Source organism: Juglans microcarpa x Juglans regia, chromosome 1S (genome assembly GCF_004785595.1).
Source record: "Juglans microcarpa x Juglans regia isolate MS1-56 chromosome 1S, Jm3101_v1.0, whole genome shotgun sequence".
Lineage (NCBI taxonomy): Eukaryota > Viridiplantae > Streptophyta > Magnoliopsida > Fagales > Juglandaceae > Juglans > Juglans microcarpa x Juglans regia.
In genome coordinates this window covers 26,278,575-26,381,465 of record NC_054595.1, presented here as the reverse complement: position 1 = coordinate 26,381,465, position 102,891 = coordinate 26,278,575, and the positions used below count along the sequence as shown (strand labels likewise).

At 35.5% G+C, this 102,891-nt stretch overlaps 6 protein-coding genes and 2 pseudogenes across 10 annotated transcripts; 5 read left to right on the top strand and 3 right to left on the bottom strand.

Moving 5' to 3' along the window:
- Positions 1-7,197: 7,197 nt before the first annotated feature.
- Positions 7,198-14,804, top strand: LOC121247794 (pleiotropic drug resistance protein 1-like). 2 transcript variants are annotated; one of them, XM_041146245.1, is made up of 23 exons: positions 7,199-7,560; positions 7,695-7,815; positions 7,917-8,005; positions 8,101-8,185; positions 8,396-8,555; positions 8,670-8,746; positions 9,053-9,106; positions 9,218-9,308; positions 9,391-9,692; positions 9,868-10,149; positions 10,240-10,556; positions 10,641-10,801; positions 10,908-11,011; positions 11,096-11,252; positions 11,330-11,559; positions 11,667-11,999; positions 12,535-12,825; positions 12,914-12,997; positions 13,100-13,233; positions 13,384-13,611; positions 13,725-13,896; positions 14,004-14,258; positions 14,383-14,804. In XM_041146245.1, the coding sequence occupies exons 1-23, from the start codon at positions 7,220-7,222 to the stop codon at positions 14,650-14,652; spliced, it is 4,338 nt and encodes a 1,445-aa protein (XP_041002179.1). In that variant the 5' UTR covers positions 7,199-7,219; the 3' UTR covers positions 14,653-14,804. The 2 variants fall into 2 exon arrangements, with proteins under 2 accessions (XP_041002178.1, XP_041002179.1); XM_041146244.1 differs by having other exon boundaries at positions 7,198-7,560; positions 9,053-9,308.
- A 5,451-nt stretch (positions 14,805-20,255) lies between these two features.
- LOC121247464 lies at positions 20,256-22,470 on the top strand (annotated as a pseudogene).
- Positions 22,471-30,492: 8,022 nt separating this feature from the next.
- On the top strand, positions 30,493-38,283 carry LOC121247795 (pleiotropic drug resistance protein 1-like). 2 transcript variants are annotated; one of them, XM_041146247.1, is made up of 23 exons: positions 30,494-31,026; positions 31,177-31,297; positions 31,399-31,487; positions 31,583-31,667; positions 31,874-32,033; positions 32,148-32,224; positions 32,533-32,586; positions 32,698-32,788; positions 32,870-33,171; positions 33,348-33,629; positions 33,718-34,034; positions 34,119-34,279; positions 34,386-34,489; positions 34,575-34,731; positions 34,810-35,039; positions 35,146-35,478; positions 36,011-36,301; positions 36,390-36,473; positions 36,575-36,708; positions 36,859-37,086; positions 37,199-37,370; positions 37,480-37,734; positions 37,854-38,283. In XM_041146247.1, exons 1-23 carry the CDS (start codon positions 30,686-30,688, stop codon positions 38,121-38,123), a joined length of 4,338 nt encoding a protein of 1,445 aa, XP_041002181.1. In that variant the 5' UTR covers positions 30,494-30,685; the 3' UTR covers positions 38,124-38,283. The 2 variants fall into 2 exon arrangements, with proteins under 2 accessions (XP_041002180.1, XP_041002181.1); XM_041146246.1 differs by having other exon boundaries at positions 30,493-31,026; positions 32,698-33,171.
- Positions 38,284-41,590: 3,307 nt separating this feature from the next.
- On the top strand, positions 41,591-49,483 carry LOC121247797 (pleiotropic drug resistance protein 1-like). Its single transcript, XM_041146248.1, has 24 exons — positions 41,591-42,179; positions 42,278-42,398; positions 42,481-42,569; positions 42,675-42,759; positions 42,877-43,036; positions 43,127-43,203; positions 43,487-43,540; positions 43,633-43,723; positions 43,826-44,127; positions 44,284-44,562; positions 44,650-44,966; positions 45,040-45,200; positions 45,324-45,427; positions 45,514-45,670; positions 45,750-45,848; positions 45,923-46,071; positions 46,335-46,667; positions 47,359-47,649; positions 47,738-47,821; positions 47,917-48,050; positions 48,144-48,371; positions 48,478-48,649; positions 48,741-48,995; positions 49,112-49,483. The coding sequence occupies exons 1-24, from the start codon at positions 41,854-41,856 to the stop codon at positions 49,367-49,369; spliced, it is 4,326 nt and encodes a 1,441-aa protein (XP_041002182.1). The 5' UTR covers positions 41,591-41,853; the 3' UTR covers positions 49,370-49,483.
- A 4,529-nt stretch (positions 49,484-54,012) lies between these two features.
- Positions 54,013-55,754, top strand: LOC121247792 (probable 2-oxoglutarate-dependent dioxygenase AOP1). Its single transcript, XM_041146241.1, has 3 exons — positions 54,013-54,508; positions 54,597-54,921; positions 55,379-55,754. The coding sequence occupies exons 1-3, from the start codon at positions 54,135-54,137 to the stop codon at positions 55,619-55,621; spliced, it is 942 nt and encodes a 313-aa protein (XP_041002175.1). The 5' UTR covers positions 54,013-54,134; the 3' UTR covers positions 55,622-55,754.
- Positions 55,755-62,456: 6,702 nt separating this feature from the next.
- On the bottom strand, positions 62,457-64,198 carry LOC121247791 (annotated as a pseudogene).
- A 22,149-nt stretch (positions 64,199-86,347) lies between these two features.
- On the bottom strand, positions 86,348-93,181 carry LOC121247790 (katanin p60 ATPase-containing subunit A1). 3 transcript variants are annotated; one of them, XR_005937290.1, is made up of 9 exons: positions 92,854-93,181; positions 92,098-92,566; positions 90,913-91,110; positions 90,211-90,455; positions 89,398-89,556; positions 89,167-89,254; positions 88,462-88,765; positions 87,515-87,888; positions 86,348-86,976 (listed from the first exon to the last, which is right to left on the bottom strand). XR_005937290.1 is itself a non-coding variant. In XM_041146240.1 (7 exons), exons 1-7 carry the CDS (start codon positions 92,973-92,975, stop codon positions 88,484-88,486), a joined length of 1,563 nt encoding a protein of 520 aa, XP_041002174.1. In that variant the 5' UTR covers positions 92,976-93,179; the 3' UTR covers positions 88,271-88,483. The 3 variants fall into 3 exon arrangements, 1 of the variants encoding a protein (XP_041002174.1); XR_005937289.1 differs by having other exon boundaries at positions 87,515-87,825; XM_041146240.1 differs by lacking the exons at positions 86,348-86,976; positions 87,515-87,888 and having other exon boundaries at positions 88,271-88,765; positions 92,854-93,179.
- Positions 93,182-94,477: 1,296 nt separating this feature from the next.
- Positions 94,478-102,589, bottom strand: LOC121247789 (aromatic aminotransferase ISS1). The gene is made up of 10 exons (XM_041146239.1): positions 102,354-102,589; positions 102,136-102,265; positions 101,914-101,961; positions 100,765-100,893; positions 100,449-100,508; positions 99,552-99,708; positions 98,386-98,492; positions 98,069-98,127; positions 95,895-96,003; positions 94,478-95,174 (listed from the first exon to the last, which is right to left on the bottom strand). Exons 2-10 carry the CDS (start codon positions 102,196-102,198, stop codon positions 94,722-94,724), a joined length of 1,185 nt encoding a protein of 394 aa, XP_041002173.1. The 5' UTR covers positions 102,199-102,265; positions 102,354-102,589; the 3' UTR covers positions 94,478-94,721.
- Between the last annotated feature and the right edge of the window lie 302 nt (positions 102,590-102,891).

Genomic DNA, 102,891 nt, shown 5'->3' with positions numbered 1-102,891 from the left:
ATGAGGCTGAAAAATCTCTAATGGGATGAGGGTCGTTTGGGAAATCCTAGAATGTAAGGGTGCTGGAAGAATTTCGAACACTATGAAATTGTGATAAAACAAAGGAATAACGTCTGCAGGGTGTTTGCACTTATGGTACTGTTTAATGGGGCTATGGATCGTGGAGTGGCCGCCCTTCAAATCCAAAATAATGTAATCCTTGGGAGGAAAAATAAAATAGACCACAAGATACCAACTCCCTTGTTCTCATTGCTTGAAAAACCAAAAGATATCATAAAGTCCAGAATAAATTACGGATTTTAAGATACCACAATAATCTCATTCAATACCTGAAGTTCAATTAATATTCTTGACTTAAGGGTTTGAAATTATAGCAGAAGCTATTACTTGAGTAGCATTTCTGATCCAAAATTCTGCAATTTATGAGGAACCCATAATTCATTAAACATTACAGACCTCAATAGTTTGAATTTCCACGGAAATCTAGAAATTATAATGACCTTTTGTCCATATCTAAAGACCGAGTGTTCCCATTTTCAGGCAACCAAGAGATGGACATTATACAACCAAGAATTCAGATTCCTTTCACCTTTTCTAGTTTTTCTGCTTTTTCTAAGAAACCAATTGGAGGTCAGAATAAGGTCATCTTCTTACCTCATCTTGCTCCAGACTGTAAGTATGCAAGTGAAAGGAGGGCCACGGCTGTAGGGAGCGACACGGCGGTCACGGCAGAGCCTCACGTAGGCGTTTGGGAACCCGAGGCAACGACGCTTTCATTGATGGCCATCTCTTCTTCGGCGAACGAATACTCGAAATCCATTGTTTCCTACTACTTCTAAGAAGACCGCTGTGGATGCATGGAGCTTTTTGTCACACTGGACAAGAAGCTAACGGTCTAAATCGTTTGTAAACGCTGCTACTTTTCAAATTGTGTGCCACGTGGGCAACCGATGGGACTGGGTGTAACAGCTAGATAGTGAGGGCCATCATCAATTTTTTTTCTTTGTTTTTTTTTTAAATATGAGTTTTTCTATTTATCATTCACACATATCACACACTATGTCGATAGAAGATTAAGTATTATTAGAGAATAGTTTTGTTATTCATCATCTCCACATACCACACATTTTTTTATTTTAATAAATTTTATTCTTTTTAAATTTATTGAATTCTTCTACTCATTATTTATATACCATACATTTTGTAAGAGAAAAAATAAAAAAAATAAAAAAAGTATGACGTGTGATGTGTAGGATGATGAATAGAATTTTCTACTCGTTATCTCTACACCACATATATATTTTTTTATTTTTTCTTTATCAAATATATGATATATGGATGATCATGAGTAGAAGAATTTCTTTAGCTTAACAAGAATAAGACAAACAAAAAATAAAAAAATAAAAATAACGTGGTATAAAAATAATGAGTAGAAGAACTCTATAAAAAATAAAAATAAAAATCAACCGATATGATCATCTATTGATCTTTAAACTTAAAATAAAATAATATCTCTAATAATAGAAATTATTAAGATAAATGATATCTATAGTTACGTGATGTGTAGGTTTCATATCCCTATTTAAAAACTATGATAAATTTGAGATCTATATAAAAAAAAAATATTTATTTAATAATGGATCTCATTATTTTTAAAGAAAATTTATAAAATTTATATATTTTAAAACTGTATTTAATATTATTCTATTATTAATAACATATTTTATTTTTTTTTATATTATTGCGTGGTTGACAAGATATGGAAAGAAGTTTACTACGTCCAGCAAAGAGCACTGTGCCAATTATATATCAACAACCAGTACAATTGGTTTGCCATCAGTTTACTACTTGCGTAATAAAAAATACATTTTAAAATTATAAATTAATTCTTATAGTACTGTTTTGTCATCCTATTTATTTATTTATTATATATTTAAGTGGTAAACGAATTGTATATTAGTTGGCTGAGTATAATTATTCTATCAACAATGCTACAAACAGGCGAGCTTGCGGACAAAATGCGTACTCCAGCAGAGTTCTATTCACTATCCTCTCAAGCCTGTTTGTGTTTTAATATGAGATGAAATGAGATGAGATGAGATTAAAATTAAAAATTATATAAAATATTATTAGAATATATTTTTTAATATTATTTTTATTTTAAAATTTAAAAAAATTGAATTATTTATTTTATTTATGTGAAAATTTAAAAAAATTATAATAATGAGATAAAATAAGTTAAAGTGAATTATAATAATGAGATAATAAATTGAAATGATTTTTCAATTCAAACCGGACTTAATGTCAGATTAGATAATGATTGCAAAAAAAAAAAAAAAAGTATATAACATTTCCCAATTTTTAATTTAACACTTTGAGGCTTTGCTTTTGACAAAACTAAGTATTGTGCTGATAAGGATAAAAAAATATACTAGAGTTAGCTTTTGGATGATGCGAGTTTGAGAAGTCGGGCTCTCCAAAGTAGGGGTGCTACCCGCCCCTTAAGGGCGGGGCCACTCCTTTCCAGCACCCTCGTCCCCCACCCCCGGGATGCGGGAGAGGGGTACCTCGCCCTGTTGGGCGGAATGCAGGACTAATCCGCTATGCTTCCGTCTATTTAAAAAAAATACTACATTTTACTTTATTTAAAAATTATTTCTAAATCCAAAAATAATTAAAAATATTTTTTTAGATTCAAATTATAAATTTAAATTTTGTAAATATAATTATAATTTTTAAATTATGTAATTTTTAAATTTACTAGTACATATTTTGTATAAATTATAGTGTATTAATTTTTAAACTATGTAATTTTTAAATTTATCAATGCATATTTTATAAACAAATCTAATAAATTGTAATATATATTTATATATACATAATTTATAAAATATAAATATAAATATACATTTATGCTTTTATATATATATATATATATATATATATATATATATATATAAATGTAAGTGGGACGGGGCGGAATTGGGCCCTCCCAAGTAATTTATAAAAGATATGGCGTGTCAATAATTATTATTGGAGCATTTATTAGGTTCCGGTCATTTCTAATTTCGTTCCAAGTACTTGCATTAATTTCTATTCATAGGATTTTGTTTGTGATATTGTCATATTATTGTACTCACTGCATTGATCAAGTGGCCCCTTGGAATATAGTACTTCACTTACCAAGAGGACATCTCGTCGACTACTACCACGATCAAAACTAGGGTAAACATTATCCATACCCCCACCCCCAATGTTTATAAGCCACGTTGCTCCAAAATAATGATTTTTTAATTTTGCGTTCCTAAATTTGAATTAATCTATTGAGGTAGATCACAACGTTGATAATTCATTATTGAGTGGCCATAGTTTTTCCTTTTTATTTTAATCTATAAGAGTTATTATATTCTCAAGTCGGTATGTATAATATATAATTTAAATAATAATATTTTATTTATAAGATTTAAATTTATTTTCAAAATCAAATTATCTTATATATATAATTTACTAAATCCGATATTCACAAAAACTTATGTAGCCTATCCATGGGGGCAAGAATGTGATCGCACGGCATATAATCACAAATCGAGATCCCTCAATCGACGTTGTGAACTGTGTCGCCCTTCGATGTCATGAACTTTATCGCCTGTCGTCTCAACCTCTTTTTTACTATCGTTTTCAAGTGCAGATCGGAAACAATGTACTGAATATGTTGTGGAGTGGAAATTTTTGAAAGAATATCTGTTGTAAATATTTTTGCTATATTTGGTGTATAAACTATAAAACAAGTAGAAAGATTTTCACTCCAAAAAGAAAAAGAAAAGGAGAAAGAAAATCAGTGATTTTGTTTTCCTTTCGATTGCAGGATAAGCATCACTTATCTTTCTTGCCCGTCGCTTTTTTTCTTCATCTATTACCATAAGGTCATAGCAAGTGGGTCGGCCTGAAAGATATACCAATGATTTCTTTCCTAATTTTCTAGCGGAAAGACAACTCGTTGGGTATGAGAGGCAAAGGGAAGGGAATAAAATTTCTTTCGTAGGGTATTTCATTCTAGTAGAAATCACATGTGGTGAACCTCATGATGTTATCCTATGTAATACTGAGATGTCATCTTTTTATTGGTTGTTGTTAACGGGTGAAACTAGCAAGTGCCGGTCGGACGCGTTTCTCGTATCCAATTCTATGTTGTAGCATATAACTTTTTACTTTTTAGTAATTATCTCTTCAACACGTGTTCTTTTTTTCTTATTTAACACATAATTTTTTTATTTTTGCACTGTGTATTCGTTATTATATGGCTTTTCCTTCTTATTTATTACTACAAAAAAGGATGTGATAATGACATTAAAGCCCACAATTTTCAAACCACAAAAATAGATTAATCATAGATTCATAAGAATATAATCATTCAAAAAGGAAAAAAGAAAAAGAAAACCCACCTCTTTACACACCAAGTTCTTGAAAACTTCCCACAAACGATAAACGAAAATCATAAGTACTTCTGTTAAGAACCTGCTTGTGATGCTACTGTAATAGTGAAGATGGTGGAAATGGCGATTACGGCTGTAGTATTACTTCTATGGGAATGCTGTTGTAATGAGGAATGCAATGGGAATGGAATGCTACGTACTGATGTAATGATGAATGTGCACACCAGGTATTTGGATAAATGGCTAGAGGAAATGTATTGCTACTGGAGTAACTTCTAAGGCTCCCAACCTCCTTCAGAATTTATTTCTTACAATATTCTCTGATGCCCAATTCCACTACTTTCCCTGCCTTAAGACGTTGCTCTAACAGAATTCCGAGTAAACTAACTTGAACTCACAGTATGCAGAAATTAAATGACAGATTAGTATGGAAACAGACAATTGATAGACGAACGCATCGTCTGGAATAATTCCAAACGCTGCGTTTACAGACCCATAATAAAGATAATTGAAAGGATGCCTAGCACCCAACTACAGCTAATAAAACACCCAGCAATACGGTGCGTCTTGTTCTTCATGTCCCTAGCTCCCCGACGTCGTGCCAGCCTTCTTTGAACTGCTTCAAGTCTCCATTCTTCACTTCAACCGATCCCGCAAGCCTTGACTTCAGTAACTCAGTTCCTGTCTTCTTCCTTAGCGTCGACGGGGCCTTAACACCTTCCAGAAGCACGAAAGTCCAACAAGGTTAGCGTGGGGGGGCTGCAGAATCTCAGATCCTAGAGGCCATGAGGAAATTTCGTACAGAGTTTGACAACGCCCCCTCCCCCAACTTCAAATATCCTCGTGACTGCCAGGGTAGGTTGTTGAAAGGTCCTACATCTTGACCACATTACTTTCAACTACTATTTTTTTTTTCCCTCTATCTGGAAGCCCATCAGACAATTAACATACGTCTCTCTCTCTCTCTTCCTTTTTATTTATTATTCTCGGCATTTTTTTAAAAATTGCAAGTAAATGTAGTTTCCATTTTTTTTTTTTAAGGGAGTTGACACTTTGGGGAATAAAAATATTATAAATTAAAATAGTTAGAATATAATATTTTAATATTTTAGAATTTGTTAAATTATTTTTTATTTTTTTTAAATTTAAAAAAATTATAATAATTAAATAATAATCAGATAAAAATAAAATGAGATGACATCGGAAAATTTCAGCACTGTTTTTCTCCCATTAAAAGTTGAACGGTCGATTCTTTTAAAATACGTACAGTTTGGGTTTATCTAAAAGTCAAACTATATTACTTTTCGTTTATGACTCGTGCGTTTTTATTTTTTTTCTTTAAAAATAATTAGATATTTTTAAAAATATATATAAAAATATAAATAATATTTATAGTTATAAATTACGTAAATGTCACATATTATTTCTAAAAAAATTAAAATTTTAATAATAAATTATACTCTTGTTTTTTTAAAAAAAAATGCACAATGCTTAACAATTCACCATTCTATCTAATATTACTCTGAAAACTGATGCGGAAAATAAATTAAATGGAACAAAAAATAAAATTACAAAAAGGTTGAAAAGTTGTTCGTCGATGGCTCCTCGGTCGTTTGACTGGAACCAAGACGCCGTCTCTTTAAAGACGGGTTCGGGATAATTTGAGAATTTTATATTTTATTTAAAAGTTTAAAATGTTATGTTTTAATATTATTATTGTTTTAAAATTTAAAAAAAATAATTAAAATTTAAAAAAATTGAATTGAAATTTGAAAAAATTAAATTATTTATTATATTTTGTATAAAGATTTATAAAATATATAATGATAAGATGAAATAAGATAAAAATTTTATATTTCATCCGAATATTTGCGTCAGTAGTAAATAGTCAAAAATCATGCTGCTCGCAAATTCCACTTCCCGACCGAACCAACATTAGCTTGGCACCCAGCTTAAACTATTAGTTTGATTTCTTTTAATCTAAAAATTAAATTAAACAAAAAATAATAATAATCGGATAAAATTGAAAATATATTATTTATTAAATAAAGAATACTTACAGTCGTGAATGTGTAAACGTCATAAAATTAGTTTTAAAAAAGTAAATAAATATAGAATTCACATGAAAAAAAATTAATTTTTTAATAGCAGACTCTACTTTTTTTCAAAATATCTGCACGACTCTTGTACATTCTACAATTATATGTAGTATTATTTTATTTACTAACAATATTTTAATTCTATAAAATTTATAAATTATATTAAATAATTCTATTTAAAAATTTTTACACCTCGCATATTAAATAATTTAATTTAAAAAATAGATTTTCAATTTTATAAATCAAATTATGTTATATGTATAATATGTAATGTAAAAACTTTTAAATAATATTATTAATAGAGACTAATCATTATTTTTATACGTTGAATTAGATGATTAGAGATTATTTATTATATTTTATTCGTAATTCTGTTAATTGACGGTTGTGAACTTTTCTAGTTTTCTTGACCGTTCCAATTCCCACCCTTTATATAGGTGTGCCATCATCTTTCCTCATATTCGACATTGCTAGAACGAGAACACAGAGCTGAACCAACCCTATAGAAAGAAAGCATAACACTTCTGGGTTTTCGTGGGTTTTAGCAGTTGTTGCAGCATCGTTCTTTGGTATTTCTGTCCACAAGGATTACAAATCGTACATATAGTAAATTTCTGAAAAAAATAAAAATATTTCTGGGTTTTGGCTGTTTTAGCAGCAGCTTTAATCTTTTGTTGGGGTCTAATAATGGACGCCTCTGGTGATATCTACAAGGCCAGTGGTAGTTTACGAGGAAGTTTACGATTACGCGGTTCGTCGGCATGGAGGAATAATGCTATGGATGTTTTCTCGAAGTCTTCACGAGAAGAAGATGACGAAGAAGCTCTTAAATGGGCTGCCCTCGAAAAACTTCCAACGTTTGATCGCCTACGAAAAGGTATACTAACTACTTCGAAAGGCGAGGCCAGTGAAGTTAATATTCAGAATCTTGGATTTGAAGAAAGGAAGAAATTGCTCGAGAGGTTGGTGAAATTGGCCGAAGAGGATAATGAAAAGTTTTTGTTGAAGGTCAGGAATCGGATAGATAGGTAAGAGCTCTGCCAATTTCTTTTTCCCAAGTTTTCTTGGAAGCCAACTGGAGTTAACTTGTTTTCTTGAATATATGTACTTATTTTTTCGTATATCATTTAAAATAATTTCTTCGTTTCTTGGAATTTCTCAGAGTTGGGATCGATCTTCCAGCAATCGAAGTCCGATTTGAGAACGTTAATATCGATGCAGAAGTTTATGTAGGAAGCAGAGCTTTGCCTTCATTCTTTAACTTCTGTATCAGTATCGTAGAGGTAACTATATATTTTCATCATATATACCGAAATCTAAGTTAAAAAAGTTTTATTCCTAACGAGTGTTTTTGTTAATTTGCTCTCGAATTTACACTTCGCAGGGATTTTTTAATTTTGCTCATATTTTATCAAATCAGAAGAAACACTTGTCTATCCTTAAAAATGCAAGTGGAATGATCAAGCCTAGGAGGTGAGAGAACAGGCTTATCCATAATCATGAGATTCTGATATTTGGAATGAACTTCTGGGAACCCACGTTTTATGTTGTGCGTATCTATTTGACAGAATGACTTTGCTATTGGGTCCTCCAAGTTCCGGGAAGACAACACTGTTATTGGCTTTGGCTGGAAAGCTTGGCCCAGATCTGAAGGTGAATATAAATTCATTTCAGCTTCAATCCTTTCTTTTCTCTATTATTTGTAAACTATTGTCATTTTATTCTAATCAATATTTGAATAATATAGATTCAAAAATTTATTTTTAAAAAAAATTAATATAATAATAATAATTAAATCTATTATTCTCTATTTTGGATTTTTAATATCATATCTAATTCGGAAACTGTAACTTCTAATTTCAGTTCTCTGGGAGGGTGACTTATAATGGCCATGACATGAATGAGTTCGTGCCTCAAAGAACTGCAGCCTATATCAGTCAATTTGATCTCCATATTGGAGAAATGACTGTAAGGGAAACCTTGGCCTTCTCAGCAAGGTGCCAAGGGATCGGATCACGCTATGGTTAGATTATTACTTTTTGGCATCACTTTTTCCATTTTCTCCTTTCCTTCAATTAAACTTTTCCGACGAGTAATCTGTAAACAAAAGAATGACTAATATTTTTAAAATGTGCAGATATGCTAGCAGAGTTGTCTAGAAGAGAAAAAGAGGCAAATATCAAACCTGATCAAGATGTTGATATCTACATGAAGGTGAGACAGAAATTATTGGCCTGTAATTATTATCATTGGGAGGTCTCTATCATTTAACTTAGGGTGTGGGATTTTTATGTAACTAGTTTTTAACTTGTTCTGGACCTCAGAAGACAATTAAGATTCCAGTACTATTAAGACTAACAATGCTTGCAATTAAAATCTTTAGCATGGTTCATATTATGAGCAAGAATTACGGTCGAATTTGGATTGAATAGTCATTACTCTTGGTATTTTTTAAACATTATATAGTTTTACAGTTAGTGATGATGGCTTTCTTCTGTTTTTTGGCTTCTGATATATTAGGCAGCAACAACTGAAGGCCAAGAGGCTGATGTGGTGACAGATTATATATTGAAGGTAATTTTCTTATTTCCAATAGAGTTCTGCATGTGGATGACCATTAGGATTTTGGAAGCATTTGCATCATATCATTCAGATTTTTTAATTTGCTTCACCCTGAACTCACAGGTTTTGGGTTTAGAAATGTGTGCTGATACCATGGTTGGAGATGAAATGTTGAGGGGTATTTCTGGAGGACAAAGAAAGCGTGTTACAACAGGTACATGAGTTACCTGGAAAACAAAACTCACTTTTCCTGATACGAGTTTCCTATATGATAATCTATGTAACCCAAATTACAGGGGAAATGCTGGTTGGACCAGCAAAGGCATTGTTTATGGACGAAATATCTACAGGATTGGACAGCTCCACAACTTTCCAAATTGTGAATTCCCTCAGGCAATATGTTCATATTCTCGATGGAACAGCAGTCATTTCTCTCCTGCAGCCTGCACCAGAGACATACAATCTTTTCGATGATATCATTCTCCTCTCAGATGGCTACATTGTGTACCAGGGACCCCGTGAAAATGTTCTCGAGTTTTTTGAATCCATGGGCTTTAAATGTCCTGACAGGAAAGGTGTGGCTGACTTTCTGCAAGAGGTTAGTGTAAATCTCGACTTCGTTGGCCTCATTCATACTAATAATGGTCATGCAAATATTTTGGCAAGCCAAAAAGTGCGGTGATAGTAGAATAGCATTGACATGTAGATAAGGAGATGAGCCTTAAATCTGGAGTCTCACGCTTATTATTTTCTTTATGATCGACTTGTCAAAGGTGACGTCAAGGAAAGATCAAGAGCAGTATTGGGCACGCAAAGATCAGCCTTACAGTTTTGTCATGACCCAAGAATTTGCCGAGGCATTCCAATCATTCCGTGTGGGAAGAAGAATAGGAGATGAACTTTCAACTCCATATGACAAGACAAAAAGTCACCCAGCTGCATTGACCACCGAAAAGTATGGTGTTAGTAAGAAGGAGCTATTAAAAGCTTCCTTTTCAAGAGAGTACTTGCTGATGAAAAGAAATTCGTTTGTTTATGTCTTCAAGTTAACACAAGTAAGTTTAAAGTTTGTATTTTTTTTTTTTTCCTGTTGCTTTCATTTTCTACAAACAGGATCTTGACTAGGTTTTCTTCTCTGCTTTTAGCTTTTCATTATGGGACTGATTGCAATGACACTTTTCCTACGGACGAAAATGCCACGTGATGATACAACCGATGGAGGAATTTACACCGGTGCTTTGTTCTTCACTGTGATTATGATTATGTTTAATGGAATGGCAGAGTTGTCTATGACCATTATAAAGCTTCCTGTCTTTTACAAGCAAAGGGACCTTCTCTTCTATCCCTCATGGGTGTATGCCATTCCTCAATGGATCCTCAAAATCCCTATAACATTTTTAGAAGTTGCTGTTTGGGTGTTCATGACCTACTATGTCATTGGATTTGATCCGAACGTTGGAAGGTACTTACAATGAATTTGCTGCACATTTAGCTAAAATATTAGCCGTTTGTGCTTCCTAATATTTTGCCAATGTCCATATTACAGGTTGTTTAAGCAATACCTGCTGCTAGTAATGGTGAATCAAATGGCCTCTGCACTATTCCGATTCATTGCAGCAATGGGGAGGAACATGATTGTTGCTAATACCTTTGGGTCATTTGCATTGCTCTTGCTTTTTGCCTTGGGTGGCTTTATCCTCGTCAGAGGTAACAACACATTTAACTGAGAAATTGGTTTACTCATTTTTCTTTCCCCATTAACTACAATATACATTAAACAATGCTCCTTTGCTCTGTTTGCTTGCTTCTACAGAGGATATAAAGAAATGGTGGATATGGGGTTACTGGATATCACCTTTGATGTATGGGCAAAATGCAATAGTAGTTAACGAGTTCCTGGGAAACAGTTGGAAAAAAGTAATTCTCGAACTATACTTTTGAAACTTTATGATGTCTGCCTCTTATTGAAAAGCTAATGCATGATTATATTTAACAATAAAGGTTCTCCCAAACACAACCGAACCACTGGGAGTTACAGTGCTGAAGAGTCGTGGGTTCTTCACCCATGCCTATTGGTATTGGCTTGGTGTAGGTGCAACTGTTGGATTCATCTTCCTTTTCAACATTGGTTTCATCATCGCTCTCTCTTATCTTAACCGTGGGTATCTCCTCCTTTTTTCACTTTAATCATTCTAAACAAATCAGATTTGTTAAAATAATGGAAATTTTGTGCAGCATTTGGGAAGTCACAGTCTACAAAATCAGACGAACCGGAAAGCAATGAAGAGGGCAAGAGGACAGGGGGAGGCATACAGTTAACACAGAGAGAAAACAGCTCAAGTCAGAGGGGAAGTACCTCATCAGCAATTGAGGCCAGTCGTAATGGGAAAAGAGGAATGGTCCTTCCATTTGAACAACATTCCATCACTTTTGATGAGATTATATATTCAGTTGACATGCCACTGGTAACTTAAACGATAGATTCTGGATTAGATGAATTTTTCTGTATTGATTTTCAAAATAAGTATTGCCCATAAACTTCGGACCTGAATTTTTTCAATTGAACTTGCAGGAAATGAAGGAGCAGGGTGTCCTTGAGGATAAACTGGTGCTTCTAAAGGGTGTGAGCGGTGCTTTCAGGCCCGGTGTTCTCACAGCTTTGATGGGTGTTAGTGGTGCTGGTAAAACAACACTAATGGATGTGCTGGCTGGTAGGAAAACTGGTGGATATATAGAGGGGAACATCACAATTTCGGGTTACCCAAAGAAGCAAGAAACGTTTGCTCGAATTTCTGGGTACTGTGAGCAAAATGACATTCATTCTCCTCATGTTACCGTGTACGAGTCCTTGGTCTATTCAGCATGGCTCCGCTTATCCTCTGGGGTTGATTCCGAAACAAGAAAGGTTGGTATTTAAAAGACAACTCTCTCACTTTTATGTTCCTATTTCTCCTAGTGAATTGGCAATCTGGCTTGTGCTCACACCTGGAGTCTGGAAATTCTTGCTTAAGTCTAGCTTACTTGAATGTTTTCAAATCTGAGCTTGCCTTCTCTTGGCATGGCAGCGGATTATGACAACAAAACTGCAATGAATTTTATACATTGCCATGTGTGTGTGTGTACTTTGATTACAAAACTGCATGGCATTGTCATGTATTGAGTCCCGCATTAGGCTGTACCTTGGTTATCTTGGCTATTTAAGCGATTACAAGGAGCCTAACTGTGATCAATGCTTTTGGGTTTTTGCAACCCTGCGCCATGAAAAATAATCTCAATAAATCCACTTATAAGCTGTTATTTGTCGTTCTTCAGATTGAGTTTACAAAGCATGTTCTCAATACTCAAGCGTGAAATGATGATGAAAGATGGTTGAATTTCCATGATGAGTTTGAATACCACTACCGGAAATCCTGATTCATGATTCTATCTAATTTTTGCAGATGTTCATTGAGGAAGTCATGGAGCTTGTGGAGCTGAACCCATTGAGGAATGCACTTGTTGGGTTGCCTGGTGTAAATGGTCTCTCTACCGAGCAGCGCAAGAGGCTCACTATTGCTGTCGAGCTTGTGGCAAACCCCTCCATAATATTCATGGATGAACCAACTTCTGGTCTAGATGCAAGAGCTGCTGCAATTGTCATGAGAACAGTTAGGAACACAGTGGACACTGGAAGAACGGTTGTGTGCACAATCCATCAGCCAAGCATTGACATATTTGAAGCTTTTGATGAGGTGAGAACTCTTAATTATCTACATACCAGGTGAAAATTTGTTGGTTCTCTTGTAGATTTGAACATGGCATATAAAACATGTATTGCAGCTTTTCCTAATGAAGCGTGGAGGACAAGAGATATATGTTGGGCCATTGGGTCACCACTCTTGCCATCTTATCCAGTATTTTGAGGTAGGATGCTATAGAAATCAGAAATACCGACTTCCAAACATCAATAAATCATTTTCTATGTTGAAAATTTCCTAATACCTGTACTTTTTCCCTGGTTTCTAGAGCACTGAAGGAGTCAAAAAAATTACAGATGGTTATAATCCAGCAACTTGGATGTTGGAAGTTACAAGTCAAGGGGAAGAAATTGCTTTGGGTTTAGATTTTACTGCTGTGTATAGAAACTCAGAACTATACAGGTATGTTCATGTTAAATGACTGACTACATCACATGATTGGAAAAAGGAAAATCTACAATCTTGACGATGTATGTATAGATCCTTGTCATTGTTAAGAACTTTGATTTTTTTATGGCTGAATTTTCTACTACTGCGTGGCATGTGCATTAGGAGGAACAAAGCATTGATTAAGGAGTTGAGCAAACCTGCTCCTGGTTCAAAGGATCTCTATTTCTTGACACAATATTCACAGCCTTTTTGGACTCAATGCATGGCTTGCCTATGGAAACAACGCTGGTCGTATTGGCGCAACCCACCATATACTGCCGTCAGATTTCTCTTCACTGTATTCATAGCCTTGGCATTTGGGACAATGTTCTGGGACCTTGGCTCCAAGACGTAAGTAACTACCAGAAAACTCACAAATGTGTGTATGTATGCATATGTATATGTATATAGACTTTCATGGTTTACGGCTACATTTTAATTATTCCTTAAATTTTCTATTGCAGGAAGAGGATTCAAGATTTAACTAATGCCATGGGTTCCATGTATGCTGCTGTTCTCTTCCTTGGCATCCAAAATGCTTCGTCTGTGCAACCTGTTGTGGCTATTGAACGAACAGTCTTCTACAGAGAAAGAGCTGCTGGAATGTATTCTGCTTTGCCATATGCATTTGGACAGGTAACTAGGTTCACATATTGCACACTTAATATATATATATATATATATATATATATATATAGTTCAATAGCTGGGTATGTTAATGCAATTTTCATCTATTGTATCAGGTTGCGATTGAGATCCCATACGTTTTCATGCAATCTGCAGTATATGGCATTATAGTTTACGCAATGATTGGATTTGAATGGACTGCAGCCAAATTCTTTTGGTACCTATTTTTCATGTTTTTCACATTGATGTACTTCACCTTCTACGGCATGATGAGTGTTGCTTTTACACCAAATCACCATATTGCTTCCATCGTATCCGCCGCGTTTTATGGTATCTGGAACCTGTTTACAGGATTCATAGTCCCTCGACCTGTAAGTATTTGCCACTTTAGATGTGCAGGTTTTTACTTGTACAGACAGGTATTCATAACATTTGCTAACTCTCTTTTTTCCTTTCCTTTCCTTTCCTTTCATTTATCTACTTGGTCAACAACAGAGGATTCCCATTTGGTGGAGATGGTACTACTGGGCATGCCCTGTTGCCTGGACATTTTATGGACTGGTGGTTTCGCAATTCGGAGATATTAAGGATGTGCTTGAGGACAGTGAAATTCCTGGTGAAACCGTGGAAGAATACGTGAAAAGGTATTTTGGATTCAAGCATGATTTTCTGGGAGTTGTGGCAGTCGTGGTTGCTGGGACTGCCGTGCTCTTTGCATTTATCTTTGCGTTTTCGATCAAGGTGTTTAATTTCCAAAGGCGGTAGACAGATTGTATTTGATTACTTGTATCGGATCATGTTTCAGGATTAATGCTAACAACTAGCATTGTCCAAATTCTTTTTTTCATTATTGTCATTATTATTTTCTGAGCATAATAATGTACTTTGACTTGATATAAATAAAGAGTTGGGTGGCAGTCTTAGCTGTTACTACCACTATATGTGGTTGTGCTTCTTCTTAGCTCCATCCACTAACTACTAGAATACAAAAAACAAAAGCATTGGATGGACTTTTTTAAAGTGACAGTGGTGGGTAAGGAGACAAGCAGGCCAAAGTGAAATAAATAAGAGAAATCCAACACATCAAAGACCCAAGAGCTAGAGAAAGTACACTTAGGAAACACTACCTTGCTTGTCATCACTATAAAGCTGGTTCATAGGAAACACAGGTCTTATCCTATGCAAAACAAAACATAATATTATGAGCAAATGTTTGATATGATACATGTTGATCACTTCATAAGAGATCATCTTCTGTCCAAGAAAACACATTTTCTAAGCAACAAGTTTTTCTTCAAGGTGACAACCCAACCCCATTACAACAAATATGGATTTCAAACCCAGGATTGTGGTCCGCTATCATCAGGTTTTAGTATTAAAACTATGAATAACTGGAGTAAGCTGTCAAATTAATATACCTATATCATGATATATAGCTAAAATGGAGTGGCACACTATTTTTTGTCAGCTCTTAATGCATGTTTTCTAGATTTAGAAGCTCATAACTAACAATCCAAAGATACTGTTGTAATGTATTTTCTTTAAAATTAAGGAAAATATAAGGATTAATGGTGGAGATTTATGATGAAGGAGCACAACAATATCAACATGTGAACCACAGAAAGGCACAAGCCTTTTAACGCACAAATTCAACATGTGAACCACACAATATCAAGGAAAACTCAAGGGATCTTGGATACGGCTTTCTAGCTCAGAGACACATGAAGCCTTTAACATAGGGCTAAGCAAAAATCAGACAATCCGACTCCGAATCCGACTCCACACCGGCTCCGCTCTGACTTCGACTTGTCGGAGTCAGAGTCGGAGGTTTTTTCCTCTTGGAAGTCAGAGTCAGAGTCGGAGTCATTGATGAACTGACTCCGGCTCCACTCCGATTCGACTCCGACCCTCCGACTCCACCTCCGCCTCCGACGTGGCCCTCTGACTCCGATTTTATACATATTTTATAAAAAGATGTGTTTTTCTATATATTAATTATTTAAATTTTATACAACTATATCTTATATAGTTAGTTAAACTCAATAATATACTAGTTAAATAATATATTTATACTATAATATATAGACTAAATTGACTAATAATAGTTTAGTATATGACTATATGTAAATATCATACTATTACAAATTTACAATATTACTACCATGTAACACTAAATTACTAATGTATAAATATAATAGCATGTAATACTAATGTATATATAATATACTATAAACACTAAGATGCATAATAACATCAACATGTAATATTGTAATACTAATGGATAAACACTAATCTATAAATTTATAATAACATATAATACTAATGTATAATAATTAAAGTATTATTCATATAAATTACTAATAGTATTAATTACTATATATAAATTAGTAAACCACTTTAAGCCTATATATAAATTACTATATAAATCACTATAGTATTAATTACTAATACTATATTACTATATGATACTATTAACTATAGTGATATACTAGTATTAGACATTAGTGTACTAATACAATCAGTGATATAGTTAGTATAATATTTATACTAATACTATTATATAGTTATACTAAATTAAAATCACTATAGCAAATACTAATATATAATTATGCTAATCACTATAACTAATACTAATACTAATATAGACTATAGTTATAACTTATAGTATTATAACTATACTAAATCACTATAACTTATACTAATATAGTTATACTAAAATTTAAATCACTATAACTAATACTAATATAGTTATATTACTATAGGGTATTATTAACTATAGTGATATACGAGTATTAGTATACTAATACTATTAGTGATATAGTTAGTATAATATAGTTATACTAAATTAAAATCACTATAGCAAAAGTTTAATCAAAAGTTAGTATATTACTTGTTTAATTTAGTTGTATTTTTTGTTATAATCAAAAGTTTAATTAGTTTAGATTGTAATGTTAAAAAAATTGAAATTTGAAAGCCCACAATTTTTTTTTTTAGAAAAAGTGGGTCAAATATGAAGTTAAAAAAGATAAAAAATAAAAAATAAAAAAATCCAACTCCGCTCCGACAAGTCGGAGTCGGAGTCGGAGCGGATTTTGTAGGTCTCGGAGTCGAAGTCAGAGGTTTGATTCGACCTCCGACAAAGTCGGAGTCGGAGGTTGGGCCCTCCGACTCCGAAACGGTCAATGCTCAGCCCTACTTTAACACACAAATTACAAAGTTCAAGGTGATTTCAAGTCCTAGAAAATAAATTACTTGTAAAAAGAACTGGATTAGAGTCTAATTGGAGAGTTTGAGATGCCAGTTTTGAAATTTAAATTACAAAATTAAAAAGAGAAAAGTGTTTATCATGACAAGCAGTCAGAAAATTCATACCAAGTACAAATTAAAAGAAAACCCCTCGACCCAACGGCGGAACTATAAAAGAAAACAGAAAACCCCTCCCTCCATCGGGTTGGTTTGGATAGTGAAATGAAATGAGTTGAGATGGTTTTAGATAAAAATTGAAAGTTGAATAAAAAATTATTAGAATATTATTTTTTAATATTATATATTATTGTTTTGGGATTTGAAAAAGTTGAATTGAAATTTGAAAAAATTTAATTATTTATTATATTTTATATGAAAACCTGAAAAAATTATAATGATGAAATGAGATGAAATAAAATACTCTTTGAATCCAAACGGGCCAAGCAAAGGGAGCCACCACCCCCCCCCCTCCAAAAAAAAAAGGAATTAACAATTCTTATTCAAATTCAAATAATATTGGTTCCAAAATATTTGAAAACTTTCAAAAATATGAGAATTTTCTTCTAACTCCAGAAAAAATTCTTGAATAAAAAATAGAGGATGAAAAAAACAGTTCTTTTTAAGTACATAAATTTTGGGTATTACTCCTCTTCTTGCAGCTATATTATATGTTGGTGCCATGCAAAACATATTCAGTAAGAGTGCCATGTAGTACATGTACAGCTTATTTGATCCTTGCAAGGAGACGGCCTATGTTCCTTGGATGAGGAAACCAAGGTCTGAACACTAATGATAGTAGTATCCAGGCTAGGTTTCCTAGTATTGGCGTATGTTTCTTTGAGTCACTACAAGAAAAAGAGAATTTTTGGCAACTAAGTCGCCGCAAAAATCTTTAAATTCGCCAGAAAATCTATTTCCGGCAAGAAATAAACAGCCTCAGGGTAGCCGCAAATGTTGTGCCCCAAAATGAAAAAGCCTACCAAAATGAAAGAATATCGCCGGAAACATAATAGCAACAAAGCCGTTGCGACAACATAATAATTGTTCTGGATTGACCTCAAGTGAAAATAAAAAATAACCATTAGCAACCACAAAATGTATGGAAATGTTAGCCTTATCAATAAAGCAACAGTATGACCTACATGCAGGCTGCAACGAACAATCTGCGTTTTGATTTGATCAAAATGCATTATCGTCTACTTGATAAAAAATGTGCATCAGGGTATAACATATTGATGAAAATTACCGTCAGAGTTTAATTCCATTATGATCTGTAATCTAAAATTTACGATTATCATGATCAGAAGCAATCATGTCATGTATATTTTCCTAAGGATTTTCACGTCAGTTCGCAGTTTGTGTCTCGGATTTCTCTACTTGCAACCTATAAAGTAGTTTAGTTCTCCTTGGTTGGCTGGCTGGCATGCTGCATGGGCGTAATACGTACAAATATTTTCACATATATAAAATATTGCACACACATATCTACATATTTTGTGAATATTTGGGATTGATCATGACCTCAAACCCCATATCAAGCATTCTATCAGTACTTTATGATCATGTTATTAGAAATTAATTAAGGAGATGCCAGAGATTTTATTAGAAATTTACAAGTTATATATACTCTTAACCCATTGCATGGGGAATTAGTCTGGCGGTGCTGCTCTGATTCAGCAGTTTATGATCACGTCCTTTGGGTCACTTGCAAATTCAACTCCTTACCTTGGACGAATAGTTAATTTGGTGATTGTTCTTGCGTGGTAATTAGCAGCAGCTAAGCCTCTTCATGGATACACAGTTTACCGCATTGCGTAGTGAGGAAGAACTTGATGAGAAGGAGATCATGCATGCATGGAAAGAACAGCTGCCAAGATCCGAGTTGTGGCTGAAAACGCAATTGGAAATGCATGGTTCTCTTGCTAGTGGCTCAGCACTGAATCCAAAGGCCGGTGACACCACAAATAGCTCATCTGAAACTTCAACTCCCCAAAATATTTAATAATTTTTTTCTCCAGGAGAACTCACCATTCAGAATGATTTCTTTATTTTATCTTTTAAAATAGATCATTATATTTTATTTTAAATAATAATTTTTCTAATATATCTTATCTTTTTTACCTTCATATCATTTAACTAATTTTTTTTATTCTTTTTAAATATTTTCTTTCTATCAATAAATTTACAATATCCATATATTTTTTTATATTTGTAATATATTTTTATATACAAAATAATATAATTTAGTCTTATACATATAAAATAAAAGTATATAAGCCAAATAAAAATTAAAAATAAAATCAAAATATGAAAAAAAATGGTTAGAAGAAAATGAAATACATGTGTTTTAAATGATGAATAATAAAAAAAAATTTGCTTACATGGTAAAAATCAAAGTACCCGCTACATGTATCGGGTTACTTTAGCTAATTGTATTTTACATTTCCTTTTACATAATTAAATAGAACTTATTTTTTGAATAATTCTTCAAATAATTTATATTTTTTGTATAATACGAGTCATTGAGAATGCTCTAAGACGTAACGTATGCTACCAAAAACATTATATATGAAAAACAAAAAGTTTCAAACAACTTTAAATATTTATATTACAATATAGTAACGTCAAGTACAAGTTTTGAATAAATAAATTTCGTACAAAAGTAAATTCCATTAAAATATAATAAGTTTTATTTATACCTTTTGAAGTTGGGTTTTTTTTTCTATAAAAAGATTGTACAAGACTTATCTATTTAAGACTTGTCTATTTAAAATTTGTACAAATTATATATCATACCATACTATAATCAAAAAGAAGATTATAATTCACAAATTTCATATATATAATGAGAATTGAAGATGTTTCAGTCAATATATATCACATATTAATATTATATCTCCGCCACTAAACGACCGATGCTCTGGTAAGGTACGAGAAGAAAAATCTTGAGAGAGAGAGAGAAAGAGTTGTTAGGTCCCTTTCTGTGCTGGGCTGTGTGGTAATGAATCTTAAAAATGTCAAGGAATGGGACATTTTCTATTTAATATATTTGTCCTGAGATTCTTCGGTTTCAAACTAACACAGAGAACAAAAATGAATTTTTTTTCCTTTTTCCTATACGTCTGTAAGCCTACGTAATGAAGATACGAAATATCCTCTTATCCTATATTTCCCTTGCAGGTCGTCTATCTAACTCCAACTCCCTCAAAAAGCCACAGGCCACAAGTTGTGCACCAAGAATGAAGAAGCTATCCTTGTCGGAAACTGTCACTTCCCTTGCCAAATCATCTCAGTTCGCGGCCGAATGCTGGTTCGACGATGCGTGTATCCTTGACATGGACTACTTTGTCAAAACCCTCTCCAGCATTAAGGCCAAGGGTGTCCGACCTTATCGATTCCATAATCACCCACTACACCTCCAAATGGCTACCTGACCTCTCCGACGGGGACGTCACCCAAAAGGGCCAAACAAATTACTTGGAAGAATCTCCGGGAAGCGTCACGGCCTCATGGATGAAGAAAAGGTTCTTCGTGGAAACCATAGTAGGAGTTCTCCCTCCTGAAAAGGACTCCATCCCATATAACTTCCTTCTTCATCTTCTCCGGACCGGCAACATGGTTGGGGTCGAGCCAACGTATATAGTCGAGCTTGAGAGACGCATTTCATGGCAGCTTGACGATGCTTTACTAAAAGAGCTAATGATACCATCGTTCAGCCATACTTGTGGGACTTTGTTGGATGTGGAGCTCGTTATTCGGCTGGTGAAGAGGTTTGTGAATTTGGATGAAACTACTAAGACGGGGGCTTCGTTGATTAAGAAAGCAAAGCTCGTGGATTGTTATCTCACTAAGGCCGCCCTTGATTCAAATATGAGCTTGTCGGAGTTGGTTGCGCTTGCAGGAGCTCCCCCTGGGCATGCTCGTGCCTCAGATGATGGGTTATACCGAGCCATTGATACTTATCACAAAGTAGGTTGCATTTTATGATTCATTTTGATTTTCAGTTGTTTTGTAAGATCCCTTTGGTAGATTAGTATATAGTTTTCTCATTAATTTATTTTCCGATTACTTTTTTTGGGTTCAAAAATGAACAATTTAGTTTCAGATTATAATTTAGTTTCATTTATAAGAGTACTACCTAATCCAGCGAGTATGATTCTCTAATAAGAAATGATACATAGTAAGAGATATTTATACCAAAAAAAAAAAAGTTACAAAAAAAAAGAATACAAGACTCTCATCTGGGATTTATTAAAGTTTGAGTGTTTTTTTCCCCTTGAAAAAAAAAATAAAAGGGTCCCAGGAGGTTAGTTCTTGTGTTGTCACCAGCGTGAGATTCTTCATCTGAGGATGCCTGAAAGGTTGGTTAGGTGGCCGGGGTTCTTGCCGGGCATGCAGAAATTTAATTGACATCAATGTCCATTATCTCGATGGATTAGTGATTAAAGTAGCCTAGATTTTTCTAAATTTGGCTTTTGCATTGTTTTGATCTCATGGAGCATGTGAAAGCTGGTCATGTAAGGTGTGGGGTTGGATTGGAGATTACTCCCGCGAAAGGCAAACTGACAATGATCAATTTGTTTGGAATGTGCTTTACAACATCTCTCTGTTCCAATCTTAGAATACAATCTGCCTCTTCTCTTAAAGATGAATCTATTCCCTTCCAAGCGCAACCCATGCCAGTGCAACCGTGATGAAAAGGAAAAAGGGAATGGAAAAGAAAATGGGTGCCTTATTCTTCATTTACATAATAAAAGTATTTTAGCAACAAATATATTATACAAAAATAAATTCACAAAATAACATGGCTTAATGTAGTACGTCAGATTGTAAAATTATTTTTATTGTAAAGTAGATATAACGAATTATCACATGAAGTTATGTCATTTTGTGAGTTTATTGTAATTTTTGTTGTCTATAGCACTTCTCTTTACATAAATCATTTGGGGAAAAAATGAATAAATGATATAATTAGAATGTTTTTGTGCCCACGAATTAGTAATATATAGTTTGTGATCAGCATATATGATTATATAATTGATTTGCATACAAATGTAAATACTCATTTTGTGTTATTCTTGTTCATCCATTGTTAGTTCATCGCTTCCTTTGCCTATATGTGCATTGTGGAATCCTAAACTGCACAGTGCATGGCCTGTTTTCTTGCAGGCACATCCCGCAACATCAAAGGATGAAAGAAAGAGTCTTTGCAGACTAATTGATAGTCGAAAATTGTCACCAGAAGCATCTCTCCACGCTGCCCAAAACGAACGCTTGCCCGTTCGAGCTGTTATCCAAGTACTCTTCTCCGAGCAAACCAAGCAGAAAAATCTCTAATGGGATGAGGGTCGTTTGGGAAATCCTAGAATGTAAGGGTGCTGGAAGAATTTCGAACGCTATGAAATTGTGATAAAACAAAGGAATAACGCCTGCAGGGTGCTTGCACTCTATGGTACTGTTTAATGGGGGGGGGGGGGGGGGGGGGGGGGGGGGGGGGGGGGGGGGGGGGGGGGGGGCTATGGATCGTGGAGTGGCCGCCCTTCAAATCCAAGATAATGTAATCCTTGGGGGAAAAATAAAATAGACCACAAGATTCCAACTCCCTTGTTCTCATTGCCTGAAAAACCAAAAGATATCATAAAGTCCAGAATAAATTACGGATTTTAAGATACCACAATAATCTCATTCAATACCTGAAGTTCAATTAATATTCTTGACTTAAGGGTTTGAAATTATAGCAGAAGCTATTACTTGAGTAGCATTTCTGATCCAAAATTCCGCAATTTATAAGGAACCCATTATTCATTAAACATTACAGACCTCAAGAGTTTGAATTTCCAGGGAAATCTAGAAATTATAATGACCTTTTGTCCATATCTAAAGACCGAGTGTTCCCATTTTCAGGCAATCAAGAGATGGACATTACACAACCAAGAATTCAGATTCCTTTCACCTTTTCTTTTTCTGCTTTTTCTAAGAAACCAATTGGAGGTCAGAATAAGGTCATCTTCTTACCTCATCTTGCTCCAAACTGTAAGTAAGCAAGTGAAAGGAGGGCCACGGCTGTAGGGAGCGACACGGCGGTCGCGGCAGAGCCTCGCGTAGGCGATTGGGAACCCGAGGCAGCGACGCTTTCATTGACGGCCATCTCTTCTTCGGCGAACGCATACTCGAAATCCATTTTTTCCTACTACTTCTGAGAAGACCATTGTGGATGCAGAGTGCTTTTTGTTACACTGGACAAGAAGGTAACGGTCCAAGTCGTTTGTAAACGCTGCTACTTTTCAAATTGTGTGCCACGTGGGCAACCGGGGAGAGTGGGTGTATCGGCTAGATAGTGATGGCCATAAATGTCATCATTCAATTTTTTTCTTCTTTTTTTTTTTTCTTTTAAAAAGACGATGTCATTACTAACATGAGTTTTGTTACACATTATTTACACATATCATACACTATATTGATAAGAGATTGAGTATTATTAGAGAAGAATTTCCTTATTTATCATCTCTACATACCACACATTTATTTTATTTTTTAAATTTTTATTTTATTTTATTATTCTTAAACTTATTAAATTCTTCTATTCATCATTTATATATCACACATTTTGTAAGAGAAAAAAAAAATGTGACATGTGATGTGTGAGATGATGAATAGAATTTTCTACTCATTATCTCTACACTACATATATATTTTTTTATTTTTCTTTATCAAATATGTGATATATAGATGATCATGAGTAGATGAATGTCTTTAGCTTAACAAGAATAAGACAAACAAAAAATAAAAAAAATAAAAAATAAAAAAATAAAATATGATGTGTGATATAAAGATAATGAGTAGAAGGATTTCATAAAAAATAAAAATAAAAATCAGCCGATATGATCATCTATTGATCTTTAAACTTAAAATAAAATAATATCTCTAATAATAGAAATTATTAAGATAAATAATATCTATAGTTACGTGATGTGTAAGTTTCATATCTCCTATTTAAAAAAATGATATATCTGAGGTCTATATAAAAAAAATATTTATTTAAAAATGGATCTCATTGTTTCTAAATGAAGTTTGTAGAGTTTATACATTTAAAAACTATATTTAATATTATTCTATTATTAATAACATATTTTAATTTGTTTTATATTATTGCGTGGTTGACAAGATATGGAAAGAAGTTTACTGCGTCCAGCAAAGAACACTGTGCCAATTATATATCAACAACCAGTACAATTGGTTTGTCATCAGTTTACTACTTGCATATTAAAAAATACATTTTAAAATTATAAAATAATTTTGATAGTACTGTTTTGTCATCCTATTTATTTTTTTATTTTATATTTAAGTGATAAACGAATTGTATATTAGTTGGCCGAGTATAATTATTCTATCAACAATGCTACAAACAGGCGAGCTTGCGGACAAAATGCGTACTCCAGCAGAGTTTTATTCACTATCCTCACAAATTTCGTTTGTTTTTTAAGATGAAATGAGTTGAGATAAATTGATATTAAAATTAAATATTATTAAAATATATTTTTTAATATTATTTTTATTTTAAAATTTAAAAAAATTAAATTATTTATTTTATTTTGTATGATAATTTAAAAAATTTATAATAATGAGATAAAATAAGTTGAAGTGAATTATAATGATGAGATAAAATAAATTGAGATAAGTTTTCAATTTAAATCCGACATAATGTTAGATTAGATAATGATTGCAAAAAAAAAAAAAGTATATAACATTTCCCAATTTTTAATTTAACAGTTTGAGGCTTTGCTTTTTGACAAAACTAGGTATTGTGCTGGTAAGGATACAAAAATATACTAGAGCTAGCCTTTGGATGATGCAAGTATGAGAAGTCGGGCTCTTTTAAGGTAGAGGTGCTACTTTCTCCTTACGGACGAGGCTATTCCTTCTCCGCACCCTCGTCCCCCACCATTGGGATGTGGGGGAGGGGTACCTCGTCCCGTTGGGCGGGGTGCGGAATCAATCCTTTTTACTTTCGTCTATTTAAAAAAACACTATATTTTACTTTATTTTAAAATTATTTCTAAATCTAAAAATAATTAAAAATATATTTTTGGACTCAAATTATAAATTTAGATTTTGTAAATATGACTATAATTTAAAAATTATGTAATTTTTAGTTTATATTTTGTGTAAATTATAGTGTATTAATTTTTAAATTATGTAATTTTTAAATTTATCTATGCATATTTTATAAACAAATCTAGTAAATTATAATATATATTTATGTATACATAATTTGTAAAATATAAATATAAATATATATTTATGTTTATATATATATATATATATGTATAAATATAAGTGGGACGGAGCGGAGTTGGGGCCTCCCAAGTAATTTATAAAAGATATGGCGTGTCAATAATTATTATTGGATCATTTATTAGGTTCCGGTCATTTCTAATTTCGTTCCAAGTACTTGCATTAATTTCTATTCATAGGATTTTGTTTGTGATATTGTCATATTATTGTACTCACTTCATTGACCAAATGTTCCCTTGGAATATAGTACTTCACTTACCAAGAGGACATCTTGTGGACTACTACCACGATCAAAACTAGGGTAAACATCATTCATACCCCCACCCCCAATGTTTATAAGCCACGTTGCTCCAAAATAATACTTTTGTAATTTTTCATGTAGGTTCCGTATTAATTAATTTTTTTTCAAAATAACTGTACGACACTTGTGCACTCACAACTACAACTATCATTTCTCAAAAAGAAAAGGAAAAAGAGAAAGAAAATCAGTGATTTTGTTTTCCTTTCAATTGCAAGATAAGCATCACTTATCCTTCTTGCCCGTTGCTTTCTTTCTTTATTTCCTAATTTTACAGAATTATTGATGCTTTGATGTTTGCCAGCAGCATCAACTTCTTCGTCTAGTTAGGAAAAAAGTGCAGTAGTGGCTAGACGTCGAACTGGGTGGTCATCTGCTAGTAGCGACAATGAGTGGTGGAGTTCTGTTAGGGACTCCGATCTTTTCCCTAATACTAAGGACCACGAGCTTGCCTTGGTGATGATGATAACCGAGTGACCTTGCCAACTTGTTTGGCCTTTAACAATGAGATAGTGTTTGAGTGATGAAATGATAGAGATGATGATGAGTTCGGGTGTTCTAAGGGATGAAAAAGGGTATTTGATGCTATGTGGAATGGCTTGAAAGTTGCCTTTGATGTTGGGGTCACTTGGAAGATGATTAGGGTTGGTATGGTGAAGTGTAGTTAGGGTTTTGTATGGTGGCCAATGTGGATTTCGAGATTTGGAAGAGTTGGCTTAGGGTTGGAGTTTAGGATGATGTTAGAGTTTGGGAATGAGGTGGAAGAGTGAGGCTGGGGCTTGGTGGTTGAATGAGTCTAGGATTGCTCCTTAACTTTAGAGATTGATTAAAGATAAGATGAGGAAGAGAGGATTTGGATAATATAAGTGGATGAAGATAGATGGTGTTTGAAGGAGTCTAAGGTTGTTCCTAGAGTTTAGGGATTGGCTAGGATAAAATTAAGGAAAGATTCCTAAGTGGTAGGAATCTCTTTAGGTAAGTGTTGGATTTAGTATTGGCTAAGTTGGACGGATTGGGCTTGACTTGTCTTTGGAAGATAGGCTAGATTTGGTTGGTTTAGAAATGGATATGAAAAGTTTGTAAGATGGAGAGAATCTTTGAGGGAATAGGGGAATTCAAATTTGAACTAAGATGATAAGTCAATAGTTGGCTAAAGAGATTTTAAGAAGAGTGATTTAAGGGATTGAATGTGATTGTCAATTCCTTAAATTAAGGGATTTGAAATGAGATTTGAATTTGAATGTGAGGAAGTCAAGACTCCTAAAAGGAATGAGTTACCTTATGGGGCTTGAGATGAGTGGCTAGGGTTTTATGGAGGAAATGATTTATGATGTGGCCGAATATGGTAAGTGTTTGTATGAAAAGATGGAAGGTAATTAGGGATTCGGCTAGATCAATGGATTTAATGGATAAAGGTTTTATGGTAGCCGAATATGGAAAGTTGAGGTTATGAGCTATATGAATTGATATGGAGGGAATTAGGGTTCCTAAAGTTCAGGAACACTAATATGGTATGAGTGAGTGGCGGCTAGGCCAAGTTGACTGAATGAATCAATTTATGGAAGGTGGACAAACTTATGGAAAGAATGACAAACAATATGGTTGTTAAGTATATGGTATGAAATGGATCAAATGAGCAATAGAAGAATCAACACCAAGAACAAAATGATGAACACTCAAGAACAAAGTAAAATAGTTAAGAACTTGAATGAACAAAAGGTAACAAATCAACTAATGATTCACGGATTGCACAATAGTTGAAATAAACCTCATGAATTGATAACTTGATAGAAATAAGGATAACAACAACTTGGATTCACGAATTGTACCAAATTGCAAGAATAAGATAAATGAATCACACCTATTCACGAATTGCAAGGTGTGATCCTCTATTTGGGATTCACGAATTGCACCAAAAAAGCCTAAGTGCCTAGCACCGATTATTAATCTCCTAAACAAAATAATCATTCTCTAGGGAATTTGCCAAAATATGTAAATGCAAAGACTAAGGGGTCCTATTTATAAGAATTACAACTTGAAAACCCCCAATAGATCTATTGGAAAATAAATAATTAAAATAAAATAAACAATAAACAATAACATAGTTAGCATGAGTCAAGTTGACCCATAGCATGCTTGAGCCCATGGGTGGGCTAGGCTGGCCCATGCATGGGCCATGGACATGGCTGACATTGACAGCCTGACTAGCATGGCTAGTGGCTCTGCCATAGGCCATAAAGCATGAGGTCCTACCAAGTTGGTAGTGGTCGTCTACTGGTGGCGAAAAGACAACTTGTTGAGTATGAGAGGCAGAGGGAAGCGAAGAAAATTTCTTTCCTATGGTATTTCATTCTAGTAGAAATCACATGTGGTGAACCTCATGATGTTATCCTATGTAATACTGAGATGTCATCTTTTTATTGGTTGTTGTTAATGGGGCAAAACTAGCAAGTGCCGGTCAGAAGCGTTTCTTTTATCTAATTCTATGTTGCAACACATAACTTTTTAGTTTTTAGTAATTATTTTCTTCCACACGTGTTCTTTTTTTCTTAATTAACACTTTTTTTTTTTTTTTTTGGTAATATGTATTCGTTATTATATGGCTTTTCCTTCTTATTTACTACTACAAAAAAGATGTAATAATGACATTAAAGCCCACAATTTTCAAACCACAAAAATAGATTAATCATAGATTCATAAGAATATAATCAATCAAAAAGGACAAAAAATAAAAGAAAACCCACTCTTTACACGCCAAGGTCTTGAAAACTTCCCACAAAAGGTAAACGAAAATCAAAAGTCCTTCCAGAAGCACGAAAGTCCAACAAGTTAGCGTGGGCGCAGAATCTCAGAATCCTAGAGGACAGGAGGAAATTTCGTACAGAGTTTGACAACGCCCAATCCCCCAACTTCAAATATCTTCGTGGCTGCCAGGGTGAGCTGTTGAAAGCTATTTCATCTTGGCCACATTACTTTCAACTACTATTTTTTTTTTTTTTCCCTCTATCTGGAAGCCCATCAGACAATTAACGTACGTCTCTCTCCCTTCCTTTTTATTTATTGTTCTCGTTATTTTTTTAAAAATTGCAAGTAAATGTAGTTTTCTTTCTTTTTTTTTTCAAGGGAGTTGACACTTTGGCCTTATTTGAATAATAGATGAGATAAAGTTGATTTATAAATAATAATAAAAGAATTTAAATTAAATTATTTATGAGATTTTAGAAAATAAAAAAGAAAAATTTAAATAAAAATATTATAAATTAAAATAGTTAGAATATAATTTGTAATATTTTATGATTTGTTAAATTATTTTTTGTATTTTTTTAAGTTTAAAAAATTATAATAATTAAATAATAATTAGATAAAAATAAAATGAGATGATATCGGAAAATAAAAATAAATTATACTCTTTTTTTAAAAAAAAAAATGTACAATGCTTAACAATTCTCCATTCTATCTAATATTACTCTGAAAACTGATGCGGAAAATAAATTAAATGGAACAAAAAATAAAATTACAAAAGGGTTGAAAAGCTATTCGTCGATGGCTCCTCGGTCGTTTGACTGGAGCCCAAGACGCCGCCTCTTTAAGACTAATTTACCATATTTGCGTCACTAGTAAATAGTCAAAAATCGTGTTGCTCTCAAATTCCACTTCCCGACCGAACCAACATTAGCTTGGACCCAGCTTAAAATATTAGTTTGAATTTTTTTTAATCTAAAAGTTAAATTAAACAAAAAATAATAATAATCGGATAAAATTAGAAATACATTATCAACTAGAGAAATGATATTTATAATCATAAGTGTGCGAATATCGTATAATCATTTTAAAAAAAATAAATAAATATAAGATTTATATGAAAAAAATTAATTTTTTAATGATAAATCTTATTTTTTTTCAAAACGATTATACAGCGCTTGTGCATTTCACGATTATATATAGCATTACTACTCTATTTACTAACAATATTTTATTTCTATAAAATTTATAAATTATATCGAATAATTTTATTTGAAAGTTTTTATATCTCGCACATTAAATAATTTAATTTAAAAAGATAGATTTTTAATTTTATAAATTAAATTATGTTATCTGTAAGATGTGTAATGTAAAGATTTTCAAATAATACTATTAATAGAGAAGAATAATGCTACTCATTATTTTATGATGTTGTATTAGATGATTAAAAATTATTTATTATATTTTACTTGTAAATTTATTATCTAAAATTATATTATAGAATGATGAGAAAATAGATGATGAATAAACTTTTTTAATCGAGAAAGCATGGTCGATTAACGTACGGACGCGTTGCCAAAATGTGGTTGCTGTTAAATTTATTGGATATTAAATAAATATTAGTAACCAAGTTGTTTATATTTCTTCTAGAATCAGATGTATTTCCTATTTTAGTGACCCATATTTGTCAATCCATGCTTCAACTACTTTTCAACAGGTGGGTGGATGGAAAGAGACCGACAAAAAAAATATATATATATATTTAGTATTTATATAACGCTGATGTGGCGGGGTGCCACGTCATATTAATCCCCCACTACTGCGAGACGTGCACGTGACCACGTTGACATTACGAAGAGAAATGGCGGAACCGACAAAGGCATGGGACGAAACGGTGCGCTTAACCTCTTTCATCAAAATAGACCGTTGTCAACTTTTCTTGACCGTTCCCATTCCCACCCTTTATATGGGTGTCATATCTTTCCTCATATTCGACATTGCTAGAACGGCAACACAGAGCTGAACCAACCCTATAGAAAGAACGACAACACTTCTGGGTTTTGGTTGGTTTTTGCAGTTGTTGCAGCATCGTTCTTTGGTACTTCTGTCCACAAGGATTACAAATCGTACATATAGTAAATTTCTGAAAAAAATAAAAATATTTCTGGGTTTTGGCTGTTTTAGCAGCAGCATTAATCTTTTGTTGGGGGTCTAATAATGGACGCCTCTGGTGATATCTACAAGGTCAGTGGTAGTTTACGAGGAAGTTTACGATTACGCGGTTCGTCGGCATGGAGGAATAATGCTATGGATGTTTTCTCGAAGTCTTCACGAGAAGAAGATGACGAAGAAGCTCTTAAATGGGCTGCCCTCGAAAAACTTCCAACGTTTGATCGCCTAAGAAAAGGTATACTAACTACTTCGAAAGGCGAGGCCAGTGAAGTTAATATACAGAGTCTTGGATTTGAAGAAAGGAAGAAATTGCTAGAGAGGTTGGTGAAATTGGCCGAAGAGGATAATGAAAAGTTTTTGTTAAAGGTCAGGAATCGGATAGATAGGTAAGAGCTCTGCCAATTGACGTTTTATTCTTTTTCCCAAGTTTTCTTGGGAGCGAACTGGAGTTAACTTGTTTCCTTTCCTTGAGTATATGTACTTATTTTTTCGTATATCATTTAAAATAATTTCTTCGTTTATTGGAATTTTCCCAGAGTTGGGATCGATCTTCCAGCAATCGAAGTCCGATTTGAGCACGTTAATATCGATGCAGAAGTTTTTGTAGGAAGCAGAGCTTTGCCTTCATGCTTTAACTTCTGTATCAGTATCGTAGAGGTAACTATATATCTGCATCATATATACCGTAAGTTCAGTTAAAAAAGTTTAATTCTTTACGACTGTTTTTGTTAAGTTGTTCTCGAATTTACACATCGCAGGGGTTTTTGAATTTTGCCCATATTCTATCAAATAAGAAGAAACACTTGTCTATCCTTAAAGATGCCAGTGGCGTGATCAAGCCAAGGAGGTGAGAGAACAGGGTTATCTATAATCATGAGATTCTGATATTTGTAATGAACTTCTGGGAACCCACGTTTCATGTTGTGCCTATCTATTTGACAGAATGACTTTGCTATTGGGTCCTCCAAGTTCTGGAAAGACAACACTGTTATTGGCTTTGGCTGGAAAGCTCGACCCAGATCTGAAGGTGAATATAAATTCATTTCAGCTTCAATCCTTTCTTTTCTCTATTATTCATAAACTATTATCATTTTATTCTAATCAATATTTGAATAATATAGATTCAAAAATTTATTTTTTTAATAATAATAATAATAATAATTAAATCTATTATTCTCTATTTTGGATTTTTAATATCATATCTAATTCGGAAACTGTAACTTCTAATTTCAGTTCTCTGGGAGGGTAACTTATAATGGCCATGACATGAATGAGTTCGTGCCTCAAAGAACTGCAGCCTATATCAGTCAATTTGATCTCCATATTGGAGAAATGACTGTAAGGGAAACCTTGGCCTTCTCAGCAAGGTGCCAAGGGATCGGATCACGTTATGGTTAGATTATTACTTTTTGGCACCACTTTTTCCATTTTCTCCTTTCCTTCAATTAAACTTTTCCGACGAGTAATCTGTAAACAAAAGAATGACTAATATTTTTAAAATGTGCAGATATGCTAGCAGAGTTGTCTAGAAGAGAAAAAGAGGCAAATATCAAACCTGATCAAGATGTTGATATCTACATGAAGGTGAGACAGAAATTATTGGCCAGTAATTATTATCATTGGGAGGTCTCTATCATTTAACTTAGCGTGGGGGATTTTTATGTAACTAGTTTTTAACTTGTTCTGGACCTCACAAGAAAATTAAGATTCCAGTACTATTAAGAGTAACAATGCTTGCAACTATAATCTTTAGCATGATTCATAGTATGAGCAAGAATTACAGTCAAATTTGGATTGAATAGAGTCATTAATCTTGGTATTTTTTAAACATGATATAGTTTTACAGTTAGTGATGATGGCTTTCGTCTGTTTATTGGCTTCTGATATATCAGGCAGCAACAACTGAAGGCCAAGAGGCTGCTGTGGCGACAGATTATATATTGAAGGTAATTTTCTTATTTCCAATAGAGTTCTGCATGTGGATGACCATTAAGATTTAGGAAGCATTTGCATCATATCCATCAGTTTCTTTAATTTGCTTCACCCTTAACTCATAGGTTTTGGGTTTAGAAGCGTGTGCTGATACCATGGTTGGAGATGAAATGTTGAGGGGTATTTCTGGAGGACAAAGAAAGCGTGTGACAACAGGTAAACGAGTTACATGGAAAATAAAACTCACTTTTCTTGATACGAGTTTCCTATTTGATAATCTATGTAACCCAATTACAGGGGAAATGATGGTCGGACCAGCAAAGGCATTGTTTATGGACGAAATATCTACAGGATTGGACAGCTCGACAACTTTCCAAATTGTGAATTCGCTCAGGCAATATGTTCATATTCTCGATGGAACAGCAGTCATTTCTCTACTGCAGCCTGCACCAGAGACATACAATCTTTTCGATGATATCATTCTCCTCTCGGATGGCTACATTGTGTACCAGGGATCCCGTGAAAACGTTCTCGAGTTTTTTGAATCCATGGGCTTTAAATGTCCTGATAGGAAAGGCGTGGCTGACTTTCTACAAGAGGTTAGTGTAAATCTTGACTTCGTTGACCTCATTCATACTAATAATGGCCATGCAAACATTTTGGCAAGCCAAAAAGTGTGGTGCTGGCAGAATAGCCTCGACATGTAGACAAAGGAGATGAGCCTTAAATGTGGAGTCTCACGTTTATTATTTTCTTTATGATAAACTGGTCACAGGTGACGTCAAGGAAAGATCAAGAGCAGTATTGGGCACGCAAAGATGAGCCTTACAGTTTTGTCACGACCCAGGAATTCGCCGAGGCATTCCAATCATTCCATGTGGGAAGAAGAATAGGAGATGAACTTGCAACTCCCTATGACAAGACAAAAAGTCACCCAGCTGCATTGACCACCAAAAAGTACGGTGTTAGTCAGAAGGAGCTAATAAAAGCTTCCTTTTCAAGAGAATACTTGCTGATGAAAAGGAATTCGTTTGTTTATGTCTTCAAGTTATCACAAGTAAGTTTAAAGTTTGTATATTTTTTTTTCCTGTTGCTTTCATTTTCTACAAACAGGATCTTGACAAGGCTTTCTTCTCTGCTTTTAGCTTTTCTTTATGGCACTGATTGCAATGACAATTTTCCTACGAACGAAAATGCCACGTGAAGATGCAACTGATGGAGGAATTTACACCAATGCTTTGTTCTTCACTGTGATTATGATTATGTTTAATGGAATGGCAGAGTTGTCTATGACCATTATAAAGCTTCCTGTCTTTTACAAGCAAAGGGACCTCCTCTTCTATCCCTCATGGGTGTATGCTATTCCTCAATGGATCCTCAAAATCCCGATAACATTTTTAGAAGTTGCTGTTTGGGTATTCATGACCTACTATGTCATTGGATTTGATCCGAATGTCGGAAGGTACTTACAATGAATTTGCTGCACATTTAGCCAATGTTTTAGCCGTGTGTGCTTCCTAATATTTTGCCAATGTCCATATTACAGGTTGTTTAAGCAATACCTCCTGCTAGTACTTGTAAACCAAATGGCCTCTGGACTATTCCGATTTATGGCAGCATTGGGGAGGAGCATGATTGTTGCTAATACCTTTGGGACTTTTGCATTCCTCTTGCTTTTTGCCTTGGGTGGCTTTATCCTCGCCAAAGGTAACAACAAATTAAACTGAGAAATTGGTTTACTCATTTTTCTTTCCCCATTAACTACAATATACATTAAATAATGCTCCTTTGCTCTGTTTGCTTGCTTCTACAGAGGATATAAAGAAATGGTGGATATGGGGTTACTGGATATCACCTTTGATGTATGGGCAAAATGCACTAGTAGTTAACGAGTTCCTGGGAAACAATTGGAAAAAAGTAATTTCTCGAACTGTACTTTTGAAAATTTGTGATGTCTGCCTGTTATTAAAAAGCTAATGCATGATTATATTTAACAATAAAGGTTCTCCCAAACACAACTGAACCACTGGGAGTTACAGTGCTGAAGAATCGTGATTTCGTCACCGACGCCTATTGGTATTGGATTGGTGCAGGTGCAACTGTTGGATTCATCTTCCTTTTCAACATTGGTTTCCCCATCGCTCTTGCTTATCTTAACCGTGGGTATCTCCTCCTTTTTTCACTTGAATCGTTCTAAACAAATCAGATTTGTTGAAAATAATGGAAATTTTGTGCAGCATTTGGAAAGTCACAGTCTACAAAATCAGACGAACCGGAAAGCAATGAAGAGGGCAAGAGGACAGGGGGAGGCATACAGTTAACACAGAGAGAAAACAGCTCGAGTCAGAGGGGAAGTACCTCATCAGCAATTGAGGCCAGTCGTAATGGCAAAAGAGGAATGGTCCTTCCATTTGAACAACATTCCATCACTTTTGATGAGATTATATATTCTGTTGACATGCCACAGGTAACTTAAACGAAAGATTCTGGAACAGAAGAATTTCTCTGTATTGATTTTCAAAATAAGTATTGCCCAGAAACTCGGACCTGAATATTTTCATTTGAACTTGCAGGAAATGAAGGAGCAGGGTGTCCTTGAGGATAAACTGGTGCTTCTGAAGGGTGTGAGCGGTGCTTTCAGGCCTGGTGTTCTCACTGCTTTGATGGGTGTTAGTGGTGCTGGTAAAACAACACTGATGGATGTGCTGGCTGGTAGGAAAACTGGTGGATATATAGAGGGGAACATCACAATTTCGGGTTACCCAAAGAAGCAAGAAACGTTTGCTCGAATTTCTGGGTACTGTGAGCAAAATGACATTCATTCTCCTCATGTTACCGTGTACGAGTCCTTGCTCTATTCAGCATGGCTCCGCTTATCCTCTGCCGTTGATTCCGAAACAAGAAAGGTCGGTATTTAAAAGACAACTCTCTCACTTTTATGTTCCTATTTCTCCTAGTGAATTGGCTATCTGGCTTGTGCTCACGCCTGGAGTCTGGAAATTCTTGCTTAAGTTTAGCTTACTTGAATGTTGTCAAATCTGAGCTTGTCTTCTCTTGGCATGGCAGCGGCTATGACAACAAAACTGCAATGAATTCTATACACTGCCATGTGTGTGTGTACTTTGATTACAAAACTGCATGGCATTGTCAAGTATTGAGTCCCACATTAGGCTGTACCTGGGTTATCTGGGCTATATAAGCGATTACAAGGAGCTTAACTGTGATTAATGCTTTTGGGTTTTTGCAACCCTGCGCCGTGAAAAATAATCTCAATAAATCCACTTATAAGCTGTAATTTGTTGTTCTTCAGGTTGAGTTTACAAAGCATGTTCTCTATACTCAAGCGTGATATGATGATGAAAGATGGTTGAATTGCTATGATGAGTTTGAATAACACTACCAGAAATCCTGATTCATGATTCTATCTAATTGTTGCAGATGTTCATTGAGGAAGTCATGGAGCTTGTGGAGCTGAACCCATTGAGGAATGCACTTGTTGGGTTGCCTGGTGTAAATGGTCTCTCTACTGAGCAGCGCAAGAGGCTCACTATTGCAGTCGAGCTTGTGGCAAACCCCTCCATAATATTCATGGATGAACCAACTTCAGGTCTAGATGCAAGAGCTGCCGCAATTGTCATGAGAACAGTCAGGAACACAGTAGACACTGGAAGAACGGTTGTGTGCACAATCCATCAGCCAAGCATTGACATATTTGAAGCTTTTGATGAGGTGAGAACTCTTAATTATCTACATACCAGGTGAGAATTTGTTGGTTCTCTTGTAGATTTGAACATGACATATAAAACATGTATTGCAGCTTTTCCTAATGAAGCGTGGAGGACAAGAGATATATGTTGGGCCATTGGGTCACCACTCTTGCCATCTTATCCAGTATTTTGAGGTAGGATGCTATAGAAATCAGAATACCGACTTCCAAACATCAATAAATCATTTTCTATGTTGAAAATTTCCTAATACCTTTACCTTTTCCCTGGCTTCTAGAGCACCGAAGGAGTCAAAAAAATTACAGATGGTTATAATCCAGCGACTTGGATGTTGGAAGTTACAAGTCAAGGGGAAGAAATTGCTTTGGGTGTAGATTTTACTGCTGTGTATAGAAACTCAGAACTATACAGGTATGTTCATGTTAAATGACTGACTACATCACATGATTGGAAAATAAGAAAATCTACAATCTTGACGATGTATGTATAGATCCTTGTCATTGTTAAGAACTTCGATTTTTTATGGCTGAATTTTCTGCTACCGCGTGGCATGTGCATTAGGAGGAACAAAGCATTGATTAAGGAGTTGAGCACACCTGCTCCTGGTTCAAAGGATCTCTATTTCTTGACGCAATATTCGCAGCCTTTTTGGACTCAATGCATGGCTTGCCTATGGAAACAACGCTGGTCGTATTGGCGCAACCCACTATATACTGCTGTCAGATTCCTCTTCACTGTATTCATATCCTTGGCATTCGGGACAATGTTCTGGGACCTTGGCACCAAGACGTAAGTAACTACCCAAAAATTCACATCATGTGTGTATTTATGCACATGTATATATATAGACTTTCATGGTTTACAGCTACATTTTAATTTTTCCTTTAATTTTCTATTGCAGGAAGAGCATGCAAGATTTATCTAATGCCATGGGTTCCATGTATGCTGCTGTTCTCTTCCTTGGCGTCCAAAATGCTTCGTCTGTGCAACCTGTTGTGGCTGTTGAACGAACTGTCTTCTACAGAGAGAGAGCTGCTGGAATGTATTCTGCTTTGCCATATGCATTTGGACAGGTAACTAGGTTCACATATTGCACACTTAATATATATATATATATATATATATATATATATATAGTTCAATAACTGGGTATGTTAATGCAATTTTCATCTTTTGTATCAGGTTGCAATTGAGATCCCATATATTTTCGTGCAATCTACAGTATATGGCATTATAGTTTATGCAATGATTGGATTTGAATGGACTGCAGCCAAATTCTTTTGGTACCTATTTTTCATGTTTTTCACATTGTTGTACTTCACCTTCTACGGCATGATGAGTGTGGCTTTTACACCAAACCACCATATTGCTTCCATCATATCCTCCGCATTTTATGGTATCTGGAACCTGTTTTCTGGATTCATAATCCCTCGACCTGTAAGTATTTGCTACTTTAGATGTGCAGGTTTTTAATTGTACAGACAGGTATTCATAACATTTGCTAACTCTCTTTTTTCCTTTCCTTTCCTTTCATTTATCTACTTGGTCAATAACAGAGGATTCCCATTTGGTGGAGATGGTACAGCTGGGCATGCCCTATTGCCTGGACATTGTATGGACTTGTGGCTTCACAATTTGGAGATATTAAGGATGCACTTGAAGACAGTGAAATTTCTGGTGAAACCGTAGAAGAATACGTGAGAAGGTATTTTGGATTCAAGCATGATTTTCTGGCAGTTGTGGCAGTTGTGGTTGCTGGGTTTGCCGTGCTCTTTGCATTTATCTTTGCGTTTTCGATCAAGGTCTTTAATTTCCAAAGGCGTTAGACAGATTTGTATTTGATTATTTGTATCGGATCATGTTTGGGATTTAAGTGACAGTGTTGGTTAGGGAGACAAGCTGGCCTAAGAGAAAGAGAGAGATGCAATATGTTGTATGTATTCGAGACACTCTTAATAAGCAAAAGTTATTGTATTTAAGGTTGAATCAATTTTCAGCGGTCGCCACTCATCTGATGCTGTCATTAAATTTCTTCCTGTCCCTTGGATTTTGTTCATTATTCTATAAATATAGAAAATGGTTCCCCAAAATTTCAATATACATGAAAATGTCTATCTCCAATTTTTTTTCCCTATAGCCCTAATTTTTTGTATAATTTCTATATATATAATCTATTTTCAAGGATTTGGCGCCGCCAAAATTAAATTAACGCTAAGTTTTGGAGAAATAATAACTTTATTAATATGGATCTTAAAGTATTTTATTATATAATATTAGGTTTCTTAATATTAAATTCAAAGTGAAAATATAAGAAAAATTATTCAAGGCTGATGATCTATTTGAAAAATAGTTTAGAGATTTTACCCTCTAGACTACATTGAGCTAGAAATTTTTTTAAGGTTTCGATTATAACATTATATGTTTAATGTTATATGAAAATATTTAGATTTTATATGAAATTTAGTAAACTAACTTACATACTAGAATAAAAGATGGACTTTCTAAAAGATAGCTCAATAGTTTCTACGAATAAAACATATGCTAAACATTTCATTATAAAAATAGTAATAGATAAATATTATTTTATGAAAAATTGTCGTTAGAAATCTGATTAAAATTTGATTACTACGTGTATGTAACAAATTAATTAAAATATAATTTTATATATAGTTATGTTTTTTTAACCTCTTTTTTATTGTAATAAACGTGTTATACGGTATAATAGCTGACACACAAATAAATTTCCACTGCCCAACAACCTCGGCCCCCCTAGGAAGCACTTTTTTCTTCTACTCTTACCCACAAATGATGCAATGGGTGGGAGATTGAAGTTAGAGAAATGATATAATATAAATTTTATATATATAAATTTTATACAAATTCTTTATAAAAAAAAAAAAAAAGATTTCACCATAAAAAAAAAAAAAAAAAAAAAAAAAAAAAAAAAAAAAAAACCAAAAACTATGTAAACAAACAAGTTTACCTCCACTTCTTGTGTTTGTGCAAACAAATTAGCAGTGTCAACGAGGATTGGCTCAATGGCATGCATGGTATATTTGTATGAAAACTTGTGCAGCTTTTGATGAGTGACAAACGCCTTCATCTTGGGTCGAAAGATCTTAAAACTATGAAAAGGATGTCTTTGTTGGTGTGTAACCGTAGTTTTCAACTAGGCAATCATCCACACCTTTTTAGGTTGCATCTCGCTAAATATTGAGATGAGTTGAATTGAATTGTGAACAGTATAAGAAATTGAAAAAATAGTAAATCTTATCAATAATTAATTTGAGATGAGTTGAATTTAGTTCAATAAATTACAACCAAACAATAGGCTTAGATGGCCCAAACTGTGGAGGCTGCCAAAATGCCTTGGATGTATTTAATAGCAGCAAGGTATGAATATGAGCTACAGAAAGTTGTGGAGTTTTGACTTTCAAAACTATTTACTTAGTTGCAGGCCGATGGTGCCCTGCCGACCTAGAAAGTTGAAAACGTTGTAAGGTCCAAAACTCATGGAATACCAACGTTCATAGCATTTCGTAAAAATTTGAAAGCTGCTTTCTCATAGCTACCGAATCATGAATTTCTTCAAAATCAATAAATTTTGTAGCATAAACTCTACAAAATATTTTTATAGCTCGCTACCTTTGAAGACTAGTTCTGCTGTCATTTGGAGGCGTTATGGTACCTACAGCTTCCCTCTCTTCGACGCAAATGCATGAAGTGGAGGGTCTGGTGACAAGCTGAAGTCGCTGCCCAGCCATAAATAAATACAAGCAATAAAAAGGATAGACAAATGTTATAAATACAAAGAGATCATATAAGAATAAATTCATAAATTAACGTAATTTGATGAGATTCATTAGATCTATTGTACAATAAAAATAATTTTAAAATCTGACGTGTCATATCAAATTATATCAGTTTATAGGTTTATTTTTATGTAGTTCTTTTTGTGGTTAAAGTATTGATAACTTGTGCGTTTGCGTCTCTATTTCTTCAACATTCCTTTTGTAATGTGCATTTATGAATAAAATTCAGTTTTTTTTTTTTTTTTTTAAACAAGTATGTGCCTAGTACTTTAACTCTCGAGAGCAAAGGTGGGCCTCGCCTCCCTACATAGATTGAATTAATGAATTCAGATCCACCTATACGCGAGCCTTAGGCCCAAGTCCACCCCACGTGGGCATGGCAGGCCCTTTATGAGGGGTAGTTGAGGCCCACCCTCATTAGGCATCCCGTTGCAATAATTTTATTTTTTACAAAATCATTTTTTTAATAATATAATATTTGGGAAATAATTGACAATAAAATGTTAGTTTGAGAGAAAAATAGGTTAATATTACCTTCATTTAAACGTTAAAAAATAGGCCATAAGCAGGTCTGCAGAAGGGCAATACTATAATCAATAGAATAGGGACTTATTTGTGCTAAATTAATTTAAGTATGCTTAATTCATTACAATGGAAGCACAAGAAGTACAAAATTCCGTCAATCGCATGTACGATTACTGCACAACTTGAAGAGGAGGAGTTTGGTGACAAATTTACAAAATTCCTTCAATGTAGGTTTACTTTTTGGTCAAGATTTTAATAGAAAAATTAATCTTATCTGTCATTATTTATTATTTTACATTTCATATTTTTCAAAAAATATATCTATATTTTATGAAAAAAAATATAATTATAAAATGTAAGAGTAAATAATAACTGATATATAGTATTTCCCATTTTAATATTACACTAATGAATTATCTACCTAGTGAAATCGACTCATTGGGGTTGTTTTTTTTTTTTTCATTTTTTAGCTGCAAGACGATGAAAAAAAACAAAAAAGAAAAGGAAGAGAGCGTGTAAGAAATACAAAGCGGTTCAATTTAGAAACTAATTTTAATTGACACTATATATAATAAGATGAAAATATCATTTATCTGTTATTCTAATTGTAAAATTATTTTTATTATAAAATAAATTTAATATATCACATAAAAAAATTACGTTAGTTTATAAATTTATTTTTATAATAAATTTTTTGTGACTATTTCACACCTTTTACTATTAACGTAATAGGCACGCTTCCATCGCCTTGCAAAAGCACCGGCATTGAACTAGTTAAATGCCAGGAAATCTAAAATATAACTAAATTTTATATAAATAACCTGCATTTGATTAGCTAAAAAAACTTTAGTTTGGAGTTTTAGTTACGGTAAATCTGAAGGAATAGCGCGGAAGGATCACAATATTCAAGAAAAAGAACTGTAAAAAGAAAAAAAAAAAAAAAAATCAACGAATGACATTTATAGCGCGCGTTCTTCAAGCCACGAGTGAAGAAACTCGTCTGTGCCAAAGTTGAAGGCAATTGATAAAAAGTCAGTGGCAATCTCTACTTGTTGTATATGTGAGACGAAGTGAAGGGGAGACAGAAAGAGCTTAGGATAACGTCCTTTGTTGAGTAAAAGAAACGCCCATTAGCTTCTTCACGTATATCAGTGAAAACTTCCCGGGTTCCTACTGGGTTTTGATTATTATTGTTGTTTGAACCTTTTTCTATTTCTTAATGGAGGGAAGTGATCTTTACGAAGTAAGAAACAGTTTCCGGGTCGACAGTTCTTCCATATGGAGGGACAAGGGTGTGCAAGTTTTCTCAACATCATTTCGACGAGAAGATGACGAGGAAGCTCTGAAATGGGCTGCACTCGAGAGACTTCCCACTTACACACGTTTGAGGAAAGGTTTACTGACTATGTCCAGTGGTCAGGCCTCTGAAATCGATGTTAAAAAGCTTGGGTTTCAAGAAAGAAAGGACCTTGTTGAGAGATTAGTCAGAGACGCCGAGGTGGATAATGAGAAGTTTCTGTTGAAGCTCAAGGAACGCATTGACAAGTAAAAGAAGACAATTTTTCTGGCCTTTTCACGTTCTTCTTTTTCATGTTTGTTTTTCTTGATTCTAATGAGTATTATCCTTGTTTGATATTTCTCAGAGTTGGAATTCAGATTCCCACGCTTGAAGTTAGATTCGAGCATTTAAAAGTCGAAGCAGATGTTTATGTAGGAAGCAGAGCATTGCCTTCATTTTTCAACTACTCTATGAATTTGGTGGAGGTAATAACCTGCGACATCTGTTTTCTTTAATGCTTTGCTAAGATCGTATGCTTACAATTTGCTTTATCCTTTGTTTTTGAAGGGTTTCTTGACTTATCTTCATCTACTTCCAAGTAGAAAGAAACATTTGTCTATCCTTCGTGATGTTAGCGGAATCATTAGGCCTTGCAGGTTAGTTGGCTGGCTCTGTTCTAATCTTGAATTGAATTCATATTATTGAATTATTTCTATATTTATTTTTGTCTCAGCCGTCCTGATTTGATTTGAATTTGGCAGACTAACATTGATTTTAGGTCCTCCAAGTTCTGGAAAGACCACTCTTCTGTTGGCTTTGGCAGGGAAGCTTGATCCGGATCTCAAGGTGAAGAAATTTCAATGCAGCTTTAGTTCTTCTCCATGAGTTGTCTGCATTAAAATCTGTCTTTTAGGTCCCAACTTTATCCGTAAACTGAAAGGCAAACTTTTATTTTTCTTCAAGTTCTCTGGGAGGGTGACTTACAACGGATCTGACATGCATGAGTTTGTGCCCCAGAGGACGGCAGCCTATATTAGTCAACACGATCTCCATATGCCAGAAATGACTGTGAGAGAAACCTTGGCCTTTTCTGCAAGATGCCAAGGAGTCGGATCTCGTCATGGTTGGCTAAATATATTGCTTCTCTCCTTTTGTTTTCCAGCACATTTAGATTTTCAAGTTTGACACAGTATATTATTTTGACAATCTACAGAGTGGTTAGCAGACTTGTCGAGGAGAGAGAAAGAAGCCAATATCAAGCCTGATCCTGATATTGATGTCTTCATGAAGGTGAGAAAAGTATTGTGAAACAAGAAAACTTTAGGGATTAGAAGCATTGAAACCTTTAGCTATTTTCCGAGAACATGAAAAAAAGTAGTCTCGCTTGTGTAGATGATTTCAATATTGTCATATGGCTGGATCAAGATAGAGTTTCTTACACTGATCTTTCTATGCATGCATATCAATGTAATTGCAGCTGTGAATTATGCTTGAGTATTCACCGAAATCCATTATGAGAAACGGTAAGGATTTCTCAGTACACAAATATCTGAATTAGTCCTTGCTATTTCAGGCAGCATCAATAGAAGGTCAGAAGACAAATGTGGTCACAGATTATATTATAAAGGTATCATCAGTAATGTAGCAATCAGTTTTTTAATTTTCTCAATTGTCAGCCACTAAGATCCCTTAATCAAATAATTGCCTTTTTACTTGAAGATTTTGGGACTAGAAGTTTGTGCAGACACCTTGGTAGGGGATGAGATGTTAAGAGGCATCTCTGGAGGACAAAAGAAGCGTGTCACAACAGGTAAAATAAAAACAAATTTTGATATCAACATTCTTTTTCACTCTATCTGAATAATATTTCTCTTAGAAATATTGTAAGAAATATCTATATTTTATATTATAGGTGAAATGCTGGTTGGACCAGCAAAAGTGCTGCTCATGGATGAGATATCTAATGGGTTGGACAGCTCGACAACTTTTCAAATTGTGAACTCACTCAGGCAATACATTCACATTCTAAATGGAACTGCTGCCATCTCGCTCCTCCAGCCAGCACCAGAGACTTTTGAACTTTTTGATGACATCATTCTCCTCTCTGATGGCCAGATTGTGTACCAGGGTCCCCGTGAGCAAGTACTCGAGTTTTTCGAATCCATGGGCTTCAAATGTCCTGAAAGAAAAGGTGTAGCTGATTTTTTGCAAGAGGTAAGAACGATATACTTCCCATCCAAACTTTTGAGACAATGGATGATTTAGCACGTTGTAACTTTTCGTCTAATTAATCAATTATGTTATAAATGAAAGTTGAACTTTTGAAACATGATACTCATTATCTAATGTTTAATTTCTGTAAACATGAAGGTAACATCAAGCAAAGATCAGAAGCAATATTGGGCACGTAAAGATGAGCCTTACAGGTTTATCACGGTAAAGGAATTCACTGATGCATTCCGCTCATTCCATCTGGGAAGGCAACTTGAAGAAGAGCTTGCAACTCCATTCGACAAGGGCAGCAACCCATCTATTTTACCAACCAAAAAATATGGTGTTACAAAGAAAGAACTATGGAAGGCCTGCTTCTCAAGAGAATTCTTGCTAATGAAGAGGAACTCATTCGTCTACATATTCAAGCTCGTCCAAGTGGGTAACCAACTTGGTACTTATTTTATTTAAGTATTGAGTTTTGCAGTTATAGTTTCTTATATATGTCTTTCTTTCTCCTATTAGCTTTGCGTAATGGCTCTTCTTTCAATAACACTCTTTTTTCGGACCGAAATGCACCGGGACACAGCAATTGATGGGGCAGTTTACGCGGGTTCTCTGTTTTACACACTGTTTATTGTCATGTTCAATGGAATGTCAGAGCTTGGCCTGACCATTTTCAAGCTTCCTGTCTTTTACAAGCAAAGGGACTTCCAGTTCTTTCCCGCATGGGCATATGCTCTTCCTACATGGATCATCAGGATCCCTATTACATTGATCGAAGTTGTCATTTGGGTTTTTATGAGCTACTATGCCATTGGATATGACCCAGACGTCAAAAGGTAGGATTGGAAACATTTTCTCGCATACTTTTTTCAGCTTTAAATGATATCTGAAGAAATCTACTTGCTGCAGGTTGTTCAAACAATATCTCGTACTTGTTCTTCTTAACCAAGTGGCTTCTGCATTATTCCGATGTATTGCGGCTGTAGGTAGGAACTTGATTGTTAGTGCCACACTTGGGTCATTTGTGCTGCTGCTGCTTTTTGCAAATGGTGGCTATGTCTTGTCACGAGGTATGAAAAGTACTCATGTTTTTCTTAAACGTCGGCACTTTCTAATGACCAAACCTATAAGAATCGTGAATATGTTCGATTCCCGGTCCAATTGATTGTCTTTGTCTTTGTTCTTCTCTGCAGACAGCATTAAAAAATGGTGGAAATGGGGTTACTGGATATCACCATTAATGTACGGTCAGAATGCAATAGCAGTGAACGAATTCCTTGGGAAGAGTTGGGGACATGTAAATTCTTCAATTCACCCTGTTAGCATTTGTGCATTTGTCTTGTAATGAGAGAAGTCAATTCTAGTTTTACTTTGATGTTGCAGGATGTCCCCTTACTAAAGGAACCACTAGGGCTTGTAATTTTGAAAACTCGAGAGTTCTTTCCTCACGCATACTGGTATTGGATATCAGTTGGGGCACTGACTGGATTCACATTGCTATTCAACTTCCTCTATACTCTGTCTCTTACTTATCTCAACCGTGGGTAACTGTTACCTTCACTTCAATAAAGACCTTTAAAGTGAGTTTTCTGTTAAAATTTTATGAAAAAATTGTGCAGCTATTGACAAGCCTCAGGCTGTCAACTACGAAGATCCTGAGCAGAGCAAGGAAGATGATGGTGGAACTGGGAACAGCTCCAGCCAAAGCGCCAATGCTGGTGATAAATCTCAACCAACTCTCTTTCACTTTTTTTTGGATAAGCCAATTAAATTAAATTTAACCGACATGTAGGTGAGGAAGATGAATTTAGGAGAAGTTCATCTGCAAAAAGAGATGCTGCTGCGAAGGCCACTCATGATAAGAAAAAGGGAATGGCTCTTCCATTTGAACCATACTCTCTCGCCTTTGAAAACATTGTCTACTCTGTTGACATGCCCCAGGTAACATATGAAAAATGCTTTGGCTGCAAAAGAATTTCACAAAAGTAATCACAGATTGACGTGGTTTGATGTGGCATGTCAGATTGTAAAGTTACTTTTATTATAAAGTAGATTTAATGCATGACATAGAGCCATGTAAGTTAGTAAAATCTCTTTGTGGCTGTAGTACTTCTCATTAATGATATGATCTAAGTTTTTGGAATTCAAAGCCTCTGTTTCGACTTTCAACTTAAAAGATCAAATTTGCTAAATTAAACGTGCAGGAAATGAAGAATCAGGGTGTCAATGAGGATAGATTGGTGCTTTTGAATGGCGTTAGTGGTGCTTTTAGGCCTGGGATTCTCACAGCTCTCATGGGTGTTAGTGGTGCTGGTAAAACCACTTTGATGGATGTGCTAGCTGGAAGGAAAACTGGTGGCTATATTGAGGGGAACATAAAGATTTCTGGTTACCCAAAAAAGCAAGAAACATTTGCTCGAATTTCAGGGTATTGCGAGCAAAATGATATTCACTCTCCTCATGTTACTGTCTATGAGTCCTTGCTCTACTCGGCTTGGCTCCGTCTATCCAGTGAAATTGACACTGAAACCAGAAAGGTTGCTTCCTAAACCCAATTCAAGTCAAGCAGAAAACTAAGATGATAACAGAATTGGTTGGGAAACCTTGGTTGTGATAATAGTTGTTTGGCTAAATTGAATTCTGTCATACTTGCATTTGTCTTCTCCTGGCTTGGCTGCTACACAGAGTTCAAGCCAAGTTTGGCTAAATTGAATTCTGTCATACTTGCATTTGTCTTCTCCTGGCTTGGCTGCTACACAGAGTTCAAGCCAAGCTGACAACTTGACAAGTTAATGAGTACTTTCGAGCTCAGTTAAGCCTTTTGCATTTGTTTACTAAAGCTCGTGAATTGTCGGAGAAAGCACATTTTGCCCTCCAAAGCATCACTTTTTTTAATAACTTGCACTAAATAGGACATGTTACAATCTAGATGGAAAGATCTAGATTGAGAGTGCAAATTGCTTAAAGTGGTAGCTTGAGATGCAAATTTATGGTTGAACTTCAAAAACTGTGATGGTAGGGTGTAAAATATACTATCTCCATAAATGTTATGAGAGATCTGATTCTTGGTACCCAGGCATGATAATGCTAAAGCTGAGCTCCTTAACAGGTTATACTAGAAAACTAGAGCTCAGCTTGTGTAAGTACTTAACAGTCTGATACTGAACAGAGGTTGAATCAAACACAACCTCTTAAACATCTTATCAGCCATGAAATTTATTTTTGCAGATCTTCATTGACGAAGTCATGGAACTGGTGGAATTGAACACATTGAAGCAAGCAATTGTTGGGTTGCCAGGTGTGAACGGTCTTTCCATTGAGCAGCGCAAGAGGTTAACCATTGCGGTGGAGCTAGTAGCAAACCCTTCTGTAATATTCATGGATGAGCCAACTTCAGGGCTAGATGCAAGAGCTGCTGCAATTGTCATGAGAACAGTTAGGAACACTGTTGACACTGGAAGAACAGTTGTTTGTACCATCCATCAGCCTAGCATGGACATTTTTGAAGCTTTTGATGAGGTGATAATTATTCATTCGTTTAAAACAGATAGCAATTTGTTTCAGCTTTCTTCATGTACTAGTATAACTCAATGAACATGGATTGCAGCTATTTCTGTTGAAGAGAGGAGGAGGAGAAATATATGTGGGACCCCTGGGTTGGCACTCTTCTTGTCTTATCGAGTATTTTGAGGTACGATGTGATGGACAATCTATTGAACATTTAATCTGAACTGTTAATATATGTATTATACCTGTAAGAACATGTGTCATTGAAATTTGATCCAGGGAATCGAAGGAGTGAGTAAAATCAAAGAAGGTTATAATCCAGCAACTTGGATGTTGGAAGTAACCACGCCAGCCCAAGAAAGTGCTTTGGGAGTTGATTTTGCCGAATTGTACAAAAATTCAGAACTCTACAGGTTGTTTTCATTTCGAAACACATGATAGCATTAGGAGACTGAAATAATTAAAGACTGGTAAAGAATAATACGACTTTGTGGCATGTGTTTCAGGAGAACCAAAGTACTCATTCAAGAAATGAGCGAACCTGCTCCTGGTTCCACTGACCTCCATTTTTCGACTAAATTCTCACAACCATTCTTCACCCAATGCGTTGCATGCTTATGGAAACAACGTTGGTCGTACTGGCGCAATCCACAATATACTGCCATAAGATTTCTTTCCACAGCCGTCGTAGCCTTAATGTTTGGGACAATGTTTTGGGACCTTGGCTCCAAAAAGTGAGTCATTAGATCACGAAAACAATTTACAGAACAGAAGTAGCTATATATACATGTTACACTATTTTATCTGCATATGTTCAAGTTCTAAACATTTTACTTGCAGGACAAACCAACAAGATCTGCTTAATTCATTGGGTTCGATGTTCACTGCTGCTCTCTTCCTTGGGGTCCAAAATTCTGGGGGTGTGCAGCCGGTAGTTTCCATTGAAAGAACAGTCTACTACAGAGAAAGAGCTGCAGGAATGTATTCCGCCTTGCCATATGCCTTAGCACAGGTAACTAGTTTTCACATGCTACAAGCTTTTTACCATTGATGCAATTCATTTAACAGTGGCTCCTTCATAAGCTTTCTGTCTTTCATCACAGGTCATGGTTGAACTCCCATATATATTTTCACAAGCTGTGGTGTACGGTGTCATAGTTTATGCATGTATGGGATTTGAAAGGAGTGCTGCTAAGTTCTTTTGGTATCTTTTCTTCATGTACTTCACCTTATTGTATTGCACCTTCTATGGGATGATGCTTGTGGGCTTGACACCCAATTACCTCATTGCTTCCATTGTTTCCACCTTTTTTTATGGAATTTGGAGCCTCTTTTGCGGATTTGTGGTCCCAAGAACTGTAAGTTTTGGCTTTTCTATAATTTGTGTCCTGAATTCCCGATCTCTTTGAAGATATCCCGACAACTAACTTCTTCTTTGATGTTTTTTCTTTTTTGTCACCCTGCTCAATAACAGAGGATTCCTGTGTGGTGGAGATGGTACTATTGGGGTTGTCCATTATCATGGACCTTGTATGGATTGGCTGCGACACAGTTTGGTGATGTAAAAGACATGCTTGATACAGGTGAAACAGTCGAAAAGTTTTTAAGAGATTATTTTGGTTTCAAACATGATTTTGTAGGAGTGGTTGCAGTTGCAATCGTTGGGTTTCCCGTGCTCTTTGCGTTCATCTTCGCCATTTCTATAAAGACTTTGAACTTCCAAAAGCGCTGATCAACATGCGTTTAACTAGACTGATGATTTGTGGGGAATGTATGCTTTTCACTTCCTGAAAGATTGGTGGAAATTAAATTTCTCTAAGAAAAAAATTTATTTGCAAGCTTGACATACTAAGTTGCGTTTGGATGTTAAAGTGAGTTGAGTTGAGTTGAGTTGAGATGATAAAATATTATTAGGATATTATTTTTTAATATTATTATTATTTTGGGATTTGAAAAAGTTGAATTGTTTATTATATTTTGTATTGAAATTTGAAAAAATTATAATGATGAGTTGAGATGAGTTGAGGTGAGTTGAGTAACCAAACGTTAATATAATTGTAATGAATTTTAAAATAAGGGTCATTGATTTTAGACTGAACCGGACTAACCCACACGATCAATTATACACTTCCATTTTCTTTTCAATATGCTATATCATTTTGCTTTTTAAGTTCGGGTACCAACATATATAAAAAAATGATATTTACAGTCTTAAGATATACAAAACCCTTAATAAAAAATGATATTACTACTCACCTAAGATGCAAGCAAAAGGATATTCATATAATATATACAAAATTGGGTTGGTAATGTGATGAATTATTTTATAATGATTTAGCAGGGCACAAAGTCTTCTAAATTGACATAAAATGCCAATTAAACAAAGTATATATAAACATTCACACACAAAATAGAAGATTTAAAAAGATTCGACAGCAGCTGTTTATGAAACCTGTGGTCCTGGCCGGTGGCCTGGCCTCAGACCACCCCTGAATCCTGTGAACACTCCATTGAATAAATATATATATATATATATATATTATATATAACACCATATCTTTAAAATGTGGAGTTTGAAATGATCAAATTTGGTGACCAAGATCTCCTCAGTTTTTTTGTCCAAATTCTAAATCATGTTATTTGATCATTTTTATCATCTCTTTTTCATGTGATCTAAATCCCAAAATTGTATTTTCAACCTTTTTTTAATTATTATTATAAATTAATTAGATATCTGCAATTGGGATTACAATGTATCTTTTGTGTCCAATTCTAAGGACTAGTTTGGTAATACAACTATTTTTAAGTATTTTCAGATATTCTCTGATATTCATTTTCCAAATATTACTAAAACTAAAATATTTTTCAATTTTAAGAAATTATTTAAATAATATTTTAACTTTATAATATTTTTATTCAAAATTTTTTCTCTTATTTCTCAAAATCTAATAAAATATCTTAATTCAAATAGTTTCACTAATTATTATTCATAAATATATTAAAATACTCTAAACCCCTTAACGGGGTCTAAATCTTTGATAGGCATTTAAAAGTCAAATTGATGACACGCAAAAGACCAAAAGATTAGAAATAAAACCAGTGAAAACGAAAGAAAATACTTTTTTAACATATATTGGTACGTAAGGAGTGGTCCTAGAATTAATTTATATATATATATATATATATTAAAAAATATATTACGTACTTAAGTAGCGGTCCTATTAATACAAATATTTTAACAATCAGCTGTACGAAATTGCGTCAATCTTGAGAGAAGAAGATTACATATATAGGATCGATCTTGATTCATCTAGAGCTACCCATCCATGGATGCATGGCCTATAAACCAAACATAAAATCCATATTCTCTTTGTTGCCATATATGTAAATATATGCCTTTGACTCCCTCAATCCTATATATCTAGCATGCATGCATGCATGCATACATATATGTATGTATATGTCTTGTTCCTCCAATTTTTTTTATAAATAATATATAGTTGATATTTCTTATATATTATGATTATAATATCAAACGAAAACGCAACAATTATTTCTTATTTGAAATACGTACGATCGAATTCTTTAAGGAAACACATGAGATCAGATATTAATATAATATTAATGTTCAAGTTTATTACTATATACACTTATTATATATATATAGTAATATTATGTACAATTATAAAGTATGCAAGTAGTACGTAAGTATCGTACAATTATTTAAAAAAAAAAAAAAGATTCATGTAAATCTTTATAAAGAGCGATGATTGATAGAATGTAATTGGCCTGGCTCAAGCCTCAAACTAATTTTGGTAATAATTTTTATATGTCGAGAGCCTGAGATATTGTCGGAACAGCTAGGCCAGCAAGTCATGCACCCAGCTTTATCCTGTTCCATATATAAGACCTGTATTTTCATTTTTTTTTTTCTTTTGGATGTAGTTCATATTCTTAGACATTTATTAATTTCTACTCGAAAACCTTCATCCATTTTCAGTCAATTTGAGTAATTCATATTTTTCTCACGAGGAATGTTAGGGGGTCCGATCTGAGCTCTCATTTTTCTCTCCCGTCTGACATGGAAGGCCAACTGGCCTTTCTTCTTCCTTTCTTTCTTTCTATTTTTTTTCTTTTAATTTCTTTGATAGATTTACTTTATAATAAAAGTAAATTTACAAATTGATAAATTGATAGATTTTCTTCTTTTTATTTTTCAAACAGTTAACATGATAATATTATTTTATTAAACTAATAATGCTAAAGTCACATGAAATATATGAAAAGAAAAAATTGAACTTAAACAATTATATTATTCACATGAATAAGTAATATTTTTTTCGTATATTTCACCCGACGGAGGAAAAAAAAAAGGGTGGGGAAAGGCCAGTTGGCCTTCTCACGTCAAACGGGAGAAAAAAAGGAGAGCTCAAATCGGATTTCCTAACATCTCTCTTTTCCCACATATAAGACCAAAAACCTTATTAAAAAATAAAATAAAATAGGGATCAGGATCACATAGAACTTCTGTCTCTAAAAGTTCTAGAGTAGGGGCAGAAATTACTATTGAAATTATTCACATTTTTTAAAAACTTTAAGAGATAACAGAACTGTATATATATATATAGGTCAGGATGATATATATATATACACATATATATATATATATTTATATCATCCTAACCTAACTCTTGAGGGTATTATATATAAGAGAAAATTTATTCATGACCCATTTTTTTTATTTTACACCCCACATCCTACGTAGAAAGGAAAGCGTTAGGGTGAGGGAGGGGCGAATGCAGGGAGTGAAGCCAAATTTTAAAATAGAGTCCGAAGGTAAACGCACGTTTCAACAAGTGGAAAAAAAAAAAAAAAAAAAAAAAAAAGTCCCGTCAAGGGTGTGGTATTAGTAAATAATGGCATATGTATAGATTTACTCTATACATGATATGCATTATCAATATTAAGACATGATCTAAATAACCATGCATACTCGATCTTTTTCTTGTTTTTTTTTAATGGCCATACATCTATCATGATATCATGGATGACAATAATTCAAGCAAAATATTAAATATATTGAATGAACCTCTCAATGTCATGCTAGCTTTAGTAATGACGACACAACAATATTTTATGAAAAACTGACAATTGATGTTGTTTTGTAGTACGTACCAGAGATATCGGCCGATCGAGGAGATCAAGGACATTAATTTGCTAGCTAGGACAAACATCTTATTCTTAACAATTTTATTTGATATTTATTCAATATATATAACGTACAGATCAAGAAATTAAACTATTCATGCGTGGAACTGCATGCCTAATTAAAAAAACATATCTATCCGTATTATATATATATATATATGTATGACGTGTCGTAAGGTTTAATTCATGAGCTAGAACCCTGTTTTCCGCTCCCTAGAATCGGAACCCCTTTCATTCGATCAATATTATTGATCGAAAGCGCTCTATCATACGTAAGTCAATCGATTCAGAAAGGGCCAATTACAACATGGCAATAGAAAATAATATAACGCGCATAATCATTTTTATTTATAATCTTAATTTATACAATTATATTTTAAATAAGAGATATTTTTATAAAATAATTAATAAAAATAATATTATTTTTATAAATACTTTTATTTAAAATATAATTATATAAAAAAATTGTAAAAAAAAAATTATTTCAATATCCGACTTGGTAAAGCATTCATTATTTTAATTTTTGCCGCTAGCTACGTACGCACATGGAGTACTATTTTGAACCGAAGAAGAGCGAACCCCCCATCGAGGTTTCTCATTTTATTTTTCTTAATTTTTGTGGCTGAGATTGATAAATAATTATAAATAGTGATTTAATGCAAACGACATATATACCATTTTTATCAATAAAAACTCTCTCTCTCTCTCTCTCTCTCTATATATATATATATATATATATATATATATATATATATTAAGATCTCTAAAATTTTATTCGAACTTAAATGTCTTAAGTAAGAGATCTAGACATACACATAAAATAAACTCTACAATATTTATTAATTATATAGTACTGTTCAAATATTTATACGGATAAATATCGTAGAGAAAAATTACACACGCATACACAAACGATTGATGATATCTTGATTAATGATTATTATATATTATATTGTAGGCTCCATTTAGATAGTAAAAGTTATGTTTTATCTTATCTTATTATTATAATTTTTTAAAAATTCTCACACAAAATAATAATAAATAATATTTCAATTTTTTCAAATCTCAAAACAATAATAATATTAAATAATAATATTCTAACCATATTTTAATCAACTTTCTTCTATCTCACCTTGTTGACTATGCAAAGAGCACCTTAATTACTCGTTCGTCGTACTTCCATCTGAAACTCAAATGCAGCGTAAACCTGATCTCTATATATATACGTAGCATCGATCCGACTTTCAGGAAACCTTAGAAGAAGAAGAAAAAAGTAATAGGACTACATCATGAGCTCTGAAACACTTCCAAAGGTTCCAATCATTGACTTCTCCAACGAGAAATTGAAGCCTGGAACCAATTCTTGGTCCTCAACATGCAAGGATGTTAGGCGCGCACTAGAAGAGTATGGCAGTTTCATAGCAGTGTACGATAAAGTTACAAAAGTGCTTGAAAAAGCCATTCACGATGCAGGAAAAGAGTTCTTCGATCTCCCAATAGAAACCAAAATGAAAAACACTGCGGAGAGGACTTACCATGGCTATGTGGGCGATATCCCCGTCATCCCTTTGCATGAAAGCACAGGAATCGATAACGCAACAACCCTAGAAGGGACCCAGAAATTTACAAATCTCATGTGGCCCAACGGGAATGAGAATTTCAGGTAAAATCTCAGGTTTTGATCTAGTCGTATATATCTCACTCTAGGATTATATATGTATATATTAATGATATTTCTAATAATTTGCCAGTGAAACCGTGTTAACATACACAAAGCTGGTAGCAGAATTAGATGAAATGATACAGAGAATGATTTTCGAAAGTTATGGGGTACTGGATAAGCACTTTGAATCTCACGAAGCGTCCAAATATTACCTTCTGCGGCTCATGAAATATAAAGTACCTAAGACGAATGAGAGTAATATGGGTTTTCGTGCTCATACGGACAAAAGCTTCGCAGCAATAATCCAGCAACTTTATATTGACGGATTGGAGATAGAAACAAAGGACGGCAAGTGGATTGCTTGTGATTTATTGCCACATTCCTTTGTTTTCTTGGCTGGAGATGTACTCATGGTATGCCATCCTAGCTAGCTCTTTCTATATATATATATATATATATATATATATATATATATATATATATATATATATATATATTCATGAATGAAAGAAATAATTTATCCCTCTGGCCTATCAATCAAACTAATTTTTGTGATAATTAATTGAGCACTAATATTTGATGATTTAATTAGATGGTATAAGAGCATAATTACCCTCCACATGATTTTATCCCATTTAATTAAATTAAACTATTAAATTTACATCTAAGCAGAGATGGGCATGACGCATGCTGGTAGTGGGACTGATCTATATATGGGCTAAAATCTAGTAGTTCTTTGGGGGAATTGGCCTGGCAAATGTTTCAACATGATCTAGTTCTGATGATCAATATCTATGGTATAGTATATGTATAACTTATAAGACCGGAGAAGAGCATTAATGTGTTTGATGTACGCGTGCATGCATGCAGGGATGGAGCAATGGCAGAATACGTTCAGCTAAACATAGAGTGGTTCTCGACACAAAAGAAGCGAGATACTCAATGGGGCTCTTTTCGTTCAGTGCAGGAATGATACAAGTTCCTGAGGAGCTTGTCGATGAACAACATCCACTACGTTTCAAGCCCTTTCATCATCAAAAGTTCCTTCGTTTCTTTGACACGGAGGAAGGCCGGAATGCCGAGAGTCCTCTCAAAGTTTACTGTGGTGTTTGAAATTTATTTTCTGCATGTTGATCATGATCAACTCGATCCGTCAAGTTTGTGTACATTGCAGTTTAATTTGCTGTTTGTATGGTTTGTTGCCATGTACTAATTACATGGCTAATAATATATATATATATATATATATATATATTCGAAGAAATTAAGAAATCATTTACGCAATACACATGACATATTAAATTAAATTAGAAACAATGTAAGAAACATGACGACCTATTATATATAATAATAGACTAAACGTAACCCATGCATATATGATAAAATATTAAATTATGGGTACGTAAGAGACAAGGATATATAACTGCTCATGAAATTAAGGTTGTGTTGGTTGTTGATTTGTAATATTACAAATCTATGTACTCTTATATGATGAAAGTGGATAAACTTTCCTATCATATTTAGATTGAAAAATTATCATATTTACAAGTCTGTTTGGATAACACATCTAGTAATTACTTACATGACATATCTTGATTTGAAAGAGAGGCCCGTTTGGATACCGAAACTGTTTCATCTCATCATTACAACTTTATCAAATTTCTACACAAAATATAATAAACAATTCAATTTTTTCAAATCTTAAAATAATAATATTATTAAAAAATAATATTCTAACAATATTTTATTAAACTTTCAATTTTTATCTAAAACTATCTCATTTCATCTTACTATCCAAACGGTCAGGCCTAAAAGTTAAACTTTACAAATCAAATCTTACTGTTTAAATAATTGAAAATGGTGTTCTAATTTAGCCACCAACTTGAAATATAATAACTCAGAGTAGATTACAAATACCATTGAAGGTACACATGATGCATTATTTTCTCTTTATGCTGCACCTAGATGTTCAAGTTTTTTACGAAAAAACCAAATGTTTATTTGGTTTAAAAAAATAGCATATATTTTAAATGATTTTTTTAAGGAATTCATTAATAATCATTCCATGCGTCTACATTAATTAATCATCCAATTTAATTTCGCGGTATTTCTAATCCAATTAATCTTTTTTTTTTCTTTTGAATTTTTTATAGTGCATGCCTTTAATTGATATGTACTCTTCCTTTTTAAATAAGATCGAACAATATATTCATTTTTAAACTTTATGGTGCCTAATCTTGATTCAAATTCCTTATTACTGAGATTTTTAGTAACTTCATATATAGAAATTAATTTAGAAATTATTGATGGGTTACATCAGTTAGACGGCACACTTTCTGGTTTGTTATTATATATCAACAGCTTGCAATTTCCCTTGTCGTTTAGTGCAGTTCAAGTTTTTCTATGCACGAGACTCGTCAAAGAAATTAGAAACGGCATGCCCATGAAGGACAATCAAAATCATGTCTCAAAACAGAGCAATGATAGGATGATAGGATGGACATGATCGTTATCTTGATCAATGGCCAGCTACTTACAATTTAATACGGCCAAGAATTTGCATCAAGCTGTCAAGTCAGATCATATAGAGATAATAAAAAGGCAATTTAATTAATGCAAAGATTTAGCATAGATATCATTTCTACAGAAAAATTTAAAAAAAAATGTAAACTTGTAGATCGAGCATGCATATATATATATATATATATATACATGCTTTCAAATTATTCCAAGTACTATATAATATATGAGGATGCATATATGAGGCCAGCCATCAAGTTCTTCTTCAACGATCAAGATTCAATTAACATCTTAAGCTTTAGAATCTCGTGTGGTAATTTTCTAGGTGTTTTATCATGGATTAAAAAGGAAGATCACCAAAAAGTTATAATGCCACGTGGATAGACTTTTAAATTAAATTACTCATTCAAAAAAAACCAAGGCATGCATTGCATGCATATGTAAAGGAATGTACTTTGGACTCAGGCAAAAGCATTGTAATTCGATCGGGAGTATACGTACATGAGTTGAATTGATCATCATCATCAGTTAAGTTTCACTTAGAATATATCACAATAAACAGTGCTAGTTAAGATAAGAAAAATAAAATGTATGATGATTTTATTACGTATTCTCGACAACTTTTGACGTGTCAAAAAAAAAGTTTCGTGTGTGTGTGTCTATATATATATATATATTGAGGATTTATAAGGCCAAACAGATCAGTGGGGTCGTAAATGAGCTAATTTGGATCCATTATGCGATGTGGGGTCATGACCAGCATGCTTCTAATAATATTGTTGGGTGTGACCCATACATTTAACGTAATTATATATTATGCACGAAGAAATTGATCATATTTCTATATATATATATATATATATATATATATATAAAAGGAGATCTAGATTTGCAAGTAAAGAGGGAGGCCCTTGATGTCGATCCTTGATTATATATGGTTAGGAGTTGGCACTACATGGAAGGAACTAGGGGCATGGAAAAGGTACCTGAATAATTTGAAAAGACATGATTAATTGACTTCAGAAATCCACCGTCTTGAAATTTCTTTTGGGTGTTCAGAAATTTCTAGCTAGGGCATGCAGGCCATTTGATGAATGAAAAATGTTAAATGTATTTAAGCAAAATTTATAAAAAATTTATTTTTTTACGTATCAGTTACGTTGAAAATCATAAAATTTAAAATTAAAAATTTAAATTTAAAAAAATTAATAAAATAAGTTTTATAAATAAAATTGTAAGTATATAAGAAGTAACTACTCCTAAATTAATAGACTTGCTAAAATTAGATCAGACATAAAAAAAATAAAAAAATAAAATAAAATCTAAATCTAGTTTCTAATGATATGATTGAGATTGATTCTTATATTGCCTGAATTAATTAAGGGGCTAATTAATTATTTGATCTAACATTTGACAGACTTGACTCATGAACATACCTACAGATCGATCAAAACCATGAACAATGAAGCATGACATTGCATTATTAGCAGATAATAATGACAAAATCAGTTAATACAAGCAAGATTTAGAGCTGCAAACTTCGGCAGATAGTGGAACAGTACAACACCAAGTTTTATCTTAGGAAAAAGCTACTTTGTCCATCTATTGTTATTGCTCTACTTGAAAGTTCGGAAATTTTTTTTTTATTTAATGATTAAAGAAGTGATTTTAAATGTATTAATATATTTTTTTATATTTAAAAAATATAAATAAAAAAATAAAATAAAAAAGTTAGAAAATGAACTAGTGATCAAGTAGAGCGGGCTCTTTATCATATTACTAGAAGAACCTCAGATCTGCTTCTCACTAGTCACTAGTCATAGATAACAGCTGAAAATAGGCCGGGTTGTGGCTCTTCCAAATTCTGAAGTCCATGCTAATAATAAGAGAAATATTTTAAATATAATGAGATTTTATAAAAATAAATTTATAAATTGACGTGGTTTGATATGATATATTAAATTATAAAATTATTTTTATGATAAATTAGATGTAATATGTTATATGAAGCCGTTTATTTTTAAAAAATGATGTTTTTGTGATTGCATAATTTCTATGGTAATAATTGTCAAGCACGAAAATGACTAATGAGGATGGTAGATCCAGAATGATTTTGTCCTATTTGATCAATCATGTCTAGATCAGGCCATAATAAGGCCAAATGAATGTGAAACCTGTAATAAGGTTGAAGCATCCATTCCGGTAAACAAATCAATTGGAAACGTCATAGATGAGCTCTTTATTTTCTGAGAACCCCACAGATTAGGAAGCTATCCAAGTCTCTCTACAGAAGATAAAAGAGCATCTTTCTACTCATCAATGAAAAAGAAAATTACACATTTTGCTTTCATGGCTTTCCTTGAAATTACGCATTATAATCTCGAGTCAGGCTAGCCAGAGCAGCCCACTCATTTTGACTGCTTTATTTTTATAATATTTTTTTATTTATATTTTTTTAATATATTTAAATATTTTTAAAAAATAAAAAAAATATATTAATACATTTAAAATTATTTTCTTAATTATTAAATAAAAAAAATTTTCCAAACAGTCAAATAGAACGATAAGAATTGGTGAATAAAATAATTTTTCCTATAATTTCTCCGGATAAAGGTCTCTACCTTTTCAATAGAATGAAAGAAATTACTATTAAGGTTCATTTAAATTTAGATTTGAGATAAAATGAAATAAATTAATATAATTTATAAATAATAATAACATTTATAAGTTAAAATTTATTAATAATAAAGATCATAATCTTAACTCATCTGCCAAGCCAAACTAATTTTTAATAAGTTGAATGAAATTAAGCCCTGTAATTGTCAGGAAAAGTAAGCGTTAAATCATAGTTAAAAGCAAAGCAAAGGAAAGCTGGGGACTCGAGTTTGAGCCTGTGTTTGATGATAAGTGAGATTATTTTATTATTTTCTCAAGTACTATTTATTATTTTAATATTATTAATATTATATTTAAAATCGTAGCCTGAATGTAGGAAGATAGGCCGGCCGGCCAATGTCAAGGTGCACGTGGTTGCAGAAGCCAACATCATCTTCGGATTATAGAGGACATACAATTGATAAAAAGCACTGAAATGACTGACAATTGTGCCTTTGGCCCTTTACAATGACGCCGAAACCGAATCAATCCAAGTTCGGAAGTCAAATCAATGGAACAATCATACATACTTTACAGTACTCTCGTATTGATTGTAATATGGGTTCATTTGCTTGCGCTTTTTCTTTCAGCTGTCGTGTAGGGGAAAAATTATAAAAAGAAAAAGTGGAACGGCCTGGCTAAAATAGCCCGCGGCGCACCAAGAGATGAAGTCACATCTTTTTTCTTTGAGAACTGCGTAGCATTCCGAATTCGAGATTTAAAAAAAGTTTATAGAATAAAGTAAAATTTTTTTTTATATATTTTTTTAATCATTATAAATATTTTTTTAAAAAAATAAAAAATTTACAATATCATTAAAAAATATTTTTTAATCATTCGATAAAAGAAAAAAAAAATCTTATTTGGTGAACTTTTTAGATCCCAAATTCGAAACCAAAATATTTTTCTTTTTCTTTCTTCTAACAGTGTAAAACATGTTTATTTCTTTATGTTTTTTTTGAATTTTTAAATAAATAAAAAATCAAATACTTTAAAATAAAAAATAAAAAATCTGTTCATTTTAGCGTAATTCTCTACCTTTAAAATGACTTTTATTTTAGTGTAATTCTCCTACTTTTATGGTATAATTAAACTTGGATAATGGAATAAAATTTGAAAAATATGTACACTAGTACAAATAAGTTTTTTGTTATTTTATTATTTTTTTAATTATTTTTTAAACATTATTAACCATTAAAAAAATATAAACTTACTAATAATCATTTCCTTAACTATTATTAAAAAATAAAACAATAAAAAATGTGAGTGGAGACGTTTAGTTGGCATATTATCATTTTCCATAAGATTTTATTATGACATTAACTTGTGTAATTGGCGCTATTATATATTTTTTCAGATTCATTGAGTTTCTAAATTTCTTTTATTTATGGCTCGGTTCCTGAATAAATAAATTAGTCAAAGTCAGCAGAGGGGCAAGGCCAAGACTAGGCTTGGTTTGGATAGTGAGAATACTTGAGAAGTGTTGAGAATGTTTGTGAATAGTAATAAAAAAGTAATGAAAAAGTAATAATAAAATATTAAAAAGTAAGTGAAAAGTAATGAATAGTTAAAAAGTAAGTAAAAAGTAATAATAAAATAAAGAATAGTAGTGAGAATACTTCAAGTAGTCTCACTTGCCAAACACACCCTAAAGTAGCACATGACAATAATGTGAGTAGCATTTTTTTGAGAGAAGAAAATACAAGGATAAAAAAAGATGAAAAATCAATTGTACTAATGAAAATAAACAAAAAATAAAACTAACTATAAAAAGAAATATTTATCATCAACAAATCTTGTATCATATACAATGTGATTAGAGTTGGGTTTAAATGAACGTAGCAAGGGTTTCCAAGGAACTTAACTAAAATTAAACTAATATATTTTTTAACTTAATTAAAATGAAAGCATTCACAATGGCAAAAAATTCTTCATGTATGACATCTACTTGCGGCATCAGCTTCTTTGCAATAGATTGAAAGAGAGAAAATCGAAAGAAGAGGGGCAAAAATTGACTAAAATATAGAGTTTTTTTTTAAATTTATTTTATTTGAAAAACTAAAAAAAAAAAAAAGAAATGAAATGAGTACAACTGTTAGAAGAAAAAAGAAAGGAAAAAAAAAAAATAGAGATGTCCCGCGAGGCTAGTTAACTGAAGCCGTTCCGTAGCAACTCTCTTATATAAAAGGCAAAAATATATAGCTGAATGCCGGAGATGACCGGAGTCATGACGAAAACCTTGAAAAGATGGTCTATCATTAATTTTTGTTTTCATAAAAAATTAACTATTATCATCAATTTATTTATGAGAAGCGCAATATCTATACATCTATAGAGTATGTCGGTTCCGATAAGAACAAAACAATTTTTTTATTATTTTTATATTATTAAATTTATTATTTTTAAAAATTTATAACATCATTAAAAAATATTCTTTAATCACTGAGTTAAAATATATATATATATATATATATATATATATATATATATATATGAAGACCCAATTAAAACCAAACATTCGGTAACTGTAGCATTTTTGTTTATTTATTCATCACAATCAATCTCCATCGTTTGTTCACTTAATTAATGACAAATTCTGTCGGCTTGAATATTCAAATTGAACAACTTTCTAATTTCTCCATCTTTTCCATTACAAAGTACGCATGCAAAAGATGCCAAACGCTTGTTTTGTTTGTTTGCATCTTTGTATGCAATTTGGTCTTTTAACTTTATCCTCTATGGGTCTTTTTTGATCATCTATCTACCAATGTTGTTAAACCCCCCAGATTCCTTAACAAAATGAGATTGATTACCAATGATAACATGGCCAAATAAAAACAACTAGCATTAAAAACAAAAGGGTAGACATGAAAAATATACAAACCCTAAAAAAAAAAAAAAAAATCAAAGCAAATTAATTTTCTAGCCATGCTTGTAGTCTGATCTTATGATGATCATTTGCATCAACCAATATTCCTCCATTTTGAGGGGAACAAAGCCGGACACAGGAAAGTGCCATGTTGAAATGCTTTGCCTTGGTACCAAGATACTCACTCCAAGTGACTGGCCTATAAAGTGGTGGTTGACTTGGTCCTAAAAGCTTTGAGAATGGTGAGATTTCCTCACTGGCCGGTGGGCCGTACAGGTAAGCAACCGAGAGACGATGCCGAGTCCGGTTCACTACTGCCCGGTGGAGCACGCTCGGGTACGAACCGTTTGATAGTATGTGGAGGAGGTCGCCGACGTTGATGACCAGTGCACTGGGAAGTGGTGGAACCGTGACCCACCCGGTCCCTTCCCGGTGTACCTGCAATCCACTTGTGTTGTTTTGGTGGAGAATGGTGAGCAGGGTCGAGTCCGTGTGCGCCGCTAGACCCATGGCTCGGTTTGGGTCCGGACAAGCCGGATATGAATTCAATTGCAAGGCGCCTGATGCGTCTTCGAAGTCACCTTTTGGGCCAGCCCATTTGACATCTTCCTTAGATATGCCCAACGAGCCTAGAATTAGGCACATAAGCCTCACTGCGAGCTTCTTCATCTCTCTCTCGTACTCTTCAATTATGTCGCTGAAATGAAAGAAAAAGGAAATATAGATCAGAAACACCATTTATGATAGGAAATTAATGAAGATCCTGACAAACATTATGGATATGAAACTAGGCAAACAGTAGCAATTATGGCTCTTATAATTGTAAGCAGCTTTGCTAATTAATTGCATTAAGATCAGAAGAAATGGGTTTTGTATTTAAATAGTTAGCTTTTAGTACTTCCCCACATACACACCCAAAAACACAAGAAAGAAAGAAGAATCCGACCATGAAAAAAGCAAACAAGAATGCGCTTTTACGCGTGCATGATGAGCATGTTATAAGATGGTACCAGAATTTGCCGTGATCTTGGGGCCAAAGTTGGCGGAATTGTTCGAATGGCGAGCCTACGATAGTATAACCCTCGGACCACATGAGCTTTGGGAAGAAGGAAGAGATCCGAGCGTGGCCATAGCCGGAGACACCATCGGGGGAACGAGCTGCTTTGAGCTTTTGATGGACGGGAAGAGAGAAAAGGCTCCGAGCAGTGCTCTCAATGTCATCAAGCAAGTTGTTGGAGATGCCATGGTTTGTAACTTGGAAGACACCCCAAGTTTTGCATGCATGGCCGATAAGGGCGAGGGCATTCGGGTCAGTAAGATCGATAACTGGCACGGAATTATCTGAGGAGCCAAATGACTGATCACTGCTGGAATTAGGGGCTCGTGATCTAGCTGTCCCCATGCGTAGGAGTCAGGTAATTCTTGTAGAGAGTTGAAGTCCGGATGTTTGTGGTATAGGGGGACAGGATGGGCTCTGAAGGCATCTGATATTAGTCTTGAAGACATCGTGAAAGTTGTGCCAGATCGAGGAAGATAACAAGTGAGAGAGAGAGAGAGAGAGAGAGAGAGAGATGTTTGTATGTAGAAGAAATGGGTGTCGCAATCAACTATAGAAACTAGTTTGAAAGAAGTTGGAAGTAGTGGGGAACGTATAGTGGCACAAGTACTTGGGCTAGCTGTGGTCGAGAACACATGGGATAAACATGAATTAAGCTGAGATGATAACTACGATCGAAGCTGAATTTATTATATAGAGAGCCAGCAAGAGTGATTTTTTGGCGGATAATACCAAATCATGAACTTAATTTATTATAAATATAAAATCTAAGTGATTTCATTTTCATAATATCAAGATATTTATTATATTTATTTTTATATAATTTTTTTATAATTAATAATTATCAATACTACTTTGTATCCATGCAGTATTCATAATTTATTTTTATTTTTTTATACCGATTTTTTTTTTTTTTTCATTTCAATGTCTATTTCTTTGAAGACCGGTTGGATTTTAATTTAGAAAGGTGGGATGAGATTATTAGTGTACATGGAGGGATTGGTAGTTTCTTAAAAGAGGGTTGAGTGGTGTTGACAGAAGGGGACAAGATATGAAAGGGGAGCAAGTGTTTTTGTATTGGATTGGGAAAAGAACAAAATAAGAAAGGACTATCCTGTCCTTTACAGACATTATGCAACAACATAACTGAGCCAAAGAGAGATGCAACCTCTCAAAAACCCCAAAAGGTATTACATGAAAGGGCAGGGCCCTCGCTCTCTCCATGTGCCTGTGTCTTGTCCTCGAGTAGAGAAACACCTAAATCAGCCCCCCGCCCTACCTCCCCCTTCCCTTTCCTTTTTCTCCTAATCTTTCTGAGCTATAGGACAATATCCAACTTTACTAATTGGTCCTAATCTTTTATCAAATAGGGACAATGCTGGCCTGCCTTCACGTAAAAGTAAATTGACGACGAAAACCGACTTCCCAATGCAAGTTGCATGCTCGATGATCTCTCTAAATTCATTGTGCATGAATGCCTTCTCTTGAATCTATTATTAATTTGGTGCCTAGCTAGCAGCTTGGGGGCCGGGAGCTGTACATTCATTGCAACTTGTTAGGAGGTATATATGTTTTTGTGATCAATGCATGGGATCCGTAGATCATATTGAAGGGCACTTTTGTCCAACAGCTCCTCAAGAATAAAAGTGGGATGAGTAGAACTCATGATCCTACGCTTTTCACTCAATACATTTGGTCATTTCCAAGGAAAAAAAAGTAGTAAAGTTTATTTTGGTATTTTGCGGCTAGATTTGTTTTGATCATTAGTTGTCGATCCGATATGAACCCAAGTGGGGTCCCAAAAGCCACCGATCGTCGACGTTTCGTTACTCATCATTTTCAGATGTTGTGTTATAAAATGAAAAACACTGCTCAATGCGTCATTTTGTTCTTTTGATTAACTCAACGCATATCGATCCTTCCACTGTCCCCTACAATTTCTCCTTTTTATCCGTGGACAATAAGTAATTAGAATCATGTTCAAATTTTCTTTCTTCTGTTTGTGGTAATTGCCAATGTCACACAACAATAATAAGCAAGGATATGATCTTAAATTTACTGATCATTCGCCTCCATTAATAATGCATCATCGATCATAGGATACATGCATGATGACCATCATATATATATATATATAATACACACACACACACGTCATGATGAGACATGGGCTGCGCCCCTTCCACGACGAGATGACCTGCATACATGAGACATTGGCCCGTGAGCACGAGCGCATGCACATATATACATGCCTAATAATATCAATCTACATGAATATGCAGTTCACGTGGCACGACACATGGGGAGGTCGGGCCGTTAAAGACGGTTGCCAGTTACCTAGCTCGCTGCAGCAGAAACAATGATTTTGGGGTGAATTTGGTCAGCTAGCTGCTCAGTATGCTGCATTCATTTTCAGCTTTCTTTTATTTCTTTGCCACACTGCATGCATGCTGAATATTATTCTCTCTCTATATATATATATGGTGGAATACCTCATGATGAGCCCAGCTTGAGATATTTCTTCATATTATGTGCAAATTAGTTTATTCTTGAAGTATATATAAAAAAATATACTATATTTAGTTAAAGCCCAAAAAAATCATGGTTTTTTTAAAGAGCGAAAACATTATCATTTCCTCGAAGAAATTAATAGAAAGTTAATTTTTCGTAAAGGCCATGCCTGCCATGACTTATATTAAAAAGCTTTTGTTTTGGCATTAGTGGCCAGGAGTACGCCAAACTAGGGCTAGCCGCAGGCTGCTTTGTTTTGTTTTCACTTACCTATCATGCATGGCGCGCTTTGGAGGGTCGTGTACGTATGCATGCATGCATGCATTATTGATGTTGCAAGTGTCCAAGACTAGGCATGTCGACTACACACACACACACACACACACACACACACACACACATATATATGAGATGATCATGGCAAATGATCTCAAAACCCAAGTCCATAAAGAGATCACTCGCTCTCAGTCATGTACATGGATCACATGAGCTAGCTAGCCACATGCATCCTTTTATTCTATATTGATGAGAGAGATCAGAGAGAGGGGGCGGGGGGAGTCCACATGCATTATTAATGTTCTAAATGCATGTGTGGTTTGCGTGGGAAAATAGATTCACGCTCCACATAAAATATATTTGCACTAGTGTCGTTTGGAATTTGGATTTGAGTCTATCTAGATGCGCCTCCATGTTTGATTTAGAGGTGTATACAAAAGATCAAGGAATAAATATAACATAAGTGTTTAAAATATTGAATGTGGTAGACATAACTAAATTTGGGACATCCCACTTTGTTCATAATTTTCAACTCTTTTATACTAAATTTGGAATATCCCACTTAGTTTAACTTTTCTTTTAATTTTCTAGTTGGAGAAACAATGAATATTGGCATGAGAAAAGATCAAAGATTCTTTCGGTTTCGACCTTATTGGATGGCATGATCATTTTGATTCATAAAATGCGTATGCTATTCTTTAACATCTTTAATTGGATGCAGACATTTAATTGCTTTTAATAATTAAACTTTAATGGTGATCAAATTATTCAAAAGTTTTGGTATTAAAAAAATGACACGAGATAAGGTTTCAGTGGAAATCATCAACCAGCTCCAAGATATATATATATATATATATATATATAGACAATATATATATAATTAAGACCACAGTTGCTTCAAAAATGGTGAAAAAAAAAGGAAGAAAAAAGCCATGGTAATCATGCATATATACTTGTATTCTCGTCGTGCATTTTGGTTTAAAATGGTGGAATTCCTGATCAGCTAGCTCTAAGTTATAAACAGTACAGAACATGTCATAGTTTCGAGAATATTCACAAGGTGCGCATGCAGCCCAGTACGTAGGATTATTAATTTCAGGCAATAAATTTGAATTAATTAAGGACGTTAAATATTACGTATTTAGCAAAGATTTTTTTTTTCAATGCTATTGGCCTCATTTTGCTCTAGCAAAGTTGCAAACATATTGCCCTCATGTCATAAATGGCATTTATTTATAAGTAGTATTAATGTACTTACAGTTTTATTTAATTATATTTTTACTTACAAAAATCATTTTACTAATTTTTTTTTAAATTTTATAATTTTCAACATATCAATAACTGTCATGTGAAAAAATAAATTTTTTATAAATTTTTCTTAAATACATTTAACATTTTCCTTTATTTATAACCTTTTTTCTTCCTTATTCTCATCGGTTCATTTCACTAGCTAGCTAGCTAGAGACTTAAATCAACCAAAGGAATTGGCCGTCCTTCACTAATCAATCAGGCAATTAAGTTATGATACATGTATATATATATATGCTTGATGTATTTTGCTACAAAACCCTGATCATTTGTTGGATCTATCAAGTGGCCGGCTAGTACGTACTTTGGCATGAGCTTCTCTCCGATCCAGACTTATATGTCAAAACAGTTTTGTTACTCATCATGATCCCCACACATTATACACTATATTTATTTTTATTTATTTTTAATTTTTTTGTTTTATTGTTCTTAAACTAATTAAATTATTTTACTAATCATCTATATATCACACATTTTGTAAGAAAAAAAAAATGTAATACGTGGAGATGATAAATAGAATTTTTCATATAAAAATAGGCTAAAAACCCGAAAATAAAAAAAAAATGAGTAATGATATACTTACTATTCTTAATTTTACAACTATATTACATTAATTTATTTTTAATACGTACGTACATGTACGTGATATATATATATAGCTGTATCTTTTCATTTTTTTGTTGTTGGCCGGGGTCCATAAAGGCGAAAAATAAATATTAAAAAATAGATTAAAGTTTGAGACCTTTTGGACTGATCATTATTTTTGTGAATATATAGTTTCGTGCACTTAAGAATTTCCTTTTATCTTTTTCATATACATGATGAGTAGCAGCGAACCACCGGAAAAGTCCACACTCCACATGCAACAACAGTTCATCAGACACATCATGATCTTGATACATAACAATCATGCCACATGTCACACTAGCTAGCTAGCTAGCTATCTACTGCTAACAATATATATACACATATATATATAATGAATTATTAACACTCCAAAAGAATAGATACAGCTAGGATGAATTCAAGTTTATTCAAAGAAAATGGACATAAAGATCGAACTTCATCAAAATGAGTGTCACATGGAATCTTATGGTTTGTTTGGACGTCGGAGATGGTATCGTCCAATCTCATTTTATCTTATTATCATATCTAATCAACATCTAAATATTATTTAAATATATACTTTTAAATTTTAAATTTTAAATTTTTTCATCTAATTATTATAATTTTTCTAAACTTCTAAATAAAACACAAAAAATAATTTATATTTTTTCGGTAGACGTACGAGTCATACGCGCCAATAAAAAAAAATGGTCAAGAGCTATAGGCAGTCCAAATCGGTGGCCGATAATAAATCTGGAATAATGTATAGGGTGACAGGTGGCTATACATATAGAATAATACTAAAGCCACTGCTAGACCCCGTTAGGTTATAGCATGTATTTTTTATAATTCTTTTTATATATATATTTTTAACAATTTTAAATATATTGAAAAAATAAAAAATATTCACAACATCATTAAAAAATATTTCTTTAATCACAAAGTAAAATAAAAAATATTTTTTATTTTACTTTGTAATTAAAGAAGTATTTTTTAATATTTTTTTACTTTCTTACTAAGGAAGTGTTTTTTAATGATGTTTTAAATTTATTTTATTTTTTTAAAACATTTAAAAGTGTTAAAAAATCTATATAAAAAATAACTTAAAAAAAACACATAAAAAAACATATACATGCTAGAGCTAGTGGGAGTCAAGCAGTGGCTCTAGCATTGTCCATATATATATATGATGAACCAATGCGACAGACCTAACATTTTGGGGTGAGATGAGAATTTTTTACTTTAAATAAAAGTTTAAAATATTATTTTAAAATATTATTATTATTTTAAAATTTGAAAAAATTGAATTGAGATTTAAAAAAATTAAATTATTTATTATATTTTATGTAAGAATTTAATAAAATTATAATAATAAGATAAGATGAGAATTGTGTGCCTCATCCCAGCTCCAAACACACTAATCCATCTCCAGTACCGTTCAAAGCACTTCAAATGATCATGATTATATATATATCTCTGCGTTTATTCTTCGGTTGCATGAGTTCCTACAAGGGAGGATATATAAAAGTTATAAAGACAAAAATATTGCTCGATCGATCATATACCTTATTACTATAATTGCAGTACTATACCAACACATCAGACATTATCTTCTTCTGTCTTTCCCACCACATATTATTACTTTATCGAAAAGTATTCTTGTAAGTATTTTCGCACACCAAATTACATAATAATATTAAATATAAAGCATTCGTTTAATAAAACAATATAAATTGAAAACGAAAATAATTTTCATGAAACAAATAACTTTATTCTTCTCTCAAAAAAAAATTTTTTTTTTTTTTGTAATAAAAAAATTTATGTGAGTGTTGGTACGCAGTTTGGTGCGTCAAATTGCTTGTACCTAGCAAGTCTCCTATTAAAGAAATTAATTTTTTTCATGTGGGTCCCGTATTTATTCATTTTTTTAAAATGAGTGCACAACGTTTGTGCACTCACGACTGCAATTATTATTTCTCAAATGGAAATAATGCTATTGAAGGCCTTTACTATTGAACAGGTCATCTCCAGCTCACAAATAATTCAGCAAGACTCCACCAAATCAGCTCATCCACTGGAAGATTCTGGAGTCACGTAGACTAGGCTGAGATTTTATCCTTATGATTGTGTTGTAAGAATCTGATTGGCTGTATTGTAGTGCTCTGAAATATTCTAACAAACTCTGTAAAGCATTCAGTTATAGCAGCGCACCAGCTGCTTGATATCATGCGCCTGTGTACTTCGTTAAGGCTGCAAAGTGTCTATAAATACCTCACTGTACATCCATAACATTTCAATGCAAATAGAATATTTTTCCAGAAATCTCTTTTCCTTCCTTTCTTCAAAATCTAACATGGTATCAGAGCTGGACTACGACTAACGTCTATCCATGGCTGGCGAAAATCCTACTCCCTCCTTTGATAAAGACCCACCCACTACCTTCCAGTTTCCAACCAACATTTCCCATATCGTCTCTGTCAAACTTGGATATGATAACTACCTTATCTGGAAAGCTCAGATTATTCCCTACCTCCATGGCCAAGAGCTGTATCAATTTATTGATGGTTCTTTTCCCCCACCACCTCCGATTCTACTAGCTCCCTCTCCCTCATCATCCATTTCTTCCTCAACCCAAACCAATCCTGCCTACCTTCAATGGCGTCGCACCGACCAATTCTTACTCAGTGCTCTTCTCTCTTCCCTTACAGAAACTATTTTGGCTCAGGCTATAGCCTCTCGCACATCCAGGGAACTCTGGATAAATCTTGAAACGATTTTTACCTCCTAGTCCCAAGCTAAAATTTTTCAAATAAAGCACCAGCTCACAAATCTTAAAAAGAGTTCTCTCTCAATCACATACTATTATCGCAAGGTTCGTCTCCTTTCTGACACTGTGACTATTGCGGGCGAAGCATTGAGAGACTCTGAAGTTGTTTCTTATCTTTTAAATGGACTCAACTTTGAGTTTGAAACCTTTGTTATTTCTGTAACTACCCGTGCCACCCCAATCTCATCTGCGGAACTTTTTAATTTACTTCTCACCGTAGAAAGCTGCATCTCTCTTACATCTCACAACCAACTCCTTTTCTCGAGCTCCCCGAGGCAATCAACGTGGTGGTCGCTCCTTTACTTCTTTTCAGCAGCCCTCCCCACAACAACACAACAAGCCCACTTGCCAAGTGTGTCAAAAAATAGGTCATGTCGCCCTGCAATATTATCACAGATTCGACCAGGCATATCAGTATGACCCTCCGCATTCTTTGTCTACCCACTACACAAATACTCAATCACCAACTGACAAACAATGATATCCCGACTCTACTGCTACGAACCACATCACGTCGGACTTCCAAAATCTGAACATCTCATCTGATGCTTACTTTGGCCCTGAACAAATCAAAGTTGGAGATGGTACTGCTCTACCCATTTCTCATTTCGGTGATTCTTCTCTCTCTTCCTCTCATTCAAAATTTCTTCTTCGAAATCTTTTATTTGTTCCGCAAATCACCAAAAATCTTGTTTCAGTCAATCGTTTTTGTTCTGATAATGCCGTCTTTTTTGAGTTTCATGACTCCTTTTTCTATGTGAAGGACAAACAGACGGGAGCAATTTTAATTCAAGGCCCTGCGCATAATGGACTTTATCATTTCCCTCCTCCTTCCAGCTCTTCATCAGATCATCTAACGCTTCTTGGTGAATGAATAACTGTGGATTAGTGGCACCATAGACTCGGTCATTCCTCTCTTCGGCTTGTCTCCTACATTTTGCATACCAAATGTTTACCTTTTGTTCCTTCTCAACCGAACCTTTTTTGTAATAGTTGTCCTCTTGCTAAGTGTAGGCAATTATCTTTTAAACATTCTGTTAATCGGTCCATAGGACCTTTACATTTAATCTTTGTAGACATTTGGGGTCCATCCCCTCACTTATCAAGAGATGGTTTTCGGTATTACATTTCTTTTGTGGATGACTATAGTCGTTATACATGGTTTTATCCCTTGCATCTAAGGGAGATGCAACATCCACCTTTCTCCTTTTCCAAAAATATGTTGAACGTTTACTAAATGCCAAAATAAAAATTCTCCAAAGTGATTAGGACGGTGAATTTCGTCCTCTCACAAATGTTCTAAGTTCTCAAGGCATTATGCACCATCTCTCTTGTCCTCACACTCACCAACAAAATGGTGTGGTTGAGAGGAAATACTGTCACATTGTAGAAACGGGTCTTGCCCTTTTAGCTATGACATCTCTACCTTTTCAATTTTGGGCGGATGCTTTTCAAACCGCGGCCTATTTGATTAATCTTCTCCCTTCACCATCTCTCAAAAATAAATCCCCTCATCTTCTTCTCTACAATCAAGAACCCGATTACTCTTTTCTTAAGGTGTTTGGGTCTCGATGTTGGCCCAATCTCCGTCCTTACAATAATCACAAAATTGATTTTCGCTCCCTTCCACGTCTTTTTCTTGGCTATAGTCCTATGCACAAAAGTTACAAATGTCTTCACCTTCCCTCAACTAGAATGTACATCTCTCGTGATGTAGTCTTCAATGAAAAATATTTTTCGTACGCTTCTCATTCAACGCTAGGCTCTCTTTCTCCTCAACAAACTCACACACTCTTACCGGTCTCATTACCAACCACCCACGACCCATCTCACTCTCTCTCATCTGAAAGCCCACCCACTCAACTCTCTAATGACAGCCCGACTCCAAGCCCTGCTATCATCTCCCCGAACTCTCCAGACTCTTCTTCGTCTTCAAGCTCTGCTTCCACAGATTCACGTCAATCCTCCAATCCACCCCCACCACGATCTCCCATCGTCACCCATTCTAAAACAAACTCCTCTCGCCCCAAAATCTTCACCGACGGTCAAATCTTGTATCCTCCATCTCGCCACTGTCTCAGTGCTTCACTTCAAATTCCCGATGAACCACAATCATATACCATTGCTTCTTGGTTCCCAAAATGGCGTGATGCCATGACTACAGAATTCAAGGCTCTCATTCAAAGCCAAACCTGGACACTTGTTCCCACCTCCCCTTCCTCTAACATTGTTGGTTGTAGGTGTGTGTTTTGCACAAAGCAGAGAGCCAACGACACCATTGAAAGGCCCAAAGCGAGACTTGTTGCCAAAAGGTTTCACCAATAAGAAGGTAATGACTACTCTGAAACCTTTAGTACTGTTATAAAACCCAATACTATTCGGGTTTTTCTCTCCTTGGCCTTATCTCACGGTTGGCCTCTTCATCAACTTGATATCCAAAATGCATTTTTACACAGCGATCTCAATGAGTCAGTTTATATGTCTCAACCCATAGGATTTGTACATCCTGAATATCTTGATTATGTTTGTTGTTTGAAGAAGGCCATTTATGGCCTTAAACAAGCTCCCCGAGCTTGATTCGCCCAACTCAGTTCTAGATTGTGTGAATTCGGTTTTACTCCTTCCAAGTCTGATCCTTCTTTGTTCATTTACTCTTCTCAATCTGTTTTAATCTATGTTTTAATCTATGTTGATGACATTATTGTCACCAGTTCAGATCAAACACAAATTGATAGTCTTGTAACCTTTCTTGGTTCGGTTTTTCCTGTCAAAGATTTAGGGAAGTTGTCTTATTTTCTTGGGCTTGAAATATCCTATTTTTCAAATGGAATTCATCTCTCTCAGCACAAGTATATTCATGATTTACTGTGTCGCAACAATATGCTCTCTGTTAAAGGAGTAACATGTTTAATGGCTACCTCAACTCGCCTTTCACTATCTGATACACCCTCCTTTGTTGATCAAACACTCTATCGGAGTGTCGTCAGCAGTCTCCAATATCTATCCTTGACCCGTCCTGACATCGCCTTCACTGTTAATAAAATCTGCCAATTTATGCATTGTCCAAAATACACTCAGTGGCAGGCTGTAAAACGCCTCATTCGATATCTCAAGCAGACCATAAATTTTGGTCTCTTCCTTCACAAATCATCTAATCTTCAACTTCAAGCCTTATTTGATGCGGATTGGGCAGGTTGTCCTAATGACCACCACTCTACCAGTGGTTATTGCATTTTTCTTGGTCAGAATTTAATCTCTTGGAGCTCCCGCAAGCAACGTAATGTTGCTCGCTCAAGCACGGAGGCTGAATATAAGTCTCTAGCCAATACCACCTCTGAATTACTTTGGATCCAGTCCCTTCTTAAGGAACTCCATGTATTCCTTTCCAAATCTCCCTTACTTTGGTGTGATAATCTTCGAGCTACCTACCTATCAGTCAATCCAGTTCTTCACTCCTGTACAAAGCATATGGAAATTGATTTCCACTTTGTTCGCGATCGAGTCGCTGCAAAATCACTTCAGGTTGCATTTCTTTCTTCCAAAGACCAGTTGGTTGACATTCTAACCAAACCTCTATTGTCCTCTCGGTTTCACACACTAAGGACGAGCCTCACTGTCATCGACATGTCGTTTGGCAAGACTCCACCAAATCAGCTCATCCACTAGAAGATTCTGGAGTCACGTAGACTAGGCAGAGATTTTATCCTTGTGATTGTGTTGTAAGAATCTGATTGGTTGTATTGTAGTGCTCTAAAATATTCTAACAAACTCTGTAAAGTATTCGGTTACAGCAGCGCACCAGCTGATTGATATCATGCGCCTATGTACTTTGTTAAGGCTGCAATGTGTCTATAAATACCTCACTATACATCTATACCATTTCAATGCAAATAGAATATTTTTCTAGAAATCTATTTTCCTTCCTTTCTTCAAAATCTAACATTTACATTATATACCATCTATATGTATTTTACAATTTATCTTTTAAATTAAATTAAATTATATGAATAATTTATTGTATAAAGACTTTCAAATAAAACTATTTGAGAGGATAACCATTGCAAGCATTGTGAAGAATGAAGACACGGACACCTGGTGGGATGGAATTTCTTAAATCAGTTATGCTAGTTGTCCCGAGGATCCCTACCAATAATGGGTCCCGATACAATTTTTTTATTTAGTAATTAAGGAAGTATTTTTTTAATGATATTGTGAATTTTTTAAAAATATTTAAGATATAAAAAAAGGTCAAATGGCCTTTATGGTAAACTTTTTGTTGTTCTTTCTTTCTTATTTTTGTCATTATCTACATCACCTCTTACGTTTCCCCCTATTACGCATGTTGTTAAAGTCGTGTTTTGCACATTTTTGGACCGAGTTCCAGCAACTTGGGTTTTCGATCTTTCACATACACTCTTAAGCAAACACGAAGAGTGGAGAGTGAAAGGCCTTGGTGGTGGCCTGTGAGTCTCCAATGCTAAAGTTAGTATATCTCCTTAGTAGTTCATGCGTATATTTAGATCAGAAAAATCAGAAAGAGTTATTTATACCTAAGGATCAACTTTTATACTAGGTTTCTAGAGGGGACAACTCGTCCCTAACTTTGAGAAGCCTATGTCATTTCCACTGTTTATTTAGTCAGAATCCTTTAATGTGGCATGACTTCTAAGGTGGCATCATTAATGCGGCGTGAACTCCGGAGAGTGGCACCATTAATGCGGCCTGACTCCCTGTTAAGTCTCACCATGCCTGCTTTCAGGAGATCAATGATTATCCATATTTTCTTTCCACCTGCCTGGTAGGTTCCCAAGGGTAGGGTATCCTCGGGGTGATGTTAAGGCGTCGAGTCTCATCTACCCCTATCGTTCACTTTCACTGCACGTGGGCTACTTGGGGGGTGGGTTTTACTCGTGGGCTAAGTGTTCTGCCAAGGCCCACTGAATCCTTTTATAGGAAGGTCATTGGGCTTGGTTGGGCTCTCTGTCTTACTTCTCTAGCAGTCCCTCATAGGCTTGTTTAGGGGCCGATAAGGGGAAAACTCTCCCTTACAATTACCCCGCCAATTCTATCGGACTAGTCCGATGAGAATTCTTTGTTGTCTTTGTCTTCATACTATATACTTTCCCGCTGACACCATCGTCGAGATCATCTTCCCTAGAAGTGGGCAACTATTACTTTCTCGGTTGTTCTTTTTTTAAGGTTTCGGGCACAATCTTGTGCCCGTATGACTTTTTCGTTATTTTAATGATAACGGGTTCTGGGATGCATCCACGTCTTTCCAACTTCATTGAGCATGTGCGTTTCTACGACTTTGGGATGCTAACTGCTACTGCTGTTGATTTAAATTCCCTATTTCGTTGTTGAAGCCTTTTTTTTTTTTTTTTGCCCTTCTCTTTCCTTCTTTTTCATTTCTACCCTTCCTAGTCTAACGACTAGACTCCTTAGACTTGTCTGGAGGCGCCGTTTGGTTTTTCACGTTGCGTCGTGTCATGGGTTTTACAGGATTCGAACCCTTTTGCATCCCCCGTCTACCACATGAGTACTGAAGGCCAACTTTCACATCCCTTTATATAAACGTGGCTCTGCTCCCTTTTTCCCCCCTTTTCCACATCTTCGTCTCTTTTTGTTCTAATCCTCTCATTCCCTTTGCTTGGCTCCTCTTCCTTACCATTGCTTTTCTCAACTTCAATCTCTATGGCTCCCAAGAAGACCGTTCAACCCAAGATTTCTAGAGAATTGGACTAGCCCGAGGTTTGCACCGCAAAGCAATTCTATATCGACCACAACTGACATTCGAACCTCACCTTTGAGTTCTTGCCATCACTAGTTTCCACCTTCTATGTCCCGGAGAATGTGGTTTTTTAGGTTTTTGGACCACGGGAGGGGGCTGTCAACAATGAGGGTTATGCCTCGAAGGTTTCCCTTTTTCCCAACATGTTCTCTTGTAGGCTGAGGTTGGCCTTCCCTCATCCTGTCCGTGACCTATAGACCGTCATGAGTTTTGTTAAAGTAAGACTTGGAGCATACTGGCCTTACTGGCCGTGAGTTTCTCCTGACCCACAACCTTATAAAACATGAGGGGAACATTTCTAGTTTCAAGGCAATGCACGCCCTCATTTCTTTGGGATCGAGCTATCTCAAAGTCAAATATTGGACCCCCAAATCTTTCTTTCTGTCCGGTCGAGGGTGGGAATTTTCGATCAGGCAGGTGAATCACCATGGGTCCATGAGTTTCCCGTTTGGACCATATGGGGGTGGTTCCTGATGACAAGGTGATACGGCCGAAGGCCTCTCTCAATAAGCTACATCGCATTGCTCTGGTCAAAGAATGGGTACAGAATCACCCATCCGATGTCTTCTCGGAGGCTCTCCTTGGGGAGGAAAATATAAGGGCCTTTTTACCTCCTCTTGACCACATTGTTTCTTATGACCGCACCATTCTCATGCAACCTAAAGCCACCCTAGCTCGGAAGCATTCCCTAAGTCCTCCTCTTGCAGGCAAGGGGAAGAAACTCTGCCTAGACGTGGCCAGGGCCGACAGCAGCCAAGTGTCTCCTCTTAAATTTCCTTTGAGGCAGTCCTCGGTGCTGATTGAGGTACGACGCCCCTTCCATTTGTGCCAGCTACATAGCCAGCCCCATCTGTCCATTCCTCAAATCCACCAAAAAGGCAAGGGCAAAGAGTCCTGCAGTACCAGACGCACCGACCGCTCATCTTTCCACGGTCGCTTTGATTTTAGAGTCTGTCACTATTGCGGTCCATGCAGTACCAGTCACGCCAAAGGGCCCGCGCAGGTTTTCCCTGGGGGCTAACATGCTCTCAACACACTTCTGTAGGGCCCTTTCGGAACCTGCTTCTCGTTGGTCAACTCTGGTAGAACCTCCTCCTGAGTTCAAAGTGGAGATGATCCCCTACTCTTCATCCACAGTGCAATCAAGCATTGAAGGTCAAGTCTTCGAGGGTGCTATTGAGGATTGCACAAGAGGCTCCAACCTAGGCGTGAAAAGGACATCTTCCCCCCAGTCCCCTTGTGCCCAGCTGTCACGAGAGGGACCTGTTTCTGCCACCACCACCGTCAAGTTCACAGAGGCCTCAGCAGAGGAACCTGTTGGGAGAGCTTTTGGAGGGGAACTGGTAGAGCCAAAGTTGGTTGTAGTTCCTGACCTTGCTGGTGAGAAGATGACTGATGCTCTCTCTCCCGTGTCTGTTGCAAGGTCGCCTACTACGAAAATTAAGATGGTCATGGAGGCGAAGACCGAGGAGAGAATCTGCGGAGACTCAGTGAGAGAGGGGAGCCTCAAAGTCCTGGCGAGGAACTTTCTTCTGCCATCGAGGGCCACCTTCTCTCACAGCCCTTCATCAGCCCTACAAAGAGGGTTGTAGGCACAATTGAAGATGTGGAGGCGGCTACCCAGCCATCCCTCAAAGAGAGCCCAGTGGAGGTCATTCCTCAATCGGAAGCGGGAGGAGCTCAAGTAGAGTCCCTTGAATGGGTGAGCAAGTCTTTGATGGACTTCTTCTCCGAGGTCTCTCGCATTGGTTTATTCTTTTCTGCTACCTTATCGATTAGGAATCCTATACTAACTATTCTCACATTTGTTTTTTATGACGATAGGGAGCATCTCGGCTGGCCACTTTCATTGTGGATGACCAAGAAGCAATTGAAGGGGAGAGCTACACCCTATGTTGCTAGCACGATAGGCCCTACTATGTGCCCGAGGGGAGAGGGAGGAGAATGAGCATCTGAGGGCAGAGCTAGTGAAAGCCTAGTTTGCTCTAAAAAAGAGTTGGGAGTAGGCCAAGTTGGCTAGCAATGACATCTTGACTAAGTCGGCAGCGATGATCTCAACTGTGGAGTTAGTTGATAAACTGACTGCGAAGGTGGCAGCCCTTGAGGAGTCACTAAGCCAGTTGTAGGGGAGAATGCTGATTTAAGGGGCCGTCGAGACTCTAAGGCTCAACAGCATGAAGAAGTAAGACAATGATTGCCAATCCCTTTCTGAACCCTTGAAAGGATGGGAAGATTCTCTACCGGTTGCCCAGGCCGTTGACGACCAAAAGAGTAGAAGGGCCGAACAAATGTCTGAGGAGTTAGAGGGAGCCAAGAAAAGGTTAGCTGCCCAGAGGATGGTCATTAAAGATATGCAGAGCAATCTGTCTCAAGTCCAAGAGATTGTTCCCCTCTTAAAGGGGCAGCTGAGGTCCGTTGTGTTTGTCTGTGGCCAGGCTTGGTTGTACGGATACATTGAAGGCCTAAAGAGGACGCGTGACCACATTCTAGAGAACCCTTTGGTAGACTCAAGAGCCCTTGAGGCACACTTAAGAGCCCTTGATCCCACGACCTCCCTCTAGACGTTGACGCGCTCGAGAATGGTTGCACCCTGGCCAGAGACATGATTCCTGATGCCTTCCCTCCCAATTCCGATGCTCCTGACCCAGATCCTAATGCAATTGCACAAGACCCTAATACTCCTAAGCTGGATCCTAACGCTCTCACGCCTTAGTTTTTGTTCATGTTACTATGTTTGTAAAGTTGTATACATTATTTCCTTTCTTGGTAAAGATCTTTGACCGAGTATCTTTAGACATCCTTGCGGCCATTTGCTCACGCTTTGTATACACTTAACTATCAACACAATTGTTTTTTTCCTTTGTTGCTTGGCCTTAGATGTTTGTTTCTCCCTTAATGTTTTTTTTCCTTTGCTTTTTTTTTTTCTGTCGGCCTGGCGGACCTGATGTGAGGGATAAGTCAAGTTTGTGGAGACACGACATTTAGCTCCCCGATCCTCTCGTCGGCTTCGTAGACTGAGGCAATGGTTGAAACATGTCCATGGAGACACTACACTTGGCTCCCCTGATCTACTCTTCGGCCTCGTAGATCTGAGGCGAGGGTGGAAGCAAGTCTGTGGATACATGGCACTTGGCTCTCCTGATATTCTTGTCGACCTCGTAGACTAAGGTAAGGGTGGAAGCAAGTCCATGGAGACACATTTATCTGTAGGGTTTGGATAGAGTGAGGGATAACGTGCTCCTAAATCTCCGAAACAATTTAAGGGTACTGAGAGTGCGAGGACTCCTTCGAAACCTGGCAATGTTGAGGTGTGGGGCCTTGATAAGGAAGAAGTTGATCTCGAGTGCACTCTTAGGTAACCCCACCAGTGTCAACCCCACAAACTAACTACTTTTCCCTTTTATATCAATGTATTTTTTTTTCTTCAGTTTGTAACATACTTTGCAATAATATTGATGAAGTTCCATGTACATATTTTTCTTTTTTCTTGGGTTATTCTTTTTCTTATTCGTTCTCAGCTCTTCATTCGCATGCTTTGGGGAGTGCACCGTGTGAGGAGTGTAAGGGTGATACCGCTTGGATTATCTCGATTTGCTACCGTCGATTCGAGGGAGACGGACTCCTCGGGAGCCTACGTTGTGTAGTGGAGAAAACGGACCCATGTTCCCGTAGAGAGAGATCGGGATTCCTTAAGTTAAGGCGTCGCAGCGTAGTGGAGACGTTTAATAGTGCAGGAGAAACTAACAGGTTAATATATAACTCACCCGCAATTATGAGTGTGAAGTATGAAAACCTGGGTTGTTTTGCCGGAGACGTAAGGCATTAGTCAGTTAGCATTCCATTTGGTAGAGAATGAGCATGGTGAGGAGTTTGAGGCGTTGCTCGTTTGGCATTCCGTTGTTGGAGATGGAGTGATGTTGGGTAATCGAATGACTAAACATGTTCTCTACCGGGGGAGGGGTTGGAATGCCTTAGGCTATACCCGCCCCTTTGGTCTCCCAATGAGGTAATTTGTCGGACGACTGAGAAACTAGTCCGCTCTTCGTCATGATGGGGGGTGGGGTAAGTTGTCGGGCAACCAAGAGGCTGGACCTGCTCTCCCACGTGAGGGAGGTTGGGTCGCTTGCCCACCTATTAATCCTCACGAGGAGGTAAGTTCCTAGGCAGTTTGGGACTGAACTAGCTCCCACTCGTTTACATCGCAGGAAAGGTCAGAGTAAGTTGTCAGACAGCCAAGGGGATGGACCCGCTCTCCGTCACGGGAGGGACAAGATGGCCTTGAGGCGTATCTCACCCTTTACCTCCCGTGGGGAGGTAAGTTACATGCCAGTTTGGGGCTAGAGCCATTCCTGCCTGTTGATGCTCACGATGAAGGTAAGTGTCAGACAGTCGAGGGCTAGCCCGCTTTCCACTGCAAGAGGGATAAAGTAGCCTTAGGCTTAACTCATCCCTTTGGTACCCCGCAGGGAGGTAAGTTTCGGACAGCTGAGCAGTCGGTCCGCTCTTCACCATGATTGAGCCAGGGTAAGTTGTTGGGGAGCGGAGAAGCTGGACCCGCTCTCTTCGTGAGGGAATTTAGGTTGTCTACCCACCGTTTAGCCCTCATGGGGAGGTAAGTAGTCGGGCAATTTGGGACTAGATCAGCTCCTGCCTGTTGACATCACAGAGAAGGTAAGTGTTGGGTCAGGCTGGCACTGATCCCACTCTTTGTCTTGGCGAAAGTCAGGGTAAGTTGTCGAGCAGCCAAGGGTTGGACCCACTCTCCGTCACGAGAGGGACAAGATGGTCTTAAGGCACATCTCGCCCTTTACCTCTCGTGGGGAGGTAAGTTACTAGGCAGTTTAGGACTAGACCCGCTCCCGCTTGTTGACGCTCACAAGGAAGGTAAATGTCTGGCAGCTGAGGACTGGTCCACTCTCAGTCGCGAGAGGGATAAAGTAGCTTTAGGAGTAACTCACCCCTTTGGGGCCTCGTGGGGAGATAAGTAATCGTTGATGGAGATTTCGTTGATATAGATTACATTGATGGAGATTACGTTGATAGAGATTATGTTGCTGGAGTTTACGTTGATGGAGTAAGGAGTTAAGATAGGCGAGACGTATTTTTTCCCTAAAAACCACATTTTCATTAACATAATTTACACTATCAACACGAAAATATAAATTATAAGTCATAGAGTTCTTTTACACTAACACTTCCGCAGATGCTTAGCATCTTAGGGGTGTGGATCATATGCACCCCGCCATCCCTTGACTTCAATTCTTGCGTGTAACATTCCCACGCCAGGATCTGTTCTCCTCGAATTTTTTCCACCCCTGAGAGGTTGGGAACTTCATCTTCAAGTGGTAGGTAGATGTTACAGCCCTTAGACTGTTGAGGGTGGGTATGCCAATTATGGCGTTGTATGATGAAGGAATCTTTACCACCAAAAAGTTGACCATGACATAGGTCGTCAAGGTGACGCTTCCTACCAAGACGGATAATGCGATGGTTTCAACTAGCTTGACCATGTCCTCGGAGAAACCCTTCAGTGGCATGCGGGCTGGTTGGAGGGAGAAGGCATCTATCCCCATCCGTGTAAAGGTTTCCCTTAATAGGATATCTGTTGAGCTATCATTGTCGATAAGGATCCTCCTAGTGGTGAAGTTGGTGACCAATATAGTCACCACTAGGGCACAGTCGTACGGATAGAGGACCCCCTCCTCCATCCAAAGGAAATGAGGGGGGCTGGGTCGTTTCTCTTGTACTTAGTGGGGCGGCACTCTGCCAAATACACTTTTTGGTATCTCGCTCGCCTGGCATGCATCTTCCGCCTGGATGAGGTTGCGCCCCCACCAGCGAACCCTCTTGTGATGGTTCTAATTTCTCCCAGCGGTGACCCTTCTTGATGTGGTGTGTGGGGGCGATCACGCGGGGGTCCTTGCACAGTTACCCTCTGTCTCGGGCTCCCTTCATTTCTTAGCCTTCTAACTCTCTTCACACTTCTTTCTTGTAAACTCCTCCTTCACTACTGCTCTGGCCTCCGGGTGGGAGGGTACCACGGCCTCAGTGGCCCAGGCTACTCTTTTTCCTCTTTCAATGAAAGGCAATCTTCTGTTTTATAGGTGTTGGACTAATGGTAGGTGCAATAGCAGCAGCTAGTACTCTTGTAGTCGTCTTATTAGGCGGGTTGGCAGTCATATTTCTGGATGGTAAGCGCCGACCAATCAAATCGAAGCCTCAAACCCTTCGTAGGGGCTTCTTCTCTCTTGTTGTCGCGTAGCCTTTTCTCCAGCTTCTCGCGAGCCTTGCCTCTGGCCGGTGCTTTCCCTTTCTTTTCAAACTGTTCCAATTCTTTCATCCTCAGCTCGGTCAGGGCACGAAGTGTATCCTTGACATTAATAAAGTTATCGACCTAGTCCATGAATGCTCATAGCGTGGCGAGAGTTCTCCTTGCCAATTCTACCATGATTTCGGATCGGGGCCACACTCCTCCTAAAAGCTCCGCCAAAATTATCTTCTCGTCCTGGTCATCTATAGTCATTTCGTTCTTTGCTGAACCTGGATAGTTATGTCTTCATACTTTCATCTTCCCCCTGCTTGATGGTAAGGAGGTACTCCATGGGACGTCTTCTTCTCCGGCTCGCCATAAATTGTGTGAGGAACAAGCGGGTCAACTCCCCAAAGCCATCTATGGACCCGGGTGCCAAAGACTCAAACCATACTCTCGTCAACCCCCTCAAAGTCAGCAAGAAAGCTCTACAGGCCATTTCTTTTGGGAAACCATGCAGGGTCTTATGAGCCCTAAAGGTTTCCAAGTGTTCATGGGGGTCTCTAGCCCCATCGTACATATCCATGAGGGGAATCCGAAACTTTGGTGGTATGTCACTTCTTGTCCCTAAGTTGTCTGAGAACGGATTGTCTCAAGCATACGAAGGACATGTAAAGTCTATAAAGATTTCATAGACGGCGCCATTGTTAACATCGTGTTTCGCATGCATTTGGGGGTCTGGGTTCCAGCAACTCGGGTCTTTGGACTTTCATATGCACACTTAAGCAAACACGAAAAGTGGAGGGCGTTGGTAGTGGCCAGGGAGTCTCCGACGCTAAAGTCAATATATCTCCTAAGTAGTTCGTGCGTAAGTTTAGAGGAAATCAGAGAGAGTTCTTCGTACCTAGAGATCGACTTTTATATTAGGTTTCTGGATGGGACAACTCATCCCTAACTTTGAGGAGCTTATGTTCTTTCCACTATTCATTTAGTCAGAATCACTTAATGCAGCATGGCTTTTAGGACGGCATCATTAATGCGGCGTGGCTCCCTGACTCACTTTATCCTGTTGGTGTTCCCTTTTAAGTCTTTCCATGCCTGCTGTCAGGAGATTAAAGATTCTCCATATTTTCTGCTCATCTGCCTGTGCAGGTTCTCAAGGGTAGGGTGTCCTCGGGGTGATGTCAAGGCGATGAGTCCTATTTGCCCCTACAATCCGCTTTCTCTGCGTGCGGGCTACTTCGAGGGTGGGTTTTGCCCGTGGGCCAAGTGCTTTGCCAAGGCCCACTGACTCCTTTTAGAGGAAGGTCGTTGGGCTTGGTCGGGCTCTATGTCTTACTTCCCCAGTAGTCTCTCATGGACTTGCTGTAAGGGCCGATAGGGGAGAAAAATCTCCTTACATATGTAATTATAAATTCTTTGTACATGAAGTCAAAGTGAACCGCATTGTTTTAACTATGACTCATCATGAGCATGAATAAATTATTAACCCTCCAAACAAGAATAACAGATTCAGTCCCAAATCCTTAGTACGATGCCAAGAGATAAACCAAATAGCATATTTTTTTCTTAACACATTAATAGTCAAAATATATATTAACACATTAATAGTCAAAATAACATTTTTTTTTTCTTTAATTTCTTTCCCGATCGACAACCTGATCATCTAGCTGGATGGGTTGTACTGATCATCAATTCCAGGTCATAGATGAAAGAAAAGTTCTTGGAACCATGGTAATTAAGGACAATAGAAGGAACAATAATTGCAGAAAGCACGTCATTTAATTTAAACTACTTCGATCCATCAATGAGAAAAATGGGGATTTTGGCTACATATGCTTGTCCTTCTGCTCGGGAAGCAACACCCATGACATTGGTTGCAGCACTGATCTTGTACTTTTTCTCGCAATTTATGATCTTTATCTTTGTTCAAATCCCCCACACTTCTCTCTAATGGAAGGCAAAGCTATCAGCTAGCCATGGTTGAGTCATGTCCGACAAATCAAAGTGGCTGAAGTACACACAAATCTATATAAATATTTGTTTTGGCAGCTCAAGGAATACTCAAAAGTATACAGTACGAGGCATGCATATATAATATAAAAATGTTCACAGAATAAAACATAGGTCATTATTTTTAAACACAGTACTTGTCAGTTTGGGGTAGGGATCGAGGTTATCCATGGTGGATAGTACTGAGGAGTAGGGCAGTAACGAGAAATTTTTACAGAAATGTTATTTGAAAAAAACTATTTTGTCTCTTAATTTGACTGTTTAAATTCATCGCTTGACATAATTTTTTTTATTTAATAATTAAAAAAGTGTTTTAAATATATTAGTATATTTTTTTATTTTTTTAAAATATTAAAAAATGTAAACAGAAAAATTAAAAAAAAATTGAAAAAGCACTCTAGGTCAAAATGAGCGAGCTATTACTTTATCCATTCAATTTGTCCCTTTATTTTGTCACTTCATATATTTTAATTTTTTTCTTTATTTATTAATTAAAGAAGTGACTATTAATGTATTGATTTTTTTTATATTTTTTAAAATGTTAAGAAAATATGAAAAAAATTCATATTATTCAGATGGCAGAGTATCACTGCTCTTTACCTAAATTATTAATCCTTCTAATTTCTTGGTGCAAATGGCAGCTTTTGCTTTCTACTTTATCAATATTCTCATGATCGGGTTCTTAACATTTTTTTTAATTAATTGAATTATTGAAGTATATTTTAGATGTAGAATCACTTAAAAAAATTTAGATAAAAAGCTGGTTGAAGAATCATGTTACGGTAGTTCTACGGTAGCATGATTCTTCCCAAAGCGAAGAACCTAAAGAAATGGGACCTAGAGAAGTTTGAGGGAGCAGTGCTAGTTTGTCAAAATTTGAAGAAAAAAATTAATTTGAAAAAAAAAACTGTAACAGATACAAAGAAATTATATAAAATAAACCTATAAACTGATATGATTTTATAGAATCTGTTAGATCTACTATATAATAAAAGTAACTTTATAATCTAACATAACACATCAAATCACATTAGTTTGTAAATTTATTTTTATGTAATCATTTTATTGCTAAAATATTTTTCATTTAAAAAATGGCATGTGAATATTAGGGTTTATTTTACCGCATGCATTTCGAACGTTAATGGGCAATTGCAGATACAGTAAAAAAAAATCACATACCGATTATTTATATATAGAAATATTGTGTACTTCAATATCTATCTTGATTTGTTAGGATGCTTCAGTTGAACTTATCGATACATCCCAACGTCCGTAAAAAGAAACTGAAGCATGCATGAGACGACGTTCGTGAAAAGAAGGCAACAAAATGAACAAAAAAACACCAAAATAATATGAGTAAGTAGCATCATAGCACAGAGAAGAGGCCTGCAGAGTGAAGGAAGCAGAGAATGAGACAATATAGAAAGAACAAAAATGAAAAAACTAGGCAGGGCGAAGAGACTTGAAAACTCGTCCCAAGATAACAACAAAATGAACATCATTCAATCTGTTACTATTCCCTAGCTGTACTTTTGCTCTCAGTTTTACTATCCTTTCATTGTCAGTTTGAATATAGGGAGCATGCAAAACTCCAACCTAGTTTATCAGGCATGACAGTATGAACTGTGAACCTAAAAGTACATGTCCTTTTGAGTTAAAAAATACAGAAATGCACGAGAACTGCAAATACTATTCTCACTGTGGAATCCGTGAAAAGCACGAGAACTGCAAATTTCTGAAGTTCCTCGATCTTGAGTACACTTGACTCTGGTTATTTTGTATCATCTGTATAATTTAATTTAATAAACGTTTTACTTGGTATTAGGGGTAATTAAAGTATATGAATCATGCAGGTTCAGATGAAAGTGAGTCCTTTACCAAGCATGTCTAATTAATTAGATCGACTTGTTTTAACCTATATTAAACTAAATCCTAATTTCTCTAATTTCTATGTTTGGATATAGAGATGATCTCATCTCATCTAATCTAATTTCAACTAATTGTATTTGAGTAATGAGATATTCTTAGATATTCTATGAATAATAATAAAAAAGTAATAATAGAATATTGAATAATATTATATAGTAGTAAAAAGTATGTAAAAATTAATAATAAAATAATGAATAGTATTGAAGTATTCTAAAAATATCTCAATAATTTCACTAATATTTATAAATCATCTCAATTCATCTCATTTAATCTAACTACCCAAACCGATTCGTAATTGGTAGGTCGTATTGAAAATAGCCATCTGGTCTTAACCAATGGGAAGTTCTGACCAGATAATTAATAATACAGGAAGAAACAAAGGGTGATCACTTACTTTTCTAACTTGGGTGGAGAAGTAGGTGCAATTCCAAAACATCTTCAAGCGAGACAAGAAAAGATTTTGTATAGAACTGCATATATAATAGCTAGAATTGTGTTATAATTATTGAGTAAAAAGAGTGTTCGTTAATGGGTCTAAGAATCAAATAATTGTTATCACAATCTATTGGGTTGGATCATCGTCTTGACCTCTCTCCTGTGCTCCCACCCGCTTTAATCCAAAGTGACAGAGATCACTGCCAACATTATCGTTGTTAGTGCGTGGAGACTCCTCAAGCAATCTGCAATTTGGTGCTTCACAAGATCCTGTCGCAGCAACATAATGACTTGGCCAAGCATATCAAAAGCGTATAATGAATAGACATTAACCTAAGTGGGATTTAGGTATATGAGCATGTGATCAGTGATAATGTCACAAAATTATGTCAAAAGTTCAACCTGAACAAACGATCATGTAGACGGTGATAAAGATCAAGGAACGAGGTTGTCGATAATGTAATCTTCTATAAATAAAATAAAATAGCCAAAATTGGACATTTTAGAGCCTTCTCTTAGCTCAATAGGATACCATCAACAACAAAAATGTTGAAAAACTCTTATGAGAGATGTTAAATTATCTGGCCCTATTGGCATGGAAGCAACGAGATCTTGGAGGGTAGCATTTCTTTCTAATATAATAATTCACTCCATCCACAGTTTGTTACATGATTCAGAACTGATATGATGGAATTCGAGATTGCCACAAGTCAAGTGAATAAACAAGGCTTCTGCGATAATGTCCACATTACACTAGGTTGAGAGATTACAGACACAAAATTAACACATCGATTGGATACATTTCCAACAGTCGTCGGCTGCAGGAGAACAAATAAAACAACATGGAACACTTGGAAGACAATCGCCAATTAAGTAAACTGACTGGTTAGGAAGACGATCTATTACCTTCAGTAAGGCATGATCCTGTTTATGCTGACCCAAATTCTGTAAACCATTTCTCATGCTTTTCTATGTCAGCTGCAGAAACACTTCGTTGGACCTTCCCTAAGGCCTCTTCAAAGTCACACATGGCAACAGGGTCATTTGAAATCTCGTCCTTCGGCATGTTCTTAATCTCATCACGTGTTTTTCCAGCTATTTTTCGCCTCATGCCATTCAAGGAAGCATCCCGACAAACGTTTGTTAGATCATCTCCACTGTAACCGTCTGTTCGGTGAGCCACTTCATCAATATTTACATCAGGAGCGACCTGGTATATGATAAATATGATTCAATGAAAAAAATAAACCATAAAATATATTGATGCTTCAAAATAGAATTATCTTCCATGACAGAACAACTTTATCAAGACAATAACAGTAGCATAAATGCAGAGTGAAGGCACAAGCAAGAAGACAGACATGTTGAAAAGTGTAGGCTTCTTTAGTAAACATGTATATACGATTCTATGCCAATCAAGTTACATCGATGTTATCAATCCAGGTAATTCGAAATAAGCCAAGAAATTCATATAACACCACAATTTTTTTTATAAGTAATACTACACGGAAATTCAAAACCAAACATGGTACAAAAAACAAGCAAGATCTTCAATTCTTCATAACATCGTAATCCCGTACATGGCAACAATACAGGTGTAAACTAATTTACCTCTACAGTTTTCAAATTGATCCGAATAAGTTCCTTCCGGCTCTCAAAATTTGGAAGAGGAATGTAAATACGCTTTTCCAGCCGCCTCCTGCATTAGATTACACCAAATTAGATAAGAAACTCCAAATGGTAAGATTTGAAATGCGTCTACATATAAAAGAGAGTAATTATAGTTGACAACTCATTGGGTAAACAATACCAACAGAAAAAAGCAACAAATAGAAGACCAACCTCAACGCCTCATCTATGTCCCATGGAAAGTTAGTAGCTGCCAAAACCATCACTATTTTTCGGGCACCATCTTCACCTGTGGAACTATTGTTTACGCCATCCACCTGAACTAGGAGTTCAGACTTTACTCTTCTGGATGATTCATGCTCCCCTGATGCCCTGAAGAATATAAATTATTTGAATTTGGGTTCAATAAAAATACAAAAATGGTCAATAATAATGTTTCAACTGATATAAATTTTAAAGCAGAACAAACATATTCATGAATCTGGTTCTAGTTTGCACATGTACAGTGAAAGGAAATTCATACAATAAACAGAGACATGCATATTTAAACATTCAACTGAGAGGTTAAAAACAACATGGTTTTGGAGGGAAATAAATGATTGAAGTTCTGAAGATCGTGAGTGGACCATGGATGAGCTTAGAACTTCTTTTTTTCAATATTTTATTCCAATGGTCAATTGTAATAGAATTCAATGACTGAGCATCCATAACTGTCTCGTATCAATTGTTAATCATGACTAGGTGTTTCTCTTGTATGCAACCATGCATGGGCTATTCCTATTGCTATCAATAAAAGTTCTTGTTTACCTGTCAAAAATAGGTTAAAAAAAACAGGATATATGTGCCAAGTATATGTCCACAAATGCTCAAATTTATACGGGCAGAAACACAACAAAAAGAAGGATAACACATGAGAAAAATGATTCTGAGAAAAAAAATTAAGTTTACTTAGATCTTACAGTAGAAGAAGTGAAGCAAAAATCAATAGGCTTTTCAAATATCCACAAGCAATGGTGAAAGAGTTACCCTCGAGCATTGCAGAGAGAATCAATCTCATCAATAAAAATAGTACTCGGCGCATATGCTCTAGCAAGATCAAACAAGCACCGCACCATGCGCTCACTCTCCCCACGCCACTTAGAAGCTAATGTAGCTGAGGAAACATTGAAAAATGTGGTGCCACACTCTGTAGCCACTGCCTTAGCTAGTAGTGTCTTCCCAGTTCCAGGAGGACCAAACATGAGGACACCTTTCCAGGGTCTTCTAATTCCCTACAAGTAAAGAAGCAGCAAGCTTAACCCAACCAATGATCTATGCCTGCAAAAACTACATCTAATTGCATGAGAGAAAATCGCTCAACTCATGGAGATGCAGCAATGCGGGATAGAGAAATAGTAAAAGCCTCCCACCCCAATTGAAGTGTGAGGATTGAATTCGAGTGGTCACATCCAATACAACTGTTATGTTGAGATGTCCTTCATTCAAATGGACTCAAAATTAACCCAGCATGTAAAATGTTAAAGGCTAAAACAGTGGTAGAGCATAAAGAAATCTGCTTCTGAGCACATACTATGGGCTTAATAGGCCTATGTATAATCAAAGTGAGAGATGAACTGATATCAGGTCCCAACGCCATAATTACCTCCGATTGCAAGTATTATTGAATTTCATTAAAAAGAAGATGCGATATGCTTTTATGCTAGCTAAGCTTTAACCAATCAAGAGTACCTGGAAATACTCAGGCATCCATAGAGGAAGCACAACAGCTTCTTCTAGTAGTCTTTTTGCTTCACTAAGCCCAGCAACATCATCCCATCTTACTCCGGGACTGGTTTCCAACACGTCCCTTTCAAGCATTGCAGCCAAGTCGGGATCAGGCCCCTCATATTGTCCCTTCTTTGACTTTCCATCTTCAGCATCACCATTCTAATAACATACATAGACATGCATCATTTAGCATGATATAGATAACCTGAGTCTTATATAATTAATCATAGTTCAGAAAGGAAGTCAGAAGTAGAGTAGGGACTGCATAATTTAATTATGACCAAAAACTGAAGTAGAGTAGAGTAGGGACTGCGGTTTCCTTATACAACCAAAAATTGCTAAAATTTACAAACTTTTTTATTCCCAAAGAATTCACATGATAAGAATAAAAAGGTAGAGGAAAAATATCAATAACATATAAATCAATTCATCGATCCCATTCATAGTTTTAATATCATAAATGAAAACAAATGAAAAAGACAATACCTGCATACACCATTAACTTGCCTATACGGTAAGCAAAATCCTGAATACAACCTATTCTCACAATGAGGCTTGCAAATATCTTCACAAACCTCAAGGATAAGACAAACGATTAGAATCTCAGAGGAACACCATAGTCTGAAGTGTTGGACTTCAGTAAAACCAACTTAATGCACTTAGATGGGAAAGTACACCTTTGTTAAGATGAAGTTTGGTAATCATGGCCTTGTCTACTTTAACCTGATTACAAAATGGAACCAGCTAATCGCTTCCTTAGAAAAACAGAACCAAACTTTTAATCCAAAACACCTCATAACTTGATATGGTCACATCTCAAAGGAAAACCTTGACAGTTACATATTTCAACGTCAATAATTCCAACCTTGAAATCTAAAGCCTCCATAAAACTTCCACATCAGAGGTAAACTTCAGAGAAAAACCTTGATACTTGGAATTCAACTTCATTTGAAACCAGGATACTCAGATAAAAAACCTAGAATTCAAAGTTTGGTACCAGCAATCACAGAGTAAAGTACCACACAAAATGTAAGACGTATTATAACTTTTGGGATCAGCATTTCTTCATGCAAGGACTGTAAAAGCCAATTATATGATTGAAAACGTGCTCAGAAAATAAAAAATCACCCGCCTACTGCAACTTACCGCCGCATCTCCCTTACTAGATTTGCCAGAACCAGGGCCTTTCTTTCCAGTAGTTGATGCTCGAACACCTGAATTTACCCTGCTTGAACCACCAGCCTTTGGAGCTCGGCCAGTTGTATTAGTTTTAGTGGAACCGCGAGCCCAAGTCCCATCTTGTGGCGACTTCCTCATGCCCACTTGACCGGCCCTTGCTGGTCTTCTACTCGTAGGATCCCGATTAGGTGGCTGCCATACATCAGGATCATCCATAGCACCGCCTGAGGAAGTTGGGTACTCATCCAACGGTTGAAAAACAAATGAGGATTTAGCATTTATTGGCGGTGAAGAAGTGCGTCGGCCCGCGGGACTTTCCTTGAATGCCTTCCTCTCTGCATCTAATTGCTTTACAACTTCCGTTTCCTCGGAAATGGCTTTTTTGACATTCATCCATTTTGCACGAATTAAAGGGTCATCAAGAGTGTTTAGGTGCCTGGAAAGTTGAATCAGAATAGAAAATTCAAAAGCTTTTAAGTGAACTCAGCACAAACAGGGAAATTTTCTATCAAAACGTTTTCTTCGAGGAAATAAAAAATAAAGAAAATTCCTAAATCGAAATGCATTAAACTAAACCATGAGTAAGAAAAAGATAACCCAAAAGCAACGAGAGCGCAGCAGAACCCAATATGCCCAAGATTTCGTAACACTGGTCCAGAAACTTCAAAGATTGCCAAACCGAAACCCTAGAAAATGACAGAATTTCGAAAAGTGAAAACTCACTTGTTGATCTGAGCAATGGCGCCGTCGAAGAAGATAATGGAGGTGTCATAGACTCCTTCCAGAGCGTACTCCCTCGCCAATTTCAGGTGTTCCTGCAAGCCAGACAGTGAAGACCCTCCCATTCCCTCTCACTATCCCTCTCTCTAGGTTTCCGCAGAGAAACCAAATCCGAACAGTTTACGGTTTCCTTCCGAAGAAGAAGAAGAAGAGAAGAAGCGAGCTCACCGTGTCCGAAAGCTTCACTCTTTAGAACTTTCCCTCTTCACTAGTTTCTCGTTCAGTCTGCTTGATGGAGCAGTGGGCTTGATGGCCCATGGGCGACGTTTAAACGGCGAGGGACGGAGAGGATGGAGAGGTTACGAAATGACGATATTGTCCTTGAGCTGGCTCTTTTAAGATGTAAATTTTCCAGCAAAAGTGGGTGCTTTTTATGGGTGGGCTTCTTTTTGGGTTTGGCCGTTTAAGGTGTTTTGATTGTGTCTGGGATGGATTGTCGGCGGCCGTTGGAAATGTAGGGCCCATTTTGTAGATTGAATTTTGACAATTAAAGTCTGGCCCAAAATAAGTGGACCCTTTTCAGCCTAAAGTCATTTCCTTTACTTCTTTTTCTTTTTCTTTTTCTTTTTCTTTTGGGGGTGGCACTCTCTGTGGCAAATCAAAGTTTTAAATACCACATCGTACCGGCCGTACCGTATTTATTGTGCCAGGGTAGTCACTATTCACTAATACAAAGAATATGTGTTTCATACCAGATCAAATACCGGTCGTACCGGTGCGTTTCGGTCAATATCGACTAATTTTCGATGTACCGGTTAGCTTTTAGTGTGCCGGCCAAAATTTTATATTTTTATATTTTCAGTGTATTTTCACAATTTTCACTTCAATTCTTACAATCTGAAGGCTATTTTCTTAACTTTTTTTAACCCCCTTTGCTCGAGGATTGAAAATCAAATCCCTACTCCCATTTTCATAATAAAGATGAGTGATTATTTTTTTTAATAGTTGGATTGAAAGCTTAGAAGTATTATTGAGTTTTATAAATGTGTTTTTAACTTTTTAAAACTTACATTGATGTTATTTTGAAATATAATTTATATAAATTATAATTATAATTAATTTATCTATATATAAACTATCTGGAAACAGTACCGGTATCAAAATATTTCGTTCCAATACTGTTATCTGAAACGGTCACTAAAACGGTATTCAAAACTTTGGGCAAAATAGCTGAGAAACTAATCTGTAATTTTCTATATTTCTACAGACCAAATTACACAATTGTGAGCAATTACAGAAGCTTCTTTTGGGCTGAAGCTTGTTACAGCAGTGGTGATGGTGGGGAACAAGAAAGATAAAAGAGCCAATGCATCAAACTTTTTTGAGTTTTTTTGACAGATGCTGCACCCTACCAAAAAACCTGATCAACTCTCTGTGAAAGGCATCAAGTGAGTTGGCTGAAACTCGTGTTATGATTCATCATTCATCATTTATGAGACAACCAAGATGTATCATCTGGCATAACCAGAGCCGGCTGTATATGTCCCACCTTCGTCTCTCTCATCTTTGAGGGTTTTGATCATCATGATAATTCTCAATTCCAATATCACAACTTCAAATTTCTGGGTAAAAACAAAAAACTGGTTCACGTATATATTTCTATGATGTGAACCTTGTTAAACCAATAAACATTTTACATGTATCAGACATCATTGTAGAAAAGTACGAGAATGTATTTTTTGGAAATTACAGTTCTGAATATACGTAACCGGAAGCACTGCTCTAATATCATGAAGGTTTCAATCGCTCATTGTTCAAAAGCATATGTACTTCCAATTTCAAGGTTTTTAATTAACCTTGTAATTTTTGGGTTACTCCACCATTCCATCTCTGTTTAATTCTTCTAGCCCTTTCTTCAGCCTCTCTGCTGCAGCTTTACAATCGCTCTCTATCAAGCCTCCAAAGGAGATCCTAATATTCCCTGGACACCCACAAGCACTTCCTGGGATCACCACCACCCCGTGCCTATGAGCGAGCCACCGAACAACTTTGAAGTCATCTACATAATTCTCCGGAAGCTTTGCCCACAGGTATATAGCACCTTCTCCTCCTTTAACAGCATCTTTTCCAAGGGGAGACAACGCTTCTAAAACAATTTCTCTGTTCTTGACAAGATCTTTTACTTGATCAGTGACCCATTCAGGTCCCGATTCCAAGGAGTAAAGGGCAAGGTGTTGTGAAATTATTGAAGCACAGATGGGAATGTTGTCTTGAACTTTGAGGAGTTGAGCTGCAAAGCCCTCTACTTCTGATGGGTATGCTATCTGTATGCACTCAATCATTAGCCCGGACTAGCAGATGGAAGACATTATTCATCAACCAAAACAAATTAAAATCCAGCATAAATGGGCTCAATGTTCATGATTTGCTTGTATCTATTTCTTCGTCCCAACTAGGTCTTTTCTCTTGTATAGCTCCCATGTACTTGGACTTTGCCTATTCCTCTATTGATATTAATAAAATCTTTATTCATAATAAAACATCCAGCATAAACCTATGAAAGGAGGAGGTTAGCTTGCTGTCTCATAACTGTTTAGTCGCCAAAATAAATTGAATATGATTTCATTTTGGAATATCATATTGCTTCTCTCTCAACGGTTTCAAGCTTAATCCTTGCTTAAAATGGTATAATCATAACACATGAAGAAAAATGAAGGTAAGGTACTAGCCCCAGTTTTGAAGGTTTTTTGTCTAAACAGGAAGATGTTGCCACAGAGGATAATAAGTAAATTGAGATGAATGTTTTTTCAAAGACAATTAATTGACACTAGGAAATAAAAGTAACTACTACCAATCAAGTGAGAGATACATGTTGCTCACCCTTTATAATTATAGCAAATGCACAATTTGTTCTGCACACGCTAATGCTCCATTCTTTTCTTTTTTCTTTTTCTTTTTCTTTTTTTTTTTTTTTTTTTTTTTGGATAGGTAAGCCAATGCTCCATTCTAAGTTCGGCAAAAGGAGAGACCATAGCATTACTTACATATCCCACCCGCCATCCCATCATCCCATATGCTTTTGAGAAGGAAAATATGTTCACTATGTGATCTCCCTCCACACAAGAGTGTTTTAGACCATCATACATGAAGTATCTGAAAATAAAATCCAGACAAACCACGAGTGAGTACTCCAAAAACATTTAAACCTCCTCAAATGACAAATCAATATGACCAGATACAATTGGAGAAAAATCTATGAAAAGGAAACAATAAGATTTCCCAGACTAAACAACATATCAAGCGACTACATCATTGCCCACCTTACACCATGTAGGGGCACAAGTCGAATGCAGTAGATAACCTATCAATGCAGTAGTCTAAGATAGATGCACATAATGTGATACCCCATATGATATGGATAAGGGTAGGTGGTGTATGGGATCCCACATTGCTTGGGAAGGAGAAGTTCTTGCTCTTTATAAGGTTCTAGTGGAACTCCAATTGTATCATTGACTAGTCCTTTTGGAGTATAGGCCATGTGGTTTGGGCCTTCCATTGGGGCGTTACAAATGGTATCAGAGACTATCCCAACCAGAAATGTGGGACTTGAGCCGTGCCACCTACAATGGACAGGCCCGACGAGGACGTCGGGAATTTAAGGGGGGTAGATTGTGATACCCCATATGATATGGATAAGGGTAGGTGGTGTATGGGATCCCACATTGCTTGGGAAGGAGAAGTTCTTGCTCTTTATAAGGTTCTAGTGGAACTCCAATTGTATCATTGACTAGTCCTTTTGGAGTATAGGCCATGTGGTTTGGGCCTTCCATTGGGGCGTTACAAATTATTGTGATACCCCATATGATATGGATAAGGGTAGGTGGTGTATGGGATCCCACATTGCTTGGGAAGGAGAAGTTCTTGCTCTTTATAAGGTTCTAGTGGAACTCCAATTGTATCATTGACTAGTCCTTTTGGAGTATAGGCCATGTGGTTTGGGCCTTCCATTGGGGCGTTACAAATGGTATCAGAGACTATCCCAACCAGAAATGTGGGACTTGAGCCGTGCCACCTACAATGGACAGGCCCGACGAGGACGTCGGGAATTTAAGGGGGGTAGATTGTGATACCCCATATGATATGGATAAGGGTAGGTGGTGTATGGGATCCCACATTGCTTGGGAAGGAGAAGTTCTTGCTCTTTATAAGGTTCTAGTGGAACTCCAATTGTATCATTGACTAGTCCTTTTGGAGTATAGGCCATGTGGTTTGGGCCTTCCATTGGGGCGTTACACATAAAATATAACATATATGTATAGGAAAAACTATATAATGCACATTCCCCTGTCCCAGTAACAAAATAAACGAAATAGATAAAAAGGTGGCTTTTTGTCTAAGATTGAAATTATATTGGAACTATCCATATCCAGTTCATTCTTTGAAACATATCAAATCCTGCATCTAATGAAATATGATGAATTGAGACAACATTTATGGGTTTACAGGCCTAATTATCTAACAACTGAAAAAATATCTAAAGAAAGCATAATGGCAGCTACAAAAGCCAAGCCAAGAAAGATTTTTGCATATTTAAGTTTATATACATAAGGACATAAATTTTAGGAAAGTACGTCTCAATTTTTTCTTTATCTCCATACGTAAATTCATTTATCACCAACAGAGTAATGACTTTTTTTAATTTCTACACGTTAACTAACCATAAAAGCCAAATATCTTAATTATCTCGCACCTGGGAACCAATTTATTAGAAATAACTTCCTTTGGGCAAAGCTCCGTATCATTGATACCATTGTTCCTACTGAGAGTATAGTGCTTCTCTTAATGATAAGCATTGCAAGTTATTCCTTTTCAAGTTCAACGTTTTCTATTTTCATAAAATTCTGGTTTTTATTCTTTGTTGTTGAAATACAAGAAAATAGTCATTGTCATACACACACATTTATAAATATGTATATATACACAAACAATATCATAGCTCGAAGCCTGCTTTTATATATCCATTTCTAGATAAGAACCAAATAATTCATGTCAAAACAATATTTTTATGCCCCTATGACAATTTTTAGGATTTCACCCCCCCCCCCCCCCCCCCCCTTCTCCCAATAAAGAGAAAAATATGAAACAAAAAGAGAGAATGATTTGAGAAATAATCGTTATACCTAATACATTTACTGGAAAAACATATGAAGAAACTCACTCGTATGTATTATCTACCACAAGCCAAGATCCAGCATCTCTGCAGAGATCAGAAATCCTCTACATAAAGAAGAGAAAGCACATTGTAAGAATATTCAGGACAAAAGAAATGCAAGAAATCATTATGTTTTCAAAAAGATTTTTAGGCTTGATCAACTGTATTCATTGCAACATACGTCTGATAAGGATACAGGCATAAACATGCATGACTACTCGTGTGTGAGTCCAGCGTCCGTGTGTGTCTATGTACATCGATACATATATATATATATATATATATATATATAGAGAGAGAGAGAGAGAGAGAGAGAGAGAGACCTTAAGAAGAGGCTCTGGAATGTAAGTCCCACTTGGGTTGCCAGGATTAACAACAGTAACAAGCTTTGGAGTTGGTTTAGTTTCCAGCAAGGTTCTTTCTAACCAGTCTGAGGATCAATATAGTCAGACAAATGGCCCAAACAAAATTATAATAATAAGGGGAAAACTGAACTGTCGCATGCCTTATGTTAAATAAACACCAATCCTCCAATATTCTTCTTTTAAAAGAACAAACTATTTTATATCTAGATATAATTCACAGAAAGCATTGAATTATATATTTCTTCAATAAGCATTGTGTAGATAAATAAAATAAAATCGTGAATAATAAAAATTTAAACCAACATTTCTAAGAAGATAATGATACTGCCAATGAAACTTCACTGGAGTAGTTTTCCATAAAATACTTTAAGCTCAACTCGTGCTTTTTTTTAATCTCATGCAAATATATCCTGCCAATGAAAGTTTACAGGAATTATTTTCCTTTAAATATCTTAATCTCAATGCAAATTACAAAACACATAAATAAAGTAGAGACCAGAAAAGCACCATATAAGAGCAATTACAAAACACATAAATAAAGTAGAGACCAGAAAAGCACCATATAAGAGCCACCGGCCACTTCAAGGGTGTCTTTGTGAGGAACTTGAAAATTCTTGGAACTACTGAAAAGATGGAGATTAAGATGGGGCAGTTCAACATTCCACCCTTCTAGAAGTTTGGCTTTGGGTCACAATTAAGAAATTTAATCAATCTACCCCTAAAATATAATCGCTACTACAAGAACACTGCCTAAACTCATTCTCCACGGCAAAACCACAACCCTTCCAATGACTAAACCCACTTAGTAAAACAAATAACTAAACCCCTAGTAAACCTCAAGGTGTGTCATGAGACGTGAGAACAAAGTATTGAGAGCCTGAAAACGGTTCTTGTCTGTTATGTAATGGCAATGGAGAATCACATGTCTAGACTTGATTCCATTATACTACTTATAATTCTTAGAGACCTTACATACCCATATTGCCCTGTCTGATTAAGTCCTGAACATCAATGGTATCCAATCTCATACAATGAGCAGCACAATCATTAAGAGGAAGTCCAATCATGTAGAGACAGTTGCACGTCTAATCTAATCTAAAATGAGCAGGTCATAAGCTTCTCACCTATATCTGGATAAAGTGTCTTGGGGCTACCAGGACCCACCAGTATATTAGTGATGCCAGTCATCTGGAAGGACATGTAGGCATTGAAATAGTATGGTGCAAACATAACTACAGAATCGCCAGCATCACACAATGTAAGAACAAGATTTACAAATGCCTGCATTGCAATAGGTAGAAAATTGCTTCAGATTCACGAAATGAGTACTATGGGACTGTTGGAAATCACATCGTTTTGTTTTAAGCCAACGGAATGAGTAACACAAAATATGATACCAATACATTATTTCTGACACCTGAACATACTAGAAAGCAAAACTGTGTTAAAGGAGTAAAGATCATAACTTTCAACACATATGAACTTCAGTATTGGATTAAAAAAATTGCAGATATACCAATCAAGGGGAAAACACAACCACAGATGCGCACACCTTCTGTTGAGGAAAATTTCTCGACTCGTTTCTTTGGAGGGAAGAATTAATTATTCTATTTCCATCTTCCATCATATGAAGAAGTATTTTCATTAACTAATCCAACGAAATTATATCCAAAAGCAGGATTTAGTCAATGATGTGAGAATTACAAGCAAATATTGAAACATCAATTATGAGGTTGTAAAAAGAAAGCAAGCAAAGCATCTAATACACTAAAGAATAAAGCGACCGACACTAGTAACCACAAGGAACCAATAGAAGGCTTGCATTTATGCGGAACTAAGAATTGGGTTCCATCAAATGGATTCTCCCCCTCATCCCATCGGCTGAGTAATAAAACAACATAAAAAGGAAACAATTGGCTCTCAACTTAACGTTGGTATCTTCCAAAACCCAGATAATTTTGTCTTCTCTGATAGAATTTTTAAGAAGAGAAAATCAAATAATAGAAACCATTTGTGGCTACCTGATTTGCTCCGGCAGTAACCATCACAGAAGATCTGTACAGTTTATTTTCATTGTGCAACTGCAAAACAGAGATAAAAGAATTAACTTACTACTTTCAGTTGGACAGTCATATTGGCCGTCTATCGATTTCCATTTCTGACAACAAATTTAAGATGGGAGAAATGCCATAAGTTGAAACGTTGGAAGGGTCGCTTGAGATGGCAGTAGCTACAGAATTCAAATTATTTCATTTCCGAGAAGTTGGGCAGCATCATTTGCAACAAGGGAGAGTTCGCTGAAAGGTTAAGTCATGTATAACTCTTGAAGATAGATACCTTTTTTATTAATGCTTCCCTGAGTTCAGGGATACCTTCATCAGCACCATATCGACTAATTGATGGCTCCCATACAAGTTCTTTGACCTTATCCAATGCCCTTTTGGGTGGTTGCCAAAAAACTACACCCTAGAGCATATTTCAACCAAAAGCATAAGGAGTTACATAAAGATGCAACTGAGGGACAAAAACCACCGAAAATTACAGCTCTCAAAAGATTGTATACACTCTGAAAAAAAAATAAACTAAATGTATAAAAATAAAAACAAATACAACACTCTACAACCAATGAACAAATCTGCATACGTAATTGGAACCTTAAATATGAAAGCTCCAAGAAGTGGCTCAAGTTTTTGTGTGAGAAGTGGCTTAAAACACCACACATGATTTTGCAGCTATTGTCTCTCAAGTTCAAAAAAGAATTCTGTTGTTTGGTTCTCTGAAGGGGTTTCACACTGGGATATGCACTGTTAGAGCCTGTTTGGTATTCTTCTCCTTAAATAATAGAAGAGGACGTACGAAACACATTCTAAAAATAGTTTTGAAACAACCTGTTTTTAGGTAACGTCACTTCTACTGCTTTATGTTTTCAGTTTAGGAAAAATTAAAAGGTTCCTAATTTTTCTTATCATTCTCTACAATTTTATGTGATAAAAACTAATTTAGGAAGTAAATAAAAAAACAAATTTTCAATTTTGTCAGTAAAACTAAAAAAAATAAAAAATAAAATAAAAAAACCTTTCTTAATAATGCCATTTTCTTCGAGGTTATCCAACAAACTTTAGTGAGGAAAAACCAAAACAAAAGTGAAGTCGCTGAAAGAGCCAATTTTCTAGATCAACTTGGAAAAACAGTTTCTATATATACAATGTCAAGAAAGTTTTTCTTGCCCTTTCGTAGTCTTCACTTTACCAAACAAAGAAAGCCCCTTCAAAACCAGCATCAGACGCGCCCTAATTTTCCGAGAATAAATAAAAATGATCTCGGTACCTCCATGGTCATCAAAATCAGCACCAAACCAGTATAGTAACAAGTAGACATTGGAAGTTGGAATACTAAAATACTGTGCTTCATCTCAATTCTCAAAACTTTCATGATAACAGTAACGCCTTAATAACATAACATAGCATTAGAATTAGAAAAACAAACCTGAGCCAAAGACACCGCATTTTTGGCTCCTCGGATCAGTTCCTGTATCTGCGAAAACCAAAAACTCCCACCTCGATCACCACCATAAACAAAAACATTGTTCCGCACCCGAAAATGAAATGATACATAAATCCAAATACAAATTGAAGCTGAATACAAATGGATTCAAAGAAAGGGAGAAAAACAAGAAGTCAACACCATTTGCGATTCTAGCCTGAATACCTGAACCATGACCGGCATATCAGTCTCCAAAGCCCTCCTTGCAAGCTTTCCATATGAACCCATCTTACCCTTTTCTCAAATCAACCAGCTACAATCCTTCAAATGCCAAGTTTTTATACGACCCGCCTACCTAAAAGTCCCAAAGCAAAATGCTAAAGCTTGCCCGGAAATCAAGTAATAAATATACTAATTATCTGAGTTAAAAGATCAAGATCCACCTGATCAAAAGCACAAGCATCCAACTTGTGTGCCTTTCAGAGAAATTAATGGAGCAAGAGTATAGCTCGTCTGCTTTCTTAGCTACAAAGCTCAAGTTCCGCACGCTTTCAACAACACATCAACGGTTATCCATTACTAGGTGGCTCCTTAAAAACAAAAATCGTCACTTTCACGACACTCTACACTCGCAATGTTTAAAAAGATAAGCCAAACAACACGAAGCCATTTGCTTTTGCTTTTTTTTTTTTCTTTCTTTTTTCTTTAATTTTCTGTTGCCTTTTTTCGTTTGGACGCCGAGCCCCGAGGTATTATTATATATTTTTAAATATTTCATTCTCAAATTTTATTTAAATATAAAATAATTTTTATTTTAAAAATTTTAAAAATTTTCATTTAATTATTATTTAATTATTATTAAAATATAAAATTCAATATAATTTTTTCAAACTTCTAAATAAAATAAAAAAAATACAATTTTTAAATTTTAAAATAAAAATTATATTAAAAAATTATTTTTAAATAATTTTTAATTTTATA

Excerpts from the sequence above, each read along its gene's own strand:
- LOC121247790 (XM_041146240.1), bottom strand. The coding sequence starts at position 92,975 with ATGGGAGGGTCTTCACTGTCTGGCTTGCAGGAACACCTGAAATTGGCG. Across the intron at positions 91,111-92,097 it reads CTAGTAAGGGAGATGCGGCG|AATGGTGATGCTGAAGATGG; the intron begins GTAAGTTGCAGT and ends GTATGTTATTAG. Across the intron at positions 88,766-89,166 it reads TCAATTTGAAAACTGTAGAG|GTCGCTCCTGATGTAAATAT; the intron begins GTAAATTAGTTT and ends ATCATATACCAG.
- LOC121247794 (XM_041146244.1), top strand. The coding sequence starts at position 7,220 with ATGGACGCCTCTGGTGATATCTACAAGGCCAGTGGTAGTTTACGAGGA. Across the intron at positions 8,556-8,669 it reads AGGGATCGGATCACGCTATG|ATATGCTAGCAGAGTTGTCT; the intron begins GTTAGATTATTA and ends TAAAATGTGCAG. Across the intron at positions 12,826-12,913 it reads TATTTGAAGCTTTTGATGAG|CTTTTCCTAATGAAGCGTGG; the intron begins GTGAGAACTCTT and ends CATGTATTGCAG.
- LOC121247797 (XM_041146248.1), top strand. The coding sequence starts at position 41,854 with ATGGAGGGAAGTGATCTTTACGAAGTAAGAAACAGTTTCCGGGTCGAC. Across the intron at positions 42,570-42,674 it reads GGAATCATTAGGCCTTGCAG|ACTAACATTGATTTTAGGTC; the intron begins GTTAGTTGGCTG and ends TGAATTTGGCAG. Across the intron at positions 43,037-43,126 it reads AGGAGTCGGATCTCGTCATG|AGTGGTTAGCAGACTTGTCG; the intron begins GTTGGCTAAATA and ends GACAATCTACAG.
- LOC121247792 (XM_041146241.1), top strand. The coding sequence starts at position 54,135 with ATGAGCTCTGAAACACTTCCAAAGGTTCCAATCATTGACTTCTCCAAC. Across the intron at positions 54,509-54,596 it reads AACGGGAATGAGAATTTCAG|TGAAACCGTGTTAACATACA; the intron begins GTAAAATCTCAG and ends ATAATTTGCCAG. Across the intron at positions 54,922-55,378 it reads TGGCTGGAGATGTACTCATG|GGATGGAGCAATGGCAGAAT; the intron begins GTATGCCATCCT and ends GCATGCATGCAG.
- LOC121247795 (XM_041146246.1), top strand. The coding sequence starts at position 30,686 with ATGGACGCCTCTGGTGATATCTACAAGGTCAGTGGTAGTTTACGAGGA. Across the intron at positions 32,225-32,532 it reads ATGTTGATATCTACATGAAG|GCAGCAACAACTGAAGGCCA; the intron begins GTGAGACAGAAA and ends CTGATATATCAG. Across the intron at positions 33,630-33,717 it reads ATGTCTTCAAGTTATCACAA|CTTTTCTTTATGGCACTGAT; the intron begins GTAAGTTTAAAG and ends CTCTGCTTTTAG.
- LOC121247789 (XM_041146239.1), bottom strand. The coding sequence starts at position 102,198 with ATGGGTTCATATGGAAAGCTTGCAAGGAGGGCTTTGGAGACTGATATG. Across the intron at positions 101,962-102,135 it reads ATATGCCGGTCATGGTTCAG|ATACAGGAACTGATCCGAGG; the intron begins GTATTCAGGCTA and ends TGGTTTTCGCAG. Across the intron at positions 96,004-98,068 it reads GTGGTAGATAATACATACGA|ATACTTCATGTATGATGGTC; the intron begins GTGAGTTTCTTC and ends TTTTATTTTCAG.